The sequence below is a fragment of the Dicentrarchus labrax genome, unplaced genomic scaffold, assembly GCF_905237075.1.
Source record: "Dicentrarchus labrax unplaced genomic scaffold, dlabrax2021, whole genome shotgun sequence".
Taxonomy (NCBI): Eukaryota; Metazoa; Chordata; class Actinopteri; family Moronidae; genus Dicentrarchus; species Dicentrarchus labrax.
This window is the reverse complement of record NW_026136702.1, coordinates 15,749,659-15,893,837: the sequence shown is the minus strand read 5'-3', so window position 1 is coordinate 15,893,837 and position 144,179 is coordinate 15,749,659. Positions and strand designations below refer to the sequence as shown.

At 40.5% G+C, this 144,179-nt stretch overlaps 7 protein-coding genes across 11 annotated transcripts; 3 read left to right on the top strand and 4 right to left on the bottom strand.

Annotated features, from left to right (window-relative positions):
* Window positions 1-6,146: 6,146 nt before the first annotated feature.
* On the bottom strand, window positions 6,147-8,282 carry olig3 (oligodendrocyte transcription factor 3). The gene has a single exon (XM_051420169.1). It carries the CDS (start codon window positions 7,801-7,803, stop codon window positions 6,922-6,924), a length of 882 nt encoding a protein of 293 aa, XP_051276129.1. The 5' UTR covers window positions 7,804-8,282; the 3' UTR covers window positions 6,147-6,921.
* Window positions 8,283-26,700: 18,418 nt separating this feature from the next.
* si:ch73-52p7.1 (uncharacterized protein LOC100321084 homolog) lies at window positions 26,701-37,584 on the bottom strand. The gene is made up of 2 exons (XM_051420182.1): window positions 37,492-37,584; window positions 26,701-28,605 (listed from the first exon to the last, which is right to left on the bottom strand). Exon 2 carries the CDS (start codon window positions 28,520-28,522, stop codon window positions 27,725-27,727), a length of 798 nt encoding a protein of 265 aa, XP_051276142.1. The 5' UTR covers window positions 28,523-28,605; window positions 37,492-37,584; the 3' UTR covers window positions 26,701-27,724.
* Window positions 37,585-38,457: 873 nt separating this feature from the next.
* Window positions 38,458-51,096, top strand: ifngr1l (interferon gamma receptor 1-like). Its single transcript, XM_051420146.1, has 7 exons — window positions 38,458-38,683; window positions 46,295-46,412; window positions 46,635-46,813; window positions 47,028-47,209; window positions 47,443-47,617; window positions 48,206-48,318; window positions 48,459-51,096. Exons 1-7 carry the CDS (start codon window positions 38,617-38,619, stop codon window positions 48,801-48,803), a joined length of 1,179 nt encoding a protein of 392 aa, XP_051276106.1. The 5' UTR covers window positions 38,458-38,616; the 3' UTR covers window positions 48,804-51,096.
* Window positions 51,097-53,083: 1,987 nt separating this feature from the next.
* Window positions 53,084-59,119, top strand: il22ra2 (interleukin 22 receptor, alpha 2). Of its 2 annotated transcripts, none has more exons than XM_051420208.1 (6): window positions 53,084-54,048; window positions 55,570-55,690; window positions 55,946-56,127; window positions 56,447-56,589; window positions 57,390-57,547; window positions 58,255-59,119. In XM_051420208.1, the coding sequence occupies exons 1-5, from the start codon at window positions 53,991-53,993 to the stop codon at window positions 57,537-57,539; spliced, it is 654 nt and encodes a 217-aa protein (XP_051276168.1). In that variant the 5' UTR covers window positions 53,084-53,990; the 3' UTR covers window positions 57,540-57,547; window positions 58,255-59,119. The 2 variants fall into 2 exon arrangements, with proteins under 2 accessions (XP_051276168.1, XP_051276162.1); XM_051420202.1 differs by having other exon boundaries at window positions 53,231-54,048; window positions 58,251-59,119.
* A 241-nt stretch (window positions 59,120-59,360) lies between these two features.
* map3k21 (mitogen-activated protein kinase kinase kinase 21) lies at window positions 59,361-85,272 on the bottom strand. Of its 2 annotated transcripts, XM_051419806.1 has the most exons (11): window positions 83,464-85,272; window positions 71,400-71,580; window positions 71,137-71,285; window positions 70,036-70,211; window positions 67,487-67,727; window positions 66,507-66,629; window positions 65,432-65,527; window positions 64,487-64,637; window positions 63,763-63,857; window positions 62,622-63,452; window positions 59,361-62,523 (listed from the first exon to the last, which is right to left on the bottom strand). In XM_051419806.1, exons 1-11 carry the CDS (start codon window positions 84,254-84,256, stop codon window positions 62,153-62,155), a joined length of 3,207 nt encoding a protein of 1,068 aa, XP_051275766.1. In that variant the 5' UTR covers window positions 84,257-85,272; the 3' UTR covers window positions 59,361-62,152. The 2 variants fall into 2 exon arrangements, with proteins under 2 accessions (XP_051275766.1, XP_051275773.1); XM_051419813.1 differs by lacking the exon at window positions 65,432-65,527 and having other exon boundaries at window positions 83,464-85,271.
* Window positions 85,273-85,999: 727 nt separating this feature from the next.
* On the top strand, window positions 86,000-116,777 carry pcnx2 (pecanex 2). Of its 2 annotated transcripts, none has more exons than XM_051419784.1 (40): window positions 86,000-86,474; window positions 87,887-88,089; window positions 88,944-89,061; window positions 89,166-89,205; window positions 91,577-92,094; window positions 92,477-92,671; window positions 92,871-93,347; window positions 93,448-93,625; window positions 94,715-94,865; window positions 95,020-95,162; window positions 95,781-95,859; window positions 96,051-96,186; window positions 97,198-97,340; window positions 97,911-98,064; window positions 98,375-98,407; window positions 98,830-99,001; window positions 99,142-99,252; window positions 100,044-100,135; window positions 100,494-100,603; window positions 101,131-101,239; window positions 101,817-101,909; window positions 102,054-102,204; window positions 102,818-102,959; window positions 103,100-103,277; window positions 104,276-104,384; window positions 104,495-104,624; window positions 105,606-105,664; window positions 106,005-106,220; window positions 106,323-106,576; window positions 107,634-107,867; window positions 108,170-108,273; window positions 108,971-109,115; window positions 109,635-109,865; window positions 110,752-110,909; window positions 111,015-111,125; window positions 112,605-112,783; window positions 113,887-114,053; window positions 114,144-114,218; window positions 115,218-115,394; window positions 116,294-116,777. In XM_051419784.1, the coding sequence occupies exons 1-40, from the start codon at window positions 86,322-86,324 to the stop codon at window positions 116,465-116,467; spliced, it is 6,402 nt and encodes a 2,133-aa protein (XP_051275744.1). In that variant the 5' UTR covers window positions 86,000-86,321; the 3' UTR covers window positions 116,468-116,777. The 2 variants fall into 2 exon arrangements, with proteins under 2 accessions (XP_051275744.1, XP_051275734.1); XM_051419774.1 differs by having other exon boundaries at window positions 86,001-86,474; window positions 111,015-111,131.
* A 2,003-nt stretch (window positions 116,778-118,780) lies between these two features.
* rgs17 (regulator of G protein signaling 17) lies at window positions 118,781-143,283 on the bottom strand. Of its 2 annotated transcripts, XM_051420229.1 has the most exons (6): window positions 143,092-143,283; window positions 138,147-138,521; window positions 134,209-134,339; window positions 128,462-128,536; window positions 128,122-128,353; window positions 118,781-127,375 (listed from the first exon to the last, which is right to left on the bottom strand). In XM_051420229.1, exons 2-6 carry the CDS (start codon window positions 138,147-138,149, stop codon window positions 127,187-127,189), a joined length of 630 nt encoding a protein of 209 aa, XP_051276189.1. In that variant the 5' UTR covers window positions 138,150-138,521; window positions 143,092-143,283; the 3' UTR covers window positions 118,781-127,186. The 2 variants fall into 2 exon arrangements, with proteins under 2 accessions (XP_051276189.1, XP_051276179.1); XM_051420219.1 differs by lacking the exons at window positions 138,147-138,521; window positions 143,092-143,283 and adding an exon at window positions 136,594-137,003.
* Between the last annotated feature and the right edge of the window lie 896 nt (window positions 143,284-144,179).

The following is a 144,179-nucleotide window of genomic DNA, read 5'->3' as shown; positions in this document are numbered from 1 at the left end:
GTCGATCAGAGGTTACAGGTTTACTCCAAATAAAGTGGTTTAGTGTACATCATAGAATCCGGCTAAAATGTGTACAACATGTAGAAATGTTGCCGCATTCCCAGATCTCAGCAATTAACGTTATTATTAAAACCGACTGTGGTACAAGCTTGATAATACAACCTGAGGTGTTCTGACATAGAAAGTAACAGACTCTTCTCCACCTTGTATAGGATACCTTGCCATGTACTATTGCTTGTGCAGAATTCACTCTCCTGGGAAATGGCAGGTTGATTGAAAGTGTCCGATATGAAAGTCATTTCATGGCAGGGGAAGACAGAGTGAGATTTGTACGCTTTAATGAACATCAACTACTGAAAACGTTGACTGTATCAAACACAGAAGGACGTCATGTCGCCTTCAAAGCCAAAACAACTTGGTCCACATTCAAACTCCCTTTATTTCAGAACTTTTTTTGTCCCCCGTTTTCATTTTGTTTTCAGTGAACATAATCAAACATGTTTTTATTTCATTTTGGACTGGACCGTCACAAAGAGGTGGTCTGATCTCTCTATTTGTGTTGTCTGTTCTTGGCTTCAGTCGTGGCTCGCTCTCCTCACGACCATGTTTCACTTTGTCGCCTGACTCTCCCCGCTGAGAGGGGACTGTCACCCAGCACTGTGCCAGGCCCGGAGCTGGCACACACACACACACACACACACACACACACACACACACACACACATGATCTTCGCCTCTCTCAATCTCCTATATTTAAGAAGGAGAAAAAAGTTCTCCTGCTCTGTTTTCCCCGTGTCATCTTGCTGAGAGACTCGTTCCTCCGGGCAGATTTGAAGCATGTGGTGGCCAGAGATTTAGATAGACATATCTCTCCCATTAACATCTGCTCCCCTGGCCTGCTCCGCTCTCTCCAGAAGGCCACCGCATACACACCCACCCACACATACATATATACACACACACACATTCAGGCACACACACATACGCTGCGGTTCATCCATGGTTGACAATCAAGGACAGTTGGTTTTGAGCAGTGTCAGGACAGTTAGACTCTCACGGGGAGTCTCCAAACTACAGGCGACTGGCACACAGACAAACACTCAGAGAGCACATTTACGGCCAAACACTGAACGCCATCTGTCAGTCACTGTAGGAGGATATTACTGCTGACACACACACACAAACACACACACGCACACACACAAACACACACACGCACACACACACACACACACACACACACACACACACAGACACTTTCTGTCTGGCCTAATCTGTATTTATTCCACAAAATTCACACCAAACTAGCTTGTGTGTGGACAAATGAAAGTGTGAGCGTGTGTATTTGTCTTCTTGTGCATATTTTGCATGCTGTGTAAACACGGCATGTCCATTTTGTCTGTGTGTTATATTTTCTTTACAGGCCCATAATTAATAATATTGACAATAATCATGCCCACATGGTAATTACTAGAGGAAGAACGTTGATATTTTACTCGTGTGTTTAGCAAATTATACTTCAAGTATCAAAGGTAAAAGTACTCATCTGGCATTACATTATTATTACTGCAATGATTATTCTCTTTATTGATAATTGATTGATTGTTTATTTTTCCAATTAGTTGATCAATCTTTTAGTATATAAAATGTTAGAAATTATCTAAATTAAAAATATATAATCTGTCAAAGATATGGAGAGAATCTGTATCACCACCTTGGATACTACCGTATGTATTTGCATTAATACATACAATTTACCAAAGCCCAAGGTTGAGGATTTTATTCACCATTTGTTCGACCAACAGTCCAAAACTCAGATGTTCAATTTACAATCATGTAAAATTAACAAAAAGCACCAAATACTGTCAATCAGTTGAATTATGTTGCAAATAATCGCTGCACTAATCATATTACTTGATTACAATATTAATGATGCATTTTAATGTTGCAGCCGGTGAAGAGGAGGTACTGTTTTATATTCTTCGTGGTGAAATATAACTAAGTACATTTACTTATTTACTGTACTTTTAATAGTAGAATTTTAGGTACTTTATTTCCAATACCGTTAAGAGGCAAATATTGTACATTTTACTCCACTACAGTTATCTGAAAGTAATAGTTAGTATATGAAGCAGTCTCTCCAGGAAGTTGTGAAGTTGTGATGGCAACAATTAACACAAATTCAACCAATCCCTGTCAATTTAAAAACGTTGAGCCATACGTGACCAAACTCACTTCCTTGTTTCTCGTTGCGATGATGCAGATCATTCAGACGTCTCCCATTTACTCTCGAAACTGTGTGATTTTATTCTCATATTGGGTCTCGTTAAGTGAACGTTAATGGTTTTCCACAACTTTCTATGTTTTTTAAATTCATGTTTACATGTGAAAAATACGACTACATAAATATTACTTGATTTTAACCAGTTTCATAATGTTTCCTATTAAAAACGTTACAGATGAAGGCTTTATTTGAATCTTACAGGAGGCCATGAATAACACCGTATTAAATTAACTTGATCTATTTTCCATTGTGTTTGGAAGTCCCATGATAACAGATGATACAACCAGCCTGAAACAATAACACACATGGATGTCATTCTGCAGCCCCATCCTCTCACTTCCCGCGACCCTGCATGGACAAAGAGAAGTGTCAACACCACCTCTCTAACTGCACAATTAACATGCAAATGAGCTCAGTCGCTAATGGCGATGGCAAAGCGCTCTTATGATGGAAATATGCTTTCTGTTTTGGCAGTATGGGTTAAACATTAGTCTATGGAATCAGCTGAGGACAGGAGGGCAGAGGGCCCCGAGGCTTCCCCGAGGGCAGAAAGAGAGAGAGAGACAGAGAGAGGTAGACACAGAAAGGGAATGGCCTCTGCACCTGCTTCACTGACTATGACTATGCACACACACACACACACACACACACACACACACACACACACACACACACACACACACAGAGCACAACCAGGCAGTTATAATCAACCTCGTTCAGGCTGTCAGCCTGGTCAATAACTTATCCCCTCAACTGCTTTTGTTCTAGCAGCAGCTCGGCTGATGCGGCCACTGCCCCTTATTCAACGGAAATTTATTTTCAATTGCTGCCCTCAGGCACCGGCCCTGCAGCAGCTCACTGACCGAGCAAGTAAACACACCAGCAGACCACTTCACACTCACACGCTCTCTTCATTTTGAATGCAACAACAGTGTGCGATTGCCAAATGAGATGTTTGCACAAACTCTGGAGTTATTAAAGCCTTAACACCCCTACTGTTTGTACATATCTGACTAAAAAGCTGCATTATGTGCAGCTTTGTAAAGCTCGTAACTACGATGGAGCTGACAAGCATCTGTCAGTGCGTTTTAATTAACAACTTTACAGATTTTAGATTTTTTTGGGGGAAAAAAAATCAGCTTGGTCACAGGGAGACAGAGTGAGGCTGACAGCATTTGTTGCCTTGATAGCATCCGTGTCCAAGAGTGAAAATAAAGGCCTGTTTTGTGTGTGTGTGTGTGTGTGTGTGTGCTGAACAAAGCAGTGTTGCTTTAGGTGATAAACCTCGAGTGGGTCCTAGTAACAGGTGTGTGCTCTGTAAAAGGACCAGTTGTTTGTCAAGACTCATGAAAAGAGGAGCTGATGGCCACAAGTTCATTCAGTTATCGCTGACCGGCCTGAAACAACAAAACACACTGTCTCTGAAGAAACGATGTCTCCTGTCTTCTGTCTGTCTGTCTGTCTGTCTGTGTTATTTTTCTGAACATGCTGAAATAAGAACATTCCCTGAGGCAACTCTTGAAGGTCTTTTGAAATGCAAACCTTTCACACTTTACGGCATATTGATCTTTCATGTTTATGCTGCTTTATGTATTTGTTCTTATGTATATTATGGATTTGTTATTAGTTTGCTGAGAATGTTGTCCCGTTGCACTGTTATCTCATTAAGACTGGTGTTGTAATGGAAATAAAGTTAACACAAATTCCATCATCTCCAATATGCTTTGAGGTTTTGATGCTCGCTGCAGAGACAAAGCAGAATTGGTTGAAAGAAAAGTGAAAAGCTGCAGTTTAATTGTCATTTGATGAATAACAGATTGCTGAATAGTACCATCACCAACTTTCTGTATTTGCTATGCCTCCCTTAATAAAGGCATTTGATTAGGTAAAAGTAAAAAAATTGTATAATGAGAATATTCTTTATGAATCGTGCAAGGAAGATACACCTAGTCTATGATCAACATAAAAACATAATTAAAGCATATTTGTAAGTGTATAATTACTTCCATTCACTCGCTTTTAGCAGAATTACAGTCAAAAACTTTTACATTTCAGAGTGAAGTCCATCCAGCAGATTTACACTCCCAGAATAAAACAGAAACAGCAGTGATTTACATGCACCTCTTTAATATGCAACTGTCGTGGTTTGCATTTGTTTTGTGCATGTTATTTGCATGTGCATGATTGTTTTGTGCATTATTTTGTGGCTTACTCACAAATGATCCCCCTCCATGAATGTACCAGTGCTTGATGGCAGCAGCAGCAGCAGCAGCAGTTGTCTCTGCTTTACACAGCTCCTAATTAGCTAGAATTAAGAAGTATTTCTCGGCCCATTGAAGAGTCCATTTCCTTTGAAACCGGAGCATAATAAACCTTAAGTAATTACCCCAACTCATGACTATTAACTCGCAAACCGCCAGCTTCCCTTGACAACATCCTCCTCAGTGTTGTGCGGTTAAAAGGCCATTGCAGCTACCCAGCTATTTACATCCCATCTGGCAGCCTGCGAGGGACAGACAGGCTATACTCATTCCTAAAGACAAAAAAGAAGTGTAAAATGAACTCTTTCACTCTTTCTCAACTTAGTCACAGAATTTGTGTTTTCTTCCCTCCAAATAAGTTACAAAAGGGCTTCTTCTCCTTTTCTTTTTCTTGTCTTTCTTTACTTTTTTAATCCACACACTCATTTGCATGCGGCGAGGCCGAGGAGGGGCTCTGAATGTATAATCTTCTGCATTTAGTAGCCTGTAATCCCGACGCCTTTCTGTGATGTGATTTTCTCCTCTTGGTCCCCCATGAACAATTAACTTGTAATCTCCACAAACATACATTCTGTCGCTGCAGAGATGAGACGGAGAAACACCCAAGGGACCCGGCGGACAAACCGCTCTGCGCTCCCCGAGGCGGATCACAATTCAACTGGGCTCCATTAGGCTGCAGCCCATTCCCTCATTTCATCCTCATTTTCTCCTTCTTAACATTTGTTGTGAGCTGCTCGGAAAAGTTAAATAAATTCTGCCTGACCGTGTGTGTGTGTGTGTGTGTGTGTGTGTGTGTGTGTGTGTGTGTTTTAACTCATCATTAGCTGTTATTGTGCAACATGGGGCCTGTGGGTGAAGAGATGAGACAGAAGAGAAATGACCAGCTGATATAAAATAAGGTTTCATCAGTTTCAAATTGTTTTAAAGTGGTAGGCTATAGGGGCTTGCAGAAAATGAGCCGACCTTGAGCAACTTTCGGACTGTCCTCACTTAATGTTAGAGCTGTATTTAAAATATTAATTTTAATAAACACACAATCAAACTGCGGCTGTAGGTTGTACCATAGGCCCACACGTGTATGAGCAGGGAAATTTAATTTCGGAGCAAAATGTAAAGGAAAAAATACAATTATCTGAGAGTTATTTAATTTTCGTTCACTCACTTGTTGTATTCTTTCTAAATATTAACATATTTGACCAATTTCTCTCGTTAAAATGTACTCTATTATGTTAAATGTCATTATTTTCGTTGATTCCAAATAATTAAAAGTGGAAATTTGGAGTCTGTGAAAGTCAACACACCGTGGCGTTTTTAACTGAGGCCTTACTTTAGTAAATTGGAGTAAAACATTTAAATACTGAAAGATGTACAATAATTAAAGAGCCTATGTTTTGACTAAAATAACGGGATAGATTGAGAGAGATTAAGGTGTTTTTATCTGACAATAAAAGTGTGTTTATTTTGAGTGTGCATCCATTCAAGAAATAAGTACACTGTAATAGTAAATAATAGGTAAAATGTAGAACTTCAGATAGTTTGAACAGGATAAATATTGTTTTTAATGTTTTCGAGTTCCAAGTGACAGAGAGGGAGACAGTAGATATGATCCATAATTTCAGTTTTATTGAAATTTCATCCAGGGACGCTGGGCGATAATAAATATTTCATCAGTCATCAACAATGTACAAAAATAAAGACACGGGGTCTCTGGGGATAACAAATTCAGTTCAGCAAAAAAACAGTCATGCTGTGATAAGTACACCATCATGCAAAAAAAAAAAAAAAAGTAAATCAGAGCACAAATGGACATACAATGAGTCACAAAATAAAAATCTAAAAACTTAGATTTGAAAACAAATTTCCGCGGTGGCAGAACCATTTAAGCCAAACACATAAATGTCTTTTCATATAGAACTCAAGTTTAAAATCCTTGGTACAAGGCACACAGAGCATTCTTCGTTTTCACAAAATGACGCCTGATACAGAAAAAAAATTGTAAAACTTAAATCAAAATGTTCATGCAGCCTCCTCCACCTTTCACATTGTGGCGTGAGACTGAAACTCAATCAAACACAAGAGGATCGTGGCATCTTTTTTTGCATGACACAGAACTTGTTTATTTTACCTTCAATTGGCAAAATCATCAGTCATTATAAGTCCTTGTTACAAGGAGGAAAATAACACTTTTTCTCATACGCCAAACAAGAAAACAGACTAAACAACAACATGCACCAGTGAGGCCAAATCCACCCTCATGCCCTGAATTCTCTATTTACAGTCAGTCTCTGCGCGTCTGTCCCCCCCCACACACACACACACACACACACACACACACACACACACACACACACACACACACACACACCACACCGGGCATCATTTCATCCCGTCTTTGCCCTCCACTGTGAGTCTCGTGAGGCCGGTGGAGGTGATGGGGATGTGTGGAGGAGGAGGCACCTGGCAGATGGTGCAGGGACACGGGAGTCCGGCCCAGTGCTGGAAGCCGGAGCCCAGCTGCAGGGCCGGGGGCGCAGCCGGGGCGCCCTTCATCAGGGAGTGGGGTGCTCGGATAGACGTGAGTCCCGGCAGCGCGCTCGACAGGGTGGAGGACGTGGAGGAAGTCAGCGCGGTCCCGAGGAGAGGGTGCACCTGGTGCGCCGCGGCGGCTGCGGCAGCGGCTGCAGCGGCGGGGCCCCCAGCGTGTCCGCCGGCGGCGTGCGCCACGGTGCCGCAGTGGAAAGCTGAGTGCTGCCCGCCGTAAATCTCCCCCACCAGCCGCTTCATCTCATCCAAGGAGCTGGTGAGCATCAGGATGTAGTTCCTGGCGAGAAGCAGCGTGGCGATCTTGGACAACTTCCGCACCGAGGGCCCGTGCGCGTAGGGCATCACCTCGCGCAGGCCGTCCATGGCCAGGTTGAGGTCGTGCATGCGCTTCCTCTCCCGGCCGTTGATCTTTAGACGGAGGTGGTACATTTCCTCCTCGGTGACTTGTTTCTTCAGTTTGAACTTGTTGCTGCTGCTGCTGCTGCTGCTGCTGCTGCTTTCCACGGACTTGGGGTCTCCAGAGCGCAGGTGGTCGCCGCTGCTCATCTTCTGTCGCTGCTGCTCGCCGCCGCCCTGCGTGGACGAGGACACGGAGGAGCCGACGTGGTGGTGGTGGTGGTGGTGGTGACTGTGGTGCGGGTGATGGTCTCGGAGAAACATGCCGTCCATGTCCGGGGAAGAGGCTCTGCTGCTCGGGCTGGAGTCTGAATTCATTTTATGGGTTCGCTTCCGAGACTTTTGGGTAGGAGGTCGCTGCTGGCTTCCTCCCTCTCTCTCTCTCTCTCTCTCTCTCTCTCTCTCTCACTTTCTTTTTACTCTCTCTCTGCGTCTCTCTCTCTCTCTCTCTTTCTGGAGCCTGTAGTCACTCTAGTCACCTGATGTTGACTGAAGCCCTCCTGTCCCACGCTCCTGTCCTTCTTATCACATCGGTGACCACGTTGCCTCTGCCGACTTTCTCTCTTTTCTGTCTGTCTCTCTCTCTCTCTCTCTCTCTCTCTCTCTCTCTCTCTCTCTCAGTGTCTCTGTATCTCTGCGGTGAGGAGGACACTGATTGTGGGTATTTATACATGCAGGCAGACAAAAGCGGCTTTTCCTATTCATAACGCCTAGTTAGGAGGATGACGTGCCCGTTAGAAAGGGGGCGGTGTGCTTTGACTGTCCCAGTGACCGCGGTGCGCAACCATTCACTGCCATTGTCAGGACACCGTTGGGGGGCACAGCGCGCCTCTCCGTCTCTCCTCTTCTTCTCTTCTTGCTCTGCTCTCCTCTTCCCTTTCTTCTCTTCTTTCTCTTCCTTTTTCTCCTCTTCTTTCTCTTCTTCTCCTCTCGTGGATCAGAAAGTTTCTCTTCCTGGGACGAGCTGGTCAGTTTTATAATTGCTTCTTTTATGAGATTTATGTGAAAGTTGCACATGCCGTAGAAATTGATTTAAGAGACTTTAACACTTTATTTTAGTTTTTTTTTTTTTTTTTTTAAAGCTACAGAAACACTGTATTTGTCTTTGGCCTGTCCGTCTTTGGAGAATTTTGTGAGCTCGGTAATATAAGTTTTGCGCACAAAATCAGTGTTATTACATCGTGGAAAATGTATTTGTCTATGTTTCACAGACATAAAAAAAAAAGTTAAAAAAATGAAACGCACCAAGAGGAGGAGAGAGCAGCCTATGTTCTCTTAAAAGCTTCAGCCTCTCACATAATGTTGTTTCGAAGATTGGTGTTTATTATCGGACAGCCAATATTTTAACCCAAAGTGTCCGCTGCTCGGCCGGTGGTTGCCTGAGGGAATGAGGAGGAATGGGAAGGGAAATTACTTTCCCATTCAGCGGCTCCTGCTGCCGCAGGGGAGCGCGGCCTCCGCTGGGACAGAGGTAACATGCCCGCTCCGACACTCGGCACTCTGCTGGCCATATGGCAGCATGTGGGCTTCAGAGTTTACCTTCATAACACTTCTCATCGTTTCCATGTGTTACTGAAGGGTCATTTTTCATTTAATTTATCCATATTATAATTATAATACTAATTATAATTATTATTATAGATAATATAAGACTAAATTTGGATTAATAATAAATAGCACTTTATCATTTAAAAATGTAAAACTACATGGAAATCAAAATATTACAGTTCATTATAGCATCTCAAGAATTTAATTCAAAATACTTTATTCTTCCCTCAAGGGGAAATCTGAGGCAAATATAAACAATTCATTGCCACACATAAAAATCTATAAATACAAAATAAGGGGGGTTCTTATAAATACAAGATCTATTTAAACAGAATAAACATTAAAAATTTAAATCAGCCATAAACTGTATTTTCAAAATGATACAATAAACCAGTTTATGAAATTTACACAAAACACAGATCCATCATTAAACACATTTTATTGATCAAGTAAGCGAACAGAAAAGATCCCCGAAGGTGTTACATGTTAGGAGAATACATTAAATTGAGTCAGTATTGTCTACATTGAGCTGCTGAGAGCGCTCTCTCCACTCTGAAGAGTCTACTCCAGATCTGTTTTGTAGAGGTGGAGTGGAGGAACGGGCCAACAACAATAACATGTGGAAGTAACTGAAGCACTCTTCCTCTGACCACCACCTCGACATCCCTCCCTCCATCCCTCCCTCCCTCCATCCATCCATCCATCTGTCTATCCTTCCATCCATCGGTCTGTACAACCCACCCACCCACCCAGCACTTCAAACTGGGATAATAAAGTCTGTCTCAAACTCTTCTCGCTGCTCTATATCCTTCACCAATGAGATCCCCCTGGTAGAACAGTAAAAATGTGTATTCACGGCCTCATTGTTGGCCCAGCAAAAGAGCCCTTCTCATAAAGGTGCTGCCAATGCAAAGAAAAGCGCTGGTCGGCTTTGCTCTCTCTTGGTGGCATTTGAAAGTGTAAAGCTTTGAATACCAATTGCTTGAACTGGACATATGTGAATCCGCTGTAAGCCTACTAATCCTGTCCCCAAGTGTTTCTTTGTGTGTGGGGCAGCCTCGCACACCCAAGAGAAAGTGTTCCTAATCCGGCCAATGTGGAGAAATGTGTGAATGAGAGGGACAGAGCAGAGCTCAGAGGAGGTGTGTGAGCAGTGTGTGTGTGTGTGTGTGTGTATGTCAGGTATCAATTTGGTGCAAGAAGACATGCTTTTCAATGAGTTTCTTTTGCTTTATTTATGTATTTTGGGTGTTTTTGAGTGTGTGTGTCCATATGAGGCCCCTATAGTTGCACACTACTAGGACACTGGTCTAAATGGAGGCAGTTATTCATCGTTCCCCACACTACTGTCGCAGCAGGTCGCCTCTAATGTGCTCTTTTCACTGCGTAAGCTCCTCGCTTTCCTTTTATTCCTCTGTTCGTATCTTTTTTATCTCTTCCCCTCTCTCCTCCTCTCACACTCTCTCTCGCTTACTGTCTCTGTAACTGGCTCTGCTTGCTTCTTCTCTTGCAACCTTCTGGCTTTTTATCTCTCTCTGTTTCATAAGTGGCTCTCTGTCCTGTCACGTCAGTTTTCTGGGCAGCAAAAGGACAGTTAGTTAAAAGTCACTGAGTCAAAATTACACCAATCTGGGTTTTGACTCAGTGTTGTTAGTATATTACTGTTGGGTTTATGTTATGATTGTGAACTGTTATGATCAAGCTAATTTTTTAGAGTAATATAAAAAGATTACTCTAACCCTGGATCAAAACACCCTATTGGTGATGGATAAAGTTAACTGTCAGTGAGCATTTATTGGATCATGTGCAAGATGTAATAAACTCTTCAACGTACTTCAGGGGCAGGCTTAATACACCTTGGGGAGGTCCTGACCCCCAGGTACTGTACAGGGTGCTCGCTTTGTGACACAACACAGGAAGAAGGAAATATTCTTTCAGCACAAATTGACAAACAGCAAAGGTTGTATGGGAAATGTGGTCGTCATTTAGAGAAATACTGACACTAACAACACGTTTGGTGTAATGTTGTTATTACCATGTTCTCATTAATTTGCTATTATTGTATTAAGAGATAAAGAACTACAACTTGAATAAATTGTTAAAATACATAGTTAATAAAACATTGAGTCTTCAGAGATCATATTGCATCCTTTCTGATTCCTTCATCTTTCTTTAGTTAAACCTTCAAGCCCCCTTGTTTGGTGTCAAAAGTGTTTTTCTAATGTTTCTCCTGAGGTATGAGTGTAGCAGGTGATGTTTCTTGTTTGGCCTCATTTTGTGTCACTGATACTATAAACGAACACAATCAAAGGGATTTCATGTTAGCTTTGTTTTACAGTTACATGATGTTTATCCTTAAAGTGCCTATAAATGATTTTTTTTATAACAATGTATGAACCTATAAAGAATTATCACCTCAATCTGTAGTTCCCCGTCGCTGTTGAAGCACAACTTTACTGTTTTGATTCACTTTAGCAGCTGAACAACGAGATATTTCCCTCAAAAGTTGGTAAAGACAAGAACCAAAGCTAAAAGAAAGACAGTTGGACTTACCTTCACCAAATGGCCAGAAACATGACTCCACATTAATGATAATGTTACAAGCCACCAAACCAGGGGGCAAAGTGCACTGCTGACATCAGTTTTAGGCTAGATAGCTAATTAGCTTCAGCACATTAAACAGCATGTAATATTACCTGTGAAGTTAGTGTGGTGCTTACTCATCAGTACTACTGCTAACAACACAGTCTGCCCATTATTTGTTAGCAACAGCACAAGTTTGTTCACTTTTTCTCTTGTTCCACTGCTGGAGTTCAGTACTGGAGCTCAGCCTGCCAGTCGCTGTCAATCAAACGCAGACACGCCCCTCCAGCCGGCAGGAACATTGCTGTTATTTCCCCAAAGACCTTTCCTTATTTTAATAATAATAATAAACTGACATTAGATATTTAAAAAAACGCCGATGTTAGTTTTGACTGCAAAAGAGTTGAATAAATATCATTTCAGCTGCTTTAACTTTAATGTTTTAATGGAAGTAACACTGAAAATGAAGAGAGGTCTGAAGCAACCACTGACCTCAACACACTGACAGCTATTTGTTATTAATGTGCTGACTAATTTGTGTTTAGTTACTTCCAGTCATTGAGTGGTTATAGTATCACATGTAGAAACAATGCTGAAAGATGGATGAAGATAGATGTTCATAAAAGTTTACAATATATAATAATATATAAAGTTTATATAGTTTCCTATTTTAATTTTTAGCTCAGTAACAGGACTTTAAAGAAACAGAAACGCCCAATCTCCTCTCTGTCTTTCCCTCCTGGGTGGGCGAGGTCATCAGACCCCCTCTAATAAGCTACGGGCAGTAAACAGTCAATGGAGGCGTCCCTCCAGCAGTATGTGAAGACAGTAGTCGCCAGCGGCTGTCTCACTATGTGACACAAACAGTGTCAGTTGAACATCTCTGAGCTGAAAGGAGCACGGTGCTTAACACCAGACAATACATGACACAAGGTCAAGGTCACACCCGGAGGTGGCAAGGTTGCTTTTAAAGTGAAATTACCTATAAAAAACATTATCTGCTGCATTAACAAATATTTTAGAATTATAAAATCCACAGAATATTTTGTTTGTTTCAGTTACTGTTTTTGATTATCTGTCACAATCTTACTTCTTTCTGTTTCAGTCATTACTGGATTTGGCTTTAAGTTGCCTTTTCATATTTGTGTAATCTAACTCAAAATAGCACTCCATAAAACTCTAATACAAATTTCTGTCAGTCTGTTTGTGCATGTCTGTTTTAGTAAAGTTGCCATTGATAGCTTTAAACATAACACAGGGTGGCATTTTCCTCTGTATTTACCTTTCTGACCCTCAGGTTTATCTCAAAGTTGAGAATGACTTGCTTTTTTTACTTCACAGCACAACACTGGAAGAAGGAGATATTCTTTTAGCAAAAATAGATTAAACATATTGTCTTCTTGACATGAAGTGAAAGGTCTTCAGCTTGATAAATACTGGCAACACTTTTGACACTGACTTTATCGTGGCCTTGTTGGTTTGCTGTTATTACATCAAGATATCAAATCTACAGTTTAGGCTTGTCATTCTGCTTAGGGATGTGTCTGTAGGTTAACAGCAAGTTACAGATGAACTAGGATTATAAAATGTATGTTAAGAGTAAATATAGATACATGATTACATGATAAAATCAGTGCCTCGAACAGTAACATCACACAAATTTGTTCCCTTCCTATGCAGACATACTTTCTGTTTCAGCTTAAAAACTCAAGGAAGCAACGTTTCACCTGGACCAAACCACTGCTGAAAAAACACCAATTCTTAAAGGTGTTAATGCAAACAGACTCTTACTTCTGAATAACCTGTAGGCCTCTAAAATATCTTTCCATTTCCAAATTACAGTGTGTTTTAGAGACATTTTAGTAATAAACCTGTACCGAGGTGATGATTGTAGCCTATAACTTTTTATTACAGTGTATATTTATGATGTCAGTTCAGTATGTTATAGCTTTAAACATGACTTCATGAGAAGTAACAAGGGCTGATGAATACAATTAAGGTTAATACAATGTATTTAAAATCTGTGGCTTTAAATGAGTTTGCCAGCAGTTGAAAAAATTATCTGTTTTCTTCCACTTTTATCTGTGTAACTACGTCCAAATGGGTTGTCATGGAATAAAGAGAAGTGAAAAAGTCCCAGCACAGAAATAGTCCTATGAAGCATCGATCTTTGTATTGACCATTGCATTGTTTTGGTGCTGGGAGGGACTACTTTTAATTTGAAAAAGCTGCCAATTCAATTAATGAATAAAAGTTTTTCACGCTGACAAACTCCTACACAAACGCTTACACATACTAAAATATCATACAAAACACATAAATTACTGTCACTGGACTCAGCAATAGAACTGGGTTGTATTGGAGCTCTATTTAGATTAAGGTTTTGTTGTTTATTTTAGGACTATTTGAAAATTTGAGCTTTTTTTTTCACTCTTGTACTCTTGTAAATCCAGACCGTGCCACTGAGCTGAGCAGGCCTGCAGTATATTATGTCAAAGGCATGTGTAGCTGTTGATCTATACTCCTTTCATTTTGTCCATCAAAGGTGCCATCAAACCACAGTTTGAAGCTCCACAAAAAGAGATTTCACAAAGGTTGAGGCATTCGAATGGCAGATGGAAGACAGCAACACGAGTACTGAGATCTAAGAGTGAAGCCAAGCAAAACCCTCCAGCCTCCGTCAAAAGTAGTTCTGAGATTTATTTATTTTTATTGAAAACTTTACATTTGAAAAGTAAAAAGATGCACTGCACCTCTCAGAAATGTTTGGCTAACTTTTAAAAGCCTTATTTTTTCGTCTTAGTTTTCCTTGGGTAAATTCTGGGTAAAAGAGAATATCAATAAGATTTCCTGTTTTGTGAAAAGTAAACAAACCTTCAAATTATAGCAAGCCTTTAATTAAGGAGACGATCAAACAATTAAAAGCTCGTTAATTACAGACCTCACAACCATCTCCGCCAACATGAATATTGAGGTCCTAATTAATATTTGTGGGGCTGTTTTGTTCTTGGAAGACATTGGCGTTAATTAGGCAAAAACAAGTCAAATTAACATTTCAGTAATGAAGAAACATACCTTCATGTTCTTATTTCTCTCTGTCTGAACGCGCTCTGATACAAATTTGGCATCTGAAAGCTTTCTGAAGCATGTTGATGATGAGTTTTATCAAACAGAAGCAATGAAGTTTTTCTGTTATGGATTTTTCATCCCGATGCACAGCTGCTCAAGTTGTATTTCTCGATTGTCTTTTTGAAAAGACAAATATTTACTGCTGTGTGAAATGTCGCAATTTAGTCTGGATTTTTTTGCTTTGCCGCATTTGGATGCAAGAGCTCTCAAATCCAGATTCAAGGTCAAATTTCACACCTTTCAGCTAGAGAAAAAGCTCTCTTCAGCTCTTCAGCCCCCCTTAGAGGGGGCAGAGAGGTAGATGAGAAGATTAATACCACTTCCAAGTCTGTCCATCAAATATGAAGTTACAGCAGGACCCGGTTAGCTTAGCTCATAAGACTGCAAACAAGGAAAGCTACCGTAGCTCTGTGAAATTATATATTATATACCAAATCCACCTACCAATACCTCTAAATCTCAGTAATTAACAAGTTTTATGTTGTTTGTTTATTCTGTGCAAAGGTGTAAAACAACAGTAAATTCCTGGATGCTCCATTGGTTGCCTGGCAACTGCCCTGGGCCTAGAAATACTCCTGAACATAACTCCTGTAAAACGGCTAATAACAGAAGAGCTGATACCTTGATTGACAGCTCCTAAAGATGAGCGAGGAAATGATGTGTGAGCACCTGTGAGAGGAGTGAATGCAGATGGAAAGAGAAATTAACTACAGGCCTACATGCCAAAGAATAGGCTTCCTGACTGATCTTCATTAGTGAGCTTACCTTTGGGCATAGCCAGGCTAGCTGTTTTCCCCCAAGCTTTATGCTAAGCTAACTGGCTGCTAGCTGTATCTTCATGTCTAACTGACTGATATCAGAGTGGTATCAATCTTCTCATAAGCCAAAGCATATTTCCCAATCATCATCTCCAGTATCCTCCTGACCTCAGTCATCAGTCATCCTCCTCCTCCTCCTCCTCCTCCTCATTAGACTCACACAGACACAAGCACACAAAGACACACACACAGAGTTACACACACCACCAGCACTTAACCAGCCTCCAGCCCGACCCACCAGCTTTTGCAACAAGGTTCTCCTTTTAACTGTCCCTTTCAGCGCGGGACAATCGGACACCTCCCATCGCCTCTTTTCAGGGCTCCAGCCTCGCCCCCCTCTCCTCCCCATGCTGCTCCCTGTGTCACTTTGTGTCCGCTTCGCCCCCTCGCAATGGGTTCACATGACCAGAAAATGAAGCAGGGGTCTCTGCAAGCGGAGAATGAAAGCGAGTATGTTTGTGTGTGTTTGGGAGAAAGATAGAGCGGAGAAGGAGAGAGATTAACATTTAAGATTTAAGCTGGTGTGATGGGGTGAGGGTGTGTGAGAGGGGTTACATGTAGAGAGGAAAGTTCGGATCAGGTCTGCCTCGCATGTGTGTGTCCATCCATCTCAGTCTTAATGTAACATCACACACACAGGGTTGTAAACATGCACATTCACAAATACAGTACTCTCATACAGACATATGTATGTGAGACTGCAGACACACACACACACACACACACACACACACACACACACACATACACACATGCGCACACACTCCATTAGAGAGGTATTGCAGGCTGCAGGGTGTAAGGCCTGGTTACTGTTAGAGAGATAATCACATCATTAACTGCTAATGAAAAACCAATTCACAACCGCTCTCCTCCCGCGCTCTGTGCTCACTCTCTCTCCTCCCTCTCTCTGTGGGGTTTTCTCTGTAACGGGCAATAAAACGTAAACAATCCATGCATATTGGTCATTTTGTTAAAGTTCTGGATAGTCTTTAATTAACAACAGACAGAACAATGTGGCACTAGATGAGACTCGTTTTTCTCAACAAGTGCAGTTGTTAGCTGTGGGCGAGTTTCCATTCAAATGAAGCGCACATTTGCAAATTAATGAGCATTTTCATCCCCTGTGTTGTGAGAATATCAGTGCTGGTGGAAAACATGATGGAAATACGTTAAACTGATGAAGGTTATACTATCCGCACATAAAAACAGATGGAAATGTCCATAGTGCACTACCTAATTTCAAAATTAAATGAAGCACTATGTGATAAGATTGCATCTTTACATAAGAATCTCACCCACTGGAACATTAACATTATTTTTGGTACCAAGATTATTAATCAAATGTTGATCAAGTTGACTTAGAACATAAAAAAATCCTCCTTATTACTGTCTCACAATTTCCCAAACAGCACAGATGATGAGGAAACAACACAGCTGGTGCTCACATAATCTGCAAATAAACTGAAACACAGACATATCTGTCTGGATGGGACAGTGCGACACTGCTGATGGGGCTCAAATTAATGCTCAGGTCAGGACGGATATATCACCAACATGACTGCTCCAGATGGAGTTAATAATTACATAGAGATATACACAGAATGATACGGCCTGCATTAGTTTAGTTAGTATTGCTGCTGTCATTTGTTGAGTCTCCTGCTGACCTTTCTTCACTGTGTACAACCAACAGTCCAAAGAAACACTGAATAAGTGGGGCAGCTGACTTGCAAGCGTCATACTATCTTCAGTTTCTCAGTGGTGAGAAAAGTGACCTTGTGTTTCAAAGGTCGACACTCCCTTTGACTCAAGGCCCGCTGACGAATCATCAGCAGGCTTTGTGGTACGGAGACAACCGATGTTCCTGTTTACTCATCATCATTGCTGGTCAAAGCGGGAAACCAGAGCTTCTTTTCTGGGGCTGGAAGGATGAATCGCTGATGAAATGAATCGTCTGCATATTTTAATGCCTTGAGAGGAAGTTTATGGCATGAGGAGGAACGAGACAGAGAGAGTGAGGAAACAACTTCATCAAACACATCATCTGTCCTGTGACTCTTTGCCTTGTGACATCAGTTTGCTCCTGTGTACAGCAGCTTTATATTTATGTGTCTGCTCATGCACACTTTTCTGTACGTGTTTGAAGGCACGTGTGGCATGTGTATGTGTGTTTTGACTGCACACAGCAATAATAAAAACCAGCATAGGCCACATTTTTCAAGTTTGTTTGACGCATTTAAAATGCTAATAACCAGTTTATTATGTGCTACATCAAATGCAAATGCTCTGTTTTACTGCCGTGAAGTTGGGCCGACGTTAGCATTTGCATATCTTATGTCTGTCTCCTTAGCATGCATGGAGGAACTGGATAGCGGGCAGACTCCCAATAAATAACATTAACAGGCGCATTAGATAAACAAGCTCCAATGATGCTGCTATTAGGGAATGCAGAGCCATATCCCGCTTAAATGTAGGTGTTTGACACAGCAGCATATGGTGTGCAAATTCCCCCAAATCAGCCTAACGCCAACGTTATCTGGAAATGTCAGGGAGAGCAGACGGATTGAAAAAACATCGCTTTAACAGCAGACGCTTTACGATGTTGAGAAATGCTGCGGAGGAATTTGCCTCTTTAAGACCAACTGGCGGCTGGTGCTCCTCGTGTGTGTGTGTTTGTGTGTTCGTGTGTGAGAATGAGAGAGACAGCAGTTAAGACTATAGTTCAAACTCTAATTGTAAATGGGAAACTTTGTCTGGTTTAATGTTTGGTTCACTTTAAGTTTTAATCACCTCCAGGCTCTATTCAGAAACCCACTAAGATGTGAAGTAAACATTCCATAAAGAAAGTCATATATTCTCGTTAAAGCATCTCTGAATATCAGCAGCAATTCATTATGAATATAGATGGGACATGATGACACTTTAAGGCGTTTATTTTTTTTATGTATTTTTTACAGTGATTATCTAATGTGGCATGTTGACAGGTGTTTTCTGATGTGTCTTACCCACTAAGAAAGTGTGTTAAAGGAATATAAAGCTGAAATTGGCTTTATATCACAGCTAGAACATACTATATACTATAGTGGGTTATTTTGAGTTCATTACAGCAGCAACAGAACAGTCCTATAACATAAAACTGTTGCTCTTAATAGGATGGCAACTTGTGTAACTTATGTCTTAAACTTAAAAATACTACATTTACCTTTAGGTGTTTTCTTATGGGACATTAAGCCCTTAAATCCCCTTCGTAAATAGGTTTGTCTGGTGCACCTGCCAATGGTTTAGTATTTACTGATAATACAGTAAATATAATAAAAGTGAGAGAATGAGAACGTCTGAAACTGAAGATTCAGTCTGGGTATTGGTAAACAAAAATATTTATGCTTTTTAAAAAGCATATATCGTTCTTTAATTCATAGCAGGGATGGGCAGATCAATACCTAAAGCATTGATACTACCAAAACTAAGTGTTGTAATATCAGTACCAGAATCATAAACCAGTCTCACATTGGACCAGATTCTGGGCCAAACTCTTTTGTGCATGCATACAGCAGTGTTTGTTCAGAAGACATACAATAAACCTATTTACCTTTATAAAGGCCCTTGTGTTTTATAACTCATTAAAAGTGTAAAAGGAAGTAAAAAAGAAATTATGTTTGGCTAAAATTTTATTTTACATTAATGATGCGTCCACTTCATGAATCATGACACATCGCTCTCCCCTAAATGACAGTAAGTTAGCAGCCTTTAATAATAAATCAGTAGTGATACTGGTGACCCTGGGCCTGTATTGTATCTTCAGCTGGATTCACAGGCCATCGGTCACCATGCAATATCAAGTTTGAGTTAAACTTTCAATTACATTCAGGTAATTTTTTGACTATATATATATATATATATATATATATATATACTGTATATGTCATGCTGTGAGCTTAATTGTTAAAGCATGAGTGGTGATACTTCTGCCTACAATCCTCTAGTCTGTTGAGGACCAGTGTGTCTTGAAGTAGAAATTTAGCAATGTAAATGAGTCTTTTCGTTGAACTGAAAAGCAGCCCACACAATTAAACATGTATGTGTTTAGTAAATAGCAGAAAGTTTGCTGGACAAGAGCTGAAGGCCATAAACATCATCCTGTTAAATACCTGTTCACCTCAACACACACACACAGGCTAACTATGAAAGTGTGGCCAGTAGATCACAGTTTGTATTCTTTGGCTTTGAATCAAAGCATGAAACATGGTCACATATCTTCTGTAGTTTACTTAAAATTAACCTGACATTTGGATGGAGACACCAACCTTATTTCCTCTCTTTTACTGTGTAGTGGTATTGTGTAAATATGTAATTATAACTCTGTTAGGATAGTCTCTCTTTAACCCAACATTCTCCTCTCTCTTCTCCTCAGACCTCCTCTCCTCTCCTCTTTGTTAAAAAGGCCACTCGTGATGAGATGCCAACATTAACTTGTTCCTACATTTGTACTCACTGTAAACCCGGATGAGTGTCAGCTACATACCACAAACAAACGCTGAAGTGTAGATGCTAATGCTCTCTTTTTGTGGTTCTCCCTCTGCCTCCTTCCAGCCTGCCCAATAGTAATCTCTCCTCCGGCTCTCTCCTCCTCTCTCTCCCTGCTACTAATCCGCTCCACAGCCGTGAAAACTTTCCATGAGAGAGAGATGACCCGTTCTAATGGGTGGAGGCAACCACCCACACACACAGCCGCGGAGGGTCCAGCCAACACACACACACACACACACACACACACACACACACACACACACACACACACACACACACACACACACACACCAGACCTCACTAAGCTCACTTGGCTTAGTCTAGATCACCCGAATAAGACGTACTGAGCCGGGAACACGCTGCATGATTTAAACCCCCATTATAACCCTTAACAACTAGTTTTCAAGGTTGTGGAGAATCTGCCCTGGCAGTCACAACACTTGTCTGGTGCTGAAACGATTAGTTGATTAATTCATTGGTCAACTGACAGAAAATGAATCACCGTTTGATAATGAATTAATAGTTAAGTAAACATTTTCTGGTTTCATCTTCCAGAATGTGAGGATTTGCTGCTTTTCTCTGATTTATATCCTTTTACATTGAATGTGTTTAGGACAGCTGGTCCAAGAAAACTAACAATGTGAAGACATTTTTTATATTTTCTGACATTTTACATATGGAAAATTAGTCACAGATTAATCAGTAATGAAAATAATTGTTACAACTCTAGTGTACAAGAGTTTTAGTATTTCAGCCTCTATTTCTGTTTGATTTTTTTTTTTTTTACCATTTTTTGAACCATTTAACTCAAGAAATATGAGTTCTGCTGGATTTTTAAAGTTTTTGCACATCCCAGCTGTTGTTTTTTTGTTCGTGTTTTAATAACATCCAAATGTTTTTATATGGATATTGTGTTTAATGCCACTGCTGTGCTTAAATATCCCCACGCAAAAAAATTTAAAATGATTGTCTGGGGCCTGTAGATAATTGAATGCTCACGGAGTAAACAAAGAACAACAAGATCTGAGCAGATCTCCAAAATGGGGGAGAAACATTGCAGTGTGTCAGAGCAGCTGTTTCGGTTAGCTGAGTGTGTGCAGGTGTTGAGCTCTCAGTGGGACCATTCGGCCTTTTTCCCGCTGGTTCCTGTACACTTGTTTATTAGACTGCTTAAAGGACCATACAGCTGCTTTTGAATGTTGTTGGCCAGTTGAGTACAGATCGCGTATGTTTTCACATCCCCGCTGACCATTTTCTAAAGCGTGCCACAAGTTTTAAGATTGGCTCTTCACTAAGTCGATGATTTTACGTCTTAACTGTGAAACCTTTGACTTGAAAACCAGGGGTGGATCTAAAGGGGTGACAAATTTAACACATTAATTTAAAAAATAAAAAAAACATTCAGAAAAATGTCTGAAGATTTAGAAATAAAACTATTGATTGATTTCTAATGCCACCTTTAGATATTTCTATTTTTCCTTTACTACTGTGATACCATTATATAATGCTTTGAGTCAAAATATCTTTATTTAGGGGCTTTTCCAAGCAAATACTGATATATCTCATTGTTGGCAGTTAAATCAGTATATTTCTGCCACACCTTAAATTCTCTTCGCCATCCTCTTGCCAACACATGAATATTTCTTTACATCCGCCCCTGTTGAAACTTACTTAAGAGAGGCGATCCATCACAGTTAAAAATGTGTCCCCTTTATTTTTGAACATAGTTTTTTGTTTTCAGGATGCTTCAGCATTTGGCTGCTGAACAGAAACAATGCACATGTTTGCAGCTTCTTTCTTGTCTCAGAGGTTTTTATTTACTGAGAACAAAGCTTGTGATTGTGCTGCTTTTTCAGCATCTGATTATTTTGCTCAGAGCATCCTTAAATGTGACAATGAGAACAGTTTTTTAAAATGTGATTAAGCCTACACTGGCAAAAAAAATAAAAAATAAAATAAAGAATGTTTTCAAGATGACAAAATGTTCACAAATCAATGTTACCGGGACAAGCTGTTTCAGGTCTTTGTAAACAGATGTTAATACTGGAATTACATTTTAAAAAAACAACTGATAAATGCATAAATTAATCTAAAAAAACACATTAAAAAAAGGTCAGATGTTTGGTCAATTTAGACAATTTATTGTTATTTAGCTAAAACAACATTTAGGTGAGTTTGCGTAACATTTTCTCAACAGCGGCCACTGTGGCCAGAAGTGGTAATTACAAGACATTCTCGAGCCATTGCCCTAATGACATATTCATCTAAAGGTAGCCAACGTTAGTACTCAAACTAATAAGAAGCCCTTTTCAGGCATGGAATATGTAACACTGCTGTATGTCTCTACAGGGAGAGACTGTATATTTCTGTCATTGTACGGGTTTCTTCTTTTAACCTCTTCTTCTCCGGTCGATACATTTATTAATAATATAATATTAATACAATATATAGGCGGTAGAAGTTGTGTTTATTCTCTCTCTCTGCATGTTTAACCTTCATGTCGTTCAGACTTGCGCCATGTTGAAAAAAAAGTGACCAGGGTGCTTATTGAAACATGAGACCGACATGTTATCAGACTGACATAACAAGATGCGTGTCTGCCAGGAGCTATAGATTGTAAACAAAAACCTCAGAGTGTATTGAATTTATGTTGGTATTTCATTGCTTATAAATTCCACTTTTCATATATAAGAGCAATAATGTGTTCTTTTCTTATTAATAACTTATATAGGCACATTTTTTTATGGTATGGGCCTTTACGACCAAACGTAGATGCTAACAGTCCCCCTAAAGTACACAACAATTTGTTTTTGTTGGACAAAAATGCTAATGCTAAGCACCATCTACCCTGGGAGGCCCCTGACACACACACACACACACACACACACACACACACAAACACACACACACACACACACACACACACACACACACACACACACACACACTAGTTAGGGACAGGCAGGCTAGCCACATAGCCATGTTACAGTAGCATTTCCTCTAGACCAGCTTCTCTGGCCCTGCTTCAACAGATGGCCCAACAGGTCCCTGGACAGGCCTGCAAGGTTGGGGGGGGGTGTATATATGGGAGTTGAAGGGGGACAGAGGGAGGTTGGGGGGGGTTGGGGATGGGGGGGGGTTGGCACCCTCTTAGGAGGACCAAGGGGGGTGTGGGGTGGGGTGGTTAAGGGAGGAGACATATGTCCACAGCCCTGGCCGACGGACTGTCTCTGCTGGCTGCCTGGTGGCTGGCTCACTGTCTCACACACACACACACACACACACACACACACACACACACACACATTAAACTTGTTTTTGTAACTTAGCAGGACATTGCATTGACTTACATTTATCCCCTGCAGACTCCAAACCTAATCCGACCTGTAACAAAAACCAGATCTTTACCCTGAAACTTTAGCAGTTTACCTTGTCAGGACCAGGTTTTTGTCCCCCTTATGATTTGGCTATATGAACACATCTTTGTCCCCACACTGTGAGTAATATAATACACACACACACACACACACACACACACACACACACACACACACACACACACACACACACACACACACACACACACACACACAGATACACAAACTTACTCCACTAAGCCTGGCAGATCGCTGCAGTGCAGCTCCTCTCCCTCTCCATCTGCATCTAAAAGACCCACGCGCCCCGACAATGAGGTGACCATGTCACTGCCTGAGCCGAAGCAGAGGGATGGAGAGAGGGAGGGAGACAGAGAGCGGAAGATGCAAGAAGAGAAGGGAGAGAGGAGAGGGAGGGGACGAGGGAGGGACACATTAACAAGCTATAATCTCAACTGCCTTATCCATAATGCATTGTGCGGGCCAATTTACATGGTGCTGGTCCCTCTGGGAGAAAGGAGATCATCCATCACATTACTTTATTAGCTCCCTCACACTCTCTCACAGATGCACACACACACACGCACACACCCGCGTGCACACACCAACACACACACACACATCATTATTTGTCTCTGCCTGTCCTTCTCTCTCTCCCTCTGTTTTGTGGGCCTGTTTTGTCATGGTTGTTGTTCCAAACTGCTGCTGCCTCTATAAAACAACTCCAAACCGTGTCGTGTTGTGCAGACTGTGACAAGCAGGGAGGGATTTTAAAAAAAATAAAAAATACAGCAGTAGTTTATTTTAAAAAATGCGACAGCCTCTGGTTTCAGTATGAGTCATGGAAGAGTTTAGAGTCAGAGGGTTTAGTTAAATGTTGGGAATCTGATGCTGAGCTTTTGTTTTCTGAAGCCAAACTTTCTTTGTGATTAAATGAGTAAATCTCACAACTGTAAATCCACAAAATATCATTAATCCCTGACAGTTTTTCTTCAAGTTAATATAAAATTTGTCTCTTTTTAGGGCAGCATATTTAAGATTGTCTCCATGAATTTTGGGAAACTTTTCTTTAGTCACCTGTTCACAACTGGCTTAAAGCAGACCCATGATGTATTCCAATATGATCATTTCAGACAAGTATTATCAGGACTATATGAGAGAAAAAAATCCTCCTTTTTGTTCTGTCCAAATGCAACATTCAAGCCTGAACTGCAAATATCAAACAATGAAATAATTCTCTGTGCGTGACCAAAATGTTGATGGTTCCTCTTTGAAAGTGAGTTAATTCAGAAAGCTCTTTTTAATGCAGATCCCTGTTAAATTTAATAGAACTGCACGTTTAATAGACTTCGGTTAAACATCAGTTTCTGAATAATTTTAATTAATGATGAATTTGAATGTAATGTTTGTATGGTTATTTAAAAAAAACAAAACATTAAAAAAAATATTAGTCTTTTTTTCATATGCTATTAATAATTACTATATTGTATTTGTTTGTTATCCTGCATGTTCGTTTGTGTTTCTTGTTGCGTATACACAAATACATTTCCATTATAAGAAATCAATCAAGTTTACTTTATTTTTACTTAGTTGTGTAAAATTAATTTTATTCAACTTGTAATTATAGTATAATTACTGTAAAAGAAACAAAATTTAGGCTTAAGAGTTTTTCAGGCAAGAAATAATTTCCTCTTAATTCTGAATTTAGTCCAGATGATACAGATACATTAAAAATACATTAAAATGTCCATTAAACCGTGTGCAGTTTGTGATGTGTGTGTTTTGCGTTTGCGTTGTTTTGCGTAATGGCTGGACCGACTCAAGTTGTCCGTGCATGTGTCAGTGAAATTAATTGCTGGCACCTTAACCACACACACACACACACACACACACACACTACAGATCCATCAGATTCCGCGGTCCTCCTGTGAATAAAAAGAGCTGTAATTGCAATCATATAGCTATGTGGAGCTTCAGCACCGCGCGCCATACCGTACCATTAGTATCACAAATAAGTAATAATTTGCTAATGACAACATTATGTTGAGTCAGTTTAGGGGCAATTAAAGTGAGTGATATTTACATATGCCCAATGAATCACCGAGCGTGGCAGTTCGGGCGGACTCTAATGAATATTCATCCAGGCATTTCTCCCCTGCGCGCTGCAGTTTATAAACTGAATTATGGCTGATTTGCCCTTTTAAAAAATGAACATGGGCGCATCTCCCACAAGGAGGCGGCGAACAATAACGTCTGATTATAAAAATGTTTTACTGCTAAACTGCCGGTGAGGAGACGGCGGCAGCGTGGTTAAAGACTCTCTTGGAGGGGTGGAGAGGAGGGAGAGCCCACCTAAAATCAATCCAATTTAGTCTCGGCCTGTCCACCTTTTTAGACTGACATAAATATTTACAGTGCGCATTCAGAGAGGTCCATACATCACGAGTATCAGACTGAACGTGTAATTGATTTGTTTTTACTGGCGGTGGTTGTCTCCAGATTATCCCAAGTGGAGGTCATGGTTCACGCTGACTTTGATTTCCATAAGGAGAGCTGGGCTCCCGGCAGCCTCACCCCCACCGGTGATTTCTCCGGTAATTGCCCCCGGTGTGTGTTCGGGTGGGTGCTGACCTCTCAGGTGCAGGATCAACAGGCGACATCAGTTTGCATTCACAGGGCGCTTAACAAGATGGGCTGCATGTTTATCATGCAAATAAGCAGCTCTCTGGCAGGTGTCAGACACACACACTCAACACACACACACACACACACACGCACACGCACACACACACACACACACACACACACACACACACACGCAACGTCTTCAAACGGGACTGCAGTCATTACCAAACTGACAAATGTAACCATAGACGCATGAGGTTTTAACTTGTCAAATGCAGCTGCACCTCATAATGACCACTGATGTAAAACAAGTATCCATTCCACAATGAAAAATAAAAACAAATTGCCACATTAACCCTTTAAACTGAGTGACAGCTCCTTTAAAAGGTGACTTTAGGTGGGTTCCCCCTACAGACCTATGAAACGCCTTTATAGCCCATATTGTAAACATCCATTATAATTCACATATCATCATGTAAACGTGGGGCCAAATATTGTTTATTTTTGCCTATTTTAATTCCAAGTTTATGTGTCTGTGAGTGTTTTTGGTGATTCAATTTTCACAAATATTAAAGTAAATATCAGTCATGATTTTAAATTCAGGAGCCATATAGTGATGAGTAAAACATTTATTTCTGTTGTAAACCAATGCAAGTGATGACATTGTTCGTTTTTATTCTTTTTAAACAAATAAATATGAGGCCATACTTTTTTGACTCTTGAACCTCTAACACAATATTCCTCACAAGCTTTTAAAGTGCTGAGGTGCGTCATGACACATGTGTTAAATATGGTTGGTTTATTAGATTATAGATAAGATTTGTTGATAACTTAACAAAAACCCCTTTCCCTCATACTGTCACTCAGCTCAGTGAGTCCTGCCTGGACACCTTCTCCGCTCTTCTTTGACTCAAATGTATCTGCTGCCATCTTGTGGTTCAATTTTGGAAGCATGACATTATTCCCAAATGTTGCACAACACATTTTCTACTCTCAAACTAACCTTAGATCAAATTCTTGAATTATTAGTTCCTAAATAACTCAAATATATAGGACACTGCATCTTTTCACTACTTCTGACACATGTGGCATTATGAAAAAGGGGGGAAAACAATTGAACAAGATCAATTTAAAACAAACAACTTCTGCCAGAGGGAGTTGGCAGGCTATCTGGTCCCTCAGAGGGTCTCTCATTAGTTCATATACTTTCTTTTAACATGCTGATAAACAGCTGTGCCGAGTTTTAGGCCACTTGGGAAAATATGATTAAAGCAGGTTTAATTTTGTTGTGCATGTTTTTACAGATTTGTGCCAAGATGTGCTTTTACTTTGGAGTCATGTCAAATAAACAAATTGAAAATCTCCCAAACCGACTCAATTTCCTTCTTGTTTTTTAAAAAAAACTGAGAAAATTACTGCAGTTTTTTGCGTCATTGTGTCATTGTTTCTTTCTGTTCACCCTCCCTAAATGCAATATAATCTGTAAACTAATGACTATTTCTCATAACATAGACAGATGTTAATCAGAGGTGTAGGTCTGCAGCAAAAGATGCCCTGGGGAGCAAGAAAGTGATTGTTTGCAGGTGTTGAACACTGAATAATCTCCCTCCTGTTTCCTCCTCAAAAGGTAACTTGGTATCAGTAGACAAAGCTGACATATATAACAGATGTCTCTGGTAATTTTGGCAGGTGAAGGTCAGGGAAGGGCAGCACACCGTCATTGTCTATGTGGGTCTGAACCGTATAGGCTTTGACCACTGCTCCCCACTCCAACACGGAACTGTGGATTATTCCCAGTCTGGCCTGTTCATGATACGCTGCTCCCAGCTCCCTGCCCAGGAATAGGTCTTGGATCTGGGGTGAGGACAAAGCCAAGGTTTCTCTCTTCATGTCTGCAATCAGGTCTAGGTTTGTGTCTCTATCCCTGTTGTATCTATTGGTCTCAAGGTAGGCACCTGGGTCAGTGTCTGTGTTCTTGGCTTTGTTTGCATCTGGACAGTGATGAACCGGCCTCTGCGGCAGGTTCACCACTGTCAGCCTCTCCAGGTGCTGCACAGCAAAATGTCCCTCCAGGGAAGAAGAAGGTGTCTCTTTGGATCCTCCAGGGCCACAGTGGATCAGAGTGAGGTGCCTCACCTCTGAGTTGTTGAGCAGACGTGCTGTGTTTAATGCCGACGTGAACCAAACAGTTAAACGTCTCATCCGGAAAACAGGAGAGGAGTGCGACTGCGGGCGGTGCAGCGTGGAAAGCAGGATGTCCTTGCATTTGCAGTCTGCAAGTGATGAGACGCTGCAGGGCTGTGGGTCCTGGCTGCAGGAGTAGTAGAAAAAGCTGTTGTGGGTCACATAAGCCAGGCGCAGGTCAGAGCGCTGCAGAGCCACAGACACACACAGCAGCACACAGAGGAGAGGGGCAGGAGGGCTGAAAGCAGACATCACTGCTGGAGGAGAGTCTCAGGTAGCATATTTTTGATGTTCATGTATATGTGTGTGTGTGGTGTCCAGGTATACACCTGAGCCTATAGAAAAGATAAAACACACATTTAATATCAGTAAAAAGTCAAGAGAAAACCACACACACACACACACACACACACACACACACACAGAGCAAAACACACACTACCTCTATGATCTAATCCCTAAAGTCAGGGCTACCAACTAACTGTAATAAAAGTAAAAGAGCAAAATTAGTGCAGCAAAACAAACCTAAAGTTATCAATATGCAGAATTGCCCCTTTCAGGTTGTTATGTTATTACATACATTTTAATAAAAGATTGTAGACTGTTGTCAGTGTTTTTAACAAATATATTTTACAGAATAATGGTTAATCTGACAAGGATATGGCATACGATTTGCATGAAATTTTATATATTCTGAAAATAAACAATAAAGGAAGCGTATGGAGAATAAAATACAGTCTAATACAGAGCCTTGTGGCACTCCACGAGAGATAGATGCAGAGGAAGAGGACACATTGTGAGTTCTGACAGAGGCTGATTGGTCTTGGAGGTAGGAGGCAAACCACTGAAGGGCCTGTCCCTGAATGCCAACAACAGGCTTAAAGCGGCCCGGGAGGATGGAGCTCCAGAGTCTGAAGATGAGAGCAAATCATTTGTTGCCCCTCAAGCGAGTGGACTGGAGTGCTATGGTGCGCCCTAAAACTAACTCTATCCAGTATACTGAATTTGTCAAGGAAGGAATGGAGAGAATTTTGGATAAAGGAGGAAGGGAGTAATAAAGGAAGGAAGGAAATAAGGGAGTATTTGAAGCAAGAGGGGACTTAAAACAGTAATCTGTTGAAGATCTGTGAGAAGATGGGGGCCAGCTGGTCAGTACAGGTTTTCAGACAGGAGGGTGACATGACCTTCCTGATGTTATGACTCTGACCGAGCCAATACACTGTTTCTGTGTAGAGGTGGGGGGATGGGGGGTGCAGTTGGTTGCGTCAGTCGGAGCAGGTGAGTGTTACCAGAGGTGGCTGAATGCACTGTACGCTTCTGTCGGACACACAAATCAGAGATTGAGTTGTGAGATGGGTGCAGTAATTTCACTTTACAGGGGCCAACAGTGAAATAATGCTGTTATATTTATTGCAACAGTCTGAAGGTTTAAAAGGCGGTAAAGCAAGGTACACACATGAGAGAGGCATCCAGCAAGGATGTGTGTGTGTGTGTGTGTGTGTGTGTGTGTGTGTGTGTGTGTGTGTGTGTGTGTGTGTGTGTGACAATGAGATCACATCCTATTGCCGCCTCACCTAAGCTGACTGTCTCAAAATTTTCCTCTTTGTGTCTCTTGCTTTTATTCCTCTTTCTACCTCTCTGCCAATATATATTGCCATATTTCACATGTGCACAAATTCACTGAACTAAATGTAAAGCTAATCTTTTTTCATTTTTTCTGATTTACACCAATAAAATGACATTATTTTCTAAAGAGATAGACTGACGTTTTCATGGTTAGTGCGTTTCAAAGAACCTCTGACCCGTTTGCCTGTTTGGTTGGGTTTGTCAGCCCTAGTTTTCAGCTTGTGTCCTACATAACCTATTTTAGCAGTCCCACTTAAGCGATATGTAGCCCCCACATGGGAAGGATTATACAGGAAATTAAGAAAGAGAACAGGCAACAGAAGCAGAGAGCAACAAATGAAATGAGGAAATAGAAATAACTTTGACACACATTCATTCTCACATAATTTTATAGTTTTTTTTTATACCAGCCACAACTGCAAATACAAACATTCACTTCATATGAGGCTGGGTTGAGGAATCCAAAAAGGAAAATATGTTCGTGTGGGTTTTGGAAATGACTCTGTTTTTTGCAGTTGTTTTGAATCCTGACAGACTGAGGTATTGTTTTCAGTGGATTTTTCTTGGCAGTTTTGTAGAGATTTGACAGTTGTCCATGGCAAGATTATAAAAGGGCTTGTTTTATACCAGCCAAAACCTCACACTCACATGATACCAGTAGTACAGACGGACACAATTTGTCATCATTAGTTCAGACTGCCTGTTGTGATGTGAAGCTCTGTGATGCCTGCCTGAATTTTAACTTGTTAATCAGGATCTCTGTGTGCCGTATAAATGTTTTTATTTTCTTGACCGTGAGATGTGGGTCTCTGTGCCGATGTTTGACCCTCTGAAAACTAGCTGATGCAATATCATCAGCGTGAGATGTTCAGTGCCAGCGGTGCACTAATTACTGCTCAGGAACTGTAATGAAGTATAGTTTTGATATATTTTGAGCATTTCCATTTTATGCTACTTTATTTATAAATACTAATATTGTATGGATTACTCCACTGCATACTGACCCCTATTATGGGGCGGCTGTGGCTCAGAGGCAGAGCGGGTTGTTTCCTACTCAGAAAGTTGAGGGTTCGATCCCCGGCTCCTGGTGCCACATGACAAAATATCCTTGAGCAAGATACTGAACTGAATGCCGTGCATCAGTGTGTGTTAGTTTCTGTTCGATGGACTTTGCCATCGCTGTGTGAATGTGTGTGAAAGGGTGAATGTGGCACGTAGTGTAAAAGCGCTTTGAGTGGTCGGAAGTCTAGAAAGGCGCTATACAAGTACAGGTCCATTTACCATTATATAGGTAGTTATTTTGCAGAATCTGATCTTAGTACAACCAAAAGATTATGAATTAGTAAAAAGATTTAAATGCTGCTGCTTACATATCTGTATATCTGTGTTTAATGCAATTTTTCTTGTAACAGAGTATTTTATTTGTGGTATTTAGCATTGCACTATAACACTGTCACAATTTAAAAGAAAGCCTACATTACCCACAATGCAACCCAGACCCTCTTCTTTCTAATTCCACACCAGTACTTTGTACAACTTCTTTCACAGTAGTACTTCCCAACACTTATACTATACTTATACTACATTTATTTTTATTAAATTTTTTTATTTTTATGATGTTTTACATTTTATTGTTTTTATTGTATTCATTTTTTGCCTTGCACAATTTTTTATATGTAAACTCGGCAGAATTCCTGTTTAAGAAGACGATCTGAATAATTTTTCCACTGCTGTTCATTGCAAGCCTCACCGTGTCTGAGCTACTTTTACTCCAGTTGATGATTTACAACAAGAACGTTTGACTAACTCAAGGGAGTGGGCGGGTGTAAACTTGCTCCATGTTACTATGGGATGTTTGCACATCTGTACATACAGTAATACAATTATATGATATTGCATAATATAAAATTCAGTGTGACTGAGTGAAATATTAGTGGTGGAGTGTAATTCAAATTGAATTTTTCTGAAAAACTGAAGTATTAATTCTTAACCTAATAAACTATTTAAAAACCCTCTTAGATTAGCTGGTAAATGCACTGTAAGAAAGCTAAAGGCAGGGCTGTTTTTCTGGACTCAGGAAAAGTGGACTTTTTAGAAATATATACTTGGTTCTCACAGGACAGCGACCCAACAAACATGTAATAATTTTATAGAATATGATGCATTGATTTAGATTAAACTACCCAACAGTGTATAAAGTAGTTTAAATTAGCTCAACATACAGCAGTAAAACACAACATTCACATTAATGCAGCAGTAATATTAATCTGAAAACATCACATATAATAGTAAAACACTGCAGGGACCATTTTTTACAGTTTACTTTTGATACTTTAAGTCAATTTAGCTGTTAACACATACTTTTACATAAGTAAGGTTTTGAATGCAGGACCTTTACTTGTAGTGGAGTATTTTCATGTTGTGGTATTAGTACTTCTACTAAAGTAAGGAATATTTCTTCCACCAGTATTTACAGGAGAATAAAATGCTCAGGTCATGTAAATAAACCCAGCCCTAGTGCAGGTCAACTTTCATAAAGCAGATTCTTGTTATTGGAGTAAAACGCTCTGAGGTCACTCCCCTGTGTGTTTCTCATCCATTAAGTATTTTCTTACAAAGATGTGAGAGAGGGGATGTGGACATACTGACAGCTGGTTTGGATCAGGACTTTGTCTACGCACGCACACACACACACACACACACACACACACACACACACACACACACACACACACACACACACACACACACACACACACACACACACACATACACACACACACACACAGAGTCTGAGATGGGTGTGTTTTTCCTGAACTACACTTAGGGATACATTGTTTGGCACTGGGAGCCCACATTGAATTTCACATACACCAACATACACACACACACACACACACACACACACACACACACACAAATTATAACTGTGGCGATCGCGCTGAGATTCCAGGGAAAACATTGTTTTGAAATCTTGGCTTTTACAAAAGCCTGGGTAGATTCTTGGCAGTAATATCAGACCAGGAACATGACTTTCTGCCTCAGTCTGCAGCCAGGACAGAGCTGACCACTACATTCTTCCTTTGGCCTTGTGTGACATTAAACAAAAGTTAACCATCATCTACAGTATATTTAACATTTATTTTGCCGCACAGTTGGAAAAATCCTCATATTCCACATTGTCTGACAGTGTCAAATGTATTTTGTTTTTTTTTTAGTTATTCTGTTTACACTGAGTGAAATAGTCAAGACGCCATTTTTTTTAGAAATGGAATCATTATAGAGAGTTTGTGCATCATTTCTAGACAAAATGGCATATTTGAAAAATATGGAAGTTCCACTAGAATTTAAAACAGTGTTTTGTGGGTTTGCACATTGTTCAGCAGAGTTTGTACCTACTGACACACCAGCAGGTCAGTAAAGTTTAATGGTGTTTTTCTGGTACTTTACTGTGTTTTGATGCTAGCTTATAAAATATCTCACAGCATCAAATACTGTATAAGGAAATGTTAGATGAACCATTTTTAATGATGAAAAATAAGCTATTAAACTCATAAGATGACAGCAGTGTTATATAAATTAGGTGATCAGCTTTGCTTAAAGGATACGTTGCATTTTTTAAATTGCTAAAAAATCCCATAAAAAAGACCAAAACATCAACAACTTGATCTTACTAACAAGTGCCAAAGCTTATTTCTCTGTTTCTCATAGACCTCCATTGGAGTCACACCATGATGTGTTTCTAAAATATGACTAACACAGACACTACATTTTATTTTGAGACAATGCCGCAAACACCATCCTGCTGCCTTAAATACTCACCACTCCACCAAAGCCACAGATGTGTAGCCCCCACCAAATAGCCCCCAACGAATGCACTGTAGCTGTTTGAGTAATGTTTATTGAAATCAACAGTGCTCAGCTGTTTTAAGAAATTATTAAGCCTAAGTTGTAACAAAGGCTTTGTTGAGTTGTTGACAACAACTAAAATACAGAATCTCATCTTAACCTCCTTCAAATATTTTCCCAATAACTACAGGGAAGTGGGTTGTGCTGCATGTCTGAGAAGCTTCTGTAGATTTTTTTGGCAAATCTAAAATATTTATGGCCTTGGCTCTGAGTCGCCATTAGAGTCAAACTGCTGTGAATACAAACTGACTACATCTACCATCCTCTGCAGGAGCAAGTCACAAACTAAATATGGTTTAGACTTTAGTTTTAGACTCACTTTCTAACTGCTCCCCTTTTCTTATAACCTGGGAAGCAGGATTGTGTTGGAGACTACGTACAATAATGTGACACAATTCAATTAAGGTAGAGGTCCACATAAAAGTTGATGTTTAATGAATTACCAGGAGAATACAGTACTAGCTGAGACAAAATTCAGTGGACCAAAAACAAGCTCAAGTTACACAGTCCGCTAGCAAGTGTAGTAATAATGACTGGAGAAAAGGAGGACTGCATCCAGGCCCGACATCAGGGGAGGTCAAAGGGTACAGATGACCCCAGCCCAATGGCCCAGGGGGGGCCCATGCAAACGTGTATGATGTATCCCTTAAATAGGATCAAGAACAACAATTTACTTTCTGACCTATATCACTGATAACACAATTTATATGTATTTACATTATAAAAACATTTAACAGTATCGTTAGTCAAGTCAAAACGCCTCACCAAAAATCAGGGGCTCAAAAAAGAAGAGCCAGGCTACAGAGAGAGAAAGAAAATGAAAGGAGCAGAGTGGCAATGGCCAAAAAAGCAAATAAGCACCAGGTGTGAGAGGCGAACCTGAATGTTACAAAGGTTAGGAGCAAGGCAGACAAATAAAACTTTAGCTAGCTTAACTTCACATCAGCACGTTCACTTAACTAGATTTAAAAAAACACTGCTGCACTGCCCTGTTATTATATTGCAACCTGCTGGAGGCTAATAGCCGAGAGCCTACTTGTAATTGCCAGTGTTGGTATTAGGGCTAAGGCTGGGTGTGGATGGGGTTTGTCCCTCTGTCCATAATTACTGAACGCAGGCCTGACCGCAACGTGATTCAATGTTGTTTTGTTTTAAGCATGACCCCGATCATTCCCCAACCTCAACCACGTGTTTATCATTGTAACCATGACGACAAAGGACCTAGGACCATAACAAGGTAATCATTTTGACCCCAGAATGACCTTACTAAAAAAGAAAAAACTAACAAAGTTATTTTTGGAAGGCACAGACAAAACATATTTGATATGAGAGTCAGATAAGAAAACACCTCTATGTGTCCTTTGAGAGAACGCGGAGAAACCACAATATAATAATAGTTTTGGGGAAATACACTCTTTTACTTTCTTGCTGAGAAGAGAAATCAATCTCAGGGTTGTACATTTAAATAAGCACGAGGTAATTAACCTAGCTTAGCACAAAGACTGGAAGCAAAAGGAAACAGCTAGCCAAAATCACCCTTCCAGCACCTTTAAAGCTCACTAATAATGACAAAATAACAAATGGTGGTTTTGCTAGGAAACCAGCAGAGAATGAATTAGTACTTAGTGATACCAGCCAGTGTACTTTGTTTCCCTGTTTACTGTCTTTATTACTAAGCTGAGCTAACAGGCTGCCGATCTTGGGCTGAGACTCGTTCGTTCCTCCTAAACTCCCCGACGGTAGATGGCGCTGATGAATAAGGCTTTATTGTGATACAGGCAGTCATTTAGGCACAACAATAGTTTTCTGGTTGAATGTTCAGCTCAAGTCTAGAAGGCCCTACAAGTCATGATGCCGAACATGACTCAGAATAAGTTCAGGTATTGCACATCTTTAGCAGACCACCCAAAAATCCAGTAGAATGCAGGAAATCACATCTACTTAATCCAAAATTTCCTGGGGGTGGACCTTCAGCTATGTCTGCTTCTCAGAATGTAACCAATATTGTCCATCTCCAGTAGGCTGCCCCTATCAGCGGCTTTGGGTCTCCCCACAAACCACCAGAATGCAGGGTACAACATCAAATGAATTCCAATTCTCTGATATCTGAGCCACCAACTTGTGTGGCTGCGTGCGCGGCATAATTTTGGTCACCCCCGACAAAATCTCACTCCAAGGTTTTTTGAAAAGTTGGCAGGTATGGTCATAATTAAAGGTGGGTTAAGAAATCCAATAGCATGATAAATATCCTGATATATTACCAACAGCGACACATAAAGTAATGTACCTAACGTTAGAAAAACATGTATGTTTGGTTAATTCTCCAGCCCTCGACCCAGGCCCGGGCTCAGTTAGTCCCCGGGCGCTATACAGTGGAGAGGACCTATTTCACTAAGTTGTACAATGTATGATTGTATATGTGAAAATAAAGTTGATTCTTTTCATACTGTGGGTAAGCAAACTGTTGCTAAAGTTGCTCACATGCAGAGAAGATGAGACGGTTTCCCAGAGCGAGTACACCAGCACCTGACATCAATACTCACAACTCTCCTGCTACCATACATAGCTAACCTCACAACAACAGCATATCTAATATAACGCTACCTGACACAAATCCTGGCTGGAATAACAAGTTAGTGTTGCACACACTGAGGGGAGAGCTAAGAGACCATGAGGACAAACAAATATGTATTGGATTAGAATCACTTACACAAAGAGAGGTATTGATCTTCTCATCATCTCGACACGAAAGTGAATAAGCCCCAAATGATGAGCTGTTCCTTTAAAAACAACTGTTTTTGAAAGAATTAAAAAGAAATATATGTGTTTGTTGACTCTTTCCCATTGCTTCTAGTGTCTGAAAGGGGAAACAGACTTTATCTTAAACAACAATGGCACTACAAATGATAGATGTATGTGTAGGAATGTCATATAATGCTGAGATAGGTCAGGAAGCTGTTAACCAGCATTCAAAAACAGCTTGGTGGAAATGAAGATGGACAAGAAAGGCTGAGTGTCAGGATTGAGAATATGACTGTTTGCTGTTCATTGTCCTCTCCACACCTCCTTATGTGAAGAGTATCACAGTCCAACTGGAAGGGAAAATATACTTCTTCCTGTGTCCTGGCTGAAATGACTTTCCAGCCACTACAATAAAAATGAATGAGTCTGACCATATATCTGGCTTAGCTGTAAATCACTGACTTGGACCTGAGGTGACTCAAACCTCAAGTATTAGGCTGCTGACTCATTTTAGTTGGTCAGGGGGTGAAGTTTCCTCTGTTAAAACTCACAGAAATGAATACGTTCACCGCTTACTGTCTCATGTATTCACAGGAGAAATTCAGCAGGATGACAAGTGACATCTGACAATGAAATAAAGGATCCAGCATCGTATGCAGCTGAAGCATTAATCTGTGACACTTTTGTTTTTGCAGTTTTCCATCAGAACAAAATAGCGAGAATGTTTCTATTACATAACACAGGCACAGGAATGCACAAGCTATGTAATGTAATATGAGAATATACAGCAGGCTTGGCTTTGTGTTCCTTTTTAAAGACTACAGGAGTTAACTGCAGGAGACAAACAACCATTTTTTAACAGCTGTTAAAGTACACTACATGGTCATCAATGCCAGTACACAGATAGTAGGCTAAGCTTCCCGGTTTTCTGCTGTGTAACTCACCTCAAGTTGCTGCTGTAGAGTTGATATGTGAATGCTCGGGTTGAGGCTGGGATGGGGAGGAAAAATCACACATCCAGCTGACGTCAGGATGGGGGAAGTATCCCACAGAGTTCAGCTTTAAACAGTGTATGCCAACATGTTTGTTCTGATCAGAACAGAACCAGAGAGGAGCCCACAGATAGTCAGTCACACAGCAGTATATAAGATGGTAGAATACAGATTAGAGGTCACAGTTCATATTTTGTTTTTGTTTTTAAAATGTTGTTTATTTAATAGAAATCCCACACAGGTCTGTTCACGCTCAACGCACAGTCAACGCTATATATTGGGATTTTTAAATTGTATTTTAAAACATTATAGGGTGTATTTATTTATGTAGTTTTTCAGTGGAGTTAACACATTAGTTTATCAGGTTACCGCCCTCAATCATTTCCTTCAAGGATAGAGATAGTTTTCTAAAGAAAAAAAAATTTCCCGATATCCTGACACCCACTCGAAACGACGTTTGCTGCATTCACGTGCTGTCGGACAAATCACCATTTAAGCTTGAGCTTGAATGAAAGTTCCTTAAAGAAAATTACTTGAAAACTACAAAAGTTGTTTGACTTTATTAGAGAAACCATATCAACCAAAAACAATGCCATGCATGCTACTTGTTGTTGTTATGGCGTTTTTGTTTTTCTTTGCAGTCTTTGCCAAACATCACACTGACTTTTTTTTTATCAAGTCAAGGGAGGGTTACAAGGAACAACAACGAACGAATCGGAAAAACATAAATTAGACGCGATTGATCAAATAAATTATTGTTATATTATTTAGGGGATTATTTTCTCTTTTATGGTCCTGTTAAATCAGCTTTCAGCCACGTGTGCCACACAACAACAACCGCTGGTTTATCAGATAATTTTGACAGCGTGAATTTACGAGTTTTGGGAAAGGCAGCACCGGGGGGGAGTTCTCTGCAGTATCCAACGGCTCTCCGTCAGAGACTCAACGGTCTGTGGGAGACTTAGCGTCGCTTCCCTTCCGCCTCACACATCAGTTACATGTTTTATTCGTTCTTGTCTCCGTTTTAAAGGGAAACCTTGGACGTGAAAAACAACCAGCACTCGGTTGCTCATTGAGATGTTTTCGGTAAAATACCACCCAGTTTTCCTCCTTCTTTTGTGCCTACGAGCTGTTGCGGCCCACGGTAAGAAAGCTAACTTAGTTGTCGTTATATTCACTCGCTACCTTTTTTTAGTCTTCGCTAAAGTCTAATAAGACTAATATTGACCGAATATACAAGGGTTTGACACTTGACCTCCCTAATTGAAGCTGGGTGTCCGGTTATATGAGGTGAGGACAGATGGACAACGGGTAAATCCCAGCTAGCTTACAGCGCTGTGCCTGCTATCAGGGAGGTGTTTCCACCGCTGTACAAACACACACACAGAGCCCTTACTCTGTAAATAGGGTATTTTAATGGTTAAAGTAATATTATGTGTCATTTCAAACCTTTTTCTAGTTCTCATGATGTGACACGACAGGCAGAAATACTAGTGTTGTAAGCAGTTTCCGGCTAACGCTGTCCATAATCACTGTACAGTCAGTGTCTGAGCATGTTAATTAACAACAATGGTTTATTTTGGTAGGTAACAGTACCTGGGGTACTTTTTAAAACATTGTCTACCTTGTGAACAATTGACCTCATATAACTCAAACATAATTATGTGTATTTAATCAGATTCAGCTCATATAGCTGATCACTTGCAACAAACCTACTGTAAAGTACATTTTCTTTCTGTTTTGAGGGTTTTCTTTATTTCCTCTTTGTACTTCTCACTATTACCCAACAGGCTTTTGTTTGAGTGATGCATTTCTGCAGAGTTTTTGTTTTGTGTATAAGACTAATAATAGAGGAATCATGCCTTTTTAGAAGTGAAACATGCTTGCAGTCAACTAGATACCAGCTGGAATATGTTGTGCACTTCTGCACGTGAACAGGTCATTTTCTTTTAAAGAGGGCTGAAAATGGGAAGCAGTTCTTAATCTTTGCTGTTTTGTTTAATTTGTACATATTGGATGCACAGAAAAGAGCACAGAAAGACAGATTAAAACTCTTTTTACGATCTGGCTGTGGATAACACATTGCACCACAACCGGGCGAATGTCCAGCCATTGAGTAAAGTAGTGTTTCATATTACGTCAGCTCTGTTCTCTTAGATATGATGTTAGGCCCAGACTAGTGTACTGGTGTCTGCAATGTGATATTTGCTGATGGAATAACTGGACATCTTATGGAGGATAATGGTCGATAATTGTCTGTCTGTGGGTATTGTCTGTCTGCATCCAATCTGATACAGTCCAAAGATAACGGCATTGCCACCAGACAACATTAAGGATATAATGAGACAATTCCAACTACTCAAATGTGGTACAGCATGATCATTTACCAATACTTAACATGTCAGACAAAAGGGTTTAATGGGTTCACCATAGTTGAAATAGCCACTACAGTTTTCTTCTCCATGGCCAGTTTATGGTTTCCTATTTAACAGTGTAGTGGTCGGAGGGGAAATTGAAAAGTTGCTACGCAGAAACCTTTAAATGGCTGTTTTCCCATCTATTGTTGACACATTCTTCATACATCTGGCCCCATATTTATCAAGTCTGGGTTCCCACGTTTCCTGGAAAATCTGGAATGCCTGGAAATTTAGAGACTAGTTTAGATGCAGAATGAAAAAAATGCTCCTTTTTAGGAGCTGTACTTTTTTGGACGGTCACAGCTACATGTAACCTATTATTAAATCAGATTGACATTTGCTGTTGTGGTTGCTGATTGTTAATTATACGTGCAACAAACACTTTCTACTGTCTCTTATTTTAAAAGGCTAAAAGATAAGAAGATTTTATCTGTTATTATGGCCTCTGGATACACTTATGTTACAGTTTGAGGATAAAAAAAATCTCCTGTGGTGAGAACAGAAAGTGAGCTAATGCTAAATAAATGCTGACCACCATTGTGAGAAAGTGCCGTCCTGTCAGATAAAGAAAATTATTTCTGAAAAAGAGGAGGAACCCTGCGAGTGTCTAAAATCACTCAGTACTGGTTAAAAATTGTCAGAGTGACACATTTTGTTCCAACTTTTAGCTTGAGGAGTAAAATAAATCTGGGCTATAAACCTAATTTAGCGCTGCAGAGGTGTCCTAAATGCTCCACATTCTTGAATAGAGTAACGGTATCATGTTGAGAGAACGGAAACTACACACAGTTAGACTGAGAGTTCATCAACATCCTGTTCAGAGACACAGTATTGTGTATTGTGGCAATGGTGTGTGTATATACTGTATCCTTTGTTTGTGTTGGTGAGAGAGGGGTCTTGTGGGCATATCTGTGGACCTCTGGTATTAAGGTGACAAATTGTGGCTTTCACAAGTTCTGTGTATGTTTATACTAGGGATGAGTATTGGCAAGATCCTCACGATACAATACGTATCACGATATTGCGATATAAATAGAGATGAAAACACAAGTACCTGTATATGTACATCAGATGATATTGATCAGAGGAAAAATTGAGTCAAAACTATTTCATTCAAAACAGCCTCTCCATTTTATTAATTTCCATGACATTCACTGAAAACAATATTGAAAATAAAATGCAGTGTTACACACTGCAGTTGAAACCATAAAATTAAGTGCATTCAATTTCTTGTCACTGAAACTACTGTAAATATCTCAAAGTAACCATTAATCTCTTTTCCCTGACCAACAAACTGAAATCATTGTAACCTGCAGTACGACTCACAGTGCAGCTGAAAACATAAAGGATAAAGTACCGTTAATCCGTTTTTGCGGCTGCTTCTGTGCTAATATCTCGGCGTGGTGTCTTGTTAGGTGAACTCGCAAGTTTGTTGTGTTCCCACAATATTTCACGGCAGCAAGACAAAGCTTACAAACGGCATTATCTTTATCCAACTCGTTCTTACTATCTTTTTTAACTTGGAAGCCAAAGTGCTTCCAAATGTCAGCTTTAAACTGTGGAGGCGTTGTTATTTTGATAGCCATTTTGGAAAGACCTCAGCCACTCTCTCTAATACAGAAATACAATGCGCCACACAGCAGAGTTGATCTTCAGCGCCATCTACCGGAGTGGAGGTACGGAAGTCATACTGTATTCACAATACGTCTAAACATGAATCATTATTCTTTAAAAAAATCGATCTTTGGAGTTGAAAAATCAATATTATATTGGGCGGCAAAGTATGGCGATATATTGCCGTATCGATATTTTTACCCACCCCTAGTTTATACAGTAAAGAGTATCGTCAATCTGTCATAAGATATGATTGGTCTTCTGTCTTATGTAGAGTCTTGACGTATTAATCATGAGATACTTGAATGTTGTTTAAATTCCCTTTACAATTTACCCAATTGTGATGAGTCATTGTATACAAGAGCACAACTTGTGGTGTGATTGGGGCTTTCCAAGAAAATGCCGTGCTTTGAGATTGCTTTCATTTATGCCTTCGCCACAGTGCTTGTTGTGGAGACTTATAGCTTGAGATGGAGGATAATGAAATGCACTTTAAAAGAAAGCTGCAGATTTCCTCATTGAGAACTACGTGAGACGCAGCAAATAAACCAACCCAAGTTTACCAGATTCTTTGTCATCATGCATCAACAGTAGCATCAGTTACAGAACGATAGCGCTGGGATCACTTTCAGGGCGATTTGATTAACAATATTGTTGTATACTTATTAAACACCTATTATTATTTTAGGTTGCAAATCACAAATAATAAAGGTCCATTTGAAGGAAGGAGCATACTGCCAAACAGTCTAAGTCCTTAACAATGTCCTCTTTTTGCTTTACCAAAGGAAAATGTCTCTTCAAAAGACAGATTTTATTTTGTTATCTTTGTGAACCCCATTGTCCTCGGTGCGTACTGCCCTTTACTGGCACACTTAATGGTACAGAGTCATTGTTAGAGCCCTGGGGCCTAGTTACTGAAACTTCCTCTGTCTGAAATCCAATCTTATCTCAATTCAGTTTTTGGTATTCCAGAAACATCCTTGCTAACTGCGTTTAGTAAAAAGAAATTTAACTATTGCAGAACTGTCCTAAGTTAGGATAGCAGAGACACTGTCCTAAATTCAAAATAACTCAAAAATGGCAGCAATTTCCTCTCTTCCTTCCTCACCTTCACCGACTATAGGGCCGCTCTCTGCACGGTTAACTGAAATGACGTGCTTCCTGCACATGCTCCTGCAGATGTCCGCTATGATGTTTGCAGCCACGCTCAGTGTGCTGTGAGGACTTCAGCACATATCAACGCATAGCTGATATTGTGTAGTTAGGGTTGCAGGGTATTTATGGCTTAGCAAAAAGTACTTTAAAGATAACATTTATTGACAAAAGAAGATTAAAGGGACATAAGATTGATTTGTGGGAAATGCAACTTTCTTTATTTTTGTGAAAGATCAGTAGATTGCTATTTATTTTAGTCTGAACCATTTTCTTTTTCCTCCTTTAATTGATCATTATTGAGGTAATTTGTCAGGATGTAGTTGTGATTTTGTTTTTCTGTTAAAAACACAAGCTGGTATATTTCTGGTATACATGTCAGTCAGGCCACAAAAATACGGGAGGTACAGAAAGTAACAAAACATAATAACTATCTAAACATTTGGCCTTTTTTCCATCAAAATCAGGAATCAGTAAGAACCAGAATAGGAAGCAGAACCGGAATCGATCAAAGTCAAGAGTTACCCAACTCTGTACATGTGTGCTCTTCATGCTGCAAGGCAAAATGTCTCATGTAAAAAAAGCTCTCACTATTCATGTGGCCGAGACACTGCAGTAACGGGAAACAACGTGTGAGGAAACACCTTTTAGGATGTAAATAATAAAATGCAGTACTGAGTTTGTGAACAGATGCTGAAGTGTGGGATAATGTTAGGGCTGGGTATTGTTACAAACCTCACGATTCGATTTTGATTTAAATGCTTCGATATCGATTCAGTAATAAGTAGAATTACAGCTTCGGGACGGCGATTTCCGTCATGTGTTTGCGTGTTGGTATGGCGTATCGTGGTTCGAGTGTGTATACCATCTTCTTAAAACCCCCGTTTTTTTCACGACACTGTACGGTCGTAGGTCCTTACATATGAAGACGGCCACAGACTCCGTTATCTTCTCTGCGCAGGCAGAGTTTGGCGGCAGTTTGCAAAGGAAGGATCTGTCGAGTTGCGTCTGTTTTGAATCCACAGGTTTAGCCGCGGGTTGCTGCAGAGCATCTGCATGGTGTCAGCTTAAGTGGTTGCGCAAATTTGTTGTGTTATTGCAGTATTTTAGTACTGCCTGGCACAGCTTACACACTACCTTACTTTTGTCTATAACCCGGACCACAGGAGTGCTCCGGGTTTACACTGGAATCCAAAATGACTCCAAACGTCTGCTTTTAAAGTTGAAGGCGCTGGTTTAACACTGCTGCTACCTGCTTCGGTTGCCATGTTGTTGTTGTGTGGTCAAGTGCGGCCTCCATCCGTACAAGGCAAATCACACAAAGGTGTTACTCACCGCGTCCCCACTGGCCAGGGGTTTGAATCGATTCAGAGGATTTAATGAATCGATATTGAACTGGGAAAAAATATATTGCAATGCATTGATGAATAGATATTTTTCCCCACCCCTAGATAATGTACTGTACTTGCATTCTACCCTTTTGTACATTTTATTGCACTTAATTATCGCATTGTTTTGGTACGCTATGCTATAACTTAATGGACTCATTTTGAAAGTGATTTTAGCAGCACTGAGAAAGGTTTCGAGCCATTCTGTGTTAAACACATTATCTCCAGTGACCTCCTTTTTAAGTCTGATAGCATCTGCTTTCTCTTCCTGCTTCTGAAAGAGGGTTTTGCTTTGTCTGCACAAATCTGTCAGCCTTGTCTGTTACTTCTGTTTTCTAGCTTCATAAGATGGCACATGTCAACCACGTAAACTTATAAACATGCCCAGTGTTAAGTTAATAGTTTCTACTTTTCCAAATATGGATTGGATTGAATTGGTTGATTGAAATCAGTTCCCAAACCACAGTTTTAGTTTTAAAAGGGTAAAATTAAGATAAAAAACTGCAAATTCAAATATAATTTATTTTGTGCAAAAGTGGTTTTCTTCAGTATTTGAAAATTCCTGCACAGATTGTATTTAATGGGTAAAACACATTTTAATATTTGCTGTGAGGAAGTTCAGAGTGATATGTTTTCACTTGTCAATATATATCTTTTGCACTTTCAGCTTGTCAAACAGCTAGTGTGTGTGAGTGTGAGTGTGAGTGTGAGTGTGTGAGAGTGTGAGTGTGTGTGTGGGTGTGGGTCTCGAGCTAGCTTGTGGTGAGAGCCCTCAGCGACCAAGTTTGCTGTTGCGGTTATCACTTCTGTTACAGTACATGTTTCTGTCTTTGATTTGTCAATTTGTTTTTGAGCGGCTCTGTGTTTGTGTGGTTGTATGTGTTATCACGTGCCTGCAAGTAAATGGGAAGGAAATGAAACTGAAATTTACTTTTTCTCTAGGCGGCTCATAAATGTCTTTTGAAGGTGTGTTCATCAAAAAAAGCTGAGACTCTGTGAATGTCCAAGGGGACGATACATGCGCTAACATGCTGGCCATTGTCAGTATTACTTTGGTAAACCACAACAAAATTATGATAAAAGGCTACAAATATTATTGAAACGACATGTTGGAATAAGGGAGAGCCTTTTTAGAGAATTTCTTTTTGATGCTTTGTTCAAAACAAAAAAACCTCACAGCAAACAGAGTAATCACTGTGTGTGTGTGTGTGTGTGTGTGTGTGTGTGTGTGTGTGTGTGTGTGTGTGTGTGTGTGTGTGTGTGTGTGTGTGTGGACACGATAACGGCAGTCGTATCTACCATATCCTTCCTAACGGATGAAATGTCAGGCTTGTGTAAACATGCACTGGTTAAAGAACTGGTTTCCCACAGCTTTGATCAGGCCTGCCATTAAGATCATTTAGTTTTCTTGTAATGCTGCAGAAGTTAAATTAAACTGCAAGTCCCAGCACTGAAGTTACCAAGGCAGTAACTGCTCCTCTTTCTGTCTTTGGATTTTAGGAAGTGTGCACTGAGAAGGCTATTGGGAAGGATGTAAGAAGGGATGTTACATAAAGCTTCTGGTAGTGGTTAAAAAAAAAAAAAAAAAACCCAGTGCAGGAGTAAACTCATGCCCTTTTTCTCCCCACAGCCAAGATTGAAGAAATAGATCTGTATGCACATTTGTCTGTACTGAGAGGCAAAATATTTACCGACATTATGCCCGTGGACTCGTGGTGTGTTTAACATTTATATAGGCCACTGTGTCTATGTGACCCACTGAAAGAGGTTCGCCTGGTGTACATTGTGTACCAGTGCCCTCTAGTGGGCTGTTTATGGTAGTGAAATTACCCAGCCCTTTTGACAATTCATTGACAATGAGTATGAAAGTCTGAAGAAGATGTGGCAGTGTGAGGGTTGAGCTGAGAGTCTGTAAATGGCCTAAATGATGGTGAAACGGGATGGGAATGTTTCCTATTTGAAAGGCCTTTTAAATGACATATTTCTAGCCGATATTTTGCTGCCAGTCTCATTCTGGACAAAAGAGTTCTGTAAGGGAACGGGAGATCCACCTGTAGCATAACAATTTGGTGGTCTGATATTATTATTATTATATTTATAAGATTATATTTGTAGACTTTCAGTGTACACTTTGAATGCCTCAGAATATCTATCTGTTTGACATCTGTGTTTCTGTTTCCACAGTGGAGCCGCCAGCCAACGTTACCCTCGTCTGTCACAATCTGCACAACGTTTTGAAGTGGAGTTACGATCAATTCGTGCCAGGGCTTGCGTTCAAGGTTGCAATCAGCTCAACATCAAGGTAAGATATAAATAGTTCTCTTTTTGTACACGTTACCTGTTAAATATCTGTGTTTGCCTGTTTAAAACCATACTACAGAAGGCTTTAAACTATTTATAGAAAAGACATATGATTATGGTTTATAGTTTTAGTCCCTTGTGTGTTCCAAGCCCAAGCTGAGATAACTCATGACTTCATCACGATTTTTTGCTCAAGTTTTTCTTGTCTCATTTGCTTCTCCAGTGCTCCTGACGTGCTTTGGGTGTCCCCACCAAGTCTACAAGCTGATGTCTCCATCTCGGATATAGATTATGACTACTTTCTTACTGTATCTGCTGTGATTGGACAGAATGAGTCTGATCCCGCTCCTCCTGATGGAATCACTTTCAGCTATTTCCATGGTTCACTAGTAGGACAGAAATGTGAGTAGTGGTGTCAGCATTCATTGAGCTTACAATGAGAACATCTGAATTACTCTAATCCATCTCTTGAATATACAAAATAGCTAAAATAATTCATGACAACTGTAGCCTGTTACATTTACAACCAGTGCTCCACTCTAACTCCAAACACTTTTGATTTCCTATGTGATCACATAACCACCAACTTACGCCGGCTTTTGTCGCTGGTTTCCAGGTTCTGTCGACTTCCCACCAGTTACTGTCACTGCCCAACAGGATGGCCCTGTTCATTACCAGTTTAAGCATCCCTGGTTGTTGTACTCTGAGAGGTTGGCTAAAAAGTCAGAACAAAAGAAGAAAAGTGCTGACAAAGAGTTCCTACCGGAATTGCAGTATGACGTTGGGGTCTTCAACCAGGTCAGACTGCACACGGTGTCACACCTCATATAGTTTGTTATGACATTGATCAAACAATTACTGCACTGGAAAACAATAGACGTGTCTCAGTTTCCTCATGGAATTATTACAATAACATTGTTTATAGTAGGTTTAGCAGAATTACTATTAATTAATAGTACAACGGCTTACCATTATTGTTGGGTTGTGTATTTTAAGTTTTATTGGAGTCTCAGTATTTGTTGTGTGTGCAGGAGGAACATAGCCAGAGGTTCTCCTGTGAGGACAGTGTGTGTAAGGGGAATCTCACAGGGGTCTCCACACCGGAACTCTGTCTGAAGTTCTCAGGCGAGATGGCCAAAGTGTCCGTTCAGGCCACAGGAGAGTCCTGCGCCCTGCTGGTTAGTCCCCCACCAAATGACCAAAAAGGTTGAGTAAAATTGTTTTATTTCATTTTTATAAAATTTTGTTTTGTTTGTTTCTGTGAGGTTTTAAGAATTGCGGTTCAGCTCCTGATCTTTGAGTCTAATGATGTGTTCACACAGAAAGCGAATCAAAATTTTCCCTTGCGTATGAGTTTACTCACTACTGTGTAATCTGGTTTACTACAGCTGTATGAGCCCAAAATAAACAGATAAAAGGATGTGGAAATAACAACATCATGATGCAGATTTGTAAAAAGTCTAAATTCATCCTTTGTCATGTCCGTCCACGAGGCAACAAGCAAATAACTTTTAAAATGCTTGTTGTATGGATGGAGTTTAGATCGATAAGAGCTATGTTATGATAACTTAGTTCTGGCTGAAGTCAGCACTCTGCAGAGACTCAAGTTCTTTCTGTTCTCTTTCTGTTCCTCCAGTCTCTTTTCGTTCTTTCTTTTATTTTGGTGTAGCAACAAAGCCCCCTCATTGAAGAAACCACAGTGAATCAGAGCCACTGGTTTCTTTGGTTAGACTGTGTGTTTGTATTCATGGCTGTCAATCGGTGTGTTAATATATCTACATCTGTTTTGTCTAGATTATGTCTACGTCATCATCGGCCTCTTGATCTTGGCTGCATTCGCCTTTGTCGTCTTCATGGTGTACAAAAAAAAGACCAATGCCTCAAGCTCCAATTTCCCAAGCGCTATGGTAAGTTCTTCCTCCCAACTCTGGTTTTATTTGAAAAACTTTTGAGAAATTGAGAATGCTAGAATAATTTACCCCCACTGAAGAACCAGGTTTTTTAATGTAAACACTTATCTAATTGTTTGTCTTTGTGTCTTTTAAAGACTATCACAAATACACTGAAACAGATCATTGTGCAAGAAGTGGAGCATGTCTCACCCACACCTCTTCTGTCAAATGAAACGGTAGAGAAAAAAGAGAAAGAATTTCCACCGTCTCCTATTTCCTCTACTGACTGTGAAGGCTGTCAGCCCTTCGGGGTGCTGACCGAGGCTGATGAGTGTGATGTTGTGGAGGTAGGGACAGAAGAAGGACCTGGCTACATGCCAGGAAGCAACTTGGAAGAAGATGATGCACAATCCGTCGGCGAGCTCCCCTCTGGTTATGAAAAACGTGAGGTGTTAGTGGATTTAGGATTAAATGAACAAGCTGAGGGTTACCGTGGTTGAATGTGGAACTCAACATTGTGGATCACTGAATAATCCCTACAGCAGCTTGTGCAAAGTTCTGGTTACACATTTCAGGAGGTTCGGTTTGTGTTATTTCCTTGCCAGAGCATAAGGGTGCCAAGTAAACATAATGCCAAGAATATAAGCCTTTGTGAAAAAAATTCCATTGCGACCAGAATTACACCACTCAAATGGCCTTACAGTTATAAAATAGTTAAAATAGATCAATGTAGTTACCAAACTCAATCAGTCACCGCAATCTCAACTCTTTCTGCTATTTGTGTTAAGCCCTGCCGCCTATGATTGAATCTGTTGCAATCACAAACATTTCATACAGTGCTAGTATGTGGAAGCAAATCATATTACCTCATATTAATGTGTGATGAACTACATTGCATGGGGGCAAGCTCCACCAGCTGACCTACCAGGGTCACCACATTGTGACTCAGAGGGATTTAACTGTACTTTATCTCGTATGTTACATATTCAAATACTATAGTAGCCAGGATAACATTTAGATACTGTTTAATGAATATCTGTATTTCATACAGTAACAACTATTTACATCTGTTGCATGTTCCCAGCCATTGCTATACTCGCCAGTAAGAGTGCTGGGTGGTCAAAATACTGTGTTCACTGTGGAATAGTATGTCTTATGAATACTGCCAATAAAATAGTGTCCTCTTGCTTATTTGCACTTGAACTGGAAGTTAGAGCATCTTTAACTTCTGTAACGTGAAATGTACTATTTGGGGCGGGTTTAGTTACTAGATTGGTTTGGACGGATTTGATTCCTAGAAAGTCTGCGGTCTGTCTCCTCCTTTGCCTCTCTAACCTGCTGGTAGATCAGGGAGAGAACGAGGGAGAAATGAGTAAATTCTCCACTGGAAATGCTGTTTTTATAGGATGTGTGGGGTTGGCTGTTGCCTTAAATTACATTATTTTAGATAATATAGACACCCCGAAGTTAAAGATGAGTTGTCAAAAACGAAACAACTTAAAATGTATAGTTGTTACCTTGGAGAAAGGTAAACGACTGGCCCGATTTTCATCAAACTTTGTGGAAGAGCTAACCATGGACCAAGTAAGAACCAATTGAATTCTGGAACAGATCGGAATAATGGGCAGATATTTTTCACTTTCCTATGGTAAAATGAATTTGTCGCGCTTGTGTGAAGTCAATGTGAACATACAACGAAACAGCCACCTCAAACATAGAACACAAATGCAGCGGAAAAAATCGATGGTTACACTGCGCTCCTCTGTCCTCTCTGCATGACAGCAACAGACAGGCTGCAGTGAACCAGGTGAAGTGAAAGGTCCCGTTTTACTCAAGTACAAAGATATTTCTGCCACTTGTTTAACTGTTGGTGAATTGTGAAGATTAAACTAACACGAAACTGTCTGTATGTAGTCCGTTTATCTTAGTTTGAAACATATTTCACCAATTATTTGGAAATGGCAGCCAGGCCTCCAAATAAGGCCGTCTGGTACCCGCAGACTGAATCACAACAGCAGCAGAGCGAAGAGGACAGGCGACCTCAGCTGAGGTATGGCACTGCTTCAGTGCCTTTCTGGTTATATATATTGTTTAATGAGCATGTTATTGTTACTATTATTTGTTTTGTATTGTGTTGATAAGTTTAAGTTTTGGTGTATGCATTTACCTCCACCAAGGAGAATATGTTTTTGAAGGGAATAATAGGGCAGGTAACATTGCCAGTTGGGGCAAATTAATGATGTATTGAGCTGAATTCGTTGCACATGCTCAAACCTGTCGTAATTAAAGTGAATGGAGTGCCTTGACTAAACATACAATAAAACATAATAGTCCCCTCAAACGTCTCTGTAGAAACAAAACACCTTGGTGGAGGTCTGCGCTGACATTTTCCACGTATTTGGCAAATAATAAGAGATAATTGGACAATTAATACAGGGATTCAAGATAAGAACTTTAAAATATTTGTTGTATATATTTTATTTTGTTTTAGGGCAGTTTAGGAACCGCAATGAATTAAGTTTCTCATGAAATGAGTGGAAATCTTGCACTTGAAACAGGAGAATGGAGCCTTTATGTGTGTAAAATGGTTCAGTCCACCAATTTCAAATGGCTGTGATTAATAGATCTTTCTGCGTGTAATTAAGTTGAATATAAACACAAGCACTTAACTGCTAGCAATCTGCACATAATCTTTTTATCTATGTTGTTAGGTCTGTGATGTTGTCCACATAATATCTCCTGTGCTGTAATTTTGTTTTAGTGTTTCATTAAAGATTAAGATATGTGTTTTCAGCCTTTTTCTGTTCTTATAAGTGATGTGGTTGAAAAACCAGAAGGGATGTTGTGTTAAATTTAAACAGAAGTTGTGCAACGTCCTCTGACCCAAACATGAGTGTCCCAAATCTTATGCTGTGTTCACCAAATTACTGTATGTGAAACACTATACCTGTTAAAGGAAGGGAAGCTGGTATTTAGGTGTAGTTAAGCAGCCAAATGACAGCTGAGTTATTGCTGTGGGACTGACCCCCTATACAAATCACTGTGTCTGTCACGTAGTGTTCATATGTAAGGGAAGAGGCACCTATGTCATGATGTTTCATGACATTTGAGAAATCAACTTTGTTCCTTCCTCAGAAACCAGTAATTTGAGTGGTAAGGGGGACCTCTTTTGTGTGTGTGTTTGCATAGATGTCTGTTATGTTTCCTTCCTCTTTGGTGTGTGTGTGGGTGTGTGGGAGTAGGGAGACCTTTTGTTTCCAGTAATAGTCGATAACAGACTTCACTATTAGGTGTGCATCCTCACCTGATTCTTGCTATCTGGTTTGCGGGTAAATGAGTTCTGGTAATCTGCAGCAGTGTTTGCCAACCTTTCTTGTCCTATATACTTGTACAGCGTGCTCACATTAACTCCCTTCATCAGCCCCAACCTCAAGTTCAAAATGTGTCCCTTTGAACTGAATATAAGATGGAAGTTATTCAGCAATATTAATATAACGTTGGGTAGTTTTAAGATACATTTTGTATACAGTGTAATGTTTCAGTCAGTTTGGTAAAGTTTACATTTGACTACTGTGGCTACCACCTATAGTGAACTGTTTAACCACTACTTTAATTTTTTAATTTTAACCATGTATCCATCGCTATTAGATAATGATTTCAACTATTTATAGTTAGTTTTTTTAGCTAACGATACAATTCATCCATTACTTTTAGCTAACCGTTTCAGCTGTCCATCCATAATCTTTAGCTATCTATTTTAACCATTTATCATCTACTTTAAGCTAACAATTTTAATAATTCATCCGTTACTTTCAGCAATTTCAACAGTTTTTTTGCTTTAAGGGTTTACTCTTTATTTTAACCATTTCAAACATCCATCAAATACGTTTTATAATTATATTAACCATTTCTTTACTTGGAACTTTTCCACCATTATAATAAAAGTGTAAACTATGTATTTGAACCATTCATCCATTACATTTGGCCAGCTATTTCAACCATTTATAATTTACATTTAGCTAACTGTTAAGACTTCTCTGCTCACTTAGTTTTTGACATTTTTGCCTTTATTCTTACAGTCAGTGTGAAAACCAGTCAAAAGTCACCCAAAGTTGTATTACGAGTCAGGGATGTACAAGTTGTACTAACACTGCCTGGAAGTGTTGCAAAATCACATGACACAAGTTAACATTATTGACAAGGCTAGAAATACATCTGTTAAAAGTAAAAAAATGTGATTGAAATCCGTTGCACACGAGATAAAGTGCAGTCCAACTGTAATGATTTTGCACAGTCAGGATTCAGGTTACTTCTTCTGCGGGACATAAAAACAAAATAATCTCAGCAGCTTCAGTGATCTTCATAAAGCCATTAAAAATATAATTAAATATTAACATGAAGTGGAAGCATAAAGAGCTGGAAAAGAAGTAGATGTCACCTCTCTTCCTTTCCCTCTCTGTCTCTCTCTCTCTCTCACACAGACACACATACACACACACACACACACACACACACACACAGCTGTAGTTGTTGCTCTGTCACTGAGATTCATTATGTAACACCTTTCCAGTAAACTGTTGTTTCCAGTTAAATGTTTGGACAGCAGATAACAGAGCAAAGAACAAACAAAGGGCTGAGAAATACATCCCCACAGAACGCACAGAGATTCATTTGTAATAATAGACCTTTTTCACAGACGACATTTTGACATGAAACCGCTGGAAAAGGGCAAGTGTAAATAATAAAATAAAGTAAATTGAATTTCAGAGTCCTGTTAACTGTCATTCTATGATTTAAATCATAGAACTGAACCATCATCGTCTGTACTTTTCCTACTATGATCAGTCTAAATGTCTGCTGTGAAAAAGGCCTTGAGCATTGAGCATTAATAACTACTTTTATTATAGATGCAACCTTTTAAATATCTGCTCAGTCTCAAGAGAAGAAAAACGAGATGCAAACAAAGGATGACTAAGCTTATTTTGCTCTCAGGTTTACTGTAAGTGTAGGGCTTTGCGTCTATACTCTCTGGCCATTTGGGCAATGTTTTTTCCACTTGCACAACACTGAAAATGAGAAAATGGGATTATAACTAGGCTTGTTGTGTAACTAGTTGACTGTGGATTTAGTTTACATGGTGGTCAGCTTTCAAAGGAGGGAATGGCACAGTTTACAAACCACTGTATTGAGCAATGAATAGTCACAATTTTCACATATTTTGATGTCTAATTTTCATTGTTATCTCTGTTTTCCTGCGGTTGCCACACACACAGTGTATTTATACCATCACATCTATCAGTGTCTACCACCTGATGTTTCAAGAACAAGCCATGCAGAAATTAAGAGTCATTCAGCTCCAAGAAGCTTCTGAACCATCTCCACCAGAAAGAAAACATGTGACCTGGATGTAGGAATACTGAAGGTGGAGTCTTTATTGTTATTCTTCAGTCAGTGATTGCATCATTACGTGCAGTGTTTGAGGTAGAGTACAGATAAGGAACATTGGTAAAGTGATCTGTCAGTGCTTTGTAATGGAACCTGTCACTACCATAAATGGTCCATGCATCATCGAATTGAAAAAGGGGAAGTCGATGACATGTTAAAGGCGGCAGGGTTGCCATCAGCATCAGTCCAGTGTGGCTTGTGTTTGTTGGCCTTGTCCGTCGCACACATACAACATCAACGCCATGACCCATCTGCTGCTCGGAGCCGTGCTGCTGGGGAACCTGGGTGTCACAGAGCAAGGTAACCTCACATATGTTTATTGTGTATTGTGTCATGTGGATTAGAGTTGTTATTGAGTGATTAATATAAAGGTCACGCTCCTTTAGGTTTGTCCTGGGGTGTAACTTTACATTTATTGGACATCACAAACAGAAGTTACAAATAGATTCTGCATACTCATGATCGTCTGCCTTATCTGGACATCTTGTGTTATTTACTGAAGTCATAGGACCTGATAGAGCAGTAAATTAAGTGAGTGGTGTTAAACTTTGTAAAGTTATAGAACAACAAACAGTAAGTTCTTAAGTTCTGTCCATAAATCATTCTATGACAGTAAAACATAAGCAAATGTCAGTAATTATCAGTCACCATAACAACAGGATATCGATTTCTTTAAGTTAAAAACAAAGTGAAAGATAAGTTGGATTTTATTGATCACACTTGATACAGCAGCTCAAGAAACAACACAACACAATGGATAAGAAAACACACATTAAATAAAAATAAAATAGAAATATATAAGAAGTAATAGAAGTAGAAACTAAGAGTTATATGTACACTATATACACCTTTTATATACATAAATGATTGATGGAACATTGCACAGCTTATTCAATACGCACAGTATGTAGTATTATAATAAAAGATATATGTATAAATATTGAAGGATGGATGAAATTACACAAAGAAATTACACAGGAGGTAGTGGCACAGTAAAACATAAAAATAGTATTGCACATGTGTAATTTAACGGAGATATAGGCTATATAGGACACATATATAGAGAGACAGATAATTGAAAAGTACAGGTATAATCTAATTGCAACAATGTGTATTATAAGAAAATTATATATGTATGTATAATTGTACAGTACAGGTATAGTATAATTATAACAAGGTATAGTATAATTATAACAATCTTAACGATGTGCTTTACAAGATAAAATAAGCTATGAGTGTGTTACAAGCTCTGATATCAATTATATTCAAGGAACTAAACTCAGTGTGAGGTTTGTAAAAGTGTGTATTCAGGAACAATGGCAGACAATAATTAGGCTGCAGTGTGTGAGAGTCTAAAAGTCTTTCTAAGCAGACAAAAGTCCAGATGACTGAATTCCCCTTTAGAGGGAAATCATTTTTATTTTCTTTGCTTTTGTCTTGGAAATATCTCCGATCCAAGAGACATTGCATTTTTAACATAATTTCAGAGCCCATGTAGAAGCTATTTAGATACAAGGGAATCCAAATTAGTTGTGATTAACAATTATTATATGCTGTTATGCTGCTGTATGTAGGTGTATATATAGTTACAGCAGAAATCTATGTATTTACTATATTCATCCATTCAAGTTAGAGTACTGGCTGTGACACACTTTTCTAATTTGTTTTACTCATTTTTTTCTTTCCATTTCCTGTTTCTGTGTCTTGCTGGGCTGTTTGTAAAGCAGTTTTTGCTCTTTACTAAAGAGCCTCTGCTTCTTCTGAATTGAACTGATGCTCTTATCTACTCATAAACCGCTCTACAATCAATAACTCCCACAGTTCCGGTGATGCTCGCTCCGCCCACCCAGGTGAGGTTTGACTCTGTGGACTATATAAACATCCTGCGCTGGACTCCAACCACCAACAGCACGTCCCTGCAGTACTACGTCCAGTGGAAGATGTGAGACACACGCACACACACACACACACACACACACACACACACACACACACACACACACACACACACTGCAGGCATACAGTTGATCTGTAACTTGATCTGTGCATTCACAGTGTTTATTTGTAATATTTATTTATCCAACCCTGCTTATTTGTATGAAACCAGAAAGTGTCAGATTTGAAATAGTAACACTTTTCTTGCATCTGCCACTGATTTCTGGATTTAACATCCCTCCTCTCTGTGTCTACTCCTCAGTTACGGCGAGCCTCAGTGGTTGGACGTTGACGGCTGTCAGGGGATCCAGAAGCACCAGTGTGACCTCAGCGGCGTGACCTCTGACCCCAGAGAGTGGTACTATGCCAGACTGCACGCTTCCTCTCCGCCCTCCAACAAATCAGCCTGGGCCCTCTCACCGAGATTCAGCCCACGCTGGGACAGTGAGTGTTTACATGCTTCCTCCTCCTCCTCTTCATCGTCTGCACTCTCTCTTCTTTGCCTGCTTGCCTCCCCAAACTGATGCAGCGACAAACGGAAGAATACACAACCTGAAACCGACAGTGATAAAAGCTAGTTCTCTATTTAGAACTAGCAGGAACATTTTAAGTATTTGACTCAAGATTTTAGTTTTAAAGATCTATAGCAGCTTAATAAATCAACATCCTTAAAAAAGTAAAATAAACACTTTGTCACTCTTTCATATCTTCAACTTTGTGCATTTTCAAAAAAAAAAACTAAACAAAATCCTCATATCTGCAGCCAAGATCAGCGCTCCTTTACTGAGGCTGAACGCCACAGAGCAAGGGATTGTGGTCCGTGTGAAGCCCCCCAAACTGCTGGTCCGGAAGATGCACAGCAGTCTGCTCTACAAGATCTACCTCACACACACGAGTGGAGAGGAGGTACACACACACACACATAATCCTTCAAATTTCTTTTACAGTTCTTTTTTTGTACTATCAGTCTAAATATTATTCTTTATTGCACATTAACCTCATGAATATGGCGCCCTGCATTTCACTGCACGTGTTCACGCACATACTGTAAGAACATAAAAACACAACAGATACAACCTGCTATAATCTTCTTATCTTTGAATGTTGTATCTTTTAATTAGATGGAAAATAGTGTTCAATTGGTGCAATTCAATTAATTCCAGATAATTGTTAGTGCAACCTGGAGGCTCTTCTGGTTAGATGGATAAAAATATCAAATTTGTTTACAGGCAAGCATACAATTCATGAAGAATATAGTTTCCTGTAATAGATCTTCACGGTGACGTCTTCAAATATCTCAAAAAAGATCCAATTTATGATATCAAACAGAAAAAAGCAACAAATGGTGTTTTTTCTTGATCAATAATCAAATTTTCGGTTGATTGACTGATCAATTAACGACGTCAGCACTAAAAGAATCACCTTCGGCGGCAGCAGTATTTTCCCTGGGACTAACAAAATGGAACGTGTACATTAAAAACAATTTACATTGGAAATGCCACTGCCACTATCACGTAACAAAAGAGGAAGAACAAGAGGAAGAGCAGAAGAACAACAAAAACAAGAACAATAACAACAACAAAAACAGAAGGACAATGCAAAGATATAATAACAATTTAATTTGACCTTTAAGGCTGAAATTTGCTGTCAGGTGACACGGTATCTGGAGGCATCACTGACAATCTGTCTTCTTCTCTTCTCTTCAGGAGGTGCTGGAGCTCGGCTGCTGCTCCAACAAGCTGACTCTGAAAAAGCTGAACAGCAAGGCCAAATACTGCCTCCAAGCCCAGACCATGATCCCCCAGCAGGCGAAGAGTAGCGCTCGTAGCTCTGTGAAATGTATCACTACGCTCTGAACACACAGGTACCAACATACGCAGTCATACGCACACATATCTGCGCTTGGTACAGAAATTCCTCTTTTTCATTGTCTCCAGAAATAGTTTTGCAATGCAGGATAACAACCCGCTCTAGCCGGCTCAGTGCTGGAAGCGTCAATGTGTCCAAACTGAAAGATCCATGCAGTACATCACTTTATACAGACGATACAGAGCCTGCTAAATAAAGAGATATACTGCATGGGTCTAAGTGGGTGGATATTACAGTTTTTGTTAAGTTTAGTAAGACCACTGCAGTGACTGAATGAATCCTGCTGTAGTAAAAAAAAAAAAAGCCACTTTATCCGTGAGAATGTGTTACAAGTGTCTGCCTTGTGTGATTGTGTCTGTGCTGCACACAGACCAGCTGGACAGTATCGCTAGCGAGTGAAAGGTAACCTCTCTGTTGCAACAAAAGACTACCAAATGAAAAGTCAAGTATCAGCTGTCGCACAACAATCGCCCGAGGCAGTGAGACAGAAAGAGGGAGGGAAAATGAAACTCCTGGAGGAGAAATCCTAACAGAAGAGTTTCTCCACAATGACTATAATTACCTCTGCTCACCCCACCCTTTTTCACTATTTTTAGATCTGCGACGGATGTGCAGAGCACTGATAAAGAAGTTCCAGACGTTCATTTTCTTTGTGTGGTTCATTAATCTTTTCTCTCCCTCTTCTCCATTTGCCTTAGACAGACTCTACCTACACGATACACTGAATGACTGGACTCCATCCATCAGTTCAGCCTGAATTATCCATCGCTACCTCGACGGCTGCAGCCCTAGATATCCGTGCCAGTGAAAGTGATGCACTTTATTATTCAAAGCATTAAGGATCGGAATCTTAACTCAAAGTCCACTTAACCAGCTTTCTCTGCCGATGAAGACTGTGAGAAGTAGTTCAAAGCTCTGCAGGAAGCTAGTGAGTGGGCCCTGAGTTCAGATTGTGATCTTTTTTTTCATTTTGTTGCTCATTTTTAAACTTTCACTTTAGACACACTACAAGCACAGTGAAGTAGAGACGTTAATATGAATCTATTCTTTTATTACTGACTTCACTAACCAGAAGTTACACATACTGAAAAACTAATATCTAATATCAACTTGAGCTTTCTCTGAGGCTATTTCAGCTTTTTTTAAATTTTTGTCTTAACATTTCTGTTTGTTTACTGTGAACTGAGAAAATCACTAGAGTTTAATTGAGTGGATTCAGAGGTGATTAACACACTGTGCAGTCCCGTCTGGTGATTTAGGCTAATGGCACTTTAGGTTAGTGTCATTGTTTCCCAAAATTATTCACAACTTCATTTTTTATCAAGTTTAAAGTAACAATCTGTGGAATGGTAATGGCTCAGAGATAATCATAACTACAGTTTATTGGCTATATTGATAGCCACACTAGTTTCTATCGGATCCACCTGTGAAGATCAATGAATGTCATTTTAACTTTTAGCAGAGAACTTTCTTAAACGCGAAAAGGTTTCAGATGCACAACTTTGTGAATGTATCGTGCCAGACGTATTTGTCATATTACAAATAAAAGACTGTTTACAGTGGTTAATTCTGTCTCATGGGTTTACTTTCTTTAGAATCAGAATCAGGGCTTTCTTTGCCTTTAATCGACGGTGACAGCTGAAGAGTGACTGGAAAGGGGGGAGAAAGAGAGGGGACGACAAACAGCAAAAGGGCCACAGGTCGGCGTCAAACCCATGGGTCCTGCAGCAAAGACTCAGCCTTAGTACACGGTGCGCCAGCCGTACCAGATATGTAATATATGAAAAGACAAAAAACAAAAAGACAACTTTAGTCTTGATTTCGACTTTATTCAAAATATTGATAAACTTGATCAATCAGGCATGAAATAACCAATACTGTAATGATAACAAAAACCTTTCACTGAAACAGATGTACGCAAAAAGCTAAATCTGACACATTCGGCGTGGCAGAAACGTTCAGTGATTCAAAGGAGGTGTTGCACTTAACAGGAACTCTTGTTATTTGATTGGAAAGGTGATGGGTCTTTCAGCAACAGCGCCACACCGCGCCTCTGAGGTTTGTTTGTGAAGTTTTTCGTACCGAGTAGTTTTCTTTGCAAGAACTCCTCACTAGCAGCTAGTTCATTTAGTGGTTTTGGTCCTGAAGACAGAGGCCATAGTGCTGGTAGAGTTGAATTTGGTCCCATAGCCAGAAGCCTGAATGCACCATACTGATAACTTGTATCATTATTCTCGCTGCAGTTTGTCAAAATGTAGTGGAATGTTTCTTTAAAACCTTAATACACAAAATCTCTTTCGTTAACCACCAGCCAACAAGGTTTTGTGACTTTGACGACAAACTGCAGACTTTTCGAACTGAAATACAAAATTTTGAGGGGAATGTACAGTACCAGTGCATTGTGGTATTTACAGAATACCCTTAATTCATAAAAAAAAATGGGTAAATCCAGTGATATCTTGTAAACTGCCCCTTCAACAGCCAGATGATTAGTAAGGCCTTTACAGTGTTGGTTTGACAGTCAGTGGTCATGAAATACAAGAACAAGGGATACTTCACATTCTAAGTCATCATATGATGCCACAGTGATACACACATCAGGAATCACAATTATATTTACACCATTTGGGAATTCATATTTTGCTGTAAGTGAGCTCGTCCTTCCAAAGCGGGACACACTCTCTAATGAACTCTTAAAAAACAGGCTGAAGTCAGACAAAGTTGGGGGACTATAAAAATAGAGAATGGATGTTAAGTTAATCTGTAGCGTTTTTACAGAAAGGGCCCGGGAGTGACCATGGAAGCGGGTATAGTATATATCCTGCATAGTCAGACCTCCAGAGAGAGTCCAGAGAGAAAAAAACCTGTTGAACAAATCAGGATAATGAACCCCTTTGTTAATCCTGAGGAAGCCATTCAACTGGCTGTAAGTTTACAGTATGAATGAAAAGTAAACAGCGTCTTCACTCTCTCCGTCTGTCCTCAAATGTCTCCAGAAATTTGGCTACATGGGGAAAACTGTTTGCTTAAAGTTGCAAAAAGTAAAGTGTACAAATAGAAAAAAAAAAAAAAAAAAGACTAAAATAAATGTCAAACCAATTAAACATAACAGTGGGATTAGGTATATCAAACTAATAATGGCTATCAGAGTGAAATCAGTTATCAAGTCCAATTTGTTTGCATAAATTACAAAAACGGACACACATGATAATAAAAATCAGGACATGAATGAGACATAATGAGAAACTTTAGTAGTTGAAGGCACAGGGTATGTCTGCTTTACAGTACAGGTTTTGCCATTTGGTGCACTCAATGTTCTGAACAGTGTCTTAAAATAAAAGTTCTCCTGTGTGGCCACTCCCGGGCAGTGCAGATATGCCTCTGCCATTTAAATCTGACATGATGCCGTGTCATTAAGGTTCCAATCAGCTGTCATCTGGGGGGGGGTATTGGATTATAAATTCATTAATTTGGGGCAGGTTTTCCTGGACATTGACATCGCTGGCTGAATTGTTCCCCCACTCTGCTGCAATGTGCCGAGTACAGAAAATATGAACCAAAAATATTTCTATAAATACTCTTAGAAAAAAAATCCATATTAGCGACATAAGACCGCAACGGTCATTTAAAATCTGAACCAACTTTTAAGATTCCACGTTTTTGCTTTGTAGTGTTTTTTCTACCTGCGTCCCTAAAATCATCAGGGCATTCTGGGAGGAAACATACCTGCATCCCTGCTACGATCCAGCATGTAACCTGTCCCTAGAACACAAACTGTACTGCAGCGTTGCTGACTTTTAAAAACAGCCATAAAACAACATATATGCAATACAAAACAACTGTCAGCATTAGGCTGATAATGGATAAAAAGAAATATTTACAAACAAGGCAAATTTTTTTTTTTGTTCAACATTTTAAGGGTACATGCATGCATGATTCTCAAGTCAAAAAATCTAAAAGCGTGAACGCACAACTTTGAAACTGACATGGAATGTATGTCCTGCTGGTTGCTAAGGTAAGGTCAAGTCTCTTCATATTAAATTACCTATAAAAATATATATATAAATAAAAAGGTGAGGGTATTGTGTTGCGAAAGCTGCAGCAGCGGTCAACGTTTAGCTGCACCGACAGAATGAGAAAGGAAGAGGGGTAACAAAGGGAGAGAAAGATGAGCGAACAAAAGGTGGCAGTTGAGCACCGAGGGCTGAGAGGAAGAGCTGCTGATCCAGCTCTGGAATGTTCTGCTCAGGTTTCAGAACTATGTCTGTGTGTGTGTGTGTGTGTGTGTGTGTGTGTGTTCTAGAATGAGACAAGGCAGTGTGTAAGGCCGTTCTCAAACTGAGATGAGGGTGCACATTCTAGAACTCCTGCGACACAGATGTCTTCTAGAAGTCTCAGACTTGGTTACGTCCTAGAACACTGACATCACTATGTCCTAGAACTAAGACAAAGCTGGGTTCTATGTTATAGAACTTTTTTAAACAGAAACAAGGCAGCCTGGTTCTAAACCCTCCAGGAGTTTTAGGCCAAATATTTTGTCTGTATGTTCTGGAACACTCTACATTGCATCAGATGAACTATGACAACAGCAGATCACTTTTCAAGACAGGAACTCTTTCTCCAGCTCAAAGACGGAGGGCCGCGCCGGGGAACTCTGAATGCGGCAGAGCGGCACAGTGCAGTCTCTCTTCTGGCCCTCTGTGTCCATGTCCAGCAGGGAGCAGCCCACCCCCACATCTGAGGACAGCACCACGTTTAGGTTTTGAGCTGTCTTCTCTCCAGAGTAGTGGCCCAGGGAGTAGCTCTTGTTGCGCCCTCGCAGCAAGGCCCAGGCGTGGGGCTTGGCCCGGAAGGACACAGGCCGCGGTCTGGAGAAGGGCTCCCCTCCGGAGGGCTTCTCTAACGCTCTGTCCTTCTCTTTCTCTTGCTTCTTCTGTGTGGCCGGAGGAGGAAGAGTGGGTGGGCCATTGGCTGGAAACAGAATACATTGTTGAAGTGTAAATATTCTTTCAGAGCGTATATATATACATGCTTACTTCACTTTGCCCCCCCCCATGTGTGTTACTCACTATTGTGATTGCTGGAGTATTTCTTTCTGCGTAGACGTGTTCCTGTGTTGTGGTTGCTCTGCTCTGGTGGCTGGCTTTGGGTTTGCACTGGTGTCTGTGTTTGAGCTGCAGTCCTGTTACTCTGGATGTCCGTAGATGCTGCCGGGCCGGGTCTGTTTGGCTCTGTGTGATGATTGACAGCTACAAGCTCAACCTTCCCAGGGTTGGACTCAGACACCTCCGCCTCAGACTGTAAGAGACACTTTGTGGAATTGCATTCCACAATGGCTGACATGGAGATGAGATTGACAGGTTGGGTGGAGGTGTGGTTCGACGATGCCTCGTCTTTGCGGGGGCGACCGCTCGGCGGGGAGGTGCTACGACGGAACCGGGTCGCACGCTGAAACAGGCCCTCCTTCTTCTTCTTCTCTTTCTCCTCACGCTGGGGCTCGCAGTCTTCCCCAGGGGCAGAGTTTTTGAGAGCCTCCATAATGTCGTAACCGAGCACGACTGAAGCCAGCAACGAGCCGCAGCCGTACAGCACGGAGTCGGTCTTGCGGCGAGCCGACGTCCGCTTCAGGCTGTTGGTGGGGGTGAGCTGTGGGGTGGTGGAGGTGGACGAGGTGGATGTGGTGGTGTAGGGGTCGTCTGGGGTGTCTAGTGGGCCACCCTTACCTCCTGCCCCGACTCCGGCATCCCCTGGTCCACAATGGCCACCGGGGCTCTGAGGCTGTTGCTCGTCCCTCCACAGAGGTAGATCGATGTACACCTGGTTGGGGAACTTGAGCTGCTTTGGCTTGGAGCTGCTGTCAGGACATTCCGGGGAGAATGCCTCGTCTTTACCGGCCCCCGCTGACATAAAAGGAACAAAATAATCAAATATGAGTAACCACATTTATTTTCTGAGTATATAATTCAAAAGATTCCCATGTGGTTATTTTATATAAACCATTAAAAATGAGCTATATCTTCTTATATATCGTTATTGGGATATGAAATTTGAGTGATATCACACACTAGTTAGTCACTGTAGACAAAATGTCAACAAACCACGACCAGTGCTGAGAAAATTTCCACAATAATTACTTGAAATTTAAACAAACACAAAGCTCTTTATTTACATTTCAAAAACATACAGCTTCACAGTGGATTATCAGCTCACCTTGTTCAGCAAACAGGGCAGCGAGGGGGACAGACTTCTGGGACTTGACCAAGCTGGTGGACCAGGGATTACTGCCGTCGGACAGAGGGCGCACTCTGTAAACCACAGACAAGAAAACATAAAATAGACATAAATGTCTGTGGGCTTATATTGCTATTTTTGTGAGGACCAAATGCAGTTTTTGAATCTACTTCAAAGGAATGTTTGAAGGTAAAGACTTGGGTTTTGAAGTTGCGGTTGGAATTAGATTTAGAGATGTATACAGATTTAGTTGTGACAGTGTCCTTTCAATGTCCGGATCAGAGAAGAACAATCCTAAATACTCAAGGCAAATCTAATTTAATAAACTGCCTTTTCACTGTCCAAACTTTCTAATGATTTCAGCAGCCGCTATGAGATTGTCTCGCAATTGTTGAAAAATAATCAGTTTTATCATCTGGCATGCAAACAGAAAACTGTCTATGAAATTATTTTCACTTAATAAAGTGTGTAATATTCTTGTGGCATATTTTTGTTGTTGTCTATTACTGTATAAAGCATATAGATGTGACACAAATACATTAACACTTGAACATGAGGATGTGATTATGCTGTTTAGGAACAGGAACCAAATAGTGGCCAGTTAGATAGCATGAGTGAAAAATGAAAAGCCTGCATTTTCCTGTGTGTGTGTGTGTGTGTGTGTGTGTGTGTGTGTGTTTGTGTGTGTGTGTATACAATTTACCTCTCAGCAGCAGCAGGCCTTTCTTTGCTCTGTACTGAACTGGGGCCCCAGGTTCTTCCTTTCTTCTTGATTCCCTTTTTCACATCATCAAACTCCTCTGGCCTGAAGGGGGTGCTGCGGCCCCATGTACGGTTGCTCTCATCTTGAGTAACTGTTAACACAGTGACCACAAGTGTTACCACAGACCCAAACAACTGACTGGCAATTTGGTGTAGAAATGTTATTAATCTCTTTCTCAAGAATGGCACACTACTATTGTTTATGTTGTCTCTCTCTAGCTATGTAGAGTAATTAACTACATAACTAATTTTACCAGTTGAGGCATTTTAAGGCCCCTCCACACTGGATGGATATAAGCCTTTAATTACATTAATAACTGAGTTTGATTCAGGGTAACTATTTAACCCTATCATACTATAAAATAATATAGCATACATTCATTTCTACAAATTTTAAATCAAAAAGTCAAAAAGCAGAAACCAAAACCCAAAAGGTTGTTGTTATATAAGATTCTTATAGGTGTGTGTTAGTCATTGTGAAGTCGTTATGAAGGTGGGAGCGAACACAGGATCCACCAAAGATGTTGGGGCAACAGCACTACCAGTAGTGCCAATTATTTAATTCAAGCCACATCATATCAGATGGTTCAAAAACTAATATGAACAGCAGACTGGCCCAAGTCTGTGGCACAAACCTCAACCTCACTTGCTTGTTTGATTTTCAGGTTAGGCAGAGTACCTGTGAAACAATTTCAACCAGCAGCAAACATCAAATTCTTGTTAAAATCCACACATCAGGAAACTCGAGCCAATCAGCAAACAGAACCCTGCTGACGGGAAGCTGTTAGGCATCAAACCCTCTCAACTGTCAAAGTTAGCCAAACATCACATGCAGCGCGGTGCCCTTAGCCACACCCACGCTGCGTGTGGGTCGCTAATAGCTTGCCTTTCTTTCTGACCCCACAGTAGGCTGTGAGCTCGCTGGTCAGATCAACATCCTGTTGGTAAACATGCAAACTGTCCCTCTGCATATGGGACGTCACTGGGGAGGGAAACATACATGTTACCTCTAACCAACATGAGCGTATTGTATTGTTGCTGACATGCTTCTTCTTCTGCAATAGCAATGATTAAAAAAATGCCTTGTTGAGCATTGCATGTATAGATTAATATATCTGAAAGCATGTGCAGATATATATTGATATATCAGTGATTATGGACTTTATAAATATAATTGACATGAAATGTGTATTGAAAAGCATATGTGGGAATACATGGGACATAAATGAATATATGTGTGTGCAGATGCGTCCAAGTCCACATATAAACTGTATACACAGGATGTATCTGTATGTATGTTTTTACTCAGGACAATAAAACTGTCACTAAGATAATGTTATGACAATTGTTTTCCATAAGTAGTGCAGACATTTGCTCTTCTGTGCATGGAATCACTCCATATTGAAACTAATCAAGTGTACAGTATATTTCATGTATTGTGAAAACAAATCTCCCTCTTGGACAACAAAGACCATCTATCTAATCTTGTAACTCAAAGAATACACAACAGAATAGTGATCCATCTCAATCTATTTATACATTAGGGTTATTTATACCAATAACAGTGATTCTGAGCCACAATCTGCGCCCTCTTGTCTGAATATCAGCATCTGCCATAAATGCCCGAGAGGAATTTGTTCCCGTTATTGCACGGGCGTTGGTGCGTGACTAACAACATTATCAAACTGTTCAAACAACTGGCTGACTGCTTGTGGCTCTGAAGCTTTTGTTGACACGGCTCTTGTCATTGTGAATGACACTGTTATGAATGACACCGTCCCCGTGTTCCCAGTTCCCAAATTCTCAGAGAGATGATGTGATTTATTTATTTAATAAACTGATTGTACTTAATTCAGGCCAAGAAATACAGTACACAGCCATGCGAGTACTGATACAGAGGTGGAGGAGACAATCAGACCCCACACTAAGGGAAACTTGAAAATTGAAAACAATGAACTTACGCTGAATGGCTCGTAGTCGAGGGATGAGTGTGGGACTGCTGGGAGGAGAGGAGCTGGTGCTATGAAGGCTTCGTCTCTTGTCCATGGAAGGCGACGCCTGCACCGTGATTTTATGCTGGAAGTCTACAAAAAGGCAACATATGGACAGGTGTAACAGGGGTAATGTGTGTATCTTTCATAAAATGTCCCACACAATGCAAATGTTGCAACACTGGCACAAACAACAGACAAGGGAACACCAGTACTTTACACCTTTGTACATACTATAATGATTGAGAGTGTAAATGTTGTATGAAATAACTCGACAAATCTTGATGTACAGGTGATCAAATATTGGAACGGTTGTTTAAATTGAATGTGTTAAAATCTTAAAACTTTGTGTCAAAAACCTGGAAAACAAGGCAGGGGGGATTGTTCAAATCCACTATGCTTTGACACATTAACGAAAACTTAATTAATTTATTCATTTTTACAGCTAGACACTTTCACATTATGAAAAAACATGATTTTGTCCATTGTCACCATTTCTTCACACTAGTTCAACTGAGCCACTCAGAATTGCTTTAATAATACTCTTTTACAACTGTATTTAAGTATTTACTTAGAAATCCCCCCCATTCAGGGTCTAAATCAGCTTAATATATATTGAGAATATATATATATACTGTACAGAGACACAGCCAATTATACTGCCGACTAATTAGAACAGCATGAAAATGCTATTTGCTACTTCATTATGGTTTTGTAACTTTATTCCAATTCGATTTCAATTCAGTTTTTGTGTTTGCTCCTTTCGGTTTAGTTTATAGGTGTTTCAGTATTATGTTACTACACACACACACACACACACACACACACACACACACACACACACACACACACACACACACACACACACACACACACACACACACACACACACAACAACAACAACAACAACAACAACAACAACAACAACAACAACATCCACACAGTCTCACCTGAGGGCAAGCTGATGCGGTTTCCATCCTTCAGTTTAAGGCGGGAGCGTTTGAATTTGCCTTTCCTCTTCTTCACATTGGGTTTGTCTTTGTTGAGCTGGAAAATGAGGATGTTAAGCTCTCTCTCCAGCACGTTAATCTCCCGCTCTGCCAGCTGCTGCTCCCGACGCTTCAGCAGCTCCTCCTGAGACTTCTGCTGGAGGGCGGCCCGCGTGAGCTCCTCTTCTCTGGATCGTAGCTCCTGTAACAACCAGGTATTAAGATAAATATATGAATAAACTGGCATGCAGGCTTCTGTTAACATTATGTCCTGGGCCAGAGAGAGGACTGATTCTATTTTACTAGAGGATGATGTACATCAGTTTGTGTCATCTGAACATATCAGCCAAGCAGAGAAAGAGAATAATTTGACAGTCCATATTCTCCTCCAGTGAGGCCTGTTTCACGTTACAGCTGACAGATAGGTGGTGTCATTAAAACACAGGAAAGTGCACTGACACCCTTAAGAAAGCTTTTGTTCTTAAGAGGTACTCCACCCTAAAACGTGTTTGTTGAGCTGTAAACTGTGTAAACTAAGCTGACATTATTACCAAATTAATGAAAATCTGCATTTTGTGGGTTAAAAATGGCTCAACACGCCCTCTACTGTTTTAAATCACGGTGTACATTTTAAGACAAATGCTGAGATAGAGTTGACTGCTTGGCGTGACTCAACAGTTAACGCCCTCTGATCAGAGGACACAGGAGTGGGAGTCTGTAAAACAGCTGCGCTCATTTTCAAATTAATACTGATCGAGATGAGTCAATCACAAAAGTTTATACTACTTTTTGCTAAACCTTTACTTAGTATTAGTATACTTAGTATGTTTCTATTTTGGTGCAGTGGTTGGGACTTTGCTTTTGACGCTGTAAAAGCACCGGACTGTAATATTTACTGTGATCCCACGCACTGACACACACACACACACACACACACTACACAGGTACCACACATTAAGCTTTAAGTGACTGTTAAATCTCCAGCGGGCTCTCTGTGCTTCCAGCATGGACACTGAGGGTCTGACAGCAGCTGCTCAACAGCTCGCTGTTTCTGCAACGCTACTGGGGTCAGTCTGTCAATCACTCCGGTTGCTGTCGAGGCCACGCCCCCTAAAGTCACTATCCTTTGCAGGATACATTTTTGCCGAGAGGGAAGGAACTGAAGAAGAACTGAAGGGCGCAGTTACACTTTAAAGGTGAATCCCACTGATTTGCAAAAAGAGTATGTCCCAAGGAAAAGGGACGGCTTCAGACAAAACAGAAAGGTGATCCTTTTTCCTTTTCTTTTTTTTTTACCAATCAGAAGTTACGAAAGGTTGAGAACCCCTGTATTAGATAACTCTGTCCATAACAAGTTGGTTTCAGGAGATTACTGCCTGCTGTTTCAGGCTGTGTTACACAGAGTAAGCCATGGGAGAAGACACAACTGTTTAGCTTTCTTCATTCCCCCTATTTTCTCTTTAATTGCCCTCAGCTGAGTAATAATAATCCTTACTGAATGACTTTCATAAAGCTGCTTTACAGTCAAACCCCTTCAGCCACCCACCTAGACACAGATTACTGTTGGATGTTTACAGGAAATCTGCTGATGTAGCAGCTAATTCTACAAGTAATCTTATGAAATGTGCGATGGGAAAATGTTAGTTACTGCCCAAAGCTCTCTTGATTTCTGAAATCGAGCCAACTTTATAGGGTTTTGTCGTAGTGAGGTTTATATCAGTTGATTATATCAGCTGAGCGATTCATTTAGATGATTGTAAGTTACATAACAGAAGAGTACATGTTAAAATGATGTTTTAGCATAAATGATAAACTAGAAGCAGGTAGAATACGTGTGTGTGTATATGGTATACATATACACACATACATATATATGCACACATGTATATACATATACAGTATACACACACACACACACACACACACACATATATATATATATATACACAATACAAAGAAAATACAATTATTCAGTACATGGCACATATTAAGTCTCATAAAACACCTGTTTTCAGTATCTGTGCCTTTCAGTTCACCATCCGTTGACCAAGCTCTGTATTCTGATCCTGCTGTTTCTACAAACACTAATTAACCCTCTTCTTTAAGCCAGCAACGGGAGACTTATACAGGAAGCAGATTAAGGTCTTAACAAGGGGAAGTACGCTAAAGCACCTCGGCATTAATGACTTTGTTTTGTTAAACGTGCGATTAGCTTGTCCGTTGAAAGTAACCAATTAAACGTTTTAGTCCGTAAAAGCTGTCCCAACCGATTCTGTGTCTAAGCTTAATAACAGATTAGTCAACATGTATAGAAAAAAAATTTTACAAATTAAAGGATAGGAGGAATGTCAGGTTTCCAACTTCCCACACTGTGTGAGACAAGAGGAGGAAAACATATATTTTATGCACCTAACCAACCCCCGGCCCTCATAATGTGTATAGTGCCATGTGTTGCTCCATATTTGGATGAGTTTTTGTGCGTATCTGCGAGGATCATCACTCTGCCCTACCTTCTCTTTGGTCCTGAGCTCATCAAACATTTCCTGGATTTCTACACGCCAGTCGTCCTGCATGCTGTGGAAAGAGTCCTGGGGCATGGTGGCCATCACCGCCTCCTCGATGGCCGACAGCTGCTCCAGGATGCAGGAGAAGGAGGGACGCACGTGGGGGTCCTGGTCCCAGCACTCTGAACAAAACACATTGCGATGTATAGATTGACACAAGTTAGTCACCAGTGTAAATATGTATTGCTTTGTCATCCACTGCAGACCAGACCTGCAACCAGTGCTTGCCCTAAAACAAACTAATTTGCAATTTATGTAATCACTGCAGTGCTATTATGGCAACATTAAAATGTGTAAAAGGACAATATTATCCAAACATAATCTGTATGAACAATAAATAATTCATCTGATACTGGAAAAAGGCTTCCAGTAATCCCAAACAACATAAGTGATAAAAAAAGAGCCCAATGTGTATCTCCACAAAATCTGTATTTTGTGGAAAGTCTGCATTACACCCACTAGCACACACATATTGTCTAATGAAGAACAACTACTGAGTAGAAATCTTCAGGCACATTGCCATTAGCTACAGAAACAGGCTTAATGGTTTCCCTGAGGAGAAAAGGCTTAATTTTGTGTGTTATTGTTAAGTATATGGTTATTTGAGGACTGATGGGTTGTTCTAGACGGATGATTATAAGAAACCCAAGATGTTTTTAAGGAAGATAACCTTTTTGAGGCAGGTATTTTTGTCCAGTTTGCAATGTAATGTCAGGTAAGGCTTGTCTGGTAAAGGCCACAACATATACCACAAAAATAACACAAAATGTCTATTGATTGACATATGCAAAAACAACATAACATAAAAGAACTACCACAAACAAACATATAAAATATTGTCAGATCATTTGCAGTTTTTACACACAGTTTCTGGTTTTGCACTGTATTTCTATCTACAGCTTCATGTACTGTTGCTTCCTTGGAATAAGATTTCTTGAGAATTATGGGACTAACAGGTTCATGTGATATTAGTTTTGAACAAATAAAAACTCTTAAACATACCAGGATTTAATCATTGTGTAAAGATTCTGCCTTGTGTTAATTTACCTTCCATGAGCTTGGCGAAGGGTTCGGGGCATGTGGAGGGGATTGGTAGAGTTAACTTATTAACAGCCACGCCGTAAGCAACAGCCAGGCCGTCTATCCCGCGGTACGGTACCTCCCCCGTTAACAGCTCCCACAGCAAGACACCATACCTGATGGATGAAATAAAAAGAGAGAAAAGAAAAGCAATAATGTCAGTGAAATTGAGTGAGAGTAGATATTATATTCTTCTTCTGGGTCTGTGTGTGGTGTATGATTTGTCATACCCCCAGACATCACTGCCTTTGGAGAAGAGAGATGACTTGATGACCTCAGGGGCCATCCAGGAGTAGGTGCCTGCAGCTGACATTTTTGTGGTTTTGTGCCACTCCCTGGCCAGGCCGAAATCTGTGATCTTCAAGGTCTTCCTCCCGATGTCGTCATTCTCAATCTTTTCAAGTAATAAAACTGAAAAGAGGATACGAAGAAAGGGATACGTTAGAAGGCAGAAAAGGAGGATAAATAAAGATACGCGAGGGAAAAGGGCATAAGAAGCAATGAGTGATTGAGAGAAAAGGACAAGTGGACAGACAGGATCGGGATGAAAGTGACAGATGTGAGGGGGGATAGAAGAGAAGGGAGTGAAAGGGAAAGGGAGATACAAAGAGTGGGGGACAGAGAAAAAGACAACCGTGCAGGTGAGGAGATGATAGTCGATATTCAACGGGTCCAACAGAGGTATGCAGGTCATTTATTACTGTAGAAACAGAAGGTTGACAGCGTCACAAAGCACCTGTCCTCGGGTCCTAAAACTGTTTAACACATTAAAGACAGCCGGAACCCTCCAAACCTGCCTGTAACTCTACACCTGGCCTGAGAGCCCTGCCACAGTGAACCGCAACCCACTGACGTGTGAAGTCAAGTCAAGACCCTCTACACCAATCATGTGCTGAAGAAAAGAAGATGACTCACATGCAAATACATTTTTCTAACCGGTTCTGTGTGAGGAAAAAACTGTGAACACAAAAATCTGTTTGGGAATGAGAAAGAGGATTTTAAGCACTTGAATCAAACTTCTTTGAGCGCTGTAACAGGATCACTTTTGCTTTTCAGGTCAAAGTGGACCTGATGTTGAACTACATCATAATAAATACTAGTACAGTACAGTACAGTACAGTATAAAATCCAACACAGCCCTGATAGAAACAATGTACAACTTAAAATGTTACATTTTGTTATTATTTTGTTTAATGTTAGTGTTACTGTTATTGTGTCTAATCCCTATATGTTCCTATATAAAGGGGTGTATATAAATCTAGTTCCAATTCCAGTTTCAACTCAGCTAATTACATGTTACTTTAATTCAATATATTTCATGATAAAAATGTTTCTACTCCCTGAATTCAAAGCAAGAAAAATAAAGAAAACCCACGTCTTTCAATATAAAAGACTTATTCTAAGGTAAAAACACAATCATTCTTATTTTCAGGTAATTATAGATGAATGAAAACATATTATTATATTCCATTTCTGCCAATAGATCCTCCTAATGTTACACACTGGACTTTGGACGGGACAATTCAACTCCATTTCAATGTTCTGTTGATCCACTAATTGATTGTTTCAGCTGTTGTAAAATGTACATGAAAAATACAGAAATGTAACCGAAGGAAATTTAAGTAAAATGCCCAAAAAAAGCATAAAAACAGTCAAATAAAAGACGTAAACCCACAGTGACCACATTGCAATAGAGCAACCAGGCGACGACTGGGGAGGGGTAACATCTTTCTACTGTCAAATCTTTCCTTTCTACAGAAATAAACCTTCTTCCTGTGTGCTGATACACCATCTGCCAAATATTCAAGAAGCAGCCTTTTCCACGAAGTGGTGTATCAACAGCCAAAACAGACTCTTTGATCCTTTGATCCTCTTGGTATTATTTTCAACATTTGTTTTTGTCTCTGCCAAGATCTCCTCACATTACAAACTGTCCCATTTCATTATTTACATGCGGTCCTGACACTGCAGGTCAGTGTGAACATGTCCTATCAGCTGTGTTGAAACTACAACACAGGAGTCTGAATGTCCCTTCAGGTGGTTTGACAGAGGTGTAAGAGTTTAACAGCGAGTATTAAAACAAACACGTGACCTGAGAGCATTGCTGGCACAAACGCTGTGGTAATATTCCCATGGGAAAAAAATGATGGAATGATAAAGATACATAGTGCTGAAAAACACATCAAGGTCTTTGAGTTTCTTCACTACTGTATTACAATGTACCACTCAGGTGTTGCTCAGTTTAAAGGCTACAGTTTTCAGCCGAGGCTCTTTCATGTATTTGTGCAATGAAGAATGAAGCAGCTGCACGTTGTGTGCTGTATTATCACTTACGACCTTGGACTTACTCCTCCACAGCAGTGCAAAACTAAAACCTTCCAGAACACACGTATACACACACACACACACAAACGCACACACACACACTTCTTCAATTCTCATTCAGACGCAAACATGCACCTATATTACACTTATGTACGTCTAATGACCATCTGAGACCCAGTTGGTATAGCTTACACACAGTAAGCATACTGATCTTCAATCCATTATCCAACATTGCGACCAGTTACACAACAAATGTGTCAAGACAGGACCAGATCTACTGAAAGATGTAGGAGGGGTGGAAAGGAGGATAGCTGTGGACTTCAAGAAAAGATAGCGTGGTCAGATATTAGCTCTGAGACCTTGGGGCAGATGCATAAAACTCAACCGACTCCACACTCAAAATCTGTGCATGCAGAAAACTGAAAGTGACATATATTGATGTACACTGAATTATATTGTTCAAGGTTTATTTAACCGTTCCATTATAATACAATAGTATAAAATTAAGAAGCAACGTGAGCTGAAAGGATAAGTTGATTAATCAATCTACCAACAGAAATTAATCATATTATATTGATTACTGATGAAAATGGATTTTTCAAGCAAATACACATCTACAGGTTCCATCTTCTGAAGTGTGAGGATTTACTGTTTGTCTTTGCTTTTTGTGATAAGGAACTAAATAGCTTTAAGATCTTTGGTCAGACAAAAAAAGCAATTTAATGATGTCAACTTGGGGTTATGGACATGGCATGTTTTTCCCAGTTCTTTAGAAGAAATAACCAATAATCAATAATTAGAGTTAGAGTTACTTGCCACTGAAGATGCAACACAACCCAAGCAGCACTATTCCACACAGCCAATATCGTAATGTTGCCTCACTATACTATGTTCTGATCGGTCTCTCATCATTCACATTTGTCAGGTCACTGTACCTACGACAGGATTCATTTTGAATTCAATGTGCATTTTTAAAAATGTCCAAAGCACTGTTACATCTCACAGATAAACTTAATTCAAAACAACATTCTATGCACAAATCTACAGCATGCTGTTTGACATTTTGTAATATGCTGTGCTGTGTAATTCCAGGGTACGAAATGAACTTTCTTGGCTCATCTTCCAATGCTAGGTAAACTTTGGACATTTACCAGCAAAAGATATTTGTTGCCGGCCATGAAACTACATCATCGACTAAAATGAATTACCTCAAGTTTTGAGCCCTACTGAACCTTTTGAGATTTATATTTTAGGCAGCATCTCAGGGACAAAAAAAACAACCTCTGTGACTTTTTTCTTCATCTTTCTCTTCGTCTACACGTTTTCCTTTTGATGGGTTAACAAAATGCAATAATAATAAAAAATAATGTGAAACATCGGCAGACATTGTGTAGAAGGCACCAAATAGTAGTAAGTTGCTTTGATTGATTGATTGATTGATTTGATTTTTCCTCTAAAAACAAAATGTTGCTGCACTTGGTGGTAATTATTTTTGACCCTGTGTCTTTCTTCATCATATTTCTAATATTCTGCTATTCTCACTCCCAATTCTTCAAGTCTGCATTCTTTTATGGATTATACATTTCTACACCACTTTGACTAAAACCACCAAGGACATTCAGCTCGTCGACTGCAACCATTTTACTTAATTTACCATCTCAATAAACACAAGAAACAGTTCTTTCCTTTAGACACACTAGACACAGTTATAGAGTGCGATGGTTAAGATTGTTCTGAGCATGCACAAGAATTTTCAATGGGCCTGACATGATTTCAAGCAGCATTTTAACTGCAGTGTGACTCCTATGGGTCTCCATTAATAACAGGGGTAATGGTGCCATTACCAGCCTCGGGCACAGAGGGGATCCTCTACCCAGGCTGCAACAATAGGAATTCCATTACAAACAGGTTTCACTAGACCAATGATATACTCCTACTTCCTGTTGTCAAGTCCTCTCTCAGTGATTCCATAGATTCCTCCCAGCAGGCTCTGTAGGTTTGTAATGACTTACGATGGGTTAGTTACACAACCTAGCAGAACAGTGGTTTTGGGATAAACCCATCTGCGTTGATTGGCCTATAGAATATCATGCCAAATACTTTCTTTGTAGCTCCATGATACTTCAGTGTCAGCCCTCTAGAAATTTCTGATAAAAGACCTTGCTCCCGTCTACATGACTCCATACTGATGTTATGCTACGAGAAACACCTTTGAACCTCAACCAGTCATTTTGTTTGAGTCTATTAGCAGCCAAGCTAATAACACAAAAACACTACGTAGCCACTGCCGGTTAACCTGTGCTTCAATTGATATGGTGCTACACATCACCACTCATTATATACATCTATCCATTCATAAAAATGTATATAGATTTTAGATTCAGATTTTAAAGAAATGCATATCAAATGAAATAAAGCCTCCCTAAATAAAACAGACCATTTAATAATAGTATAGGCAATTGGAGCTGCAGCTAAAAATGACTTACATGTTCCATTAATCTGCCAAATTCTTTATCAATAATCTTTTGGTCTAGGAAATGTCTGAAAATAGAAGATGCCCTGAAGCCCAAAGCTTTGTTTGCTATTATTATAGTTAAGTGACTCTCACAATCTGTATCTCATCACATTTTCTGAAGTTGAATAATACTGAGATGATACTTTATATAATAACAGGTGTTAAAGGAGACAATCATCATCGTCTCCTCTTCACTAACTAATGGCTCACCTCCAGCAACACATGCCACCAGCCCTTCTTTGAAGTCTACCTCCCATGACCTCTTCACCCTATTCTAATTTCTAAGCCTGACCTAAAGGGAAAAGCTGCACATTAAAACAGAACATTTAGTTTAATTGGAATTAAAATATTCTTTAAGCCATCTCACTGGTTTCAGACATAGTTTACATTTTACATCCAACCAGGTCATTATGCAAAAACACTCAAACTATTTTTATGTGCCAAAAGAAAAAAGTAATTTGACAATACTTGGAATCATCGCTGCAAAACTGCATTTAAAACCTAATTATTAATTGTGCATTTCATTATTTAAATCCCCTCTAAATAAGCCATGTTGGTAGATTTTAAGAACTGCACACTTGCATACTATCACAGTAAAATAGCTCAAAGTTATTCCAAAAGCACAAAAAGACTTAATTTTCTAAAACACTAAGGCAAATTTCTATTGGCGAAGCAACCTAACTCGTCTAATTTACTGTTTTTTTCATAAACATGAAGCGACAAAAACATGTATCTGTCCTACTCAACCCAAGTTTAGCACCCATCTATTTGGCAAGGATACTATATGGAAATTTAGGAAGTTGATGCTCTCAAATACTTGTGTCAGCTGTAAATACCCTGTTTACAGTAAACTATAGTGATCATTAATAAATGCAGCTGTGTGTAGCCTTCAGATTGTTGTCATTACAGTTGGATTAGGATTGCCAGCTGCACACGCCTCAAGCAATGTGTGAAACCTAAAAAGAATATTTAAATGGTTCAGATAGTATAATTTCTCAACATTACAAATATCTTGTGATAATTTGTAATCCTAAAAACCTGTTGTGTCTGAAAAGGTTATAACTCAGACCGTATATTGTTTTCTGTGCTTATTCTCAGTCCTTATTTTCTCACTCTTTTGAAAGACAGTGTTTTGAAGCGGACAACAGTGCAACGCAACTGGAGATGGATATGCCTCCAAGGCAAACCCCACCCTCAGTCAAACCCCCATTTAATTCCCCTTTCCAACAGTGGATCTTCAGGCAGAAACCATCTTTCATGGTGGAACAGTGGGAAGATCAGAAGCAGAGCTGCTGCCTTCAAAGCAGGTCCCACGCTTCTTCCCATTGCTCTCTCCCCCTCAAGGTAAAAAGAAAAAATACACTTTTTGGGTTAACGCTACCATTTCTTCTTTCTACAACAAACAAAAAAAATATGTTTTACTCCCTGCAACTCTACACAAACTGAAATTTCACAAACCAGTGCAAAGTTTAAGAAAGTTTTAGAAGATAAAGCACATCTACAATACCATTCAACTTATGTATGTTCAGTTATATTAAATAGACATTAAATAGGGTTAAATGTTTTTTTTTACTGCCAAAAGTTATCATTCATGTGTTCATATGTTTAGTACTTGGACTGAATTAAAACTATTTGGCTACAACCATACCTATAGTATTTCATGCATGTGATACATATATTCAATATGCACAGCCAAGAAGAACAACAGCAATCCTCGAAGCAGATGAACTACAAAGCCAGTTAAAAACGTTTAATGTCTTTCTCTCTAGTAACAGTGCTATGTGAAATGATACTCCTTATGATGCTGACAATTTGATACAACTTTTAAAAACAAAATTTGAAATAGTTTAATCTACTACTAAAGCATTTTAAGCATAATCCCAAGGTTTCTTATATTTCTTTACAGCATAGCTAAGCACTGATGCAACACGGTTGCTGTAAAGTGCAGCCCTCCTAACTTGACGTGGCAGTATTTTCGTAACTGTGCCAACAGACTAAGCATGAGAGCAAGAGGGCTTCCTGTAGTAAGCAGAAACAAGGCTGCTAAACATTCCCCGACTGGTCTGTCTCTCCCTGTTGAAATGAGAGTGCCCCCAGGCATTCTGGTTGATGGGAAAAGGATCAGGGCTAATGGCTGGCTAAATCCATCTATCATGGTCGCGTCTCTCCGGGCCACTTGCTCTTTGTCTGTCCTCTTCCTCTTCTAGTTTGTGTCTGCTTAAGCTTGAATTCACCCATAACTAGGCTAATTGAAACATAACAAATGTTAAAAGGTGTACAGCTAGTGCGTTTTGCTGTATTAGCATCTATCAGTGTGTTAGGGAGCTGCGGACGGGATTGGTTGATTCGGAAGGCAGCTCTTCTCAGCTGTGGGCCCTTTTCCTTTTCACCCTTCCCTGCAACAATAGGTGCAGTCAGGGAGAGGTCATAAAAAACACAGTGAAAGCATCTCCACTCCTCCTCTCTCCCCTCTGCCCATTCTCTCGTCAGAGAAAAGACAGGCAGTAACTGTCTGTGTGTCACCAGGGGTAATTGTGGGAAGCCTGAGAAAAGTTGCCCTGCAACACCTAGTGAAGCTTTAGTAACTCTTCCTCCGTGATTCTACTTATTCCAGAAGTAGAGCAAGACAACAGAAAAATTACAGGAGGAAAAGAGGAATTTTCTAGAGGGAGTAAAAGTACTACTAACTGTTTTCTCTCCTGTGGTGAGCTTGTTATGACCTAGTAACGCCAAACAGGGTTTAAGAGGTGTTCATTTGCAACACTGTTCCCACAGAGGTAGAGTGGTTCACTGCACCCCAAATCCAGAAGAAAACTAGGTCTGTTTAGCATTTCCATATGTAACATTGCAGCAGCAAGAGGACAGGTAAAACAAAATGGAAGATGGAAATTAGCTAGCACTGTCACTCTCTTAATTTGGGTATCAGGGCAGAAAATGTGCGATAGGCGCACCCCTAATTTTCCCTTTTTTTATGCATATTTTTATTTGCAACAGTCATGGCTGGTTGGTTTTATTTCAACCATAGTGGGAAAGAAAACATAATAAAGGAATTTAGTCACCTTAAGATCCACCCTCATGTATCACCACAATCATGTAAAAATTATTACTATACAGGATATACTTTTTACACGTACACATGGCACGTTTCATCACAGTGACTTATAAGTGCATTTCTCACTTGCCACAACAGTATCATTTTATTACTCAAACAATGTTGACTTCCTCCCTATTTTGGCCATTTTAATCTTATGATTGGGGCTGCTGTGTAATAACAATATGATTAATGTGACTTACTGAGAAAACTATGATTCATCACAACCTTCCTATTTATACTTTGAACTTAAGCTTACTTTTTTCGCAGCGTACGACAAATATGGAGATGGAAATAACACTTTCCCTGGTTGCTAGGTCCAAATAAGGTCCGTCAGTGGTGTGATGGTTATCCTTCTAAATTCAACATGTTCTCTACACATATTATGTGTACTAATTTCAGTACTGACATAAAAGGAAATCCTTTCTGTGCTTCTATGACTTTTACCAGGTCTTCACAGATCTAAAGAATAATGGGTGTGTGGACTGGAGAGAGAGACAGGGAGAGGGAGGGGAACACAGGGACAGCGTGATGAAGTCTAACAATAGCTTAAGATTGATGGGAGAATGCTGCTGCACACGCTCCAAACAGAACTCCATCAGTTTCAGTGGCGTTCAAGCACACATTCCTGGCATACTATCGCTCGCACCAAGATGTGAAACTCCAAAGTTAGTGTGGGTTATGTGCGCTGGCTCAGGGCCAGGTTTCAGTGCGATTCCTTGCTCTTATCTACTGCTTTATGAATACTACCACTCCTAGGTTGAGGGAGAACGTTTAGATCAAAGTTGTGAGATGGGAAAGAAGGTGTGTGAAAGGATGCAATGACTAAGACTAGCAAAGGAAGATAGAAAACCACACATTTCTAAAAAGACTGTAACCAACAAATCCCTGAGAAGACCTAAATTAACATTAAATGTATACATTTAACAAGTGTTGTCTGCACTGCCAGAGCCCGTATCTACACCACAGGTCACTCTCTGTTTCCGCTGACATTTAAGAACAATTACAAACACAAGAGCCATGATTTTGCATTTAGGGGACATATTCCTTCATTACAATGAATACTGCAAGTATAGATTGTTCCTTCCAGTGTTGTAAACATGGAAGCAAAACTGCGTGCACAGTGACCTCTGCTTGACATGGAGCCACTGTCTAGAACCAACTATATTGCCCATATTACTTTAATCAATGCATATGTCAATACAACAGTATTAGTAAACAGTGTAGGCTGCAGCTAGACAGATAATACTTGTTAGCAGGATAAATTCTTTGTTGGTGTTGAAGTTTGTTGATAAATATGAAAAAGAAAAAAAAGCAACTCCGGCATTATCCTTTAAAGTTTTGAAAATTGTGTCCAAAGAGTAGACATAAAAAATAATAAGGAGCAAGATGGTAGCAGAAAGGAACAAGGGAGGGAAGGTAAGTAAGGAGAAAAATAACGAAGTAAGAAGGGAAACCCCCTCAGTTTGTGGCAATAAAAGAGTACTGCTGCTCTCTGGGAGATTAAATATGAACGGAACAAAACAAAACGAGGGCTTTGAGACCCTCCGAGTCCTAGCCATTCTTCTGGCCACAGTAGCCTAGCAACCGCTGCTTGACCAGTCCATTGTGCAAACGTATGTTAAGCTTTTATCCCTCATTAGCAACATTCCTCCCTGCAGGCTGGGATTTTACAGATTAGGTTGAAAAACACAAAAGAGATTGGACAAATCTTGCTGACTTCCAACATATTACTTTACAGGCTAATCATTGATCAAATAGCTGTATGTTTGTCTGCGTGGAGCATGTGTACACTGCAAGTTGATAAATGACAGGCTCGAGTAGTTGAGTGAAGATGGAGAAGTTTAGTTCTACATATGTACCTGTCTATGTCCTGGTTTACCCTGAGACTGAATACTGAAGAGAGAGACAGCCACACCAACAGATATTCTGCTCATTAAATATTAAAAAAGTGACAGATTGCTGATTAACAACCACTTATTGCGATGTATCCATTTTCTTTTTACCCCCTGTGTAGATAATTCTCACTCCTTTTATCCCTTTAGACTGACCGACGCACACACAACGCCAAGACAAACAGACAACAGCCCCATACTAGCAGATGCAACAACTTCTCTAAGCTGCATTATTCTAGGTTTTTACTGGGAAAACAACCCAGCACACCACAGGGTGCCATTTGTGTTTGTGTGTAGGAGAGAGTCCTTTGTGAACTCACTGCCCTGGTTCAAAGCAAACACATACAGCTTCTTTCATTCTCTCTTTATTAGATAAGCCTGTATATTGACTACAGATGTTCAGACTTCTGACCCTGGGACCATTAACTACCTGAGACTGGTAACAGTGTTGTTGCAAACGTCAACTGGCAGAATGTCTTCCTTGGTCTTATTTTATGGTTAGGCGCTAAGCGGTGGGTGAAATGTTGAGTTCCCAGGTTTCACTGGAGCCCAAAACTGCAAGAAGTACATTGTGAAAGGTCTCTTATAAGTTTAGTTTTAAATGATCTCTCTTTACTTAAAGCGTATGCTGTCTCTAGGTCACAGTGAAGTGGCAGGATAAACAAACTAACTTGTGTTCGCAGCACTGTGCCCGTTCGGGGGGAGTGTTTGTGTATGTTCACCAAACATCCGATTAACTCAAACTGTCTAAACAGCAGTTAAATCCTTTCTCTCCATCTGCCCTATAATTAACACAAATCTTCCATCTTAAATAAGACTACTTTGAGGGCTGGGCTCTTCTACACCGTTTACCACATGGCCTCAGGGGCATCATATGCTCATAAATCGCGTTGTTTAACCGTTTTGTTTGAAAGGTTCTCGAAAACCAGGGAGTGAATCAATTTTACTTTTATGCTGGAAAAAACAAACCCGTTTTAGTCTAATGGATAGATTGTATTGAAACTATATCGTACATGATGGGTAATAGGTCTGGAATTTTTTTAGATTAACCACAATGTACTTTTATTATTTTCTTGTGAGTATAAGCTGACTGTAAAACTAGTTGTGAGGGTTGACGAGGTGTAAGCTTTTTGTCACGCTCACACTATCGCTGCCGTTTATCAGCTGAAACTATAAGTAAGTATACAAGCCATGTTTGCAGCAGTATATATGATATGAGGACTACCTACGTGCACATATCTGTCAAAAAACAATCTTTATCTTTTATATATCAAAACAGGTCTTAAGCTGTTTATCCTGGAGGGTCTGGTCCGTGTGCATTTTAAATGTTTTGCCTCTACATGCACGCATTGACTCTCAAAGATGGAGATAAACAGACATCAGTAAGACAGAGCTGCTCCCCACATGGCCCCAGGTTGATAAGAGTCTCTCGTCACAAAGGGCGAAATAGAGTCATATTACACACATAAAAACACCTGAGTTGAAGTGGGTAGCCTGTGTCAGTGGGTACATGACTCGGACTGTTATTCTCATTGAGTCCTGTCCATTCATTATTCAGTCCTGGGAAACTAAAGTTTGCTGGCCTGTTGTCAATAACAAGTTCATGGAGGAACTAGCACAGTTATTAGCCCACTGCACTGACCCAAGTGCCAACTACACAATCCCGCTAAGTTACCTGCAAATACTCCCAGGTCTTCCAAACATGAAATGCCTTGGGAAAAGACAGAGAAATTCCCCTGCTGAATATTTATTATTCCTTAGATACTTAGACAGGTTCTCTGTCTGACTCCTTTTTACCCTATGACCTCTGCTCTGGTTGGTCAAGCACATGGCCTGACAGTGCAGGCAGAGTTATGTGTTATGTGTGTGTCTGGTTATGTGTTTGGTAAATCACTGGCTTTTATTTGAATAACATTTCAGCTTGGGGTGGAGAGGGGGCTGGGAAGGTGTGTTTATGTGTGTTTTAGGAGGAGGGGGGATGAGTGCAGGGGAGGAGGGGGGTGGGGGGAGGCAGCTCAGCTGAGCAAACTCTGACTTTATTTCACATCCTCTCGATGGTATCCCCCACCCACAGACTTTTTTTTTTTTTACACCTCCTGTTAATCCATCCTGAGTAAAGGGCAGTGCTGTACCCGTGATGTTGTGAAATATATGCGAATTATTTGGTTTCGGAGGCTATAATGAGAAAACGGTGTTTTCCTAACAACCTATAAGATCTAAACATGTAATTAACACAATATTAAACCATCGCTATCAGTGTGACAGGCTGACACACATTGAGAGAATTGAATTAGATAGGTAGAGGAGTCTTGTTTAAGAAGCGGCTATAGAGTGAGTTTACACTGGGCTGCATGTGCAACAGGTGGATGGCCCTCTCGTGGTCCCCCTAAAGCTTAGGTTGTCCATCTTAATTCAATTCATCCGTCTCAAAAGCACACAATCAGACACACACTTCAATCTTTGCTTACTGTTGCTAGACTTCAGGTCGCGATGGATAATGGGTACCACGGCCTCCTCGTGTAGGTAGTGCATCCCGCGTGCAATCTGCACGGCCCAGTTGACCAGGATGTGTGGAGGGATGCGCCTTCCGGTCAACACCCGGTTCAGTGTCCCGCCTCGGGCATACTCCATGACCAGGCACAGGTTGGGCTCCTCCAAACAAACTCCTTCCAGTTTAATAATGTTTGGGTGCTGCAGCATGGAGAAGAGTTTCGCTTCTTGTTTAACACCGCCGGCGGTGGCTGTTATGTCCTCGTCCGGGTCTTGCCGAGCCGCCTTCACGGCAACCTCCTGATCTTTCCATGTGCCCCGGTAAACTTTGCCAAATCCACCCACGCCTATGATCTCCTCTAGCACCAGTTCACTGAAAGGGATCTGGACAGGCGAGCTCGGGACTTGCTCTGGGACCCCCACCGTCCCACTCGTAGCGGGCAGACGGTAAATAGCGGGCTGGTAGGTGACATAGTTGGAGGGGAAAATCCCGACCCGGTGGTTGATTTTACCCGTCCACCATCCCTCGTCCCCGGAGATCGCTGCGTCCTTGGACAGGACCTCCACCACGTCCCCTCGCCTGAGGCTGAGCTCGTCCTCGCCGCTTGCCTCGTAGTCATATGCGGCTGTCCACAGGGACCGAGTCGGGCACAGCGGGGCAGAGTGAGCCCACGACCGACCTGTGGGGGGATCCGTCCAGGCATGCTCCCCGGTCCCACCGCCGCCCGGCCGCCCTTCACCGTTTGGGAAAGCGGCCTGCGAGACATCCATTTCTCGGTGGCCGTAGCAGCACCATAGGGTGCAGAGCTTTTTTTTTTTTTTTTAGAGCAAAATGAAAACTTTAAACCCGTAAAAGGTAACTTTTAGAAATCCTCATGCTGTCACATGTACGAGACTAGCAGATGAGAACAGAGAGGATCTCCCTGCGCAGCCCACGGCAGAGTCAAACCGTGTCCAAAGTCCTGTGGGAGAGACAGCGTCCACAGCCCGTAACGTTATCCACGTCTCCGATACAACCGTATGAGGGTCAACAACGAGCCAGCGAGGTTTGCTGGGTACGGTTAGCCGGAATACTTTCAGCTAATGCCACAACCAAAGTGAACAATGAATGTATTAACTCTTAATTAATCCCAGCTACGAGACAAACATCAGCTCCCAGAAACCCACTCTCTGCTTTCTGCTCAATGCTAACGCGAACGAGCTAAAGTTAGCTCTCCCCGATGGAGCAACAAGTTGTCGCAGGTGCCGGAGAGAGGTGCACCTGCACCGGCCGCTCCGAGGGAGTAAAGCGAAGCTCCGAGGGAAGGGTTTCTCTCTCAAAGTCGCCAGCAAATATCATCTAATCGCCGAACCCCGAAATGTAAAGTTCGCTGTCTGGTTTGGGGACTTTTTAACAGGAATTTCAACTGCATTGGCTAGCGGGTTAGCTTAGCATAGTTCAGCCCGTTGACTAGTGAGAGTTAAGGCAGTGTGAACAGTTGGCTCCTCTCAGCTTCAACATCGGTTATTCCCAAGTTTGTTGCTCCCTCGGGGACTGTTGAACTCGTAGAAAACACATCAAACATCCTTGGTTTTAACTGCAACAATGCGGGAATTAAAACAACAACAACAAAAAAACAAACCAAAGACTTGAGAAAAAAAAAAAAAACTAAAATCCGTCAGCTTTAATCAAAACAACCCCCCAAAATCACCGTTGTCGCCAAACGCAGTCGGACCCAGCAGTGGCTGTACGGAGGATCTGGGACTACTGCCGCTGCTCTCTCGGCTGGCTCTGCTGCCCTCTGATTGGTGGAGGCTGGGACACGTGACGGCCACAGCAGTAGATTGGGGGGAGGGAGGGAGGGAGGGAGGGAGGAGCTACTATAGGAATGTGTGAGGAGAGCGCGCCTTCAGGGAAATTATGGGAATAGTGGACCATATAGGATGACACCCACACACACACACACACACACACACACACACACACACACACACACACACACACACACACTTACTCCTTCCCAAACGCCAGCCATGTGGACCAGAAAGTAACTTTATAGTGAGAATACTACTACTACTACTATTTTGTCCGAGTATTTTGTCCAAGTAGGCATACAAGGAATTTGACTCCGGTGTCAAGTGGCTCTCAGTGTGCTTACACACAGTGCCAAGAACAAATGTACAGAGAGAGACACAAAGACATGCAGCTAGACAGCCTAAAACATATATAAACACACTATTACTAGGCTTATTACTAGTATTAACACGAATATATAAAATAATAACAAGACTACACTATTATACAAGGCTATATATCCGTATAAATGCACATTACCTATAGCCTAGGAATACTACACATGCATATGCGCCTGTATAAAATCATACTTTGCACAATGTGGCTTTGATTGTGTGGCTTCGTGCACCGTTCGTGCGCAGATAAACGCTGGAGGTGGGGGAGAATCGTATAAGAGGAAAGGATGGAGAGGGAGGGGAGGCAGAGAGGAGGAGTGGGAAAGGGAAGGGGAGGCGGTCAGAGCTGCGCATCTGTACAGGCAGCTAGAGAGGGGAGAGAGAGAGAGAGAGAGAGAGAGAGAGAGACGAAGAGGACAAGATGAGGACCGCGGCAGCAGCAATGGACGAATCGACATTGGGATGGGAAAAGGCAGACGAGAGGACCACACCGAGGGAGACCGATGAGGCGTGAAAAGCGAAGGCTCAGGAGACGTGCTATATCGGCCCAACATGGAGGCGTAGCGACAGTAGCATGCATTAAGAGGAGATCATTTCATTGTAGCCTAGCAGCAGCGGCATCATCCGTCCGTCCAACCTGAGCGGAGAGGAGGAGACTGGAGGAGAGATGGTCTCCCAGGTTGTACAGACCCTGCGTCAGGGAGTCTGGGCATCTCTGACCGGGGGCTGGTACCACGACCCGGACCAGAACAAATTCAACAACTCCTGCCACCTCTATCTGTGGATATTTCTCCTGATGTTGCCCCTGTCTCTCCATCTGGTGAGTTTTTTTATTAGGGGAACATGACGTTCAAGGCCCACTGTACCTATAGGTAACGGGGCTTGATTTTGTCTTGCGCCCTTATATCCCATCCTATAAAACGCGCCGTGGCTGTGCAAGAATGTAATATCTTTCATTGTCTGGGTGCTACTGAGGGAGGCTAGAGGAAAACACCACTGTCGCAGTATTTTTTCCTCGCATGCGGTGACGGAACGCATGGCTGCTCATGGATGAGGCAGTGGGAGAGAGCCAGGAGGCGTGAAACTGTGGCTCACTCCTATTTTCATGTCTTGGCCTTTGAGATAGGTGCAACACAGGCTGCATTTATATCCCGAGTGAGAAACCTGCGTGTAGGATTTGTTACTGTTTACCTTGTAGATGTGTGGAGATGCAGAAGGAAACCCTCTATTACAGTCACACAGCAGGGTTGTGGCGAATAAAGAGAAGAGTTGCTGCTATAGGTCAAACACCTTGACCTTATGATAAAACACACCTCTTGAAAAAGAATGGAAACAACAGCCATGTGCTGCACATTCACTCATAAACAATGATTATCAGTACACTGATCAGTTTTATTCAGATTAGATATTAAAGTATTGCACATTAGGATTCTGGGATGTGATGCTCACTCACACACAGTCTCAATGCAATACACCAGGGCTGACTGTGTGTCTTGCTGTGCGTTCAGGTGACCAGAAATCAGCTGCCCGTGAATGAAAGTTAGTCAGGCAAAGTAGCAGATTCTGCTGTGAGGGGTTGACAGCTCAGACATTTGCCACTGAGGCTGTATTAAAATGTTGTGGCAGACAGTTTTCACAGTCTGTTTGAAAACACCCACAGCTTCCCCTGCAAAAACAACACACGCTTTTCTGAGAGAGATGTTTCAAATTTCAAGTTTATTAGCACTTTATCTGAAGGTCACACACAACACACACCGCAAGATAAACGGTGGCACAAAGTCGAGGGGACAATCAAATAAAAGCAGAAATGACACTGGGCTGTATATTTAGACTGTACATTTGTACCTGCAGACATTAATGAGGGTCCACATCCAACACAGCAAGTCCCCAGACCAGTATGACTCATGTATCAGCATGATGCAGATGCTTAGTCTTTAATCTTCCTGTTCTTTTCTATGGGCTATTCCTCCCCTGGGGATCAATAAACTTCATTAATCCACCAGTTAATCATATTAGATCTCGTGGTTCACCGAGCCTGTAATGCACTTGGGGAAACAGTGTGTCTGTGTGACCAAATAACCTCGCAGAATTTCATCTAATAAGATGAGAAGAGATAGTTTCTGCTTCTACAGCACGAAGCATTAAATCAAACACTGGTCTGGTGGAGACTCTGGAGATGTTGATTTGAATATGATGAAGCTCCTCTCCTCTCCTCTCCTCTCCACTCCACAGGCCCTGCCCCCTACCACCATGGCTTTGAGCATCTACTGCACCTCCATCACTGTCTTCTTCATCCTCATCAAGCTGGCCAACTATCGGCTGCACCTGATGTTCGACGAGGGCGAGGCGGTGGTCCGCAGCAGCCTCTCCGACCTCAGCAAGGCTCCGGAGAAGAAAAGTAATGCCTCTGACTCCTGCCTGCCCGCCAGCATCAGGTAACCCCCCCCCCCGCAGGCACAGTTATAATCCTGGATTAATGTGAAGTAGCTGGAAAGTTGTCTCACCTTTATGGATGTATTGGAGGCCATGCAGAGAGATGTACTGTACACTCAACTGGAGTTTTTACTCCTTGTGCTTCAAGCTGCTCCCCTGCCAGGTTAGTCATTACAAAATCTAGGCCAGAGGGCTAAATCCCCAATGATACAACTTAATTATTAAAATGAAATTGTACATTTAGGCCTGAAACCTCTTTTTAGAATAATGCCACTAATACTACAGATTTACCGCGCTTGACATCCTCTTTTTAGTACCAATTTTAGCCTCCTCTTTCTCGCTCTGGTTTTGTCTTTTTCTCAGTACTCTGTTTCTTTGAGATCAGATTGGTTTTGAGATCAACTGTCTCAGAGTGGGACACGGACTCTTTCCACATCATTTCAAAGACTCAGTACAACTTTGGTGAATGAGCGAGCTAATGAGGGGGAGGTCAGTGATCTTCAGTCGGCCCCTCCGCTCTGACACACTTGATCTGCGCAGAGACTAATAAAAGAAAGTACACCACTTCCTGTTCCCCATATCACTGTATTTCTTTTAATTTCTTTATAATATTTGAAGAGCTGGTGGGGAGATGAAACAGCAAGTCGCAAGTCCAGAGACAATTATTTTTAGTGCTTCTTCATCTCTTTAAATCAGCTTATTTTATGTAGAGAGGCTGGGATTCTGGGGATGAGGGCCAGATCATTTCTTCTTAAATTGACGCATTGATGTATGGACTTCCATAGACTCCCCATCTCTCTGTCTCTTTCTCCTCGTCATTTAATCCCCCCCCCCATCTCTTGTCTTTGTCTAATAGGAAGAGCAGTACAGTCCCAGACAGCGTTGCCATGACGATGTTGGCTCGGAAGCGTCCCAGTCCGGTGATCCAGGTGACAGTGAAACAGACTGAAACCGACCCGGGACTGATTGGAGTGGTGAGTTGCAATAAAAAGGTGGACATCTGCCAGTTTGGAGGTACAGCGTCAACCTGCATTGTGTCCTAATGTTAATCACTGTTTCTGAATTCTCCTCCGTACAGGACTGTTCGAAGTCAGACGAGGGGGTGAAGACTGCGGAAGGTGAGGCTGATCTTTCTCTGGGTTTGATACGAGAGCTCAGTAATATAGAAATAGGATTAAGTTTGTTTTTTTTTGAGAGGTAACTGTTAAAGAAAAAATCAGGATGAATGAGTGGAGAAACATAACAAATAGAGATGCTCCCATACAGGGCACAAGGTGATGTTTGATGAGTAGGAATATGATGTGAATCATATGTCTTCATATTCACCAGGAGCCGGTTTCACAAAGACTTTGACCTGAGCTTAGATCTAATTAATAGTCAGATTTCAGACAGATGTCTAAAGTCACCCGTTGCACAAAGCTGAAGATATTGCAGTTATTTTTTAAAAATGTAATTTTTGGAGACAAGGACATTTTATTGGGAAATTTATATCATTGGGAAAAAAAGTGTAACAATACTACATCTTACTGTAGCTTGAAATGTCAACACCAGTCAGGGTCAGTTAGGCTCAGGAAACAATTGAGGATGTCCTCAGTGCTGTGTATTTCCAGAGTGTTACTGTGGTTTTAAAAAAAAACTTTCCTTAATCACTACTCACTCCACAACATTGTTAACAAACCACAAACTATGAGCCACGTTTTCCTCTTTTTTTGACATTTGGTGCCACATGTCAGCAGGTATCACAGCTTGTTACCATGGAAACCTGGCTCTCAGTTCTCAGTTGGCCTCAGAGCAGACTGGCTAACCTTTTTAGGCTTAAAATCAGTACAGTACATGGTTTTATTTTTCTTAAACTATCTAACTTGCATGAGACAATCTAAGAGCAAAGACCCAGAGGTGCTAGACAGCGTATCATCAAAACATCAATACAGGGACTAGATTAAGAAGGCTGCTCATGGTGGCCCACAACCTTACACACACTGTTTGTGTGTTTTTCCTTTAATTTCTCACCCATCTGTACCCATTGCAAATTGTGAGTAATTCTTTGATTTCATTTTATTTCTTAGGAAATTCCCTATAAAATGTCTGTGCTTTGGAAGTCATTTGGCTTGTTGCACTATACTGTATATGCTAATTAGGCTAGGTAAAGATACATGATCTGATTCTACGATTAATATGGGAGTAGATGGTGTTAATCACTTTGTCTGAATATTTGCCCAAATTTAAACATTTCTTCAAACACAGAGGTTGCAGACAGATAACAATGATTCAGCTGTTGCTGCTCAGTTTAGCAATTAAAAAGACAAAGGATCTATTATAAAAGTATATAAATATTTTTAAGAAAATTGAAAAAGAGCCTAGATAATCCTTCTATGTTGATTTAACCTACCCAATTAAAATATTACAAAGGCGTAAAATGAAGTCTTCTAATTTCAAGCTTCTAGGTACTTAATTAGGGGATCAGATTGAGAGAGCTTGTTTTTTTCGAAGCATTTCCCATCTTCTATAACTGTTGGGTATTAATCTAGCCACATTATAGGTTGGTGCAGTAGTTTTCTGTTTCTGAGCTCCAGTAAGGTTCACCATTAACTCAAAAGTGCTGAGGTTGATTGATTAAAGTAGCTTCTGGCTGACTGTGGGAGAAACATCTAGATACATTTTTTTTATAGTTTTGTTTTAGAATTTCAATAGAAACAGGGCACCAAGTTCTTCTCCACATTAGTTTTCCGAACATCGGATTACATTCTGCTGATGCCCCACAAAAGTCATTCTCTATAACCTGCAGAAATGTTTCAGCTGGGCACCAAGGTACAAATGAATTGTACATGATGCAGTTTTTATCTACAGAGATGACCCAGTGATTCTGTGGAATGCTAAATATGACACTGACAATATGACTGCACACATCAACAGGATGTAGAAAGACAGCCAGCTGCAGCACATTCATTTCTAGTTTTTGTAGCTACTGAGGCCTTGTATGAAATATGGGGAAACAAGTGTTCTGTGTAGTACACTGATAGAATCAGTCTAAGCTGGAAACCAACTCTGTTCCTCTTCCCTAATGTACTCGATTGCTCCTTCGACAATGTAGATTGACAACTTCCTTTCCTGCAAACCCATCATTGTTGTAAATAAGCTCACACAAGCACAACAACAAGACCAGCTGACTGCTTCCAGTAAATGTATGACCTAATGCAGTGATGATTAATCCAAACAAGGTCATCTTATCGAAAAAGGTATATAAACACTGTGGTATATTGCACTAGATGGTGGCACAATTGTAACTAAATGTTTTTTTGTGATCTGCCTTCTGCAGTTCATTTTATTGTAATTGGAAGATGTTTATCTGTCACTGGCAAATGCTGGTGTGTGAATTTTCACTGCAGCCAAATAAGAGACTATAAAATTTCCATGGCAGGAATTTTAGGATTAGAGCAGTTTTATTATTATTATACTTTAAACCACAATTTCTATTTCGTTTCATTCCAGGACAGGGTGAGAGTGCAGAGGAGAAGCCTGTGGAGGGAGGCCTGCACCCAAGCCCAGAGCCTTCTCCAGATGAACTCTCCAGCCCCAACCCAGACCAAGCTGCCCCCCTGCTGCAGGCCCAGCAGAGGCCCCCATCCCGCGCTGAAAGAGAAGAGATGCAGTCTGGATCAGGGACAGGGAAAATGGATGTGGAAATAATTGAAACCGGTGCCGTGAAAGATGGAGTGGACATTCAGAGCTCTTTGACTGGGACTGACAGAGAGCAGCCAGAGCATGAACCAACAACAGAGAAAGACCCAGATCAGGACAGAATAGAAGAGGAGAAAGACGATGAGGATAAAGATGCCACAGACAGGGAAACAGCTGATGAAGGTCTGCCTCCCTCCAAGGGTAGTGAAGATGAGAGTGAGGAGGAGAGTGAGGGGCAAAAAGAGCCCCCAGATGCCAACAATAATTCACTGGAGACTGCCCAGGACCGCCAGGATGATTTAATCGACATCCCAAAACCTCCTGCACAGGTAGAGCTCACTAATATAGAAATAGGAGTAAGTTGTTTTTTTTTTGAGAGGTTTGAATTTGAATGGTATTTCAAAGGTCCAGTGTGTAACATTTAGGAGGCTCTATTGGCAGAAATGAAATATAATACTCATAGGTATGTTTTCATTCGTGTAGGATCAACTGAAAATAAGAATCGTGTTTTCTTTATCTTAAAATGATAGTAGTTACTCCTACACCCTTGGAAGGCTGAGCTGCATTTAAACGGTTGCAATCTGCAATTTCTCCACTAGAAGCCACTAAATCCTACACACTGGTTCTTTAAAAGAAATCAATTATATTATTGTTGCGATTATTTTGTACATCATGGGTAAAACTCTGTCTGTCTCTTGTGTTGTCTCTCAGGCTGAGCCAGTGGAGGAGACGTACTGCTCTGATGAGATCGAAGTGGTCCTGGTAGACAACTCTGGTCCCGGGCCTGCGTCAGCTCACCTAGACGACAACGACACAGTCAAGATCATCATCACTATGAGCTGTGACCCTGTGACTGCTGCTCAGCTGGAAGAAAGTGTCAAGCAGAGCCTTTTGGAGAATGCACAGGTAAGAATACATTTTGATTTTGCTATGTAGCAAACTAGCCCGTGTTTCCACCAGTTTTGAGTGGAACCATTGTAATTGGATCAGTCATCGACAGAGATCTGGGAACCAACTTTTCAGGTTCCAAACTAATTTGTTTTTGGTTGAAATGCTCCATATTGTTCAAACTAAGTGTGTGTGACATGTCTTTGTGTCCTATAAGGCTCAGAAGGATGCAGGAGAGTGTCACATCAAGATCCCCGTCATCACGTTCGACTCCCCTGAGGAGGAGAAGCAGGAGGTGGAGGAGGGAGAAGAAGCGACTGTCTCAGAGGACGACCCCACCTTGAAACAGACAACAAGCCAAAGTGAAGAGTTTCACATGTGTAGAGAAACAACCAGTTCTGAGTTCACCACTCTGGAGTGTCAGGATCCAGACCAGGAACATGTTGGTCTGCAGATGACTAATGACAGCACACCGAGCCCGCAACTGACAAATGATAACAGCTCATCAGGTATTGATGTCAACTCCCACCCGGATGACACAGATCCTTTGGATCCTAATGTGGATTCACAAGGTTTCCTGCGTCTGCCGCCAGCTTTGGGCCGCTATGGGCCCGGGGGAAGGACTCACATCCGTGGGCTGAGCATGGACAGCGGGAAGGATGCCGTGCTGCTTTCAGACCGGTCACATAACACAGTATGTTGGCAGTTCAGCTCTGTTTCTATTTCTGTATCTTCATCCCAGTTATCTCCTTCCATCTGTCCATGCACACAAAAAACATTTGTCTCTTTATCAGACCACCATGACCAGTTCCAAGTCAGATCTGGAAGCAAAGGAGGGCCAGATTCCCAATGAATCCAACTTCTTGGAGTTTGTTTCCTTGTTGGGGTCCCTCAGTACCAGAGCGGCAGGTGCCAGCACACAGGAAGACGAGAGGCCAGAACGCAAAGAGGAAGTGGGAGCTGCAGAGGAAGGTGAATCTCAGTAGGAGGGTTTATTCCTTTACCTCCTTTATCTACATGTTTTATAGGGCTGCAGTTAATGCAGATGTTTATACAGGAGTGCAATGTCAGCACTGGTTTATGAGCTGCAATAAACTCCTACTTGGTCGGTGTTTGGTCAGCTTCATAAGGTTAAAGCTCCGTATTAATTATGTACTAATCTAGAGATATTAATATCATAGATTCATTTTAACTGTTGAGTTCAGATTATGAGGGTGTTTTTAGCCCTGCTAGACTGCGAGGATGCTAATGTTGGGCAGGAGGTCACTCATTTGCTCAGTTGGTGGAAACTTCTTTGGTGAAATGGGATAAATGGAGCAGAAGAGCTATTGAAGTGTATACCTTTATTATATTTTATATTTATATATTTTTTTATACTGTTGATGATTCAAATGATTTGAAAGTGTCTTTGAGCAAGATACTGAACCCCCAATTGCTCCTGATGCTGTGCACCAGTGCATGACTGTGGGTAAACAAGTTAGTTTCTGTTTGTGCCATCACTGTATGAACGTGGCATGTAGCATAAAAGCAATTTGAGTGGTCTGAAGACTAGAAAGGCGCTACTCAAGTACAGTCCATTTACCATTAAACCTGCCTTAAGTGAGTTGTTTGACCTCTTGGGGGCAGCAAGCTGCAAACACGGCATTGCCTTATGAAGCTAAAATAGTGAACATGTTAGCAAACAGTTGCCAATTTGCACATCCAGCAGACACATTTGGAGTCATGTTACTAGTCAGTCTAATTTCCACCCTCCTTTAGCTCGTTTTTTGGTCTTCATCAACTCCTGAGATAAACATTTACCTTGTAGCTTGCTAAATTCTCACCTATATTCACAAACCTAGTCACTTACTTATTCACTCAGTAATGTTTTGGGCCTTGGAACCAAAACAATGATCTGAAAGATGCTACAACTCCTCATGGAGCTGAGGGGCATTGCAGAGATCTCTATGGGTTCAGTACTTTAAGTAAGTCCTTAAACGTAGAAAAGAAATATATATTGGAGCTTAACATTTAATATTCGTAAAAAAACAAATGTTACATTTGCGTTTGATCTATTTGCAGAGAATCTGAGTGCAAATTCCAGACCAGAAGAGACGATAACAGAGTCCAACACGGACAACAAACCAGAGAGACCCAAACCTCCCACCAGTCTGCCTACCGACACACTACAGGCTATACCACCCACACAAATCCCTATAGTCTCCCCTGACAGGTACACATGCCTCTGCACTGATATGCTTCAAAGAAATATTCCCCCCCCACACACACACACACACACACACACACACACACACATTTACAGTACTTACATACACTTAAATACAGATTTGAGCCCAGCTCTAGTTGATTGTGTTTTCTGTCTGCAGTCCACAGACAGACAGAGAGAAGGATCCAGACTATGATTCCCTGCCTTCTCAAACCTCTCAGTCAGAGAGCTCCATGCTGCAAGTCATCTGCAGACCAGAGGCTACCAACAAAGAAGATGCCTACACCTTCCATACTGTACACAGTAAGCATGTTTGAGGAATCTATTTGTGCTTGCACAGTCTGATAATATTTTGATCTTTTGAACAAATATACAGTGTGTGAGAAAGCCAGCAGCTGATGGCTCCACTTTTGAAACAGCTCAAAAAGCTGGTAGATTAAATGACATTTTTATGGAATGTTTCCAAGATGTTCAGCTGTTCAGTCTCCGATGTCTGTGATGCTAAAAAATCCCTCATAATAGATTTAATGGTCCAGTGTGTATTTTTTAGGAGCATTCAGTGGCATAATGGAATTTCATATTTATAGGTATTTTTTTATTTGTGTATATTCACTTGAATATAAGAATTGTTGTGTTTTCGTTACATTAGAATGAGCTGTTTATCTACAGAGGGAGCGGGTCCTCTTTGTTGGAGGCCGCCATGTTGAGCCACCATGTTTCTACAGTAGCTCAGAAAGGTCAAACCAAACACTGGCTCTAGATAGGGCTGTTTTTTGTGAGTTTAAGACACCTTTGTTTCCCTGTGCTTTCAATGTGACTGTTCACTGAATCCTATGCACTGGTCATTTAACTAGTTATCTGCACGATTCCAGTTACTGCACATTACGTATCCACAGAGAAACTGTGTGTTTGTCTCATCAGGAGACAGGCCTCGTAAGCTGTATGCGGAGCGAGCTCTCAACCTGCCTCTTGGAGCAGAGCTCATCACTGGCAACATGTGGTACTGCTTTTAATATATTATATATTTCTTCACTCACCTGTTCTTCCTTTTTCTGCTACCTGTCAACCTACAATGCTTCCATCTTACCATACTGCCTTTTTCAATCTGTTCCTCGTAAACTATCATAGCTGTCTTTGTCATATCAGGTTTATTCCACATATTAACTGTTTCATGTGTGTTTATTTGTCCAGTGACCTGCTGTCAACTTCTTCAAACTCAGAGTGTCAGGACGGCCTGGCAGGTGGTCACACCGACTGCCCTTTCCAGCGACGCATCATCCCAGCTCACAGGCTTCGGCCACGAAGGACCCACCCTGAGATATTTCAGGTGTCCATCTGCGTTCTCTTTTTCTCTTTTTTCTTTCTTGTTCTGCATGCCAATAGCATCCATGATTTCCTAAAGACAGGAGAAAAAAATTTATGCTTGTTTGTAAAGCTATACCTATGCACAGTGTGGTGGGTCTGCCAAATGGTTGTAAAGCTGTTATTTTAAGGGACCCCGTGGGTTTTTAAACCACTAGTAGTCAATAGTAGTGCTATGGAGCAATGTTTTTTAAAGTGGGTCACCATTTTTCAATGATACTTGTTCCCCTGATGGTTTCATACTGTTTCACTGATGGACAGTTAACATGGTAACGTGCAGAGAAATGTAGTAATGGGCCAGAAAAGGGCGTGAACAAGAAGACTGCAAGCAAGCAAACATGAATGTGTAGGGCTTGAAATCTTCCATAAATTGTTTTTTGGGGACGGAAATGCTTTTTACATATTTTTTTAGGGCTCAAGGATACACATGAAGTGTTTTGATAAGAAACATTGAATCTAAACATTGCTGTTTCATCAAATTTGCATTTTCTACTCGTGAACATCACAGAGCTGACGGGTGAAGTTTTGCCATAATGAGTCCCCAGAGGGCGACATAAATGTTTGTCAACCAACTGGTAAATGGGATTAGTGTTTTCTTTCTGTCACATTGTATGACGGAAGAAATATGAGTCATTGCTGCTGTTTGAACCAGTAGCCAAATGATCAGTCCTGAATTAGTCGAGTCCAGCTTATATCACTCCTGCTGGATGCAGACCAGCAGGAGTGATATAAGCTGCCTGGATCAGGCATTGAAGCTGAGACAACACAGACTCTCTGCTGAATCATTAATGCACCACTTTGTGTATGTGATTGTTGCACGTCGTAAAAATAATGTTGTGACTATATACTTACAATGATACTGCTGGGCATTGAGTGATCCTACATGCAAAAGCATCTAGTTATAAAACACACAGACTCTTGTTGTTTCCTCTGAAACTGCAGTTGAATTCATAATTTGTGTTTGTGTGCATGTCAGGAAGAGGACTCTTTGGATGAGTCGTCAGAGACTTCCACTCAGGAGAAACCGACCAGGAAGATTTATTACAAACTCAAACTGCTTCCTGGGAAGTGGATCAACATTTTATATGACCGACTTACCCTGCTTGCCCTTCTGGACAGGTAATACATGAAGAACCTGCCCGCAAACTCTTTACACTGTTGTGCACACACAAGTCCCAAGTCTAGAAATGAAAACATCATATACATTATTCAGCCTGGAAACTCACACTTAGAAAATAGTATTTAGATTGAACAAAACATTTAAGAGACATTGGTATATATATGTTTTTAAATATTTTTGCTGTGAAACTAAATTATAACATCACTGCATTGTTTTCAATGTGTGTTGTTAGTGGTTTACATTTCCCATTCTCCTCCAAATCCTGATGAAGAAGAACACCAGTCACTCGATCTTTGTTGTCTCATCTCTTTAAATCTGAAAAACCGTTGTGCTGGAAAAAGGCAGTACATTTTATAACCAAGTCTTCCATCAAAGTCAGTTCATTTTTGGTCAATTCATTTCTTGGGGCAAATTTTTCCAGTTTGATCAATCAATGTCATGTCTTGCAATCAATACGGGAGCAAATGAGCATCAATTTTGTGCAAGAATTATGTGCTCAATTAGCATACGGTATACGGTATGCCTGATAAGCTACTGAATGTGCATTTGTATGTTCGGTTTTTGTGCAGAAACCAGGATGTTCTGGAGAATCTAGTGGCAGTCTTCATGGCCTTCCTGGTTTCCTTCCTGGGTTTTGTGCTTCTGAACCATGGCTGCTTCAAAGACTTCTGGGTCTTCCAGTTCTGCCTGGTCATCGCCAGCTGCCAGTATTCCTTACTGAAGGTAAAAAATGAATACAAAATCTCTAATATCCACCCTTGGAATTACTATTTGTGACTTTGAGCATTGGACCAAACTGTGATGGTCTTAGGAAAACCATTCCACTGCTAAAACCACTGTGTGAGCTCACAATGTGTGCCATGGTGACCTAATGTTTATTAAAAGTATAAATGAGTTCAGACTTTTCAGTTCCTGTTTGCTCTCACTCACTTCCTCTCTGTTGAACTCAGAAGTAACAGTGCTGTTTTCAATTGTTTCCATGTTAATGAACAAATGTTGATTCAATATTGGCTTCTGTGGGTTTGTTTTCCAGAGTGTTCAACCGGATGCAGCTTCACCAACACATGTGAGTTTAAATACTAGTTACTTTGTTACCGAGTATTTGATTCTGAGAGTACAAACACAAAACAAAATTCTTGAAAAAATCATATTTGGCCGCAAGATAGTTACCAATATTTGGGAAATTTGTGCATCCATGATGACCCTGTTAGTGAGTTTAAACTCATGAGTGATGTTCCTCTTTACTCGTGCATTGTCAGTCTTTGGTGTATGATGTCATGACAGTTTTCATTTCCATAATAATAACTTTGCTGTGTTTTGTGTTTTTTTTTGTGTGCACTCAACCTAATATGACCGAACGTAGTAGCAGTGTTTGAAATTGTGATTCCATCAGCTGTTGGTATTATTTAGCAGTTATTAAAAGCAAGGTGAATCTCTGCTGTCTTATCCAACATCCTAACCTGCGTATGCTCATGTGCATGTCTCCAGGGTCACAACCAGCTGGTGGCCTACAGCCGAGCGGCCTACTTCTGCATCTTCTGTGCTCTGATCTGGCTGCTGGAGCAACTGCTGAGGAGGAAGGACCTGCCCGTCTCCACCCTGTATGGAGTCACCATCGTCTGCCACGACGTGCTGCACTTCATACGAGACCTGCTAGTGGGTAGGGATGAGACACACACACACACAGTCCTGCTATTACACATCATCTGTTTTATTTGTTATTGTTTATTATTGGCTAATATTTCTGTTCAAAAACTTGACAGATACTAAGAAATTTCTTTTGTTTAATGCATAAAACAGGTTTTACCTACTGCTTCCCAATCACCTTCCTGGTGGGCCTTTTCCCTCAGATCAACACCTTCACCATCTACCTGCTGGAGCAGATCGACATGCACCTTTTTGGAGGGACAGGTTGGTAAAAAAGAAAGGCTCTAACCTTTTGATTTCAGTAATGTGTTCATGAATCCAGATCCTAGATGGGTGTTAATTGTAATTTCCTGGTTTTACTGTCATTTTGGCATGCTGTGGATTTGTGGCTCTAGTTTTATGCCTGTTTGTGTGTGTGTGTGTAATCTGTGTAATTTGTATTCAGTGTTAAAAGCCCCTGAAAACTTTAAATATTTAAGGATCAGTGTGAGGGATTTAGTGACATCTAGCTGTGAAGTTGCAGATTGCAACCAGCTGAATAACCGCTTGCCTTTCAAGTGTTTAGGAGAAACTACAGTGGCAGCAAAACCGTATTTAGTGTTTGGTCTGTGCGTTCTGTGCTGCTGTACAAATATTTTCCTCTGCCAAGTTAAAAGGCAAGTGTTTCTCAACAACATTAAATATTCATGACTAAAACAACCAAAGATAAAAACTCAGCTAACCTGCCTCATCAGGACTGTGTTGGTGCGGTTAGATCAGATTTGATTGACAGTGATCAAACTGCTATCGTCAGATTCTGATTCACATGTTGGTAAATCCTGATTGGTGCATGGAAAATATGTGACATCACCTTTCTCCAACTAAGCCCAGTGGAAAGAGCTCAGAGAGAGAAACACAGAATACAGAACTGCCTCTTGTGAAATGTCACACAAAGAAAAAAAATCTGTTTTCAGGGCCTTTAAATAATGGTGATCTCCTAAGTGTAAGTGCTTTGTTTCTCATTGTTTAAAACGACTGCGAGTATTTTCACCTTCACTCTAATTTGTGTGTCTCAGCTGCTACGAGTCTCATCTCTGCAATCTACAGCATCCTGCGCAGTCTGATCGCTCTGTCTCTGCTCTATGGTTTCTGCTTCGGAGCTCTCAAGGTACAAATTAACTGGATAGAAAACAAATCAGAGCTTAGGTAGGGGATGTGAATATAGCCCTTTCTCCTCTCCTCTCCTGTGCTCTCTTCTTTTTTTCCCTCAGAGTTTTGAATCTATGCTCATGGTCATCCTCAGTTCAGTTATAAATAGCGTGCAGCCAGCGAGGCAGTTTCAATGATAGAACCAAGTAGAGCTGCAGCAAAAAAAACCAAAATGTTGCTATTCATTTTTCAAAAGTGACTACAAGATTGCAGCTGGCGGAAAAAGCTTTTAAGCCGTGAAGATCTAAAGGCAGCCAACTCTGGTTTTAAAGGCACAGGATTCACGCAGGTGCATGTGTGCATGTGTGTGCTTACAGGAGCCATGGGATGAGCAACACACCCCAGCCCTGTTCTCTGGATTCTGTGGCCTGTTGGTGGTCTTCTCCTACCACCTCAGCAGACAGAGCAGTGACCCCTCCGTACTACTGTGAGTATCAGTGTGTGTGTTTGCATGCACACACTTAATTCTCTGTAATAATCTTACAGTCACAGGTTAGAAAGGTGCATGGAATCAAGAGAGCTGAATTCATTGACATGAGGAAATGAAAATATACAGTACTTTACTGCAGATGAAAAATGTTTATCATTATTATTTATTTGAGTTATTTTCACCGAAATAGGCAGATAGACGCTTCATGATTGGTATTGGTGAATTCCTGCAGATGCAAAATAAAACATAAACATAAATTTTCACTTTTACTTTGTAACGCTGTTAAAGCTGAATAAAGATATTGTTAGAATTATAAGATAAGAGGTTAAAACTTAAAAAAAGGAATGTAAAGGGAAAGTATTTCACATGTAAAAACCTACATTTCATGTGTTTTTGTTGTAAAGAATACATTTTATTTATTAAAACTGCCTTCTGCCTTCGGTTGCTTTACGTTTTCTGAGAAAAAACTGTTATTTAAGAAATAAGATCCTCTCTTCCCACACATGTAACATTTTTATTTACAGATCTCTGATCAAATCAAAGATAATGCCCGCTTTGGTGGAGAGTGAGGAAGAGGAGGAGGATGACACAGAAAGTAAAGACCCGCTGCCCGAGAAACTGCAGAACTCTATGGTGACTAAAGATGATTATATAGATATAAACTGATGTTAGATCAATAATCTTGTTAGTGGAAGATGATGAGTAATGGTTTAGGTTACTATCAGCCACTGGATAATTTATCTCTGTGAATGCATAAACACCCTGTTGATTTATTGAACAGCTTATTGTTTTGAATTGCAGCCGCCCAGAACCATATTAGCTCATGTCAGGTCACAGTAATTATCACAAAATCAATACTCATTAACAGCGTGCACGTACATTCCGGAACAGACACACTGTATGTGAGAGTCTTAAACTCAGCGTTGCATGCGAGACAATAAAACAATGTTTGCTGTCGATCATTGTGTGCGATTACAAGGAATTATGCATCGGAGAAAACAAGCCTCCCGCTGCCTTTTACAGTATTAATGGGGATTGTGACGCCCTTAACTCTTCTCAAGCTGCTGCGTCTTTGATCTCCAAAAACTGAAGGCTCAGAACGATTAGACAGAAATAATCACACACCTAAATGAGTCTGACAAACGAATGTGTTTTCATTCAGTGTGGATTATTAATGACTCAAGCTCTCCCTCCCTCTTGTACTCTACAGAAAGAGATTCTGCTGTCAGATGTGGTCGTGTGCTCCGTCGCCTACATCCTAACCTTCGCCATCACTGCGAGCACTGTGTTTCTGTCTCTTAAGGTGAGACTTGACTGTTTGCTCTTTCTGTACGCTCCCTTTTACCTTTGATCTCACATGGTCAAATTTAGCAGGAAGACAATCTCTAAAGGGTTTTGTCTAATTATTAATTTTCATTATGTTTCTTATGTACCAACTTGCTTCCAGCCTTTTGTGACCATTGTGCTGTACGCTCTGGCGGGGACGGTGGGGTTTGTGACCCACTACCTGATCCCCCAGCTGAGGAAGCATCACCCCTGGTTGTGGATATCCCATCCGGTCCTCAAGACAAAGGAGTACCACCAGTTTGAACCCAGAGGTCAGCAGTCCTACTGTATATAGCCCAGAGTTGTGTGTTAATAATTAAGTATGTGAACCCCTTGATCAGCTACAAAACAGCACACCCAAACACCTAGACCATACAATTCTCTAAATGTATTATTTATTGAATATAGATTATTTATGTTTGCATGTTAGGTCAAAGCACGCCTCCCTGGCAGAGGTAAATAAGATAAGGGTTTCCTTTTCAAAATGGCCATATATATGTGACTTGTGTTACTGAATAGTGAGGGTAAGGATCCAGTGTGTAATATTTAGGAGGATCTATTGGCAGAAATGAAATATGATATCCGTAGCTATGTTTTTATAAGTGTATAATTACCTGGATATGGGAATCGTTGTGTTTAAATCACCTTAGAATGAGCTGTTTCTATCTACAGACAGACAGTTTCTACAGTAGCCCAGAACGGACAAACCAAACACTGGCTGTAGATGGGGACTTTTGAGTTATTCCAGACTTTCGCGGCCACCATAGTTTTCTCTACACACTTCACAGCCCATTCTCATTCCAGGTGGTCAAATACAGTGCTCAGCAGTGTTCGGTTAGTCTGCAACTCCACAGTGTTATTTTGTTATTCTTGCTTCTGCTACAGAGGATGCTGTGCTGATGTGGTTTGAGAGACTATACGTGGGGCTCCTGTGCTTTGAGAAGTACGTGGTGTACCCCGCCATTGTGCTTAGCGCGCTCACTAACGATGGCTTCGCGCTCAGTCACCGCAAGAAGCTGGGAATCCAGTGAGTGAAGCCACAAACACACAGAATCACCTCACACACACATCGTTTCCACACATCTGCAGTATGCCTGTCCATCAGAGTGTGTGTGGTGAACCACCTGTTGAATCTGACGTCTAAACTCTTGTTTGTGCCGCCTCCAGCTGTGATGTTCTCCTGACGACGGTTGCTGGACTGAAACTCCTGCGTTCATCTTTCTGCGATCCCAGCTTCCAGTTCCTCACTCTGCTCTTCACGCTTGTTTTTTTCCACTTTGACTGTCCGCATGCCTCCGAAAGCTTCCTGCTGGACTTCTTCATCATGTCTATTGTCTTCCACAAGGTGAGAGAACGGGGAGTGATGATAGACCTGATAGAAATATTGTCTCAGAGATAGATACATATCAGAGACGCACGATGATAAATGGAAACCAGCATATATTCAGCAATAGAATCAAACTCATAAATATAAAGCAAAAGACATAGAGGGCAAACATAGCTGCACTCAGATATTAACACAGCAGGAAACAGGCAGACAGACATCACTTGACTGAGCTTTAAATAATTTCACTTAAAGTGGAACTTTTACACACAAAGGTCAATTTATTCACCATAGATGTGTAATAATAAGCATCTGTAAATAGTTGTATAATGTCGTCTGTGGCTGTGGAGGACTTTTGTCGTGTGGGAGAAAATAACCCTGATAATAATAGTGAGGTTATCAGCTCTGGTATTAGAATAAACTTTTTTTTCCTTTAGAAAGTCTGCATTACAACCTAGAGGTGGGATGTTTGAAAGACGTGGGCATTTACCAGTCGGGCAGGGTGCAACAAAAATATGTTATAGAGTTGCATTATGGGAATTGTAGGACTAAAAGTCAGGACGTCTTGGCCTCTGCAACTTCAATTTTGATCACAGAGGGGGACCACTTTAAAAAGGGACCAGTAATGAAAACTGTCATTGTGTCATTGTGAGTCCATTAAAAGCAACAGAAACATTTTTTATTTTTTTATTTTGAATGGTTTTTATTATTATGATTATTTTGTATATTTATGTGTATCAGCCCAACCTGCTGTTGACAGACAGATCTGGACTGAGATGTTACTGTAGGAAAACATGAAATATGACATTTTCAACTGTACTGCCTTTTATTTGGTCTTATGTTTGTATATACCAGTTACATACATAGTGAAACGGATTACATTTATACACTGCAGTAGACCACAGAGGGCTTACTAACATCTATAGTGATGCGGAGGAATGTAACCTTTAACACACCCTCTGTTCTGTTTAAGTCTGTGCATAGAGGACCGACTGCGTGTTGTTTCTGTTTCTGTTCAGATGCGTGAGCTGCTGCTGAAGCTCCATTTCATCCTGGTTTACATCGCTCCCTGGCAGATCGCCTGGGGCAGCGCTTTCCATGCCTTCGCTCAGCCGTTTGCTGTGCCTCGTATCCTTTCTCTGAGACCTGTGTGTGTGTGTGTGTGTGTGTGTGTGTGTGTGTGTCTGCATCAGTACCTGCAGTTTTTTTCCTTGACTGGTGGGTGTGTGTGTGTCCAGACTCAGCCATGCTGCTGCTTCAGACTCTGCTCACCACTGTCTTCTACACTCCGCTGGCTCCCTTCCTGGGCAGCGCCATCTTCATTTCCTCATATCCGCGGCCCATCAAGTTCTGGGAGCGAAACTACAAGTACGGCAATGAGTTAATTGAACTGACAAGTGTCGTCAGCCAGCCTGATAGAGCTGTGCCACTATTATAAACACGTCCGTGAGCCACACTGTTGCACTGGCTGACATGTTCCTTTATTACTATGAACATGGGCACTGTGGTTTATTTTGAGACGATCCCACATATAATACACCATCCTGCTGCTGTAAATACTCGTAGATATTATAGTAGAGAGTATAGTACAGCACCAAAACAAACTTTTCTTCCTGTTTGAGTAAGGTTTGATAAAAACTACAGTGCCCAGGTGTTTTTAGAAAATGAATGAGGCTTTTAGGAGAAAAATCACCTGACCTGCTTTTAAATATTTATAGCTTTAGTGGAAAAGAATAGGGAGCCACAGACACAGTAGGGAAGTCGTACCGTTTTGAGAAATGGACTAATGACTTCTTCCATGTCGTTTATGAATTTAAACAATAAGATCAATATTTTTATTTGTGGAAGGAGAAATCAGTCCCCATTGTATTGAGCTGAGCAAGGCAGTTTAGCAGCTAGACACCCTCCTCCTCACCCTTACACAATGTAACCCCTCTGTTCCCTCTCACTTATTGATGTGAGAGACTGTTTGTACTTCAGCTCACTGAAAGCACTCCAAAAATACTCCAGCAGCTTTGTTGTGCAAACTTGAGAGACATGACATGAGGCAGCCTGTGAATATATTTAGACGCTGTTGTCTGTATTACAGCTGAAACAGCATCGTCTTTAATGGAGTCAGATCTTGGTGTTTTAGGCAGTAGTTAGACGAGATTTCAAAAAGATATATTTTCTGCATTAGCTGTTTTCCACCTGTTTTGGTGGCCATTTTAGAATAGATTTGACACGTAATGATTTGTAAGCTGTTCCCATCAGCTGCAACATTATATTCACCTCAGTATAAGAGGTACCTTTTGGTGTCTTAACAGTTTCAACATATGATTTTTACAGTTTTTTGTCTGTCCCTTGCAGCACAAAGCGTATTGACAACTCTAACAGCAGACTGGTGTCCCAAGTGGATAAGGAGACAGGTGAGTTCTTTCTAACTGCGCTGTTTAATTCTCCTGTCCTCTCTAAATCAATATTTCATCATTTATTAAAGATCACTTTTGAAGATCTAGAATAAATTATTTGTTTGATTGATATGTTCAATATTTTCATTGTGTCATTAATGTGAAGAGATCAAAACCTTTTTATCCATATCCACTCAGCATAAAAAGGTATAAATTAATGTCTGCTAGTTTAGAATCAGTAAGGGAAGGAAGCAGTCAAACCTTTTCTTTCTACTTTTTTTGCACATTTCTTGTTTTGCACTGTTCTTGACACCCATCTATCTGTCTGTCTGCTTTTCCCGCTGTCCTTCTCTCACAGGGTGTGATGATAGCAACCTAAACTCCATCTTTTACGAGTATCTGACTCGCTCGCTGCAGCATTCGCTCTGTGGCGACCTTATGCTGGGCCGATGGGGCAACTACAGCGCCGGAGACTGTTTCATTCTGGCTTCTGACTACCTCAACGCCCTGGTCCAGCTCATCGAGATCGGCAACGGGTTGGTCACTTTCCAGCTGAGGGGTCTGGAGTTCAGAGGTACAGTTTGACCATCCCTACCCCCTTTCCCCTTCCTTCAATTTTCTCTCTGAATGAACAATGAGCTATCTTGCTGTTTGACTGATCACCTCCACCCCTAAGGTACGTACTGCCAGCAGCGAGAGGTGGAGGCCATCACAGAGGGCGTGGAGGAAGACGATGCATGCTGCTGCTGTGAGCCGGGTCACCTGCCCCACATGCTTTCGTGCAATGCGGCCTTCAACCTGCGCTGGCTGGCCTGGGAGGTGATGGCCACTAAGTACCTGCTGGAGGGTTACAGCATCAGTGAGAACAATGCCGCCACCATGCTACAAGTGTACGATCTGCGAAAGCTACTCATCACCTACTACCTGAAGGTACGTTTCATTCTGATTTGATGTGATTGATTGATTTAAAGTTACTGTTGTGTGAATGTGATTAGGGTTAAGGTTAGGGTTAGGGTCATACAAGTACGCAAACAAATTGCCTCCTCATGAGGTAACTGGGCGAGATATTGATATTTATCATTTGTTTGTTATTGGTACTGTATTTCTTAAAAATTCCAGCTCAGATGTTTTTAACTCTATTACCTAATAAAGCTAATTAAATTTTTAATTGATGACGTGACATCTAATTTTGAAACAGATATTGTAGCATATTGGTTAGAGATCATCATGCCACTGTTTGCAAATCTTGGTATTTTAAAGAGCTGCAGGTGGTGGCAGGATAGTATACACAGAAGTGTATACTATGTGTTAAATTGATAAATTAAAGTATATAACTAGTGTTAAATTAAATTATAAATTATTGTAAAAATAGAAACCCCCTCTATTTTCAGCATAGATCAAAAAATGAGGCTGAATTTTACTTATTTGGACTTAGAAGAAAACTTTTTATATTTTCTGGTTTTAGTGGGTTTTTTTAGACACATTATCACACTAAAACACAGCAGCAAGTGATCATTCAGTCCAGAGAAATCTAGACTCACTATTTTTTTACTGTTCATGTCTTTAATTTCTTCATTTTCTGCTTGTTTTTACAGCCGAGCATATTAAATGTGATCTACTGAGATCCTGCTACCCATTTTTCATGTTTTTAAGTTGATATTTTATTATACTGATATTAAGAGTCACCTGTATGGCAAGGTACCAAGTGCAGCTTTAATAAGGCATCACTTTTTGACATATTCATTCACCCTTTAAACTGAATATTCTACTTTTAGACCCTTACAGATTTGCTGGCCAAAAGGTTAAACCGTTTGATTGACAGATAGAGAATCTTATGCATTAATCATAGTTACAAATGGAAGCTTGCCAATAGTTACTCCAGATGTCATTCATTTCTATCTCTTTTTCTCTCCTTATATGTAGTATTTTGCTTTTCTCTGATGGTCCTTCCCTCTTCTTCCCTCCCTTCCTCCGCCTCTCCTCTCAGAGTATCATCTACTACCTGATCCACTCTCCGAAACTGTCCACATGGCTAAAGGATGCAACCGTCCAGGATGCGCTGCAGTCCTACACCAAGTGGCACCACATTGAGCGTGACCCTCAGGTCTTTAGTGTGAAGATCGATGAAGACTACGTGCATTGCCTGCAGGGGGTGACGCGCGCCAGCTTCTGCAACGTTTACCTGGAGTGGATCCAGTACTGTGCTGGGAAGATGGAGACGGTACATCACTGAAACATTATTATATCAAACGTTATCATGGGTTTGAGAAGCTGAGGGATTTTCTACTTCTGCTTATTATGATTGCAACTAAGAATTATTTTCTGAATTGAATTGTGAGTTTATGACAATTTTAGGTCCACTGTTTTTAATTATTCAATTTGTGAAATGAGCAAAAGGAAAACAAAAGTTGAATTACGGTTACAATTAAACTGCAATTAAAGTTGCCAATCGTTTCTGTTAACAACACAACATTTAATCATTATTATTGTTTTTATTTGTTTTTTGTTATTTTTTGTGTCCAGCCTGTGGACAGTGATGAAGACTCTGCTTTGGTGACTCTGTGTTACGCTCTCTCTGTCCTCGGGAGGAGATCTCTCGGCACGGCATCACACAACATGTCCAACAGGTAAACCTTACAACACAAATAGATGAATGAATTGCCCGTAAGCTCGCTCTCTGAATTGAGTCGTGTGGGAAGATTACAACCCCTGTTTGACATTTACATGTAAATGTTAAATGTCAAAACGCAGTGTAACAGTAGCATAAGTATGGAAGAGCCACAAAGTCTGAAAAAAGGCTCAGCAATGTGAGTTACACAGTGATGTCTAGCTTAAGTTAGCTTACATAAGTAAGGCTGTGGCACCAAAACATCTTGTATTTGTATTTAATTGAGCAAGAATGTGTTTTATTGATTTTGAATTCAACTTATTCTGTCTTCTTTAAAACACATACATATGTTACATGAAGTTAAATGTAATCTAGCATTAAGTGTGTTTTCTGCATTCTGGATTGAATTCAGAAAAATGTTTTATGTTTTATATAAATATAAAGAATTACACATAATTGTACAATTTTATTGGTTGTAAAGTCAGTGGTGTAAAAAGAGCTGGTAGATGTTTCCCCGCAGTTTGACAGACACACCAGAAGGGGGCGTTAGCAGCTAAATCTTTAACCACACACATCTTTCAAACAGATTTCTGCACACTTTTCGCCTTCATGTGGTTTACATTCTAAGAATACTTAATACTTTCATAACCTCCCCCTCTTTCTCCCTCTTTCTCTCTCTCTCTTTTAAATCCCCACAAACCCTTGCGTTCCTCCAGTCTGGAATCATTTCTCTACGGTTTCAACACCTTGTTTAAAGGCGACTTCCGCATCGCCACGAAAGACGAGTGGGTCTTTGCTGATCTGGACCTCCTGCAGAAGGTGGTGGCTCCTGCTGTCAGAATGAGCCTCAAACTGCATCAGGTGAAGTGTGCTGTGCTTCTGAATGCTGCTGCTACATCCACACGTCTTTGTCTTTGTGTTGATGTGTCCTCACTTGCTCAGAGACATTGTTTCATCTATGGCTGTGGCTCAGAGGCAGAGCGGGTCGTTCCTTAATCGGAAGATTGTGGGTTTGATCCCCGGCTCCTGGTGCCACATGTCGAAGTATCCTTGAGCAAGATACTGAATCCCAAATTGCTCCCGATGCTGTGCATTGGTGTGTGAATGTGTATGAATGTTAGTTTCTCTTCGATGGACTTTGTGAATGCGTGTGAAAAGGGTGAATGTGGCACATAGTGTAAAAGCACTTTGAGTGGTCGGAAGACTAGAAAGGTGCTATACAAGTACAGGTCCATTTACCATTACCATCTACAGTTCAATACATTTTCATTTGCGCATCATTCAACATTTCCATTAATATCTTAACGATGGCCATTTCTCATCCTTGGAGTTGGCATTTCCCTTACATCTGATCAAATTCCGCCTTTCCTGCCCTTTCAGGATCACTTCACATGTCTGGAGGAGACCGAGGAGGCATCTATCTTGTATGAAGCCATCACCAACTACCGCAGCAGCCTGGTCATCTGCCACGAGAGTGACCCCGCCTGGCGTAAGGCTGTGCTATCCAGCCGCGACACGCTGCTCACGCTGAGACACATGATTGATGACGGCACGGATGAGTATAAGATCATCATGCTGTACAAACGCCACCTCAGCTTCAAGGTCATCAAGGTAAGACGGCTGAGGGTGTCGGTGGAAATAGGGGGTTTGAAGTGGGAAGATGTTGGTACGGAAAGTGAATGAATAATGTCTCCTGCCTTTATGCCTTCTGTCTTCTATAGCTGAGCTCAAATGTTTATTTTTGTTTAGAAGCGGCTGCAGTTTCAAATCTGAACAGAAAAGTGAAATATGATCACAAGAGGCCACATACAACTCATCCGAACTGAATATATTTGGATACAGCTGAGAAGGCCTACCTGAGTTGCAGCACAATAACTAAATGAATGTAAAGCAGTGTGTCTCCTGAAAAGTACAAGCTTGCAAATGAGAGTTTTTTAACATTAAAAGAAGAACGTTTTTATCGACCCATTGCACAAAATGACCACAGCAGGGTTGTTGACTCTGCAGTTACTTTAAGTGCTCAGATGTCCTGCTTAACTCTGATGTGAAAGGAATAGTTTGACATGCACTTAATTGTGTTCTTGTGAAGCATTAGATGAAAAGATTCCAAGGGTAATTCAGTCTTCATCAGCACATAATCTGTTAATTAGTGAGCAGAGTAAGCTAACCGACTGCTAACTGTAGTCCTGCAGGCCTACGGATATGAGAGTGGTGTCCATCCTCTCTTCTAACTCTCAGCAAGAGAGCGAATACCCAAATTTATATCCAAAAATGTCAAACTATTCCTTTAAGGAAGGTTTTTATCAACCCATTACACAAAATAACCACATTGTATCTGTGCAGGTTTTAGTAGTTAATCATTCTCTTTTTAAGGGCACTCCTCTGCCACATTATGTTTCAGTTATTCAGTTATGGATGGACGATGGTGAAACTAAAACATATAAATGTCTATATGAATATGTAGAGTATATACTGTATATGTAACCTCTCTCTGCAGATCAATAAGGAATGTGTGAGAGGTCTGTGGGCGGGCCAGCAGCAAGAATTGGTGTTTTTACGGAACCGAAATCCAGAACGCGGCAGCATCCAGAACTCAAAGCAAGCTCTGAGGAACATGGTCAACTCGTCCTGCGACCAGCCGCTGGGCTACCCCATGTATGTGTCACTCGCTGCTATGCTGCTATTTAACGTCCTTATCTTTACAGTTTTGTCTATTTGTCTAAACGTCTTGTTGCTGACATTTATTTTATTATTTTTTAGGTATGTGTCACCTCTAACAACATCATACGCAGGAACGCACCGAACGCTGCGCAGCATCGGAGGAGGGGCTTTAAGCCTGGATGTGATTCGTTCCTGGCTCTGCACTAAATGGTTACGGTCGGTTTAGAATACATTATTTAAATGATTATATAATAATTCTTATTATTTTGGCATATTCAAACCTTCCCTCCTCAATCAAGAGCACAGTCTTTTCCTCCTTCCCTCCTCTGACTCATACTTTCCCTGTGACAGTGCTCTTCAATTAACATTCTTCACATGCTAAAGAAAGACTCCCTCATCATTTTTTATTTAGTTCAGTCTGGTGGGTAAAAAACGCTGTAACTGAAAGGTCATGGGTTCAGCTTCTGGAATAACCATCAGTCTCGTAGGGCCCTTAAAAAAGACTGGATAAGAGGCTCAGTTGAATTTATGTTTGAATATTTTGGAGCACACACTTACAGTAAAAACAAAGGCCATATATAATCAAATTCAGCTGAGGGTTATTTCTCAGAATGGCCTCCGTCTTGTGCAGCCAACATTGTATTGGGGTAGACAAAATATTATTTCACAAGAGACAATTTTTACTTTTAACTATTGCAGACACTGCTGCAAAGGAGGTTGTATTGGGATGTTCGCCTACAGCATTTTCCAGCACACAATGCAGTGTACAGTAAATACATCACATGCACATTGGTTAGTTAAGCTGGTAAATCAATGTCAAGTATTTGAGCTGTTAAAGAGCAACATAAGGGTTAAGATCATGTGCAAGGGGCAAAAAGATGCAATGACTCGTGAGACGATGGTAACTTCGTCATGTTCACTTATTTAGCTGATTGTATTTGGTGTAAATCACTTTGGATGAGGTGCAAACCGCATTTTAATGATACGGCTGTCTGCTGAGTGAGAGCTTCTCTGTGGATTTACAGATATTGACTTGGTGGAAATCAGTGCTGTGGAGAGACTTCTTCCGCCAACATAATTTAGTTTTAAATACATGTACAGGGACAGTGGGAGTGCACACTTGAGAGAAAGCTTTCTTCCTCTGGCTCTACATTGTTCTCCTCCTTCCCATCTCTCCCTCCCTCTATCCGCTCGTTTTCTTTCTCAATTCCTCTTTTACACATTAGCTTCAGCATAGCTTATTGTATAGGTTATGCATTAGCCTCTGCAGGTCAGCTAATAGGGTGTCTTTGTGACTTTGTGGCTTTCTCTTAATCTTCTTAGATGGCTGAGTTTTCCTTTCAGATTAGATTAGATTGTTAATCCTGTTTCATCGGCCTTGAGTTAAAGGTGTTGTCTTAATTTCACTAAGTAGCCAAGGAGATTGGCCGTGCCTCGTCAGCCAGAACGCACTTAACTAATTTAAGAGGAAGACTGCACCAGTGTGTGTCACATATGCTAGCACAGTTATGTAACATCTCCCTCTGAGTGTAAGTTTATGGGTGTGTGTGTGTGTGTGTGTGTGTTTAACCAGCTGAAATAGTCAAGGCTTGCTAAATTTTTTATGGCCCTTTGCCAGTTTGTGTCCCTTGTGAGAACATGAATAAATAAATCAGAGCTCTTTCTGTGTGTGTTTGTGTGTGTGTGCAGGGTGCGTAAGGACAACCTGACCAGCTGTAACAGCGGCGTGAACATGGAGGATGTGGACTGCGGTGCTGGTGGTTCATCCTCGCTGAGCCACAACCGCCCGTCCTCCGTCACGTCCAACAGCCTGAGCCTCTACCAGCACAGAGCCAGGACGACACACAGCCACAGACACCACAACGCAGGTACCCAGCAACTCACACACAAACACGTCTCATTGTCCTTGTGGAAAACCTCTTATCGACTACACTGATTCCTGAGTCCCTTACGCATTGTAACTTTAACCAGAACATAATTTAAACCCTAAACCTAAAATCATGTTTTAATTTAAAACTTGTGCAGAGAAGCTTTTGGTTTGCATATATGTACAAGGGTACACACACACACACACACACACACACACACACAGAGGGATGTCATAGCTTTGGGTGTTTTTATTAGTTTTTGAATAGTTTTCCATTTTTATTTACCTTTTTGAAACTACATAACTTTAACTTTAAAAATTTGTAATGACACATTTAAAATTCAGTACCCTCAGGAGTTTTGATGCTATAGCTTTACTTGGTCTTGGTCCAGTAGCTTATTTTGGATAATAGAAACCTTTAGTTTTATTTTAACTTACATTTTTATCAGGATAAGTCCAGTGATATTCTATATATTTTTTTATTGTCAACAAATCCCATGAAAAGAGCAAAAAACAAAAACAATATACATATATATTTTTGGCTTTATTTTTAAAGAGACAGCTGTAGAGAGACGGGGGGTGGGTAGAGAGAGAGGGGATGACATGCAGCAAAGGGCCGCAGGTCGGATTCGAACCCAGGCCGCTGCAGCAACTCCGTATATGGGTTGTCAGCTCTACCAACTGAACTAACCGGGCACCCCAAAGACAATATATTTGAGATTTTGAAGATTTTCATCTTCGTAGGGTAGATAAGTTGTAAAGTACTGAGGGATGAACTTACACATTGTTTTGGTCTTTTCATGGGATTTGCTGGCGGTGAGGAAAACATTGAATAACATGCTCTTCATGTTTCAGTATTGTTTGGCTACTTTTAGTGGTATTTTTAAGGCAGTTTGGTAGTGAATATGTTGGCAGTAGAATGTAAGTAATGCAAACAATGAACCATGATTAAACAACAATCTTATTTCTTGTAATTTTGTCTTAAAATAGTTCATCAGTCTCAACACAACACAATATCTATCGTAATTAATTTGGTATGGTTCTTGTTTTTATATTATATTATATTATAAACATATGTATTTCTGTGTCTGTGTGTTTCTGCAGCCAGGAGAGAGTACCGCAGTCGCTCAGTTCAACCTCAGAGTCAGCGCCCCCCCGTCAGCAGCCAATCAGGGCCCATCCTGGACTCAGGCTCCACCCACGGGCTTGTCCAGCGTCTGTCCAACAGTCAGCTGTCCTTTAACACGTCTATAGCCTCTATATTCTCCCAGGTATACGCACACACAATGTTCAAATCAGAATACTTTGCTCAGTTGTATCAGAGAATAAATAGTAACCAGAGGATCTTTCGCTCTCTTCAGGTCCCGCGTCTCTCAGGAGCTGGTGGGATCAGCTCACAGCTCCAGGCAGCGCAGCACCAGCAGCGCTCCAGCCAAGTACGGGCTCTTACACTTCTATACATACATTGGCCTGCACACTACAGCACACGTTTGACAGATGAAGATCTCAAAACGGGCACATTTTAAGAAAAACAATGTTTCTGTCATATTTTTTTAATGTTTTTTTAACCAGTGGTGTAGTGGTGCCTAGAAAAGTGGGTATACTTTTTCTTAAAGTGGCCCATCCTGCAAAGGATAAACGCCCTGTGTTTTAAACATGTAAGACTACTCTTGTCACTTAACTTCTGCTGCTTGACAGGCAGTAAGGATCATTATGAAATTAACCATAGCCACAGAGATGCAGTTTTTGCAATAAATACTGGCCCACAGACAGGTGAGACGACTGCACAATTATGCATTTTGAGTGAAGTATTCCTTATTCCTTACTATGTCATGCCTTCGCCAACCTAGGAAAAAAAATTCAGCTTGAAGAACACTACTGAATGAACTGCATCAGAGGGGATTTAGGAGTATGTACACCAAATGCCGACTGATCTATAAGTACCGTGCACTACACCACTGTTTATAACAAACAAATGGATTCCTAGATCTACACACACAACAAGAAATGCCAACTAAGCATAATAATAAAGAGAGTATTAAAGGGAGTCAAAACAAAGAAATCAACTTCAGTTGAAGTGAAATGTTGCCAAAGTTGCCATTACTAGATTAAATTGTGTGTAAAAATAGTGTCGCATTTGCAGTAAAACCCCTGAATTACACTGCATTTTATTTGCGCAGACGTTAAGTGAGTTGATGTTATTACCACAATCGAGTTTAAACCGATGTTCAGGGGTTTATTTTTGTCATTATCATAAAAACTCATCCATGAAACAATTTCACAGCTGATGGCCAAAGCTTGTGATTATATTATCATTGACTACAAGTTATTCTTAGACACCGCCTACTGTCTCTGATAATTGTTTGTACATGAGCATATTTGTGTTTTGTGCTCCCATATACCATCTCAGTGTTTACTTCATCTCCTTTGTTCAGGTCTCCTCGTCTTCGTCCACTCTCAGCCTGCTGTTTGGGAAGCGTAGTTTCTCCAGTGGTCTGGTTATCTCTGGGTTGTCTGCTGCTGAAGGGGGCAACACCACAGATACACAGTCCTCATCCAGTGTCAACATCGCCATGGGGCCCTCACACAGGTCCAGCAGCAGAGCCACGCAGGTAGGGAACAAATCAACAGATAGACGGGCAAAGACCCTGCCTCTTTATACGCTGTCTGAGTGGCTGCACCCTCCTCATATTGGCCTTATACACAACGACATCATTGATCACCCTCAAGTCAAAACCACCTGTTGGTCACCCATTTGGTCCATGACAAGGTTTCTGAAAGGGTAATAGCTTGACTTTGATATTAAACGGTTAAAAAGATTTAAAGCTATTTGTAATCATTAAAGGAATACATGGAAAAGGAAGCCGTGTTAAGGTTGTTGGGAAATCTTTTTTATTTTTAAGTTCAATAAAAATACATTTTACATTCTGGTTCGTTCAGTATATACATGATGACATTACAATGTTTTTATGTTATATGTAGTCCACTATAAACCTATATAAAGGCCCAGTCATGCATAAAAAGTAAGTCCCCAGTGAAGAAACTGCGACATGATCTTACCTCCTACGCTACCCCGAGGCCAAAATATCACTGATAATATTACTGTAGCTCATAATCGAACTGGCAGAGGGGATAAACCTACTGGACAATCCGTACTAAAAAATTGCTGTATGAACATCACAATATTAGTGTAGTTATTGACTTATTCCATCCAGCACTTTTATTTGTGAGGTGTATCAGTGTTGCAGCCTCTGGTGGCCACTAGTGGGGCTCTAAACTTTAAAGTCTTGGCATTATTTATTGCATTATTTGAAAATTTGAGCAGCAGCTTTGTGCTAAAACACAGAGAATTAGCTGGGAAATTAGTTGTAAAAGCCAGTAAGGCAACAATCAACAATCTTATCAAACCACTGGAACAACTGAAAATAAATCCTTAATTTGACTTGAGATGCAAAATAATGTGAGTAAAGTACAGGTTTTAACAAAGAATATTGCTTCCTCCCTTTCTCAGTGGACATCAGAGCCATATGAGAGTATAGACGCGACCTATTCCAATGCCGCCATCACGGTGAAAGACGGCGTGCAGTCAGGTGACCGAGGCTACAGCCAGGGATTAGACAAGACCCAGGAGGACTCAGCATCTGCCTCAACAGCTCCGGAGGCGTCGGATCAAAAGACTGTCTGAGAGAGAGAACACACACACACACACACACACACACACACACACACACACACACACACACACACACACACACACACACACACACACACACACACGAGAGTGCCCATACACATGCCCATATACAGAGAGGACTGTATGAAAAGTAACACATATATACATCCATACAGAGGATTGTATGAGAGAGCACCCATGCACACCAACCTGCCTCCTCTCCTGTCCTCAGCATGTGGTCTCACCCTGTTGTCTGAATGTAAACAAGTCTGAAAACATGATCTTGGATCCGATTGATGAAATAAACACGTTTTTAAATGAACCTCTGGTCATGTCACCTATAGTCAGTAGGTTGTGATGGGAGGCTCACACTTCAACACTGTATGTTGGGATGATTGTTACTTTGATTTCTGGATTTCTACAATTTTGCATTCATCAAGGCACCATAGAAGAAGTGTTACCTGTGTGGTTCTACTGAATGCCAAACATCCCAACAATTTAAAAGTTACTCTGAAAGATTTTAATATTTCACTTCTGTAACATTTGAAAGCATACAAAGCAACCCCTCCAATGCTGCCATATATTGTTGGGGCCAGCATGTGATCTCTGAGACCTTTCATCCTCCATTCAGTATTTTGAGCTCCTCACCTCCTCTAAACACCCAATACAAAGGAAACACTGTAGAGGCCTACTCGACAGTGCATACTTGTGATGAATAGTTTTACACTGTGGGCCACAGTGTAAAACTATGGGCCGCCTTAACCTAATGTTAGGCCCCGGGGCTGAGAGGTTTGGTAGGCCCCCCATCCAGTCGATTTATAGAGTCTCATTTTAAAAAAAGTGTAATATCTAGGTAATCTACATCACAAAATGCATTAGTTTCTTTCGTGACATACAACAGTGAGTTTTCCCTCTTTGAGCCAGAAAACACCATAATATTGTTTTTAACATATCACTGAGCCCACTTGAGCATAAACACAAGACACTTTATTTAACAACCACACACAGCAACTTATGGTGATAATAAAACCAAAATGTGTGAAACGATATTATGAAAAACATCACCAACCATCACCTGTCTGCACAAACATTGATAATAACTGATAACAGCATAAGCAAAGAACAGCAACAGATCAAAGTAGGAGCCTCTTCTCTGGCCTCAGCGGGCCCTGGGAACCAATCACATGCACCTGCACAGACACACAAACACACTCCATTCAGCACCATGGATAGCAACATGGCCTAATGCCAGGTACCAAAAAGATGAAACTGAGCAACAGTTATTGAAGGTTTGCAGTATAAATGTGCATTTCTCTTAAAACAATGCATAACCACAACAATTTAAAACCTGCACAACCTATAAATACAGCACTTTCTTACCTTTTTAGAAGTGCTTTCGTCTGGTCTTTGAAGAAAAGGCCCTAATTATGTCCTTTAAATCCAAATCACGAAGGATGTCATGCTCAATAGACATCAGTGTGAGATGACTGACTCGGTCTTGCTGCATGCTAGATCGCAGTCTATTTTTCACCAAGTCCAGTTTGGAGAAGGACCATTCTCTGCTCGCGTTGGTCACTGGCATAGTCAGGAATAGCCGTAGACTACCTGCTGATGGTGAATAATATAATAGAATAATAATTTAAGCATTTCTCCCCAGAAATGTATTAATTCTCATTATCATCAACAAAATTTCTCAAATGTTTGCTGAAAGCTCGACAGCCATGCTAGCAGGTCTGTGAGGTTGTATGGCAGTGTAAGAGCTAAATGCTAACATTAGCGTGCTAACATGCTCACAATAACAATGCTATGTTTACCATCTTAGTTTAACATGTTAGCATGCTAACATTTGCTAATTAAACACCGAACAGCTGAGGATGATGGGAATTTTCAGGTTTTTTTGACCTGAACATGAAAAGTTATGGTTGCTTTAATTCACCCTGACGGAAACTTGAATGAATAAATTAAATAAATTAAAAATGTTTTATAATTTCAAATGTCAACCTCATGGTGGCGCTACAGGAAAAGTCAGAGGATAAAAAAAAAAGTAATTTGGACTTTCCTATGTAATCCATCCGATAGTTGGGGAGATACTTCAGTCTGGACCGAACGTGGGGGACCGACAGAAGGACAGACTGACATTGCCCTCTCTGGAGCCACGCTGCTAGCTGATAAAAGTGCTGAGGAAATGTGGAAACTGTTTTTATTCGTACAGTGTAATAGAAATGCACTCTCGCAGTACATTGTTAACAAAACTGCGTAAGGAACCTACAGGTTGTATCCGCTCTCCTACACCTCCAGTCAAAGAAAGACACAGTCACACGTGGCAAAAATCTATTAAGTATTTATTGTAAGTTGTTACATTTAGATTTCTTTCTCTAGCAGCACTATTTAAATTACAGATATTCAAGGGCAGTTACCATAGATTGGAGTTTTCTCTTAATGCAAGATGTCATCGTGTAAACAAAGACAGAGACTGAACCGTAGATTAAAACATACCACAAACTGAACACGCTGTTGACGTGAACTCATATGAAGTTAAAGGCTGATGAACAACAATTTTTGTGTCTTTTGAGATAAAACAAAAAACAATGACTCAAATAAACCTGTTAAAATAAATTAAAACAGTACAAAACCTTTTTTTTTGTGACACAGGTACAATTTCCGTTGAATCTGATATGGTTGCTTGTAATCCACATCAGCCACACTTTAAAATGTTCAGTGCCTGTTTACAAAGTCTTCAGGTCTGTTGGTTACATGGCAATGAAGTAGATTATATGTGGATGGTTCAAAGAGATGACACAAACCCACAACAGCAATGTGAAAAGACAAATAACGAAATGTGTTTTCATAAGGAACAGAACAAGTGATTTTATATTCCAACACTTCTTTTGACCCCTTTACATTGAAACAAAAGGTCGATTATAATTTTGGCACATACTATCCACCAAAGAAGCATTGTTGTACTTACTGGGACAGTTGCATTGACCACTGATTCAGGCAAATTGAACCTTGTTTTTACTTTTTTTTTTATAAATGTTACAAGCTCAACTATTTTTATTAAAGAAACATTTTGACATTCGGGAAATACATTTACTCGAGCTAACACGCTAGACGAGAATATATGAAGCTGGAGGCAACAGCCGGTTAGCTTAGCTTGCTGTCTGACACGTTAACCCTTATAAAGCAATTATTTGTTTTTCACACTTTTTTACGCATTAAACAAACAATATACAATTATTGAGCTTTAGAAGAGTCAGTAACAGTTTCACCCTTTTAGTCTTAGGTATCTAGTCCTAGCTAAGCTAAGCTAAGCGGCTGCTAGCTGTAGCTTCATAGTCAGAGCACGAGAGGGGTCTTCTCATCTCAGAAGAAGAAGAAGAAGAAGAAGAAGAAAGTTAGTATCATGGAGGGTAATTTCCCAAAATGTTGAACTGTTTCTTTAAAGACTCCCCTCCCCCGTCACATTTTAGAATTTTACATTTTGCTACTGTTAATTAGTTGAGTCAAGTTGAGTCTTCCACATTTTCTAAACTAGACTTGGTTGTAAATATTTCTGATCTCGATTCTCCTGTCGTTGGTGAAAACTACAGTCACATATGTATCGTACTATCATGCAGAGAATGGCCAATACCAACATAATTAAGTGTTTCTCACAATGTACAAATTCTCCAATGCTTAGTGCTGTAAATTTTGTACCAGCTCTGTCTTGAAGTAGAGATTTACATCTTTATTAGACAAGGCTGGATGAGATGAGTCCCTCCTGTGCTATTCTACCGCAGAGGATGTGGTTTCGCCAAGGTTGGACTAATAAAAATCTTTTCAATGCTACACTTAAGAGATTCCTGCATCTCAGGGTGCTTTAGACAGCGACTGCCGATTAAGGATTGATGATCAGTTTCCTTTGATAAAATTCAAAGTCATGATGAAAAGCAATCAGATCCTTGGGCAGCACGACCCCGAAGATTAGGGACACAGTGCTCTGAGATGTTCGAGGAAGTTGCACAATCTATTGAACTCATGAGCTCACTCTTAACGGCTGCTGTTTTTTTTTTCTCATCTCAGCAATTTAAATCTGAAAACTAGAGGTCACATTATTTTTGTGTGGCAAGATAAGGCTCTGCAAGATAAATAAATTTTACTCCACAAAGCCCAGTTGACTCGATGTTAATAAAACAGTCAGGATCTTAGTCATCATCAAAAGTTGTCAAGCAACCAGTGAAAAACAGTGAAAAGTTGACAGACCAAACTCTATTAAAAAGCCCGCTGCACTAGCACTGTCCTGGTAAAAGTTTTGCTCTGCAAGTCATGCATGTGGAAATAACCAACCATAGATTTGTTAATACAAAGAGGGTCATTTAGTCATTCTGGCAATTCATAAGACACTCAAAACAAGAATTAAGAACCCATAACCGTCAATATTAGTGAAACATACTAGAAGAAAAATATGAACCTCTCAAAAGAGTTTCTGATATTTTTAATTGTCTGCATACTGCAGTACTTGAATACATACTCATACAGTATCGTTTATAGCAAATAACTGAATTATTTCATTTATTTAGCAAAAAGCATGCTGGATAGAAAAAATGTCACTTTTTTTTATCGCCTAAAGTGACAGTAAAATTCTTTATATTTTCACCTGCGGATCATCTCTCGACGACTGTGATCTATCTACAAAGGCATGACAAAAACCAAGAGGCTTAGGCATCTAAATCAATAAAGAGAAAAGTGATTGCCTAAAACTGTTGAAAACCAACTTCAACCAGTACCCGCACAAACATAATCTCTTTCCTCAAGTAGCACAAACACCTCTGGAATTGGTACAAAAGAGACAATATGAGGGTGACAGTATTCATGTAGGAGGAACACACATCAGTGTAATTTTTGCTGTAAAACAGGACCGTCTCTGCTCTAACTGCTAATAACAGTGTATGTGTGATTCACAGAGAGAGGAAGTGAGATAGACAGAGAAAGAGAGACAGAAAGAGATTTTGAGGTCTGTTGTGAAGCATAAAGAGGCACCAAATCCAACTGAGGGAAACACACAAAGCAGGTTTCAAACCAGCATCAGTGGAAAAACCTGTCTTTCTTTAGCCATGATGCATTGTGAGGAATTGTGGGAAATACCTATACAACATCAACTCTCCTATTCTCATTTGCATTTCGGTTCAGGAGCTAAATTTTCTGTACAAATAAAGTGTTAAAAAATAAATTATTGGACCTAAATCAAACCTCAACTCAAAGCTAAAAGTGGCTCATACGAGCTGAGTGAATGGTCTTTTTAGTAACTTATTACTGACTTTTTCTTACATCTTAGATTAGAAAAACAGAAAACCCACTTCTGCTGATGTGTTCTGCATCAACGCTACTGTATTAACACAGTGATAGTCTGACTGGATGTGGCTACAAAAAGAACAAGTAGTTGAAGAATAGAAAAATAAGTTGCTGTTGTTTGCTGATGACATAGTGCTGCACTCATTTAATTACAAATTCGCAACAGCTGTGCAGTGTCCACTGACAAACAACAAAAAGATAATGACGATAAAATGTTAATTACTTCATGGGAAGTGGATATTTTTTTTATTTCATCAATGAATTACTGGTTATAAAATGTGATTTACGTATGGACAGTGCACATCTCAAAGGCAGATACCACTAATAACTTAGCTTGTTTCCAGGTTTGCTCCAACTCATCCCTTCAAAGTGAGACTATGTAACTTTTGAATGAAGAAATAATACAGTCCGACTCTTACAAATGAAAATTCATGAGCGGTAAAACGCACCTTTGCTCAATTCAAAATACTCAAAAGTTTTTGGTGTTGCAGCCTTACTTGGCCTGGTGTGACCGCTAGCTTGTGGTGGCTACTGTTAGCTAATGCAAGCAAACGTCACACAGATCTTGCTGCGTAATCTCTAGATATGAAAGGGCGTTGTTTTGCACTTTTCTTCAGCCATCGTGGTTTCTCGTTTGTGCTTGGCAGGCGAGGCAGTTGTAATGTGCAACCACACCGCTAGATGCCACTAAATCTTACACACTGGTCCTTTAACTGTCACCTGTGGTAACAATGGCCTCTGTTTAGCAAAAGTTACATAGTCTTGCTTTAAAAATGACCAAATGTTACAATGAAAAATGACACGGACAAGTTCTACGTGCCCCGAATACCTTACAGGCTGGAGCTGAATATTTGTCACAGACACTCATGATGTGGTTTCTCCTTAAAACAATATTCCCCCCCCCCTCAGTTAGGCAATACTGCACTGGGTCAGCTACTACTGTTGTAGCCTGAGTAATGAGAGTTTTCTTCAGTCAGTCAACTTTACAGTCAGTCGCTTAACCGTCAGTTGAATTTCCAGTCGTCTTTATCATCTTACCAAGACTCCAGCACACAGCCACATATGTCAGACAACAACACATTTATTTGTTTTCAGCAAGGTTTCTTTTTTTATCATCACGAAGGCATATACTATTTTCTCTGTATATTACTTGTTTTATATATATATGTATATATATATAATATTTATATAGAAACAAAAATAAGCGTACATTTTTGCTGAATAAGATTGAAGAATATCAGCAAAGGGCAATGTAAACCATGGTCCATCTAAAACAGGTGAAAGGTGCGGTAGTTCGCCCTTTCCCAACTCACCCACAGTAACAGATTTGCATAGGCAAAAATGGGATTAGCCCTTAGACAGTGGATTCCTGAATTCTTTACAGAGATGCAAAATCTAGTTCAGCTCAACACAATTAAAAACAAACATACATACAAACAAAAAAATAATGTCGACTAGGCCAAGCTCTCTTTAACCCCTCTGGTCATATACATAGTCATTTTTCTGTGCACATTTTTGTTTACAGTGTTAGGCTTCAAGTAGATCTAAAAACAACTTGTACATTGACAACTAGATGTGAAATAAATTAACCAACATGAGAGGTAGTGAAAAGCCTACAGAGACGTTTTGTTGTTTTTTTTTATACAAAGGAAAAAAATAAAACGTGTCAGTAAGGCCAAAGCTTCGCAAACCTCCTCCACCCTATCAGGTCACTTCAGCTCTCAACCTTGTTTTCAGTCAATAAAACCACAGCCACGTTTCAAAAACCCACTCACTTGGTACCCATGGAAATTTAAAGACAAAAATCTAAACTCAGCGATGACACTACATCACTTCACATCATCATCATTGCTTGTAAAATCCACATTTGAAATGCAGTTATTAAAAATAAACAACCGTGTACTTTTCCCCACTGTGTAAAAGTCATAATAAATTAAGAGGAAAGGACGTAAGCAGACTCTGTCCTCCCTGTAAAACACTGTTACCTGGGTTTCTGCTGTGTCTGTCCTCCCTGTAAACCCTGTAAAGTGCTAACAGTGAGTTAGCACAGGGCAGAGTCTCGTACCAGCCTTAAACCTGCTGGCTTCTCTGCTCACACCGGGGACAGCTGGCTCCCCACTGTTACGAGCATTTAATAAGGTAAAACACATGTCACAATTTATAAATGTAAACTTGGTTTAATTGCACCATGATTTCATTATCTGGTTCTTGGTGAAACATTCTCGTGTTAATTACTGTGTAGACTCAGCGACGAGGAAACATAGCTTTACTGTGCAGAAGAGGGATTTGTCTGCGAGAGAGAGAAGGCATTTTTCTACTGAGTCATAAAGTTACAGAGTTGTCCAAATACAACATCTAAAATGCTTATGTATCCCGGAAATGAAAACAGCTCCAAGGAGTAAGTGTGAAAATTGATCCTTATTGTATCGGAATTGGTTAATTACTCTGTATTCCTCTGCTTCTGATCAACTGAGCGCATGCATGCTCACACAGCTCTTTATTAAAGCAGCTAAGCAATATCAGTCAAGTCCTTATCGGTATTAATGTTGTCGGCATGTGTATTGCCAAAGGTTAAATGTGTACGTGCGGAAATTTTCAATAATTGCAAAACTGATTACTGGTTTAAACTTTCTTTACTTAACAGTGTCAATTTTACTGATTCATAACCTATATTTCACAACTGAAAGCTTTCATGTTAATTTGATATCTTGGTTTTGAACTGGAAGTTTCATCCAGTTGGTATTTTGGCACTGCAAGTTAAGTAAGTCCCATGATTGCATGGGCTTTACCATTTAGATTCTATTAGAGAAACAGAATGATCTGTTTCCTTGTTATGTTCCTCTAGTAACAAGAGGAACTCAACAAGGCTAACAAGAGGCAGCCAGATTCTTGAATTTGGTGGCATTAAAACATTTTGAGTATCTTAAAAGGTGTATATCGGTTAATAATTCAAAAGATTACCTTCTGACAATTTAAAACCAATCTAACATAGTGGGACACAGCATCAAGTAGACTCCAATCTATAATCACTAACTACATCCAATTGCACTTTGATAGTCTGCCAGACATCCTGCATGTCTACTCCCTAAATTTAATCTAGACCAAACTTGGCACGTGAACTTCAGGTAGTTAAAGGAGATAGCAACGTGGATGCCTACATTTATCAGTGAGGTGTGGCACTGTTTCATTGACACTTTAAGACTGCACTAACCACCAAACCAAGAGGTCTGGTATCTATCATGTGACATAATCAATATACTTGGAGGCCCAGTTCATTAAAAAAAAAAACAAAAGGAAACAAAAGCATATACTGCACTCATGCACTTTCTACTGCACATCCACAGGCCAGGAACAAAGCTCATGTTCAAAAGTTCACATCATCAAAAAACTAAATGTCCTTTTTATAGACTAAAAATGTAAGTGGGACATTTGGCAAGACCCCTCTTTAAAGTTTTTTTTTTTTTCTCCCAAAATGTTCTGTTAAGTGTGTAACTGTACCATACACACACACATAGCCATTATCATCGCATGCTGTCAAAGTCAGATTAGAAAAACAAAACAGTGTGTGTGTGTGTGTGTGTGTGTGTGTGTGTGAGTGAGGGCTGGCAGTGAGATGGAGGGTTAGCATGGCTAGCACAAGCACGCTAACTGCTTGCCTACAGCATGCTGAAACCTAGCGAGCCCAGTACGGTAGCATGTTAGCATTGTTATACCAACCCTCTTCTCTAGCTCTGGTAAAAAAAAAACAAGTGTCTTGAATGGGCAGTAGCTAACTGAAGGACTACTATACACTCTCCCAGCTTCATCTGCTGGAGAAACAGACCTGCACTGGAATGACCAAGACTTTACATCCTGGTGACAAGTCACATCTAATATCTCTTCACAGCATCTTTGACATCATGTTTGGCACCCGGGTCACAAATCTGCAGCGTGATATTGAACGTCCAACTCCGGGGACTGTCGCATTACCTACAGCATCTAAAGCTAAAGCCTTACAGACAAAGGCCAGGGCTCAATAACCCTTTGAATTAGATCAGTGCCTGCTGCGTCTGCTCCAAGCAGAACCAGCTTTCCATAATGCTCAATTCATTCTTCAACACTAAAACCCTCTTTTTCTGCTCAATGTATGTAGATGACTATTTGGAGTCAATGTGGGTGTGTTTTGATTTTCTTCAGCGGCCCCCCCCCCCCACAGTGGGCACCTGTGCTTGTCAGGCTGTGATGGTTTGAGTTGAAGGGAATAGGGAGGAGGGAGGGAGTGGGAAAAAGATGGGAGGTAGGGATCGTTGGACAAACTGTGGTTGCTTTCCAGAAAAACTCAAGCAGCGCTTGTGCTGCCTTTTCTTACATGTAAAGGCATTGTGATTTTCTCAGTGGAGAGATTTTTTTTGTTTAAAGTTCACGAGTAATAATAATACATGTAGCTGCCCAACCACAATTCTAGCCCTTACTTCTCCCAGTTAAAGAATCCTAAAGAAGGAAAGTGCTTGGACGGACGGACAGATGGATGGACAGGTGGATGGATGGGTAGGTGCTGCTGCTGCCTTTGCTGCAGAAGCAATCAAATCTCCTCAATAAAAAAACTGCAGTATGCTTTAAATTGGCAGAAGTGTACTTTTTCCCTTCACTGAACTTAGACAGCCAGACAGAGAGACTTAATACATCTCAATATTCAAAAAACGGTTGCAGTCCACGGCTTACATGGTCAAGCTACTGTAGAGAGAGAGAGTTACATGCAGAGCCAGTGCTTCTACTGGTTAAATGGGCAGACGCGCCCTAACTCCCACCAACAACAACTAGGTGTCATGTTTGGACAAACGAGAAATTAAAAACAAAATTAAACACATCTGAGGAAAAGGACAGAATTAGAAAAACAAAACAAAACATATTAAAGAGAATGAGTAAAGTTAGAGAATATTAAAGTGAGGGTAGAAAGCATGAGGTCTAAATATTACAGTACAGGAACAGTTGGCTTGTCCTTTTTTTTGTCTCTCTCTCTCTGTTTCTGTCCCCACCGCCTGAGGAGTCCTTGTCCACAGTTTACCAACAGCTGGCCATCAGGTTGGCCACTTCAACCGACAGCTGACACGTTGGTTGGCCAGTCAACCGTAACAAACAGCACAAATCACTAGCGAAACAATCACTGGCCAGCATTAATGGTCTTAAATTGACCAATAACCAACCAGCAAAGGCCGACCTGGCTCCAGTGGAGAACTGGATATAAATTGCTTAAAAAATATAAATAAAAAAAACAACCAGCTATCTCGGATGTCATTCAGTCTTTTCAATCAAAAAAGAGGGAGAGATTTTCCAAACCCGACTTCTGGCACCATAGTAGTATTTGAAGTTTAAGTAGTAGTCTCGTTGGCGTACGATGGCGATGAGGAAGGGTGGAGGGGTCTAGGTGTCGAGGCAGGTGCGCCTCCTGTTGGCCAGGAGGTCTCTGTAAACGGAGGAGTTGAGGAAACGGGGGAAGGAGTCACGGTGCATCAGGGTGTAGATCTGGAACTGGGCCTCCTCGTACATCAGGTTGCTGGGCTCCGCTAGGGTCTGGTTTATTCCTTCTCTGACCCGCGAGTCCAAACTCACCTTGGGTAAGGAGAACAAATTCAATGTATAAACCTCAGTGGTTTGTTGAGTACCAGGGCCTTTATTAAGGCAGTACACAGACTTTACAGGAAGACTTGCATTAACAATTTGATTAAGCTGGCAACAACATGGCAGATCATTTTCACTAACAGTCTACACCCATGCTAGTAACTTTGTTAGGCTGCACTTCAACATCAGCATGCTAACACGCTCAGGTATAATGTTTAGCATAGTGTGTTAGCATGCTAACATTTGCTTATTAGGACAAAACACAAATACAGCTAAGGCTGATGGGAAGGTGTTTTGCAGATATTTGGTAATAAAGTATTAAAGTATTGAAGTCATGATGGCGCCATATGGAAAGTCAGGTGATCAGCAAAGTGAATTCATCCTGATGGGAACATCGATGTCTCAGATATTTCCCTAAAAACAACCGCAGTCAACCTCATGCTGGAACTAGAAGCCATAAGGACTCGTAACCTGAGGACTATGAATGTCTGTACCAAATTTCACAGCAATCCCTCCAATAGTGGCCGAGATATTTCAGTCTGGAACAAAATGGCGGACAAACCGAATGACTGACCAACACCGCCATCCTTAGAGCCACGCATCCAGGATGGCTGAAGACTGGCCTTCTCTTAAAATGACTTAAGAGGTTAAATTATTTTTGATTTCACCATCAATTCTATTTACTCTATATCTGTGGTGGCTCACTACTGCTGAATTAATACAAATACAGCTAATACCTCTTTGGGTGATAATATGGACACGTAGTCTTCGTAAATGATCCTGGCTTTCTCTTCCACCACTGAGGGATTCGTCTCCTTTTTCAGCTCTTCGCAGGCCAACCAGAAAAGCAGGTTGTCCTCGCTGTACTCCGAGCGCAGGAACTCCTGGAAGACCTCCCGGCCCTCCAACGAGCGCAGCATCATCTCAAAGCTCCGTGACCATGACAGCAACTCCTCTAGACTGGGGTGTCTAAAAATGAAGACGTGCATTCGTGTGAGACAGACGGAGGCGCACAAACACACACACGCTCATACCGACACAAACATGCAGGACTGGAGGGACGATGGCTCAACTTACTGTTCTTCTGCCGCTTCAATACTGTCCATCTTGGTGCAGGTCTGTCGTTCACTCCTCTCCATCCTGTCTTCATTCCTGGATTGGAGACAAGAATTGATTATGTTTGCCTCGACAGAAAATTGGACATGTTTCTGGCAGTTTAGATACGTTTGAGTTCACTTGTAGATGGATACAATAACCAATCATTACCTGCTTCTAATGGCTGATACCGATAAGATAACCAATAAGTTCACATTTTTGTATTTTAAAAAGAAGTTCATAATCTGTAGTTTTTATACACCTGATGGCAAGAAAGGCTAAGACTGAGCAAAGCTGGTGAGGCTGCAACAATACATTGATTGTGATCAGTAAAAAGAAGAAACAACTTAATTCCTCCCTTTCACTAGGGATGTCTGATCAAAAAGATCAGTATGAGGGCTAATGGAGTTTGTCTCTAGTTCCATGGATTCACCAGCTGTCAAAATACTCTAATGCCCTCTGTTAAGGCCCTGGAATCACTTTATAAGTCACAGCATCGTGAGCAGGTGAACCACGGAGCCAAACGAGTAAATTAATGGCAGCCAGGAGTTTCAATTAATTATATCTACACTGACAGCAATGCGCCAGTGACAGGCGCTTTGGTTAATAAACACTTTATAGACTGTCTAAACCTTCCCACCAAAACAGTTTCTAACTTCACCCTCCGTTAGTACCATTCAAAATACCACAGGGCAACATGCAAAATGCCACTGGAAAGCATTAAAAGAGAGCTGTGATGCAGGCTCCATTTACTTCATGCGGAGCTGTTCAGCAGTAGATTAGTTTTTCATGTACATTACGCTAAATTTGCAAAGTACCGCTGCACAATGTAGAATTAGCATACTAATAGATACTGGAATTTTTTCCCTTTTACCATAATTTCACTGCATATTATTATTATAAATTCTACCATTTCATGTGAAATTCTTAAACTTTTAAAGCCTTGCGGCCACTGATCATGGATATTGAACGCACTCTTTGGGCTCCCCGTTGTTGTAAGTCCCCTGAGTTTTGCAAAGTCTGAGAGAATGACTCAAGTGACATCATGCTATTGTGTGGCATTACAAGAAATGTAGGATCCATAAAAAATGTTTTAAAGTATCTTGGTCTCTGCAGGTTGAATTTTAACCTTTTCTTTTCTAAATCGGTCACTTGAAAGTCCCCTGACTTTATGAAAGTGTAATACTAAATTGCGTGACCTTTGAAACCACCATATGCAAATGAATAATTGATTAAATGATAAAATAAATAACAGAAGATATGGTTAACTCTTTCAGCTATTAATCGCACTGGGAAGCAAAATAATCTACAGTAAACATTGCCATATATTCAAAGTCGACAAAACAATAAAGCTTCAGTTAAACCCTTTTAAAACACTCAAAACACACACGGTAGCCTCTCTGTCTATCGTAGCTCAGTCACACTTGCTGAGTCCACAATGCAACACACACTGAGCTGTCTATTTTTGTCTCACCATGGAGGATCTTTCCTTCCTCTTGCTGTCTCTTGTCAAAGTCCCCATTGTGCGGCAGTAATGGGCTAAGCTAGCCACAGCCCCCCGGCGCCCTCACAATACAGCTAAATATACAGGCTGTTCTTCACAGCTGTTTTGCATGTGATGTGTGGATGGAAATAGAAGGCACCCCGACTAGATAAGGGCCTTGTGTGATGGCGGGTGAGGCGGGGTTAGAGGATATGGAGGGGAGGGGGGGTTAGAAAGTAGAAAAAAACAGTGAAAGGAGAAAGAGAGGATGGATAAAAAATAAACTGTAACAGTATGCCGTGACCCATTAACACTTTCATACACACTCACCCTCAGTCTTGGCATGATAGTAAAAAAAAGGTGACACAGAGAGCATTCAGTGATTAACATGTAACTCAACACAAACCTGCAAATTACTCCTCCCAGCCTGGGCACTAAAATAAATAAACATTTAGGGTACTGAGGACAATTTTCCAGGCTCATTCAGGAGAACTGACACCAGCATTTGATTGAAAAACACACAGCAGAGTCATAGAGCACTCACTACAGGCCCAGTCCACAAGCTGCCACCACTTCAGATGAAGTGGTGTGAAAGAAGCAACACATTCACCATTCACTGCCTGAAAACAATGTTTCATTCACTCCTCTCTCCCGGGCGAGAGTGCAGCCACAGTGAGGCAGCTGTAAGAGCCACCAAGAAGTTACTGGGTTTGGTGCCTTGCTCAGGGGCAAGTCTGTTTCTGACCTACGGTGCAATCTGTAAGAGTTAGGACATGGATACATTTTTGTTGTTGTACTGGCAATGCACTCCTTAATTTGAGATTTGTCTACACGTACATCAGATGAACAAGGTAGGAATTAAAGCTGCAACTAATGATTATTTTCATTATCAATTAATTAACAAATTGTTTGGTTAAAATGCCAATCACAGATTCCAAAAGCCCAAGTTGACACACTTACACAGACTTTATTGCTTTTGTGAAAAAACCTTAAGATTTTCAGTTTACAATCATAAAGGAGTAAGAAAACACCAAATATTCACATTTTGAGAAGCTGGAACCACTGAATATTTGGCATTTTGCTTAAAGAATTATTCAGTGATTAATAGATTATCAAAATCCATTAATTGGCTAGCACTTTTTTTATACAAACTCCCCTGAATTTTAGGGGACAACATGTATCAAAGCCTAAATAAAGTAATCATATTTATCATTAATCATGTCTTTTGTGTACCATCCTTTAACATCACCAGACACTTGACCTGTGCTGTCTTAACCAAGTGAAACATACATGCATGACCAGTCATTAAATCTAAATTTGTGCCATAAAAAAACCTCACTGTTTTATTTAACTGTATATCATTGTCCTGCTGTACTGTCCTATGAGATGGAGACTGTACAAATAGAGCAGCTAGTCCTACAGTGTTCGTCCAATAAGGGTGTAAATACCTCAGACACATTTAAAGGAATAGTTTGATATTTTGGGAAACACTTTGTTTTCTTGTAGAAAGGTAGAAGATTGGTACAATTTGATAAACATGAAGCTAAAGCCAGTAAACAGTTTGCAAAAAGACTGGTAACGGTCCAAAGTTTAACAAATATACATACAGTGCCTCCAAAGTTAACACGTTATCTCTCATTAATTTAAATTAATAAATACATTGTATAACTATTATTTGGCCACCTGGGAACCACCAGAGACTCCAGGAAGTCACTTTCCCAGAATCTCTGGTGGTTCCCTGTACACCCAAAACCTGTTTTTACCTTTCTGTTTGTGTACAGATTAAACAAACAAGATATAACATGTTAATACCATTTAGAGGTAGCGATAAGCACATTTTTTTAAATTTAACTAGCTGTTTCCAGTCAATGCTAAGCTAAGATAATATGCTAATGGCTCCAACATAATAGTTAAGGCACATATATAGGAGTGGTGTCAATCTTCTCATCTAACTTTTAAAATAAGTTTATATCCCGAAATGTTGAGCTAAAACAAACTAAAACAATGAAAACTGTCCCTACCTGTCCAACTATTCACACACTGTTTAGTAATATGACTTAAAAAAGGGAGAAATAGCTGCCCTGCACTAATTTTTCCATAGCAGTTGCATTACCAACCTTTGTGATTTTCAAATACTCATAATGGCTTCAAAGCCTTGGCCGCCTGATGTATATCCTCCTCTGGAACAGGTGCCTTTTGGGTAACAAGGAGACAAGCCATCCTCGAACTAAAGACACTGGGTTGAAGCCTGTGTGTCTGCCCTGCTGAATGTTCCTCTTGCAAAAAAGTGAGCAAATACATTGCACCGTATCAAATGTACTTTTGCATTTGATAAGGTGCAATGAGTTTTTGCATAATTTCCATTCACTGGCCCGAAGGCACATCGTCATGAACGTCACAGGGCTTGTGTATTACAGAACTGCTGATATACAGTAAAGGAGAACCCCAACCAGTACACAAAAATACCAACTGTGAAAAAATAAAATCACGCTGCGGAGGAGCTGCAAATGCAGCAACTATAAAAACAGTTGTCATTGTTTGCACGTTGTTGGAATTTATTACAAATTACATGATCAACCACAGTGTTGTGTTTTGTTTAGGGAAGTCCCCCATCATTTTGGGACTTTTTATGTATCCAAATCGAGTGTCTAAAAATAGAGAAAGCTCATTATACTATACACTATATATATAAAACTGAGTAGACTTCATAATTGTTCAACTCTGAACACTGTTAAGTATGGGTTGATTTGTAGACTGGTTTACTGACTCCCAGGCTCTGCACTGGATCCAGTGTCAGAATAAAGTCTGCATTTTTTCAGTTGAATTTCTAGGGAACTCAGCTCAGTGTAACATCACAGATTAGGCAACAAGATTAAGAGCAGGACCAACTGTTTGTTGTTTCAGGCACTGTGGGTATATTTTGTTTCCAAATACAACTAACACTGTTAGTTGTCAACAGTCTAATAATGTAATGTTTAAAATGTGCTCTACACTTGGAATATCTCTATTTTGCATGATCAAATATGGTCAGACACTGTATTGGTCGGATGGTTAAATTTATACTTGATGCTTCTAAGCCGCTTCAGACAAGTCAATGTATCACAAGTAATGTTGTCAATTAGTCTCCAATCAAAACAAGTTACTGGCTGCGAAAAAATACATTCTGAAAGTCACCAGATGACGTGATGCCACATAGCTGGTACAGCCTGCCAGCCCTTGCTCAAAGCTCTTTGAAGTGGCTGTACTGTAGTTATCAACTGCTTCTCTCTTCTCATCTCCAACTCGATTTTAGATCTGTTTATGGTCTCCACCAACTCTTCAGTTGCTAAGGGCTCACTATGAAAGTGCTGAGAATTAACCAAAACAGTGAAGTTGCAGCCGAACAGCTAAAACATTTGCTGAAACAAACTACAAAGCTCTGTAAAGCAGAGGGGAGCTGAAGATTCAGGTGGTAATTCTCTGTAGGTTCATCATTATTCAAGCATTTTCACATTATTTTCCCATTGTCATTAGATACATTATTAATTATACAACATTAATTATTGCTGCTTTAAAGACAGTATTGTATCTTGAGTTACAGTCTTCCTGTAAACACAGTGTATAGAATAGAATAGTACAGTATACTATAGTGTAGTACAGTGCAGTACAGTACACTGTAGTACAGTGCAGTACAGTATAGTATAGTATAGTACAATATAATATACTTTAGTGTAGTACAGTGCAGTACAGTATAGTATAGTATACTAGAGTATACTATACTCTAGTGTACTACAGTGCATTACAATATAGTATAGTACAGTACAGTGTAGTGCAGTGCAGTATAGAATAATATAGTACAGTATAGTATACTGTAGTACAGTACAGTATAATATAGTCGAGTGCAGTACAGTAGAGTATAGTACAGTAGAGAATAGTACAGTAAAGTATAGTATACTGTAGAACAGTAATGTATAGTATAGTACAGTATAGTACAGTACAGTATAGTATAGTATACTGTAGTACAGTACAGTACAGTGTAGTACAGTACATTACAGTACAGTGCAGTACAGTATAGAATAATATAGTACAGTACAGTATAGTATACTGTAGTAAAGTGCAGTACAGTATAGAATAATATAGTACAGTACAGATGTATACTGTAGTAAAGTGCAGTACAGTATAGAATAATATAGTACAGTACAGTATAGTATACTGTAGTACAGTACAGTACAGTGTAGTACAGTACAGTATAGTAGTATTTTCTTACCACAGACACTTGCAGCAGCCGCACCAGCAGAGGCAGCAGGTGTTGGGTCGGGGCTGTCCAGGGGCCTGGGGTGGGGCCTCGATGTGTGCCGCCTGCCTTTTTCTCATCTCCACTCCACTCACACTCCGGGGCTTCACAATGGATACACACAGAAAAAAACACACTTTTCACAATTCAAATAAACAATAATGTAACAGAGAGCTCAGGTTCAAATGTGGTCAAATGTGGATAAAATAAATTGTGTGTGTGTGTGTGTGTGTGTGTGTGTGTGTGTGTGTGTGAGAGAGAGAGAGAGAGATGAAGTGAGAGAGAGAGCACTCAAGCAGGACAAAGAGGATTCCCTTCCTTGTACGGTACGAGGATTTCTGGCATTAAGCCAAGTCTTTCACTTGGCTTTGACAGACACTACACATACATTTCAATGGGTGCAGACAGAGGGAGAGAAACGGGGTCTACACATTGCAGGAACAAGACACACAAGTGCAATAAATACACAAATTCATGCACACTCATATCAACATCCAGATGTTTCTATATCCATCTCCTGTCTGGCCTGTTGTTGCCTCAGAATGTGCAGCATCCTTTGAACAGGCAGGAGATAAGGATGTTAACAGGGATACACCATAAAACTAATATTGCGGTGCCTCCTTTATATAGTGACCCAGTGGACACACTGAATGTGTTGCTGTTGTCTAATGGACTTTGATTTGTTTTAAATGGGACCAGCGCTTCATAGCACTGGAGATACACAGTTATTGGTTGCGGTTTCTACTCAAGCTTTGATGTTTCTGTTTCTGAAATTAGCTCTTTAATGAAGCAAATATGCGCAGTATGTGGTATGTGTGTAAACAGACTGATGATGGCACGATCTGTCATATATTAATTTAAACCCTCTCAAATGCAGAGGTTTACTTAAGTAGTTGACTGCCTTTTGGTTTCATTAAAACATAATCTATGGTTTATTTGATTGCCTAATGAAAATAAATATTAGTTGAAATTGTGAAAAACCTTTTAAGAACAGTAACAGGAATGTTAAAGGGTCACTTCACTCAAAAATGAGGTGGATGGTGGTGAATAGAATTTTATTTCTGCAACTCAATAGGTGAGATTTGAAAAACTCAAAGGCAACGTGTCTTTCCAGAAACAAGGTCTCGGTTACTAAGAATAATCCACGTATCTCACTAGGGCCGCAATTGTGTTCATTATCAACTAATATGGCAGTTACTTTCTCGATTATTCCATAAATTGTTAAGTCAATGAAAAGTAATAATAATAGAAAAAAAATTCAATTTAAATTACATCTTTTCTCTTTTTTTTTTTTTTTTTTAAAGTTTTCTAGTTTAAAAAAGACTAACAGCCTTAAACCTTGAGATAGTCCTGTAGTGTTCAGAAAAATGACTGAAATGATTAATCATGATTAGGAAAATAACTGACTTCGCGATTAATCAACAAATCAGGATTTTCTACTGAATAAATGTTACTGATTCCAACAGACTGACTTTGAGTATGTCATTTTAGGCATTTTGTGCAGTGGAAGTGGTTAATGAACAAAAGATTCAATACTGTTACTGAGTGGAAGGCTCAGAAAAGAGGGTCAGTATTGTTCTTCATCATCAGCTGCTACTTGAATTCAACAAACCTGCACTGTTTGCCACAACTTTCCTTTCGAAAAATTTAGCAAGACTTTGATGAGCTACCCCTCTGCCGCTGCAGCTGTACGTAGGCATGATCTTAACTTAATTGGCCTCCAGTAACAAAAGTGTGGACCTAACATCTATGTAACCTTCCTTATCCTTAAAGTCTCTGTGCACAATCCCGTCATCACCTAGGGTTTTCCCTGGCCTTTAGAAGCTTTGAAGGTGAATGTTCCGGCCTTGCAGGTAGAAGAAGTGTGAAGAGGCACCTTGACATCACACAACAGCTCTGACAGCGGTTTTCAAACCCTTTAGGCTACTCTAAATAGAAATACTACTCTCTAAGAACTCATTCTAATGCCGGAGATAATAACATACAGTATAGTCTAAGGCAGGCTTTTTCATCTCCCTCCAAGTGGAAGATAATAACACTTGGCGAGCTTCTTATGAGCCGGGAAAAACCCTTATCCCATTGTACGGTCAGCTTAAACAGCTCTCTCACAGATAGTCCAACAGCCAAAGTCTACACCAGGTAACACTGCGAAGATCAGCTAAGCAGAGGATGCCATGTCAGAAGTAATTCTTCTTTTGTTACCAGATAGAGGACATAATAATGAACACAGACTCCACTTCACAATTTGGGGCTTTTAAGCTTAATTTCAACAATGGGCATAGTGTGAAAAATGCACTAATTAATTGCAGTCTTGTCATCTGGAAATAAAAAGTACAATAAAATAAACAGAACTCTTACCTCGAGAGTCATGGTTCAAATTAAACTCCTCATTAAACCCTTCAATCCAAATAAAAATAACTGTGTACCAACAGAGGAGCCTTCTTTTCCTCTCTTTCGTTCCCTGTACTCTGAAAACAAATCTACTACAATGACGATACACGGCAGGTAAGGCTGTGACGACCTGCCTGATATGCAAATGTTGTCGCCTGGCTAGTGGAGTGGCCATCAGTTATTCAGCGACCAGGCAGCGTCCGTGGAAAAACAGGCTGCTGGATGCAAAAGACAGCGAGGCTACGGCTTTGTTCTAAACCTGGAGAAGGAGGCCGCATTGACAGGACATGCAAATATTGAGTGGAAATACAAATACACTGAGATGAGAGGGGGGAAAAAAGCGATGACGAAAAAGAGAGCTACAAGATCGGTCTAACATGCATTGGTTTTTTCTTAAGTATCCAGATGATCCCCCCCTCACTTTTTACACATTTTATTTATTATCTATAATTGATTGAGGAGGCAAACATTTGAACAACCAAAATATAGGAAGTCATATCATCCAAAATCTGTTCTCTCCGCATATCTTATCCGATATGCGCCGATATAAAAAAAATTTTTTTATGGTAAATAATGCAGAGAAATGTGGTAATATTTAGTTGTCACTGCAAAGTTCATCCAGCAGAGTGCAGTGTGATTTATAATACTGTGGCAAGCAGCACAGAGTAAAAGAGAAGAAGCAGCTCTCAGCAACGTCAACTAGAATTGGTTGACAATGTACATGTTAAATTATTAAACATGTTAAAGAATATTCAACCTAAATATTCTTTAATAAAGTTGTTTGTTTAGGAAAGCAGCCTTCTGAGTACCGTTGCATTGTCATATCGGTGCAAAATCAGTGCACATATACATATATCAGTTCTGCTGGGCTTAACATGTGACTGACATTAAAAAGTAATCAAATAATCATAATACTTTCACAAAAATATCTTAACTCAAGGTCCACCAAAAAAAATCATTTTGTGGCTTTCCTCAGCGGATTGGGTTTGTTTAGTTGTCATGGAGATGTTATAAAGTACTCGTAAAGATAAACATTTCCATGACATCGAAGCAATGACCACTGAGGAACACTGCAAGGTGCGGTTGACATCGTAACAGTTAGTTATTGGACCTTGAGTTAAGATCATTTTTCCGAGGTCAAATAGTCGCCCTTTGTTGCAATGGCGATTTCGGGGTCCAACTATTATCATACAGGATCTGATAAGTTAAGCTTTATCTGGAGTTTGAAAACTCTGGACAGGAATAACCATGCTAAAGGAATGTTATTTGTTCTGCAGAAACCTTAAAACTTTAAAACCTCAATCACAAACTGCCATTATGTTATATTACCAATAACATAATTTTTTTACTCTGATGGTTAGGGCCGCATGGTTTTTTTATGTTATGAGACATTTTACACCTCACCGACCAAAACTTGCCTCTATTTCAAAAGAGGTAAACTTGGAGATACAACGTCTCCTTCGGGTACTGCTAATAACATTAGACCATCACACATCACACTGGATGGCAGTTAAACTTACCATGAATTAGTGAGTTCCTAAAAACAGGTCAGACAGAGCAGTCATGGTGTGAGGTAATAGGTTGCTGGACGATAGCAGGCTGGTTGACTGAGTGACTGACTGGTGGACTGTCTGGGCGTCGGTTCAGCTTTCTGGAGATGTGGGGCAAGGCGAGAACGTTCTTTTCACCACTAGGAAGAGAAGTTACTGGTCTCACCATCACTGACCGACAGGCACAGAAAGGGACACGAGAGCTGAGGTGAAATGTAACTACTTCCTGTCCTTTTTTCCTTATTTCTCTTGATTCACTCGCCGTTGCCTCCTAGGCTTCCTTGGTTCTCGATGAAAGGGTCATTTATGGGCTTGAGAGTACAGGGAGCGGTAAAAGTACAGCATCTGAAAAACAAAGCAAAAACTTTGAGCTTTACAGTAAAAATCGGATAATTTTATCCACCAAAGGCGCAATTATTTATCTTTAGAGACAATGGTGAGGAAATATATCTGCTGCTTCCATAACGCACACTGACAAATGCCCCAGTGAGAGCAGAACCCCTCTCAATACATTACATACTGTATCACTACACTCACATGATCTATAGAGTGAACAGTACTGAGTCTGAGACTTTAACCAATAACAATATATCTGCACATATTCATTTTTGATAACAATCCCCTTCAATTTGTCAGAATTGTGACTTTTGTCGGGTTCAGACGATACGATATTTTGTATCTGTTAGGATGGTCTCTGCGTCAGATTAGGCGATTATAGAAAGTCACAAATTCTTTCCGAGATCCAAACATAGCTCGCCATCTTTCACGACCTGCGTGATGTCACCAGGAAGGAGGTGCTATGGAAGCGAACAATGGCGTCCAAAGTGTATGATACATGCAGTTTAGTGTTTGGAAAGGCTTAAAAAAAAGAACGTTTCACAGTTCCACTCAGCAGCACCAACAACATCATTCCTCTTTCACCGCGCCATGTTTACAGTCCGGCGCTCCTATTGGTTAACGTCACACAACACTTCTTGGATTTTATCGTCAACGGAACAACAATTCTGACACTTTAGTCTTTTTGTCAGGGCATCATGAGGCATCCCAGATGTCTGTTAGCTCATGTTATCAAACTGATATAGTGTAGTCTGAACCCGCCATAATCCTCTACATATACTGACCGGGACGGGAAAGGGAGTTGAAAAATAAACTTGCTCTCTCAGGGCTCCAGACTAACTTTTTGCATTGGTTGCACTGGTGCGCCTAACTTTTTTTTTTAGGTGCACCAGCACAAAATTTAGGTGCACCCAAATTTTTCATTGTGTCGCCTTTAACGCCACAAGGTCACCTTTTTATCGCTCTCCATAACTTTCATATAATGTGAATGATTTTTAAACAAGAATAAGGTGCAGAGAAATGCTTGTCTTTATTTGAAGCACAAATATATATAAAAAGAAAATAAAGTGTTTAAAGTGCTTCACTGAGCTGAAATTGAACATTTCAAACTAAAACACTAAGCAAAATAAAACATTTCCAAATAAAATTTCGATATGAAACGTTGTTGACCCGCTCACGAATGCACTATTTCCGGCCATATTCTGACCGCACTCCAGACAGTACACGCAGTGCATTGCGTTACGTCCTTTGTTGTACCTCAGCCAGGGAAATTGTTTCAGCCAGTCCTGTCTGAAGGCATATATTTTGGCCATTTTAATTTGGGTCTCGGAGCCGGGCTCCATACCAGACTCGGTTGTCTCCTCCTCTGGTTCCGAGTCTGATGCTGTCGCCGAAGGACCGGGTCTCGGCAATTTTTAAACACACGCAACTTAGCGCGGTGAACAGGACCACAGCCAATCAGAGGCAAAGACCCGCCCGAGCTCTGTCTCTTATTGGTTTAGAACACAATATGATCCTACCATGAGTGTGTGAGTTCGGTCACAGGAGAACACAGAGAGATGATGCGCTTATAAAAGCGAAATAAATTTATGTTTTCATCCGGGCAGCGTCAGGTGCACCAGTGCGACCTAGAAAAATTATTAGTCGCACTCTTAAAAATTTTGGTCGCATGTGCAACCAAATTGGTCGCACTCTGGAGCCCTGTCTCTGGTGGACAAACTATGTAATGGCCACAGCGTTTAAAAGTTGAAACGATTAGTTGATTAATCAAGTAGATTGGCAAAGAAATTAGTCTTAAACAATTCTGGTCATTGGCTAATTGTATCAGAACATGAGGATATTGTGCTTTTCTGTTTTAAATAACTGAAAATATGTTAAAGTTATGTTATTTTAAAGGTCCAGTGTAACATTTAGGAGAATATTTTGGTGTGTTTTCATTAGAGTTTAATCACATGAAAATTTGATTTTTTGTGTTTTCATAACCTCAGAATGTTTCAGTAGCCCCACATGGACAAACCAAACACTGGTGGTAGATAGGGCATTTCTGAATTTTGGCGAGTTTCACAGCCACCATAGTTACTCCTACACGCTTGGAAGCTGAGCGGTATTGTTTGCAATCTGCAACTTCACTGCTAGATGTCACTAAATCCTACACACTGATCCTTTGAGATGTCCCCACATGCTCTGGAAAAGTGTAATTGTATCATTTTAATTGATTAATCTGAAAAACAATAATTTGTTGCAACCCTATACTGTGTCTAAACCACTTTGAACATATCTTTGTCATTTCTGTCCGGCAGTTTCCTGTTGTTGCCGAACATACGCTGACACTGCTATATCTGCGATAAGCTACAGGATGTGGTCAAAATAAGATGGTTACGCCAAATCAGCAAGCTACCAAATGCAGTAAGTGACTGATCATCACATTTAGTTTAAACACAACCACGGCTCCACACTTACTCACAGTCAGAAGCCATTTGCTGGATTTTGTCCCTGAAGGAAACCGAGACCCTAAAGGCTACAGAGCCTCCTCGGCTGCTCTCATGCTGCATGTTTTCATATAGGAATTACTGTTCTAACAACTTGCTTACTCATAAACAGCAGCTTAGAAGTGTTCACATGTTGACCTCAACACTGGAGACTCTTTATGTTATGAACTATCACTAGTCTGTTGCAACTTGGTGACTAAAATAAGCAAGCAAAACACGAAGAAGAACTGAAGAGGGTACAGATAACCTCTAAATTCTTATTAAACAATACAGTAATATTTAAAATTACATAACGTAAAAACACATTAAACGTAACATTCTTATTAATAGGGTGTTTGTAGCGTATAATGTTTCTGTGATACCTTGAATTTGATGTATTTGTGTCTTTAGTCGGGAACAAGCGAGGGAAATTGCAGCACAAATCAAAACTAAGAGTTGACATGTACTGTAGCGACCAACCGTCCCAGCATGCTGTCTCAATACTATTCTACTGTAAAACCCATCCCTCGGTGAGAGAAGCTTCAATATCTGCGCACACCAGTTTAAACTGGTTCGAACACAACAGTGTCCCTTGTATATTAAAAGTCTATGAAGAATGTTTTTGCATGTGTCCGAAGATAAGGCTTTTGTGTTGTACTTGTGAGGGTTTCAACCGCCTGTTCTCAGGAGGAAGATGGCCACAGAGTAACTTTAGTGACACACTTCCTGAAAAATATTTAGTGTCGACAAGCATCCTTACAATGCCTGTCTGAGTTAGGTCTGAGCGAGAACTGAAATCATTAGTCGATTAATGGATTTGTCAATTGACAGAAAAAGATTTAGATTTCTGATTGATCACTTGCATAACTTTTCAAGCAGAGCTGCCATCCCCCCACCTAGTTACAGCTTCTTAACTGTGAATATGTGCTGCTTTTATCTGCTTATTAATCACTATAAACTGAAAATCTTTTGACATTTGAAGATGTCACCTCGGACATTTTTCACTACTACGTGACATTTCAACTAATCGAGACAATAATTGGCTGATTCATTTTCATTCACCTGGACGGAATCGAAAGGAAGTTTAAATCACTAAATTATTTTATTGATGACTGGAACAAATGTAGATGCATCACATTGCACCTATCTACCACAGTAACAGGCCCTCTAGACATGTTAACTAGAGGATCATCAATGATGTCTTTAGGGATCATTTAAGTGTTGCAGACAGTGGCACTGAACCACTTTAATGTTTTAAATCTACATCTTCAAGTAAAATATCTCCATCCAACAACTGAATCACATCAATCTGAAATACGCTGATAAATCAGGCGGTAATCTGTGAAACCTCTCTGAATGAGGAGTAAAACCTGAATGAGATGAATCAGGAAGTCTGCCAGGATGTAGTGGCAACATAACCTGGGCTCCTCTGACTCAACACACCCATGGGAAACTGCAGTGTGGGTGCTCCCTCAGCTGTGCACTACATGATCTCCTTCGCAGTGCATGGCAGGAGAAGGAAAAACGGCTCAAATAAGTCCAAGCAGTGGGGGGGTGGGGGGGGAGAAAATGAACTTTAAACTGAGGAAGGTGAAGAGATAGTTCATGGATGCAGTGGAGTGTTTCTGTCGCAGCACTGGCTCTGTTGCATCTGCCTGAAGGCCTGTGCATATCTTCAGATAAGAAGTAGACAGGCTCATCGGACCCTGCTTTCTCCCTCTGTGCACACTAGCTCTGGCTGGCTGGCTGGCTGGCTGGCTGGCTAGCTGCTGGGCTGGGTGTTTTGCATGGTTTCTCCTGCAGCTGTCCGAACCATCTGAGCCCAGCCGCTGCAGGTCCGAGCAGCCGGGGAGAGGAGATCCCCCTCCCAGCTGACACCACGGAGTGATAACGCAACGAGAGAGAGGGCTGCACAGTGCCCACTGTCGCACCGACATTATTCACAAATCAAACACCACCCACTTTCTACTTGCTAGCTTTAGCCGACAGCCTGAGATCCGCTATCTCTCGCTGCGAGAGGAGGAGGTGGCAGCTGAGCAGCAGCTAGCACCGTGCTAACGTCAGCTAGCCAGCCCGTGTGGAGCATTAGCGCAGAATTATCAGCATCTTACCCCTTTCTGTTGGGCTGTCAGTGTCCTAGGGTGATAGGTGTGAAAACGCGATGTCCCGATGCTTATTTAACGACATCGTAAATGGGAATCCCGCGGTGTAATGTCCATCGCCGCTGTTTTTCTTCCATCCGCCCCACTTCAGCACCGAACGCCGCCGAGCCCCTGGATGCACTGCGCAGGCGCGCTACCACCGCTGCTCTGTGGCTGCAGTCGGTGAGAAGATGCACTGCTGAGGCTCCACATACACAGGGGTCACGTTACGTCTCTGCTGTACAGCAACTACTACTCTCCGAAACACAAAGTCCGCTGCGTGGAGTTTATTCCATAGCAAACATTTACAAGACACAAAGCCATTCAAAAAAAATCCGTATAAGATTTTTGAATCCCGTCTGTAATAAAGCTTCATACTAGAGGAAATGTGTCCTCTAGTTATAGATCCGTAAAGAATAAAAAAAATACATATAGACTATAAACACAGATACATCGAAGCAAGAAATAGTCACTTCGGTAATCTTACATTTATTCTTGTTATAGTGGGAGCGCTCCTCATATCAAATCAAAATCAAATCATATAATATGTTGTATTCTTCCTCTTGTTTTGTTAATACTGTAGATAGGCTATTGCTGTAGGCTATATTACTAGTGTATCTATTCAGTGACTTTATTACCATATCATAGTTTAATATTATATCTTAATTACATCTACACAGTATAATGGTCCTATAGTGCATTATATGTATATGTGGTTATTCTGTGGTAGTTATTTAGAGGACTTTAATGAACAGATAACTAGATATTTTAAATATCAAAATAGAAATTCCAATGAAATCTGCTTTTTAAAGAGAAAATCAGTTGCACTCAGTTTGAGACTATGCCTGTGTTTCATGCAGTAGAACATGTTCAAATGTGAAAGAAAGAGACAGAATACAAAACTCTATAATCTGTTTTAAATTGACAGTAATTTTGTATGAGGTCAAACAGCCAGGTCTGTAAATGGATGTTTGATGTTTTCAGCTGCTGGAACGTACTGTAGTTCAATGAGAAAGTGAGACAGCTAAAGGTATATTTGAATCCAATACTACAGCATT

What these genes read in the sequence shown, in the direction of transcription:
- si:ch73-52p7.1 (XM_051420182.1), bottom strand. Translation starts at nt 28,522, where the DNA reads ATGTCTGCTTTCAGCCCTCCTGCCCCTCTCCTCTGTGTGCTGCTGTGT.
- pcnx2 (XM_051419774.1), top strand. Translation starts at nt 86,322, where the DNA reads ATGGTCTCCCAGGTTGTACAGACCCTGCGTCAGGGAGTCTGGGCATCT. An exon ending in AGTGGGAGCTGCAGAGGAAG is followed by an intron (nt 93,626 to 94,714) that starts GTGAATCTCAGT and finishes ATCTATTTGCAG; the next exon opens with AGAATCTGAGTGCAAATTCC. An exon ending in TCTGCTTCGGAGCTCTCAAG is followed by an intron (nt 100,136 to 100,493) that starts GTACAAATTAAC and finishes GTGTGCTTACAG; the next exon opens with GAGCCATGGGATGAGCAACA.
- ifngr1l (XM_051420146.1), top strand. Translation starts at nt 38,617, where the DNA reads ATGTTTTCGGTAAAATACCACCCAGTTTTCCTCCTTCTTTTGTGCCTA. An exon ending in CCCACCAAATGACCAAAAAG is followed by an intron (nt 47,618 to 48,205) that starts GTTGAGTAAAAT and finishes TGTTTTGTCTAG; the next exon opens with ATTATGTCTACGTCATCATC. An exon ending in CCAATTTCCCAAGCGCTATG is followed by an intron (nt 48,319 to 48,458) that starts GTAAGTTCTTCC and finishes TGTCTTTTAAAG; the next exon opens with ACTATCACAAATACACTGAA.
- map3k21 (XM_051419806.1), bottom strand. Translation starts at nt 84,256, where the DNA reads ATGGATGTCTCGCAGGCCGCTTTCCCAAACGGTGAAGGGCGGCCGGGC. An exon ending in CTTCGCCAAGCTCATGGAAG is followed by an intron (nt 70,212 to 71,136) that starts GTAAATTAACAC and finishes TGTTTTGTTCAG; the next exon opens with AGTGCTGGGACCAGGACCCC. An exon ending in CTGTGGGGTCAGAAAGAAAG is followed by an intron (nt 64,638 to 65,431) that starts GCAAGCTATTAG and finishes CTGTGTTAACAG; the next exon opens with TTACTCAAGATGAGAGCAAC.
- rgs17 (XM_051420219.1), bottom strand. An exon ending in GGCTGCTGCAAGTGTCTGTG is followed by an intron (nt 128,537 to 134,208) that starts GTAAGAAAATAC and finishes TCTCCAATCCAG; the next exon opens with GAATGAAGACAGGATGGAGA. An exon ending in ATTGAAGCGGCAGAAGAACA is followed by an intron (nt 128,354 to 128,461) that starts GTAAGTTGAGCC and finishes CTTCATTTTTAG; the next exon opens with ACACCCCAGTCTAGAGGAGT.
- il22ra2 (XM_051420208.1), top strand. Translation starts at nt 53,991, where the DNA reads ATGACCCATCTGCTGCTCGGAGCCGTGCTGCTGGGGAACCTGGGTGTC. An exon ending in CCTGGGTGTCACAGAGCAAG is followed by an intron (nt 54,049 to 55,569) that starts GTAACCTCACAT and finishes TAACTCCCACAG; the next exon opens with TTCCGGTGATGCTCGCTCCG. An exon ending in CACACACGAGTGGAGAGGAG is followed by an intron (nt 56,590 to 57,389) that starts GTACACACACAC and finishes TCTTCTCTTCAG; the next exon opens with GAGGTGCTGGAGCTCGGCTG.
- olig3 (XM_051420169.1), bottom strand. Translation starts at nt 7,803, where the DNA reads ATGAATTCAGACTCCAGCCCGAGCAGCAGAGCCTCTTCCCCGGACATG.